This window comes from Cupressus sempervirens, chromosome 11 (assembly GCF_028749045.1).
Source record: "Cupressus sempervirens isolate cs-2001-9-10 chromosome 11, ASM2874904v1, whole genome shotgun sequence".
Classification (NCBI taxonomy): domain Eukaryota; kingdom Viridiplantae; phylum Streptophyta; class Pinopsida; order Cupressales; family Cupressaceae; genus Cupressus; species Cupressus sempervirens.
Genome location: NC_143128.1, coordinates 437,605,378 through 437,749,556, shown reverse-complemented (window position 1 = coordinate 437,749,556; position 144,179 = coordinate 437,605,378). Strand labels below are relative to the sequence as shown.

The following is a 144,179-nucleotide window of genomic DNA, read 5'->3' as shown; positions in this document are numbered from 1 at the left end:
TAGTTTGTCGAGATTAAATGTAAGAATTCAAGGCACAAGAAGCTAGAATAACCAGAACATTTGTCCCTTTTAATGTAGCAAGTCAAAGCATCAAATCATAAATGATATGATGACCAAAATGTTTCTTGCATGAAAAACATGTCAGACACGTGGTAGATCCCTCTCGTGCTAAGTAATTAGTAGTGTTCTATCCAAAATGACCTGTCATTCATGACCTAAGATAGAGGTATGGTAAGCATGCTCGTAGTGACCTGTATGTTCACTTAAAAGGACAAGCATCATGATTTTATTGTAGTACACAAAATTCACTCCAACAAGCAAGGAGAAGAACCAACCTTATCAAAAGCATTCATATAAAGTGAGTTGAGGTATACAGGGCCATCCAACATGAGATAGAGGATCTTACAGTAGACACCCATTTCATATGTATCCTTTAGATCATTGGGACTAAACCAAAAAGCAACAAGCAAAGAAAAATCATACCCCCAATCCTTGCTGCTCTAGTCCAAAAGAGACATCATTGAGTTGCTCATGGGGGAATGACAAAGCAAAAAACCCACACACAAAGAAAAGCTCGACATTGCACAAATAGTTTGATCATTTTTAGTTCAAAGTTATATGAAGATTGATATCATATGATGAAATCTCTTCAAGAAAAGGACAACAATAGGTAGACATAGTTGTAAGACAACTAGTGACTGAATTCAAAGAGACTAGGCAACAATAGATAGACATAGCTAAGACAACTAGTGACTGACGCAAAAAGAATCTTCATGGAGAAGAATCTCAATAGTAAACTAAGCAACAATAGGAAGACACAGTTAGGACAACTAGTGACTAAAGCTTGAGGGATTCTTAATGAATCCTTTAGTGTTTCCCCTAGGACAAGGATGAACTCGATTCAAAGAAACTGCGCACAGAGTGTCAACTATAACTGAGAGCATTGCTGATTCATTTTGGTCTAAACAGTGTCTCATGTGGTCATTCGCTAAAGGGACAACATTAGTTGAGAAGATCATGACTATTTAGGAACTTTTAGAGTTTTGAAAATGTCTTTGGTTTTTTTCGAGAATATACAAATGTTTTTGAGATTTTTAAAGTTTTACAAATGTTTTTGGGATTTTTAAAGGACTAGCCTATGTACATGAAAGAACAACACACCAAAGCAAGGAAGGCATAGAATGCAAAGCACTAAAAGTAGAAAAGGTGATAAAGGAAATATTTTTGGTGCTACCAAGGCATCTAAGGCTAAACTTTTACCAGGGTAAACAATTTTTCAAGATTTTTTACAATTTTTAGAAATTTTTAGAGATTTTAGAATTTTTAGATTTTTTAGAGATTACTAACTCTCAAGAAAGATCACATTGGCTTTTCCACCAATATCTAGTAAGGAGTGTAACTAGATAAATGATTGTTGAAGCAGATGGAGGAGAAGTAAATGGGTTATCCTGGTAGTGCAATGAATGTTATCCTCAAGGAAAGTTTCCATAAGATTGTCCAAGCTAGGGAATAGGATATAACAATATAAGACCATAGTCTCATGGAAGGTAACAATGTATGATACTAACCTAATGTCAAGAGATGCGAGTAATCCAAGAGAATGGACATATCAAGAGTTTACTAAGAACTAAGTTCTCTTCTTTCATTGATCAAGACTATAGGGGTAAGTGAATGAGATAGCAAAGTTTTTATTATGGAGATTATGTGTGAAGTATGTAAGGGCTAAGAAAGATCATGATTGAATGTCATCGATGGAAGAATTACGCATGATGCTTGTTTACCAAGTTTTCATCATGGTACTTATCCAAGGTGCCACAAGAAGTGGTTTTCACCAAAGCACTTTTCCATTTTTTTATTTTTTTTTGAATTTTTAGAAAGAACTCAAGCTTTTTCAAGTTAGACAATGCTCTTATAAGAAAGATAAGTCATGATAAGTCAATGATATAGCAAGGCATGCTCAAATATGTTGATAAGGTAATGGAAGTGAGATGTTAGGAAATTGAGAGGTAGATGGAGGATAAGGTTGTTGGTTTTGGATAGATAGAAGGAGAATAGATAAAAGGGAAGTGTAGGCTACAAAAGATTGTAGAAGGGTAGGTGCAAAAGTGGAAAAGATCAACAAAGGCACACACTATAAAGGGTAGTGGAAGGATACAGATGAGATAGCTTAAGGTTTAGATATACGAGGTAGCAGAGCTATTTTGGAGGAAGGTGGATTGGAAGGCTTTGAAACCTTTTTAGGATGATGTTTGGAAGAAGATGGAGTGGAAGCCTTTAGAAGCTTGAATGTCAACTTTGATTTTTTTTCAATATTCAAGCCATTTAAAAGAGACTTGGGAATCCATATAGCTTTTGATTTTTTATTAGATGTTTCAGAACACATTTCTTTAATAACAGATTTAGGAACTCATACTTTCTTCAGTTGAGTTCTTTGAATAGTGAACCTTTGTGGTCTCTTTTGCATATTTTCCTTCTTAACATTGACATGTCAATTAGAGGAGACATAGTGAACCTTTGAAGATGGATTCAAGAACTTGTGTTTGAGTTGATCATCCAAATTGCTTCCAAAAGACTTGGGACTTGTGGATGAATAAGGTTATGACTAGTTTAGATGGAAATTTGAATGCAAAGAGTTCAAGGATTTGTATCTTTGTTGATCTTTAGGTAGAGTAGGAGGAATATGTAACGAGCTATGAGTGGAAGTAGGAGATAGAGGAACATAAGGTCCCAATATGGAAGGAAGACTTGAAGTTTTTAGCTTAGAAGGATAAGGACCAAGGATAGATTTAGAGGATGTGAATGGATAGTGAAAATGGATATCAGCATCTTTAGAATGAGAAATGTGACCAATGCCAACAATAGAATCATAAGTAACTTTTATAGGTGTAACACTCTTGATAGGAGTACTTGAAGCTTGATCATAGTCTTGAAGTGAATGTAGCGAGGTGGAACATGTGAGTGAGTGAACACTTTCCTCTTCAAAAGGGATTTTAGATAGCATAGGAAAAGTATCCTTCTCTTGATCATTAATAATCTCCTTAGGGATGGTGTAAGAAAAATCTTGATCTTGCTAGTAGAGGTTCATGACATGGGAGATGGAGGATTAGGTGGCTCTTGAGATGGAGGCGTGGGATCTTGGAAGATTTGAAAGGGGATGAAGGACTCTCAGTCTTGATCAACACTTGTTTCTTCATCAGTTAGGTAGCCCTCTTGACATGAAACCACATCCAAGGATGAGGGAATATCCAAATCTGTATTCAAATCTATTTTAGGAATCTATATAATAGGCTCTTGAAGTTCAACAGAAAAATCACTTGTAGTGGACTTCATACGCACAGTAGTGCATGAAGACATGTGACCTGTGGAGGTAGTGAAAAGAGGTATAGCCCAGTCTTCCTTAGCTTGAGTTTCTTTAAAGACAGTCCTTGAGAATACACATAGTCAATAGGAGGAATAGTGAGTTCTTTGTTGAATGGATATGTGTTGGAAAGTCTAGAATCTTTAGAGGGTAAAAATATGTTAGAAGAAGTGGAAGTCACATTTAAGTCATTATTAGACATGTTTTCATGATTCTGATCCTTCTTGAGAGTAGAATCTTTAGCAAATGAGAGCTTAGATTTTTGAATTATGTTGTTACCAAAGAGATCTTGGATCTTATTTCTCAGCTCTTTACAATGTGAATTGTTATGTAAGTTGTGTCTATGATAGGCATAATAGTTTCTCATAAAGGAAACCCCCACTAAAGTAGCTTTAGGTAAAGCAATGATTTTTTCTTCAAGGAGTTCTTCCAAGGTTAACTCGTAAGATTTTCCCAAAGGTGTGAAATCATGCTTTGGTTTAGGTTCCCAATGTCTTTCTTCAAAGATATTTCTATATTTCTTGGGTGTTTGTGTACTATTTTCCAAGGATTTGGTTTCAACATCATAAGAAGTTGATGGCTTGTTGTCATTAGAGGTATTGGAGCTACCTCACAAGGAGAATGTGCTCAATGATGTATCTTCTTCTTCTTTTAGTCTTTGAAGGTGAGCACCTATTGTTTCAATTTGTCTCTTCATATTTGCAATTAGAATTGCTTCCTCCTCACTAGAAATGTTAGATTGAGCATATTTGGTATAACACATCGTGGTGAGCTATGTTTCAAGTAGTGAAAACTAAGTTTCAAAAAGATAAGCTCCCACTGCAAATAGAGGAATGACGTAAGGTAACCAGCTAAAGACAAGATTGGTGTTGAATTGGGACAATGGAGCTTAGAATAGCTCATTATTTTTGACAAAACCTAATAGTTTCATGTGAGGAAATGACACAAAGGCTAGAAAATGTAGAAAGAAAAATGAGGAGACACCTCTAACAGACTAGTTGGACAGTGTGAAGGCAGAAGTTTATGCGAGGATTTAGGAAGATTCATAGGAGAAAGTGCAGAACAGGGCACAAGGATTCAAAATAGCTTTTTTCATGGTGTTTGCTAGTGCAAGGATTCTAGTAGAGCCATGTGAAGAAGTGCAGAGCTAACACAAGGGCAATTTTCTGACCAACAAGGTACTTTCTCACATGAAGATTCTCCCTAAACCATGTAAGGAAGTATTGAAAATGGCATGAGAAAGTATTGGAAAGGCATTTTCTTGTGCGAGATTTTGCAAAACAACAGACAAAATTTTGGCCAAATTGGCATATTTTGATTTCTTGGAGAGATTTCAATGATTTGGATAGTTTTTAACCAGATTTATGACAATGTTTGATAGTTTTCAACCAGATTCAAATGTTGTTTACAAATTTTTGAATAGCATGTAAGGTCATAAGCAAACAATTGATCTTCATACAAGGAATGCATAGAGTATTCAAAAACAATCCAACCAAGGACAAAGAAACTCAGAAGGATGAGGGGAGTCTTAACCTTTTAGTCTGAATGTTTTGGACAATTTTAAGACTTGATAATAAATACTCTCTATTCCTATAATCGAAAATGGCTTAGTGACCAAAACCCTTGCCCATGCTAAGTATCTCACAAAACTGACATGTTGGGGGATGAGTGAACCTCAAGTTCAAAGAAACCCCATTCGCATTTGCATAATTGTGGAGTACAAATGGTGAGTGTAATTTCTTCAGGCAATCTAGATAATCCACTTGGATCGATCCCTGCACAAGGATTATGATGCTTTCAGAGGTGAATTGGGTAGAAGCTATCTACAAAGTGTTTAATAGGCTTCCATTTACATTAATCCCGATTGGCTCTACAAATGAAGTTGAGGTCAGCAGCCCACACCAACATCTATATGCACACACACTTGACTAGCAAGACTAGGACTGGTGTTGCTCAGTGCAACATACAGAGTCTCTTCTTGATATGAGATATCAAAATGAAGAAGAGGAAATTAACATGGCTTTAGAGTCTTTCACTCAACAAAGCTTCTTTATTATAGTAAGGTGGAATCACTAGCAAAAGGTGTGTGCTCACTTAGGTCATTCCTAGAGGTTGGATCACTCCAACAGGCCCTCTAAAGGATGACTTAGACTAGAGGTTAGATTCAAGGGTCAAAGTTTCTAATTTTCCCAAAAAGGAAAAAGAGCATACTCCTCTACCTCGTCTCTTCACTCAAAGCAAATAGAACATGTTCATCACTGAGCTAGCTTATCAATCCCAGCTTGTTCGTTAAGACTTGTTTAGGAGAACCACTACCTTTCTTGCCTCCCTTGGGTACCAACTTTTAGAGGCTTCTAGGTTTTTGATTTACTCTTGGGCATCACTTCCAAGTAGTAAAGAGCATACTCCCCTATTCCCCTATCTTGCACCCTATGAAGTTCACAAGTGCTATTTAGACTATGTTTTGAAATCATTAAAAGATACAATGTTTGCTTGAATTTTCTTTAGCACATGTCCTACAATCAAACCATTGGCATTTTCTACATCAATGTCTTCATCAAGCATTTTACAATCAAAGTGTTAGAGTCATTGTTTGAAGTTCTTCATCAAAAAATCCTAAAAACCACTATTATGCTACATCATAAGTTAGGAATCATAAAATAAATGCTACAGAATAGAGATTAGATCATAAAAATCATGAAGTTCGAACAAGAAATGCACATTTTTAGAAAATTGGTGCTAGAACTCACACAATGATTATCTGTATCTCACATGAAGATTATCTTTGTGTTGTGTGAAGAAGTGTTATTCTTGCATGATCATACAAGATTTTAGATGAGAAAGTACAATGAAATGTGTGAGAAAGTGCATTAAGGGGTGTGAGAACCTTTTTCTTCATGCAGGTCACCCTATTTCTTCACGAGGATAAGGCAGTTTCTTCATGCGAGAAACTGATTCTGCACTTGAGAATCTGCTACTATGCATGACATCAATCTAGAAAAATATGAAAATTTCAATAAGAGATGCTAGAAAAATTGAATTTTTTGAGCCCCACAATGGGCACTAGAAATGTGGTTGTGAAATATGATCTCTTGGTCCACACACACTTTAATATGATCTTTGTTTGTGCACTATCACACCAAAGTGAACATGAGGTTGTTCATTAGACATGCATACACAAGGTGATCTATTGCCTTCTAACTAGATAGGACTACTTGATACTCTCAAACTTGAGAGCCCAATAACCACAAACCATGCTTAGAATGAAGGATTTGAGTGGACAATGAATTGCAATGCATTTACTCTAGATGAATATGCATGTTAACTCCAAGTGAAAATAAGCAATTAGGGGAGAATGTATGCAAGTATTCTAGAATTCAAAGCATGTAAATGCAAGCTAAGTATGAAATCTAAGGATGTTTCAACATCATTTCACTACTTCTTCCTCCTCTTTTCTTCTTCCCAAATGAGTCTTGTAATTATAGATTTTGGCAAGGCCCTGGGGTAGAGTTTGATCCAACCATGGTGAGGTTGGGGGTTGATTGTTTTATTCATGGTGGAGATCCCACTAGAAGAAATAATGCAAAGCGAGGATACCACTCAAAATGAACAATCTGAAATGCAAATCCCACCCAAAATTGTTTAAGAATATCCTTGGACCCCATAAAGAATAGAATATTCATTTATGGATAGGGGGTCCCTTATCAATATTAAATTGATTTTCAGAATAATGACTCATTACTACTTATTCTAAAATTAATATTCATGTGTCACAATTGAATGGTTTCAAATTGATTTGGCTTGTTTGATTTATTTGAACCTATTCCATTCCAAGATGTAATTTTGCATTTAAGGATGTGACCAATTTTGCATTATTACAGAAAGCATTCTTCCATTCATTACCTTCTCTAATCCTAATCTAATGATAGCCACTTTTTAAATCAATCTTGGTAAAATACTTTGCTCCACTCAAAAAATCCATTATGTCATCCATCCTCGGCATAAGAAACCTATATTTCACTATGATCTTGTTAATAGCTCTAGAATTAGTACACATTCCCCATTCTTCTTAGGTGCTAATACAATAGGTACAACACATGGACTCAAACTTTCTTTGATCAAACATTTCTCCAACAACTTATACACTTGTCTATTAAGTTCTTCATTCTCTATAGGTGTCAATCTATATGGTGCTTTGTTTGAAAAACTATCTCTAGGAATCAGATCTATACAATGACTTATACTTCTTACTAGTGGTAAACCATCAGGAATATCCTAATCAACAATCTCTTTATACTCATTCTGCAATTCTATAATTTCTTCTAGTACTTGGCTTCTACTAGCTTCTACTATCACTCGATCATCACCATTTTTTATTGTCACTCAGTCATTACTACCAAAACTCAATCCTCTAGGAAGTATAGCAATACAAATTTGGTTCCTTTTCATTTCTTTTTCAAATTTTTTTCCTTAACCATGCAAATTCTCACAATAGTACAATTAACCTCATCTGGACTTTCAATCAAAGGCAGCAATATTTGGTTCTTCCCATTCAACCAAAGAGTATATTGATTCAATCTTCTATCATGTATATCATATCTATCATATTGCCAAGGTTTACCCAACAAAACATGACAACAATCCATAGGCATAATGTCATACAAAACTTCATCAAAGTAATGTCCAATCTTGAACTTCACAATACATTGTTCACTCACCAATATCTTATACTCATCTTTGATCCATGCAACATGATAGGGTTTTGGATGTTTTAGCCTCTACAATTGTAACTTTTTAACCAACTTTTATAATTCCATATTTGTAGAACTTCCACTATCAATAATCACTTTGCAACATTTTCTAGCCATCTTACATCTAGTTTTGAAAAGACTTCTCCTTAGAAAAGGTTCTTCATCACTCCCCTTATTACATAAAGTTCTTCTCACCATTAGATTTTCACCAACCTTATGTCCACTTGGTGAACCCTCATCATCTCCTTGAGTCACAACATTTATGTTATCTTGTCCACTTTAAGAAGATCTACATTCAAAAGATCTATGTCCCTCTTTACCACTTCTAAAATGATTACCATGAAAACCACCTCTAGAATAAAAATTACCTCTTCCTTAGTAAGAACTAGTACCTCCTCTATAAGAGCTACCACCTTTCCACTCAATCTTGTCTTTGTCATTATTCTTCCATTCATATTTTCCTTCATCTTGCATGTAATTGTTAGATCTGCCACCTTCTCCATAAGATTTACCTCGACCTCTCTGGAAGCTACCACCTCTGCCTCTTTGTCTTTGTTCATGCTTCTTTGTCAAGATCTCCTCAACCTTCAAGGTATATTAGTATGCTTCCTCCACACTTTCCAATTTCATAAAACTTATTTCATCTTGAATTCTAGATCTCAAGACATTTATCTCTCTTGCAATTTTCTCAACATCGTCATCCACATGTCTAGATTGATGTCCAATCTATAGAATTCCTTAGTATACTCCTTCACACTCATGTATCTTTGTCTCAAATTTTTTACCTTTCTCAACAAGCTAACTTGGTAATTAGTAGGAAGTAATTTGTTCACCATCTTCTCCCAAGTTTTGATCTTTTCATTTCCTCTCCTTTTTCTATCAATTTGCAAATGCTCCCATCACAATGATGCATAACCTTTCAACCTTGTAACTATAATTTTCACCATCCTATTATCAGGGGTGTTCTCATCCTCAAATAAATTCTCCATTTTAGAGATCCAATCTAACACAGCATTGGTGTCCAATTTTCCATCATAAGGAAACACTTCTATAGCAGGTTTTGAATTTGCTCTAGACAATACTCTCAACAACCTTGCTTCATCTTGGTCTTCTTTAGGTTCTGGATTAGAGTTTGGTGTTATTGCTTCATCATCACTTACATTATCAAGATGTTCTCCTCTAATCTAGGATGTCTCCACAACATCTAATCTAGCTACAATTTGTGTCAATGTATGCAATATTGCATTATCAACATTTCCTATGCCATGAACCATCTTTATAAATTGGGTTCCTGCAAGATCATAGCCCTCTGCAAGTTATAGGTAAAATCCACAGATCTACTATCCCACAACCAAATTTTAATTAGGGTTCTACATGATCCAAGGTCTTGGTACAAATTTCCTCACACTTTGGCAATCTACTTACACACTCAGGAACAACTAAGCTCTAACACTACCTGATGTAGGAAGAAAGACATAACTAGGGCCAAATGCACACCCAACTATCCAAACCACCTGCAAGAGTTAACATAGTGGGAAAAAAATAGAAAGAAAAACAACCAAAAGAGGAAGGAGGGAAAACACTTATAGATTCATCAAATAATTCATATACATGCTCAACTGTAAGGCCTTCTAGGTTACGGCCATATAGCAATTCAATTACAATCCTTGATGATCCTACCTCGCATTCATGCTTCTTACTATTCTCTATTCTCCCCAAAACTTAATCCTAGACCTCCTTAAATACTTGTACAGCCACATGTTAGCCTATCAAAAAACTAAAACTTACATTAAATGCATGCACAACCATAAGTCATCTTATAATAGATATTAACTACCTATACCAAAATTAAATACATGAAAAGTTAGCCCAAACTGGAACCAGACACAACTACTTGGCAAACAAATACTTTGTGAAATATTGGCACTTGACATTCAAAGAATGCTTGGCAACCACATGAGCTTAGCAACCAAAAGATAACTTGGAAGAATGCTCGAAAATCACATGAGTTTGACAACCAAAAGATAACTCAGTAACCAAAGGTTCACTCAACAACCAAAGGATCACTTAGCAGCAACTAAGAACTTGACCTCAACTAAATGCTCAACATCCACCAAATGCTTGGCATCCACTAAATGCTCAACAACCATTGCAAGGTTGGCAATGCAAGACATTGCAACTTGAAAGAAAGGAGAAAAAAAAACATGTAGGATAGCAATACAACCTAGGATGCTCCCGTATTAGGGCCCTATTTTGATCATTATTTGAAAGGGCCTTAATGTCAACCACAAAAGGTCTCTCATATGTTGTTCTTTAATTTCATTAGAGGAGGAATCTATCTCTTTCTTACTTGGACATAAGGGTGACATTTGTTTCTTTTGTGGTGGCCCCTTCTCTATCCCCTTCCTCTTCATTCCTCTTGTTTGTAACTCCTTGTCACTCCCTCCATTCTTCTTGTTTTGACCTTCTTATTTTCTGGAACATTCAAGGATTTTTTCACATGATTTTTCATTAGTTCATATTTCAATGGAACTATTTTTTCCTTCAACTTAGCCATCTATTGGTTTATCCATGTGTGAGTGAATGGTGTTAAACATGAGTCATTATTGTGTCAAAACTTCATCTTTGTTTGATCAATCTGTAGTAGGAATTACATTCATTCTTTTCTTTCATGATCACCTTGGAAATAACATATGCATTTGCTTAAACCAACATATTCTAATATCTTAAATACAATAAATTGGAGGGTATATTAACTCAATTATATGAGTTACTTCTACAGTTGATCGCTACTTTCATTCATACTAATTGTCAACATACTCTATTGAAATTTTTGAGCTTATATTTGTTCTCTAATTATTTGTAGTCAAACAATGCTCTTTCCTAGATATGACTTGGGCTTGATCATGTAGGGGCAATCTATGTCTATGATGATATGCTATTGGCACCTTGTAAGCCTTTTTCCATTTTGCATAAATTCTAACCATGATTTTTCTATAGCTTTCTCATTTGAATGGAATAAATATTGGTATTGGTATTTTATTATGTAATAGCTAAGGCTTTAGCTCAACATGTTAATAAAGATCACTTAAAGGAGGGTCTCATCTATCCACCATTTCAAAATATTAGAAAAATATTAGCACACATAGCTGCATAATTTGTCACAATGTGCTATCATCTACAATTTATTTAAGAAAATAGGACTATATAGATAGATGCGTAACAGGAGAAAAATACATGTGTGAGCTTGGTCTCAAGTCTATAGTTTAATTTTTCCATATTATTCTATTGTAATATTCCCTACCTTCCCTTAGCTAGCTCATGAAGTTTTTCTCTAGTCAAAGAGAGGTATGATTGGATTTGTTTATTTGTAACATTTCTTTGGTTTTTTTTGTACATTCTTTATCTGGTTTCTCCTTTAAAAGTTTGTGTGCACGGGATCTTTAAAGAAAACACACTTCTCACAAGATTCTTACCCTCCAATTTATTGGATTTGAGATATTAAGATATTAGGAATTGTCATGATCACTTTGAAGATAACATCTGATCACCTTTGAATTTGTCATGTATTGCATCTATATTTGCTTTGTCATTGCTTATAAGAGTGTTTAAAGGTTGGGAACCACTTCAACATCCTTTGCATGGTTTGGAGGTAATGTCACTGTGGTAGAGGCTTTTACAAGGGAATGAGCCTTGTGATTATGGCATTTACACAGAAGCTAAACTTGCTTCTTCAACTCCTTTCACTCAACTCTTCATTGAAGTTATTCTTCCAATGGTGAGAATAGCTAATACAAATTCCTAGGAGCCAAGGGACACTAAACCTATGCTACATTTTTTGGATACATGAGAGAAGTTACTACTGGATTCAATACTTCATAACATTATGCATCATATAGTGATGCCCAAATTAACACCAACAATATATGCACGGTTACATCCTTGGCTTCCATTGCTAGCCCAACATATGGAGCCTTTATATTCAACTATTCATTATAAGTTTGGGAATGCACTTCATGCCCAGCATGCAAGTGGTGCATTTGCATATGCAATTTTATCACCTTGAAAAATTGTATTTGATCCTGCTTGCTGGGAACAATTGATTATTCATTTTATTGCATCTAATTTGATGATAGTTCTACAGGAATTTGTAATCAACCCAACTAATCAGCAACTAAACCAATTTAACTAGATTATGGCGTGTTTCTTTCTAAAACTATGTGCTAAAATATGTTTTTGTAAAATTTCTTGTGAACTCTGCCCATTTTTGTGGTCTCCATTATTTTTGTGCAGGATCTTGAGATAAGTCACTTAGTATGAGTTGAGTGAGCTTTATTGTTTTATTATTTGGATTCTAGAATATGTATGTAGTTGGATCAATTTTTTTGTTGTGCTAATATGTAATAAGAACCTTCAAAAATATCTCTATGTATATAAAAGGACTACAAGTTGTGTAATTTCTCATGTATTGCATCTGCATTTGCTTTTCCATTGCTTATAAGAGTGTTTCAAGGTTGGTAACCAGTTCAACATCCTTTGCATGGTTTAGAGGTAATGTCATTTGTGGAAGAGGCTTCTACAAGGGAATGAGCCTCGTGATTATGGAATTTATACACAGAATAAAAACTTGCTTATTAAACTCCTTACACTCAACTCTTCAATGAAGTTATTCTTCCAATAGTGAGAATAGTTGCTACAAATTCATGGGAGCCAAGGGACCTTGAACCTATGCTACATTTTCTAGAGACATGAGAGAAGTTACTATAGACTTTGGTACTTCTTACATTTTGGATCATATAGTGATGCCCAAATTAATAGTAGCAATAGATACTTGGGATCCTCACAGGGAGACTCCAATACATGGATGGTTAATCCTTGGCTTCCATTGTTAGGCCAGCATATAGAGCCTTTATATCCAACCATTCGTTATAAGTTGAATAATGCACTTCATGCCTCACATGAAAATGATACATCTACATATGCAATTTTATACCCTACAAAAACTTTATTTGATCCTGCTAGCTGGAACAGTTGATTGTTCATTTTACTATACCTAATATGATGACAATTCTATAAGAATTTTTAATCAACCCAACTAATCATAAACTAGACCAATATAATTGGGTTATGTCTTGTTTCTTTCTAAAAATATATTCTATGATATGCTTTTTATAAAATTTCTTGTGAACTCTACCCTTTTTTCCTAGTCTGCATTATTTTTGTGAAGGATCTTGAGCTAAGTCACTTAGCATGGGTTGAGTGAGTTTTGTTTTTTTATTATTTGGATTCTAGAATATGTATGCAATTGGATCATTTTTTTGTTGTGAGATAATATGTAATAAGAACCTTAAAAAATCTCTCTCTAAATATATAAAGAGATACAAGTTTAGAAGGAAATATAAAGACATACATATTTAGAAGGAAAAGAAAAGAATATTTGCATACGTACCTCTTCTCAACCTTGAAGAAAATCATAGAACAAGGGCACGTAGATCACAAGGGCATGACATAGCAATGAAATTGTAGAGCAAGGGCACAACATGGAAATGAAATTGTAGAGCAAGGGCATGGCAATGAAATGAAGAGATCACAAGGTAACAACAATGAAATGCATCAATCACAAGGGTACAACAATGTTCACAGCTCTCCACCCTCGTTCAAAGATCTCCACCTCTTTCGTGCACACCTTTCTACAATCAAAAAAAATGGGGAATGATTTATGTCGTGTTTTATTTTTTTTGTTTATTCTCATGAGGGTGTCACAATTACAACGCCAATGTCAATATTGTGAAGGCATCAGGGACAATTGCAAAAAAAGAAATATGAAAATCACCACAAATTACACTTTCATTGCAAATTACCATCATAATTTGACCCCAAATGTTGTAGTGTTCAGCCAAGATAGTACTTTATCCTCTTATAATGTTATTTAATGTCTTTGGTCTGCAAGGCCAGAGATTGAGACCAAGTTTCTTTTTATGCCAAGTACAAATGAAACATTCTTTAGTTGAAGTGTGATCCCTATTTTTAATTGCATTGAACATGATTCAATTCCTTTTACTAGATATGTAGAATTATCCTCAATAGTTGCTTCTTCATAGGATTATCCTTCAAAACTTTTGAATTTGTCTTTAAAACTTGTTATATGATGAGATGCTCTACTGTTTATTATCCATGTATTTTTGTTGGAGTTGAGTTCACTTGAGAGGGCTACATAAAATGCAAAATTTTCATCCTTTTCATCTTTGACTTCTGCTGGGGCTGCTTGAATTTTCTTCCATTCCATTGGTATTATCTTGAAGGGCTTGAATTTCTCCCTCTTGATTTGAATTGATTCCTCTTGAAATTAATCTTGACTCTTCTTGAGTACATTCATTTTTTAGTTGCTCAAACTTTCAAAGTTTGGGTCAAGAGCTTAGTCCATGAATAAAAGTTTTCCAAGATAAGGGTAATCCTTTTAGTGCTATGATACAAAATTCTTTGTCATCCACTTGATTTCTAATAGCCTTAAGTTGATCTTTTAGCTATGAGATTCTTAAAAAATAAGATGTAATAGACTCTCCATTGTTCATTTTGATGTATAGTAGTTGTTGCTTCAATGTCAACAATCTACTGGTATTACTAATTTCAAATGTATTCTTAATAGTGAAGAACATCTCATAAGTTGTTTTTAGGCTTGATATTGATGGGAGAATGTGATCTTTGACGGAATCTGTAATGATCTTCATAGCTTAATTAGTATGTTTTTTCTAGGTTGTTTTGTCTGAATCATTCTCGGGCATAGACTTATCTTCCTCTATGTATCCTTCTAATTCAATTTCTCGAAGAATTATCGTTACTTGTATTTTCCATGATGCAAAGTTGGAGGCCCCTCCAAGTCTTTCTTCTAATCTTACATGATTTACCATAGTTTTAGATTGAGGATAATTTACTATATTTAAATCTAAATGTAATTGACTATGATGCTCTATTAGTTAGGCTCTAATACCATGAAAGTGTAATTGAATCTCTGATAGAGAATAGTAGTATTTTATTCTCAATCACTAATAAGAGTAAAAACACAAATCTATGTCACCTTTTATAAAGGAGAAGAATTTTATCTAGTTTTTAATTTTTAAAGTCTATTTTTTAATTTTTTTAAAATGCTAAAAATATAGAGTTTTTTTCCCGTCAAACAAATATATGCAAATTTTCATATTTTCGTCTGATTTTTGAATATTTTAGAGTTGACATGTATACCTAGTGTGCCAAAAAAGAAAAATTGAAATTCGGCTAATATTTTTCAAGTTATAACTGGTCAAAGTCAAAGTTATCAGCAATTGACAATTTTTTTCTCTCGTCAAACTTTTCCTATCAAATCTAATATTTTTTAAAACAAATTACATATTCTTGAAGAAGACTCTCTCCTCTAGTGCAACATTAAAAATAATAATTTTTGGACATGATTTACTATTTTTTTCTTATTTTTGAATAGAGAACTTCCTGAATCTTAAAATACCCACTTGTAATATTTTTAAATTATAACATATTATCCATAATCAAAACAATAAAAAAATTATATGATCATAATCTTGGCTCCAAGACCTACAAAACTATATTTTTAGTTTTTAAAAAAACTTCAATTTAGTAGGTCAAATTGGCCTTCAAAGTGAGAAGTTTGCAGAAGTTCTTATTTTTTGCTTGTGTGGTTGCCACCTAGGATGCCACATAGCTAGTTTTGGCCAAAACACTTATGGCCGAAATCGTTCTGGCCAAACCAGTTTCAACCGAAACCCCTATCGGCTCAACTAACTGCTAGCAGTTAGTTTGACGGTTTTAGTATAAAATAACTTAATCTCAAACCATTTCATGTAACAAACAACATTTGTATTTTCTTTATTTTAATAAATATAGAAAATATAAGAAAATAGAAGAGCATTTTCGGAAGATGATGATTTTTGAAGTCATTTTCAGCAATTATTTCATAGAAATCCTTAGAATTGCAAAAGATCGAATATTTGTAAGGTGTTTTTTCCCGTCTACTTATTTTTTATTTTTATGTATTCTAAATTGAAGCATTAACTGGTATTTAGTATTCAAAATCTAAATTTATTTATTTTCTATAGATAAAAGTATTCAATGGGAAATAAAAGGAAAAGATCAAGGAAATATGATAGGAAAAGAGATAACAAAATGAAAGGTCATACTAAACGTAACCAAAACCAACCTACTGAAATTCCTAAACAAGATGAGATTCATGAAGAGAATGAAAGTAATGAAGAGGAAGAAATTGGTAGTTCTACTGATAGAAACAAATTAGAAGGGCGCATAAAAAATTTAATTGATTTGGATGAGGAACTACTTTTTAACCAAATTCCATCTAAAATTTTGATATATGATAACACTATTAGAAAGCATTGTCAGAAAATGTGGGATGAATATTTCAAAGATAAAAGTATGTTTGGATAGGCACAATTATTTGTCAAGTTATTTAGCAGAAAAGATATGAGACCTGTTTTAGAGTTGTTGGGTGTTGATAACAGGAAAAACCATGCACATAATATTAATAAAACAATAGTTGAAAATTTGCAAAATGCTTATAACAAAATTGACAACACAACTCGAGGAGGTTATTTGAGTAATGCACTCAGAGCATTGATGACTACTATATCTAGTAGAAAATTTACACATAGAAAATAGGTTCGTGCAATTTTTGATGTACTACATATATCCAGAAGAACTGTTCAGAGATACATCAAGAGGAGAAATATGCTAGATGATAACATTGAGAATAACTGGGTGAATATTTGTAGAGTTCCTCAAAAAGATAGAATTTTTGAAGATGTGAAAAGACAAGTTATTGAATTTTGGACCACACATTCTCGTGTTTCTTCCAACAGGCATGATACTATACAAATTAAAGATAAAGAGACAAGGGCCAAAATTGAACATCAAAAATATTTCATAGATATAACTCAAAGTGAATTATTTAAAACATTCAAGCAAGAAGTTTCAAATGTCAAAATATGTAAAAGAATGTTTGAGAGTTTGTGTCCTTCCTTTGTACACATAAATAAGATATGTGAAACGTCTTGTTGTCGAAATCATGTTGAATTTGGTCTACACTTACAATCATATAAAAAAATTATGGTAGTACTTGATCCTAATTTGGTCATCCCTAGCAGTACAACACAATTTGTGAAGTCCATATTATGTGATAAATTAGAAGATTTAGATGAGTTCAAAGTGCAATGCATAAAAAATCAATGTGAAGATTGTGGAGATTTATGCAAATTTTTTGAAGTGCAAATTGAGAATATTAATGAATCCACGCCAGTCTCATGGATGAGATATGAGTATGAAACATACCAAAATAAGATAGGAAATGAATCCAAAAAAGTTGTATTGAAGGAGAGTGAATTGTGTTATGATGAGTTTATGACCAAGTTTCATCTATTGATATATCCACATATCCAACATTGTCATGGTGCATGATGGAAAGCTAAATAGTTTCGAGATTCCAAAAATTGCTTTCCACCTGGTTGTATACTTTCAGTTGTAGATTTTTCTAAGAATTATACATTTGCACCTCAAACAGAGCTTCAAGGGCAATATTGTCATTTTGAACAAGTTGCAATATTTGTGCAAGTGACCTATAGACATGCACAATTCAAGGTGGATAAGATAGAAAGGTTGGATGAAAATGAATACAATATAATCAAAGAGGTTCACTTCTATATTATTGATGATAGAGTTCATGATAAAAGTTATGTGGCTCATTGTTTTGCAATGTTCTCTGAAGATCTCAGAAATCATGGAATAAATGTTTCAAAGCACTGGATTTGGTCTGATGGATGTGCAGGTTAGTATAGATGAACTTACACATTTATTTAACTTTATTTTAACTTATATTTATTTGTACACTTGTGCCTGTTTCGATTTGATACATGTACATATATAATTGTAGATACTTATCATGTTTCATGTTCATAGGACAATTCAAATCTACAAAAGCATTTAATTGGTTAGCAATGCAACATACTAGAACCAATGTTAGGTTTTTATGGAATTTCTTTGAAAGTGGACATGGAAAAGGGGAGCATGATGGAGTAGGCGCATGTATAAAGCGTGCACCTCGACAACATGAACTTGCAGGTAAATATATGCATGTTTAATGTGCATGTTTACTACTAGTAGCATATATACTTTTAAATTTTATATATATGAATATTGTATGTGCGTACAAGGAATAGGATAGAGAGTGCAAATCAAATTGTTGAATGGTGCAAAGTTCATTTTGCTACTTGAGATACTAAATATGATAAGCGTTACTTTTGGGAAGTGAAAGGTGAGTTCTAAGTTATATTTATTTTTAAATGTATTTTTCAAATTGTTTAGTTTTATATTAGATATAAATATTTTGAAATATGACAATTAAATTTTTAATGTATTTGTAACAGATATAGATCGATCTAATCCTTACAATTGTCAAACGATCCTTGGTATTAGAAGTTTGCATCAAGTGATGACTACAGGAAACCATAAACCTCCAGTAATTAAAGTAAGAGAGAAAACATGTTTTTGTGATGACTGCATTAAGGACAATCCAGTGAGTGCATGTGAAAATATTGTGAATGGATATGTTTCACATTGGGATTTGAAAGAGATAGTTAGAAAGCCTCCTTTTGAAGATGCGGACATTGATAGTGACATTCATGATCCTGTATATTCAGTTGATTATGAGTGCATTTCTAATTTAGTTATAGTAAGTTTGTGTGTATATATTATAGTACATATATATAAATTAATATACATGCATATTCATTTTAAAATTAATTTATATTTATCTATATTGTTATATAAATGTAGGAGATATTTTTGCAGTTCAAGCCTTACCAAATAATGTGGAAAATGTGAACTATTATCTTTTAAGATGCACAAAAGAAAAACACAAGTTGCTAGAAGGAACTATAGATGCTGATGGACAATCATATCCAATTGGATCAGTTGTTATTGAAGGAACATATTATCAACAAACAAGGGTAACTGATAGTGGCATTGAATTTATTGAATACAAGCCTAGAGAAAAAGTTTTACATTACAGTAACCATGTTATAGCAACGAAGTTACAATTTGAAGCAATACAAAGAAGAGGACATCATGGAAATCAAAACTAGAAACTTTCTATTGAAGAACATGAAAAACTTCTAGAGATAATAAAAACTAGAGAGGATCCTAACAATACATTGTTTGTGGAGCTCTAGTTTACCTATGTACTTATTATGGAGCTTTAGTTCAGCTATGTCTATATAGCTAGATTATACTTTCACATTTAATATTGATAGAATATTTGTTTTATAAATTCGTATATATTGGATCATTTATCTTGGATATGTGAAATTAGACACATGTTTTGGATAAATTTATATACATTATTTATGTTTTCAAGATACATATGATTGTTAATAAATGTATTTATGTTATATTCTATGTTATACTCTTTATATGTTACATATGTACATGTATATGTTGCCCTTAGGACATGTCATTATTTAATATAGTTAATTATACTTAGATTAAGGCATTAAAAATAATAACATATACATATTTACATAAATATTGAAAACATATGTCTGTATATTTAACACATGAACATAGTTACATACATCTATGGAATAAAATATACATAAATTTATTGAATTTATATTATATATATATATATATATATATTTGAATAGCACATATACACATGAATAACACATGTACATAAACATAAAACATTAAGACATTAAAAGATCAATTTAACATGTGTACATACATAAGACATTAAGTTCTAATACTCTTGAGTTATATTCTTAAATACATGCATTAAATTTATTGATTAAATATTGAAAACATGTGTATACATTCAACATGAACATAATATGTACATCTATACATGTAAAATAACACATCTATGAAATAATGTATACATACATGGGTAAAATGTATTCAAAATGCCATATAAAATGTCTCCAAAATACAATATCAAATATCTCTAAAATACCACATGCATGCATCAAATGTATCTGAAATAACATGTACATCCATAAAAAAGTATCTAAAATAAGACATGTATCTGAAATAACATACATATATCCATATAAAAGTATCTATAAAATAACACATGTATCTAAGATATAACGTACATCTCTGGATATAAAAGTATCTGAAATGACATGTACATGTATATATATAAAATATCCTAGCAACATCAATGAAATAGACATGTATGTGTAAACTAACATCAATCACATCCCCCTCCTGATCCTTGACCCCAAAAGGCTCTATGACCTGGATCTATGCCCTGCATGTCAAATGAAAGAAATATATAATAAAAAATACATACATACATACATACATATATATATATATATATATATATATATATATATATCATATATATCATATATAATAAAATATATAATAAAAAATGCATAACTTACTTGTGACTCATGTCATGGAGGATCTGTCAGGGTTTGAAGATCTCCAAAAGGCAACAGACTATCACTAAGACCCTATAGAACACACATGTACATGTACACACAAGTTAAATTGAATCACTCAAGAATATGTATGTGTAAATTTTATAGTAAAAAATAAATATATACATATATAAATTTACAATATTTATCATAGCATAATGTAATGCTCTGCCAATCTGACTGATATCTGAGTCATGTAGTGATAGAGTGATCTCTGAATCACAGAATCTAGGTGCTCTAAGGCTAGGTTGTGCAGGAGCAGGAGTAGGAGTAGGAACATGAGCAAGAGCAGGAGCAGGTGCTACAGGATCCCAAGTAGGTGTGGGGACTATTGTGGGGATAGGATCTGTATGGCCCTCTGTAAATGCAGGTGTTGTAGAATGTGCAAGGATATCCTCTTGTCCCTGTGAGGGTTGTGGTCCTACTGTGCATGACAAAATATGGCTGATGTGTCCATCAATGTCATGAAGAGGAATCCTTGTGACCGTCGACAATGCCTAATATGCTCCAAGAAGATCAGATACTAAATAAGATGACATACAATGCAATGCATCCATATCTGATATGGTTGAAACCTCTAGTGGTGATGGTAGATCTGCCATCTCATATAGATCATCAGCTCTTGTGCTAGAGGATGCACCTATCAAAATAGGACCATGAGATCGTAACATGTATCTACCACATCTATCTAAAGATATCTCTTGTAACTATGTGATAGCTATGGAAATGCTAGAATATATCTGAGTCCTAATTGTATCATTAGGATTACTCAAACTCGCAACAATTATTTGTGGACCTCTTGGCATGACCAAAAGGTTTGGACCCACCATTGCCCATTTATTAACAGGCGCAAGGGTGTCTGCAAGTCTAAATCTCTCTGACAGTCAGCCTCTGCCCTATCTAACATGACCTATAAAATCTGTATAGTCAACATCCTAATGTAAATGAAATTCTGCAAACAATTGTTTGTAGAAATAAAGGGGAAACTCATCCTTTTGTGGCCACCTGTGATGCACAGCTAACCATCGAGGATACATAAATGGAGTGACAAGCATATCTATACACTTTGTCATAAATAACCTCTAACCCTAGGCCTATTTGTATAATAGGGAAACATGGTCTTCACCATAGTGGTGGAGGCCTAACTATCAATCTATGAATACTTCACAATGCTAGTGACACTGTGAGAAAGGGAAGAGTAAAATGTCTCAATACTAATATCATCAAATGGGTTGTACCTAGATATCATGTTGATCATTTGGCACAACTCATCTCTAATAGAAACAACCTTCTCCCTATTAGGGAGATTGGTAGAAGCTAACAATATAGAATCAAGATACTCGAGAGTACGAGATAATCCAGCAAGAGTATCTATAAATAAGTGATGTCTCTCCTTAGTAGATGATGTCTGTCTACATGCTGTGCCCGACTCAGCACTAGGACCCCCTCCATGAACACTAGCCTCCCCTGAGGACATGGGTGCTCCACCAATACTGGATGCCATAATGATATATATGCAAAGATCTAGATATCTATAAAGCAGAGTTAAGATATACATACATAAGTATAAATAAAATTGAAAGTTAAATTTAATTTAAAACATGTATGTAGATAAATATGTACAAAGTTAAATGTAATTAAAAATATGGACATGTTATTTAGAACATCTAGCTCATGTATGTGAATAAAAAATATTCATGTATGTTATTTAGTACATCTAGGTTTACTATGTTAATGTTTTCTAAAATGTAACTATTGGTGTAAATACGTACTTTACTATTACACTTACTTAAGTTTATGTAGGTTAATGCATTATTTTATTATTTTGCATTATTTTATTATTTTTTATTTGTGAGACACTTAGGAGTTTGCACACCTTTTGAGTTGTCATGTAGACAACACAGGAGTATGCAACTCTATTTAAGCACATGATGTCTACAACACTGTTTTGTGTGTCACACCCTTGTAGGCTTATCCTCTCATCACCACACTTACTTTTGTGCTTAATGGAGGATAACCCATATCTGGTGGACATGTGCCTGGTTATATGACACATCATGATGCTAACTTCTATGCATTCTAGAAGTTCTCCTGAGGCCTTTATATTCAGGCACTCCTAGTGTACTCTAATGAACAAGTTATTGAATACATCATTATTCTGATCATACTCTCTCTCTCTTTGGTCTACTGTGTGCTTGTGTTTGAGTTCTTAGTTCTTGGGTGAATTTTGCCCTTAGGAAAATTCTTACATGGTATCAGAGCAACTTGGAGATTTTCTCATCACAAGCCGTTCGAGACCTCTCGCTTGCTTCATCACCTCAACCCGAATCCGAAGTGCTACTGAAATTGGGGTGTCCAGTGTCAGATCTAACCTTGCCATTGCGTCAAGAATGTTGAACCAGTGAAAATTGACTATAAGCACACCTAACTTGGCTCAAAGTCGACTGTGAGGCAAAAAAATTGCAAATCGGAACCCGAAGGCCTCGATTTGCAGTATGGGTATGATCTCTTGCAGATCTCATTGATTATTTTCGGATCTATAATTTTAATTTTCTCTGTATTTAATTTTCATCAAATATTTCACAGAATTTTTTTGCCCTTTGAGCACACGACAGAGAAATTTTTTTTAACAGACCCAGGCTGTCAACCCCCGAATCTGTCATTTGGAGGAATTTATTTAATCGCAGGTTATATTTAATTCAGTTCGGCCCTACTTTTTTCTGACTGTACCATCTAAATCGAGCAGCCATTAATCGACGAAAATGACCTACCAGCAAACACACAAATTTCGGCAAGCAAGCTCGAAACCCAACGGCTCACATTGACTACGATCCCGGTGGCCGTTTATTTTCATCTCTACGGGGACTATCTTTTAAACAGTTTGCAGACTCGCTGCCCCACGAATGTGGGATCTTTCCACACGAAAATTGGTGACAATATTCCCTCTCCGGTAGCACAGAGTAATCCGACAATGGAAAGCATTTAGCGATTAAAGTAGCTCAATGATAGCAAGCATTTCCCACCTTTTTGTGACACGTGGCATTAAAAAGCTGCCCATGCAGATGCCCAACCTGTAGCGCGTCCTCCAATCAAGCTCTACCACATGTTCACCACTGACACGCAAACAAGACTGCCAACTCAGCTACCCTATCAACACCTAGAATTTCCACATGCAACATGGAATTCAAATTCATTTATCACATCAGCGGTACGACAGTGACACATCAGCATAGTCCATACAGTACAAACACATACAGTCATCCTACCACGTCAGCCCATGCGCTAATTTGTTTGCTAATGTCATCTTTTGCCTAGGTTAAATTTGACTATCGTTTGACCGTCATTCCTAGGCATTTTACTACTGCGTCGATGGCTATTTGACCGTCAAATTTAGACTCATAGTTTCTCTTCTAGACCCTTCTTCAAATTTCTTTTCAGTTTGGCAGCCTGACTTTGCGAGCCCATAACTTGGACATCCGAACTTTGATTCAAGTGCAATTTTTTTTGAAATCAGGTAAAATTTCTTGAATTTTTTAGTGGTGGTGTTGTTTTCTGGTTTTGGTGCATAGATTTTGTAAAAATTGCATTTTTTGGTGACTGTACCTGCATAATCTTTCCTTTTGCAACTTCAAAAGCTTCGTACAGGCACATCTGGTCACTTTTTCAGGTTTCATTTTTTTTGAAAGTGTGTATTTTTTCATCTACTTTCTAGATCTAAAGTCATATTCTAGGGTTGTGTGGACAAATTTCTCACTTTCAGAATTAGGCCTTCTTCGGCATTGTAAAGCTTTGGTTCTTTTTCAGAATTGTTGTAAAACTAAGCTACAGTGCTTAAGTGACAGATTTCAGCCTCATAAGGCAGTTGTAAAAGCAAAATTAGAAAGTTCACTTTTTTCATTTTGACAAGTGGCCCATTGTAAACACACTACTTATAAAGTGCCAACAGCATCTCTTTTGGGGGGGTCTTTTAATTGAGTAAAAAGGGGGGGTGTGTACTATTTTTTTGTGTCTCTCTTGTGCTCTTTTCATTTCTGCATAATGGGTTTTAAATGTCCTCCTCTAACTTCACGCAACTATTCTACATGGAAAGATATTGCATGGAGTAGATTAATGAAAAAAGGACATAGTCTTTATGTAGATGGTACAATTACCAAACCTACTGATGCTAAAGAACTCATTGAATGGAAAAGAAAAGACCAACAAGCTTTAGGTGTTATCAGGAGTTGTGTACATGGAAATCTTCTCTTTCAGATTAAAAATTGTTCAGAATCTAAGGAAGCTTGGGATAAAGTTGAATAGTTGTATGGTCAAGTGGATGAAGAAAAGGGATTTCAGATTGAGGCTGATCTACTTCTCTTGGATCCTAAGAAGTATGACACAATTCAAGATTACATCATCAAAGTCAATGAGTATAGGGCACTTCTAAAAGATTGTGGAAATCCCATGAAGGATGACAGGTTGATTCATCACATCCTGAAGAAGCTACCTTCTGAGTACGCCAACTTTGTTTCAAGTTTCAATACTCACAGGTTAACCATGGGATTTGCTTACCAGAAGCCTTCCTTTGATGGATTTGCAAACATGTTGATTGTTGAACAATCTCACTTGGTGGATTTTGGCCTTCTCAAGTCATCTAAGACCATAGCCTTAGTGGCTAGTGATGATCACAAATCTAGTCAAGGGGGAAAAGCAACAACAACAACAAGCAGTGGAAGCAGAAAACACAATCTGAGACACAACATGACTCCTCTCAACAAGGCGGTTCTTCTTCAAACAAGAAGGGAAGTAATGAAAAGAAGGAAAAACATTTTTGTGCATACTGCAAAAAGCCAAATCATGATGAGCATCATTTCAAAACAAAAAGAATCGATGAGTTAGAAAATCTACTCAAGAAGAACAAGATTCAAGTGCCAGGTACTTCCAAGGATTCTACTCCAACCTCTTTGAAGGGTAAAGGTCAAGCACTTATGGAAAACACAAATTCTTCTTCGGAATGGATACTTGACTCAGGTGCCTCTTACCATATGGGTTCTTCAAAGCAAGATTTTTCTTCATTGAAGTAGTCAAAAGTACCACACATCTTCGTGGGAGATGATACTAAGATGGAAGTTGAAGGAAAAGGACATGTTGAAATGGAAGATGCAAAATTCAAAGATGTTCTCTATGTTCCAAATCTAAGCTCCAATCTCCTATTAGTTTACCAAATCACTCACCTTGGAGATGGTCATAAGGTTGAGTTCCTTCTCAATTCAGTAATGGTGCGCAGTCTCAAAGATGATTCATTGGTAGCAGTTGGGAAAGTCAATAATGACAAGAGGCTTTATTCCTTCTCTCACTTTGTGCCTAAGAGTCCTTCCCAAGCCTTGTTAACTCACTCTACTTCAAACAACTTATGGCATGAGCGGTTTGGTCACCTTGACTTCCACTCTCTTCAGCAACTTTGCTCAAAACACATGGTCAAAGGTCTACCCAACATCAACTTTTCTAAGGGAGAGTTTTCATCTTGTTTAGTGGATATGAATCTCAAGGAGAAGTATGATAAAAGCAAGTCTTCTCGAGCTCCAGTTGTTCTTCAGCTAGTTCACATGGTATTAGTAGGACCCTTTGCGGTGACTTTAGTCAGCCAAGGCCACTACATACTCATATTTGTTGATGACTTTTTGAGATTCACTTGGGTCTTCTTCCTTCATCATAAGAATGAAGTGGTTCAAAAGCTTCAAGACTTTAAGACTCATGTTGAACACAAGTCAAGGAAAGCCATCAAAGTATTAAGGGTGGACAATGAGAATAGATATGTTGACAGAAGACTTAAGAACTTTTGCAGAACTGAGGGGATTGATCTTCAGAACTCACCAGCATTTAGTCCACACAAGACAGATGTTGCAACTATGAGGATTAGAACTCTCAAGACCATGGCAAGTTGCATGATAAACGCCAAGTCTCTTGATCCTACACTTGAAGTTGAAGCCATTAGCAGTGCTACTCATATACTTAACAGGTCTCCTCATCCAACCTTAGATGGAAAGACTCCTTTTGAGGCATGGTGCAGCAGAAAACTAGTTGTGAGTCACCTTAGAGTCTTCAGTTGTCCAGCATGGGAAAACCTATCTTCCAAAAGTTGCAAGGCACCGACACCTAGACCTTGTACCTTTATCGGTTATAAAGACAATGTGAAGCCTTACAGACTTATGGATCCAGAGACACATGAGATTTTTGTGGAGAAGGATGTTCACTTTGAGGAAAGTTCTCCCATCTTGTCCTCTACTCCTCTCTGCACTTCATACATAGTGGAAACTGATAGTGACACCAGTGATAGTGCTTCAACAGGTTCAGACACATGGGGTTCTATCGACAGTTACAGTGAGAAGTCACATCAGTCTAGTCCACGTGCTTACATTGCCACAGTGAAAGGTCCAACATAGCATGGTACATCTCGTCTTCTAGCTCCAGCTTCACTTGACTTGGGAGATAGACTTGAGGACTTACATCTTTTCATTGATGGTGATTCTTCTACAATTGTTGTGAGGGCTCACTCTAACCCTCATGTCCATTCTCTACATGATCAATCTGAACAGGTTGGCGTGATTGTGGATCCTTATGAATAGCAATTAGTGGAGGTCTCTTTGTTAGTGGAGGAGATAGATGGTTTGGTGGAACAGGTTCAACAGACATCCTTGATTGATCTGCATTCATTCTTTTCAGCACAGTTGGAAGGGGTGCACTTCAACATCAGTACAGGGATACTTGAGCAGGTTTCAGGGCCAGCACACATCTTCAGGATTATACCTTTGCCTTTGTTTCTTCCTAAGGGGAGGAACATCTTTCTCCATTCATGGACCAGCTTCTTCATTGGAGCAGCTTTCACTTGCTAGTGTTCTTCTTTTGGAGGGGGGATCCTATTCTGTCTCTCTTCCTTCTCTCATTCTCTTATGTATATACTGGATGTATGTCATAATGGGGGGGGTCTTGATTACTCCGTCCATCGATGCATCCTTACTTATCTCTCTTTTTGGGGGAGGGTTTTTTCCATGAGGTTTTCTCTCTTTCCCCACTTTATGGGAGATTGCATTTTCATTATGTACATGGGTACCTAACATGGCCTAGTAGCCAGGACCCATTCTGCATCTTCATCCTAGTTTGTAAGCTTAAGGGCATTCCCCTAAGTTTCACTTAAGGGGGTGTGTTGGTGTAAATACGTACTTTACTATTTACACTTACTTAAGTTTACTTAGGTTAATGCATTATTTTATTATTTTGCATTATTTTATTATTTTTTATTTGTGAGACACTTAGGAGTTTGTACACCTTTTGAGTTGTCATGTAGACAACACAAGAGTATGCAACTCTATTTAAGCACATGGTGTCTACAACACTGTTTTGCGTGCCACACCCTTGTAGGCTTATCCTTTCATCACCGCACTTACTTCTGTGCTTAATGGAGGATAACCCATATCTGGTGGACATGTGCTTGATTGTATGACACATCATGATGCTAACTTCTATGCATTCTAGAAGCTCTCCTGAGGCCTTTATATTCAGGGACTCCTAGTGTACTCTAATGAACAAGTTATTGAATACATCGTTATTCTTATCATACTCTCTCTCTCTCTCTCTTTGGTCTACTATGTGCTTGTGTTTGAGTTCTTAGTTATTGGGTGAATTTTGCCCTTAGGCAGATTCTTACAGTAACTAATAGGTTTGTAAAATGTAATGTTATTTAAAAGACATGTATTGGTTTACTATGTTAATATTTTGTAAAATGTAACTAATAGATTTGTTGAACTAATGTTTACTATGTTAATGTTTTGTAAAATGAAACCAATAGGTTTGCTATTAATCTGTACTATGTTAATATTTTCTAAAATGTAACTAATAGGTTTGTTGAACATTAATGTTTTGTAAAATGTAACTAGTTTTATTATCAACTACTAAACTCTATGCTAATGTTTTATAAAATGTTTACTATGTTAATGTTTTGTAAAACGTAACTAATGTTTTATTATCAACTACTAAAAAAAATATTTAAAATATACTTAATTTAATTAATAAAACATTTAAAAACAATCCATTTAATTAATATTATCATCTAATAACTAAAAAATATTAAAAATAAAAAAATAAAAAATTCACCTACCTGTTACGGCCAAAACACTCTGACTGCCTTGGTGACTGCTACAATGAAATCAACAGTGAAAATGACTGCCCAGGAGAGTTTTGGGGTATTTATAAAATCAGGTAAGTTCCGGCCGGAACCCTTTTGGCCAGAACTATTTCGGCCGAAACGCTGACTACCATGTTGGCGCGAAAAATTGCCACGTATGTCCGGTCGAAACTGTTTCGGCTGGAACTGTTTCGATCGAAACTGTTCCGGCTAGAACCCTTGCGGATATCACAAAGGGTGACATAGGTTTGTGCTTCCACCCATAATTCAAATCTGATATTTATGTATATATAATACAATTCTAATCTAGCAAACTGAATATATATATATATATATATATATATATATAGATTCACTACCTTCCAAAATGTATTAAGAATACATATAGATATCACTGCCAAATTATTAAGTACATATCACTGGTAATGAAAGGAATATTACCATTTTTATTGATCTCCTTCCTCAAATGGCGATCTTGTATTACTATGAAAATATGTTCATGTCCTTGTATGGACATGACTCTACGTGGCCAATGCTTATGTAGGGTTATGTCCCTACATGGACCATGATACATAGTCAACTCTTTAACACATATGTCATCAGTTCAAATAATGTATTTCAAGCTTGATAGGTATGGGAGGAATTCAATAGACTTTAAGGATTGTTATGTGTGTGTGTGTGTGCACACACATACATACATATGTGTGTGTGTGTATACATATATACATATACATATATAGATAGATAGATAGATAGATAGATTTCTGAGATATAAAAATATGATTATGAATAATATCATAAATGCATGAGCGATTATATATATATATATATATATATATATATATATATATATATATATATATATATATATATATATATATATATATATATATATATATATATATATATATATATTATTTATTTATTTATTTATTTATTTATTTATATGGGAGAAAATCACAAAATCGTATTTTAAACATAATGTATACGTTACTTCTACCGAAGCTACACTTTAACAAAAATAACTTCCAAAACAAGATTACAATGAATATTCACAATTAAAAAAAGGACATGGGTGTGCATCAAATGAAATCACACGACGCTCTCAAATGTCTGTCGTGTCACCAACGAAGTTGCCAAAAAATAGTTGGGTGGATATTTTACAACTGATAGTTCTATGAAAATCTAATGACAAAATAGGATGACCAGCCACAATGTATGAGACAAAGTATCTCCTACCTTAAAGGGAAGGCTCCTCCTTCTCACTGTTCCCTTGATCAACTCAAGGTAAGAAAGAAGTTGAGAGATTCGTAAGAGGTGTTACCAATATTCTTTCCTCTTAACTTTTAGGAAAAAATCCACTTACCCATAGAGTGAATAATGGGCAAGATTAAATCTCTAAACTACTATTCTATCTAATAGCTAGAAATGGTGATACCAATAAACCAACACCAACTCAAAGGTTGATTGAAAATGTATCAATTTGGCACTAAGTCATATTTCTGTAATTTAAAAAGAAAAACCTCTACCATTAGGGTTCAAAGACTTCTTAAAGTAAGGAAATTATAACTATTTTTTGTGAATTTAAGATGGTGATACAAGCTACAGTCAAACCTTCTAATCTATCTATCACCATAATCGATGTTAGTCAAAGCTTCGGCTCCGATTACTTCTTAACTCACTATGCTATATTATTGAGTACACAATAATAACATGAATCAAAGACAATAGGTACAAATTACAATAAAATTAATTAATTTGTTTTATCACAATTGCTTCTAGTCAAAGTTTCAAATCCAATTGCTTCTTTTAGTCACTTTTCTCCAAAATTCGTACTACACAATCAAAGTTATGCTTGCACAATTTTGGCAGATCTTTCTTGCATACAACAAAAGATTATTTTTACAATGAGAGGGCACTCCTTTATATAGGCAAAAAAGTTGAGAAAAAAGTGGAGGAAAATGTGAGAGCAACTCAACCACCTTTGACCTTTTCTAACTAAAAGAGAGAAATTATTGGATTACATGTCATAAGAACATGTAAATCGAATTACATGTAATTACACAATTTCATGAAATGCATCTTCTCCAACTACAAACATGACGTCGGGGATTTAAGCTCTAGTTTGGACAGGTACCAGGAGACTGAAGGTAATAATGAAAAAGGGAAAGAGGAAGCCAATAGTGAAGGTAATTCTAAACAGAGTAAATCTGTTAACGAGGGTAACCAGGCTATATCTAGTGGGGGTGATAAAGAGGAAGATAACACTGTTGGGAATCCTGTTGAGAAGAGTAAGGATGACCATACGGCTAAGACTGCTTCTCCTGTCAAGGGGATAGAGGAAGAAAAAAGGAAGGACTCTGCTCACATAGAGGACTCTATCGGGGTTCGAAAGGAGGATCAAATGGAAATGGAGGAAAACAATGACAATGTCTGTTCCCCCCCACACGGGACTGCTAAAGATGATAGCGACTCAATGCAGAGGGATACCATGCTCACCTTCCTGCATTCTGCAAAAGATAAAGCTGACACCATGCTCAAAGTAGATTCCTGGATCTACAATGAAATGATGGGTTTGAAGAAAAAGGTGGAAATTCTCCAACATAACTAGGATATTATCAATGTCAAACTTAGACAACTGGAAGGGCAGATGGGAGACATCCCTAATAAACTTAACAACTATGAGCAGAACCTTAGAATGCTAATCAAGGAGAGTGGGACTAAGATGGAACAGGTCACCTCAAGTATATGTGCGGCCATTGCAAGCCAAGGCAAAAGGGCTAATGAAGATATCACTTCGGCTGAGGGTCCGAGCAAAAGAACAAGACAGAGCTCAAGGAAGAGTGCAATGAAAGTTGTTGCTGCTTCGGCTGCTAACACCATTCAAGAGACTGTAGGAATTGGTAAGGAAGCTGCTAAAATGATCTTGGAGCTGCAATAGTGGCTCTGGGTCGGGTTCCTTGGTTTAGTTTTTGTCTGGTCTAGTTGCTAGTTGGGGTCTCTGGTCTTGGTTTTTGGTTTTTTTCGTTTTGACTGTTTGTGGTTCCAGGTCCCTGTAAAACTTGGGTTAGTTTTTTCTTTGACTTTTCTAGTGGTTTCAGGTCCCTGTAAAATTTGATTTTGATACTGTTCTACAGTTTCTTGCAGGTTTTACCTGGTTGGGCTATAATGCTTTATCTTTCTGCTTTTTGTTAAAGGGTTTCGGGGTCCCTTCAAAACCTGTTTTTACCGTAATCTAAAACTACAAACATGAAAAACACTTGAAAAAAATGTTGAGGTTGTTGATTCCGAATGAATCAATCATGTAGATTGTTGGCAAAGGCCTTGTACTTGATGATGCAATCCTGGATGATCACAGGATCAAGAGTTCTTGCATTTTGTATGACTGCATTCACCTTGATAACCATGGTGTTGCACCTTTTGATAGCCCTTGACTCTCTTTGATGAATTGGTCGTTGTCATTTAAAAATTTAATGTGATCATGCTTTTTCTTGTTCGATTTGTCATGAATTCTCCTTTATACATCAACACATTCTGGAGTCTCTGACACTTTGAAAACCTTATCAATGGTGTCCAGATGTAAACTCAGAATAATATTCCATCAGCACCTATAACTCTCTTTTATCCCTTTTTGAAGCAAAGTGCTTAATGCATTCCCACACGAACTCAAGTTCTCGGACAGTCAATGAGAAAATGGAGACCAAATGAATTACTATTTCCTGAGGATCAAAGCATATCTTCTTAATAGGATGTCTATGTTCTTAAAAGAAGTTCTATAATATCTTGAAGAGTGTGTCACAATATGAAGATGAAAGTGTCTTTCAATGGGATTGGATCCATAAAAAAAAATGGGATTTGAGTTTCAATGACAAATCCATGAGGGATGAGTTTTTGAAGTATGGATTAAACACTTATAGACAATTATATGTAAAGTGATTTACATGTAATCATGACTTGATGAAATTGTGTAAGTAGGTTCAAAGGATGAGATTACATGTAAATGGGTTTGGAAAATGGATTTATATGTAAATGCATATGAAGGATGAAATTATATGTAATTGAGGATGGAGAACGAGATTATGTGTAATTGCTCTCAATATGTAATTGCATATGAAGGAAATTGATACAATATGCTTTGACATGAATTGGTAAAATGGTGTGATGCACTTGCATATAAAGTTGGAAAATGGAATGGTGAAGAATGATTGTGGATTCTTGGGAAAGAACCTTAAGCCTTTCGAAAAACAAAACAACAACAAACAAAAAACAAAAATCAAGCACAAAACAAAAGCATACATTTGTTTTTTTATTCAAACATGACAAATACCAAGTTACTTTCCTATGCAAATTCAAAATTGGAATTTGGGGAAATTTCAACAACTTGAAAATGAAGGTTTTTATCTTATTTAAAGAGGATTTGCAAAATATATGGCATATATTTGGACAAATGTGCAAGGATGAACCAAAATATGCATGGAAGCAACAAAGAATGGAAAACTTCAACTTACTTGTTGATCAATGAGCCAAATATCAAAGATTAATAGATTTGAAGAATGTTTCTCCTCCAAATTTGAATCTTCAACCAACTATATTGACTTTCTCAACACTTGCAAGTGATGGATATTGATGAACATTGAATGGACGTTTTGGCATGGATATGCCAAAAACGTGGTCTCTTTCCTCCAATACACAAGTCATTTTTGCTAAAAATCATCTAGGGAGACATTTTTGACCAAAAACGTGATCTCAAAATGCAAGAACATGAAACATTTTTGTTCTTGGAATGCAAAAACATGATCATAAATAGCAATGATATGGATTAAATCCCCTAAACAATCCCTTCTTGAGAAAAAACGTGATCTATAAACTCCAAATTTGGATATTCTTTTGCTAAAATGTGGCCTCAAAACACCATGAAATACAACGATTTTTGCATGAGATTCAACGTTTAGGGTATGAGAATACATGGGAATGCAAAAACGCCTCTTATTGCATAGATTCCATGCCATGAAATGAGTAAATCTAGAGATTTCTTGGAAAAACATGTTCATGGAGGGCAAAAGCATGGACAGTTTTGCTCTTGGAAGTAAAAATTTGGTCTCAAGATGCAAATGCATGTATTGAGAGTCCAAACACATTCTCTAGGAGAGTTTACATGTTTCAAAATGCATATATGTTGGTCTTTTATGCAAAACACACTCTTGGAGTTCCTTCGCATACTTTAAAAAACATGTAAGAGGCAAAATGCACTCTCCAAGCCTCATTACATATTTTAAGCAAAATGCAAAATGCACTCTTGGAGTGTCTTTACATGTTTTAAAATTTGTCAAAATGATGTAAGTAGTGCAAAAACTCTCTCTCCAAGGCTCTTTGCATATTTAAAACTTGCATGTAAATGCTAATCCCTCATAAAAGCACTCCTAGGAAGGCATTACATATTTTTAAAATATGCAATATGCAACATATTTTTGACAATTTTGACTTTGAAGAGCCAAAATGTGAACTCAAAATGCTATTACATGTAAAGTGGATTATATGTAAAAGAGATTTTTTATGCAAAATGGCCTCTGGGAAGTCCATTACATGCATTTTTAGTGCAAACACACTCTTGGAGGTCTATTACATATTTACATGTAAATGGGTTGAAAGTTGTCTTTACATAACTTAAATGATCAATTAAGCACATGCTTAATTGAGTTTTTGAGGATATATCACTTAATTGGGTCAAAATAACATTTACATTAAATAGTTTAATTAGTATGTGCAAATATCATTCAGAAGTAATATTAATTAGATGTTTTAAATTAAAATATAAAGTAATTCAAAAATTAAATCAAACTATATAGTCAATAAAGTCACTTAAGTGATAAATTTAAGTAATAAAGTAACTTAAAAATATAACATAAAGTCAATTTATGTTATATTTTTCAAAAAAGTGAATGTCAACATTAAAATATAATATGATATTTTAAAAGATACAATTGCATCTTCAGGTAACACTTTTTGGGCACCTAAATTGTCATATCTCTTGACTACCAAACCTGATTAAGCTCTAAGACATACTGAATCAAAGGAAAAACCGAAAGCAAGAGTTTGAGCAAAATTAAAAAACTGAAAGCAAACAAACACACATTCAAAAACATAAAAAAAGACATTGAAGGCTTAAAAAATAAAGCATAGGCTTAACAAACAAAAAAATTAAAAAAGACTTGACCAAAGCCTTCAGTTAAAAAATCATTATATAAATTGGGGTTGATTGGTTGATCAATGTCAGCTAATTAAATTATTAATCAACTTAGAGAAAAGCAAAACTAAGCTGAAAAAATTTCATACTGTTACCTACATTTTGTGGTGACAAAATGCAAGAGAACAAAATTTTATGTTCAAAACAAATATTTGCACGAAGGCATACACAAAATGGTTACCCCATGCAACTGCATTGGGTGACAGTTCATTAATCGTTGAAATGTGTTTCATGTTTTCTTTGCCAAATAAATTTATAATGGAAAATCCAAGATCAAAGTCTGAAATGAATAGCAGGTGTTCTTACCAGAAAGTAATAAGATCATAATGGATTGCTCGAAGGCAATTGCTAATCACTGATGAGTTGATATGGGGGCATTTGTTATGTGATCACTCAGCTGGCTATCTCTATAATCTGTTACAGATCATTATCTATCTGTAAGGGTCATCTCTTCACTTACCAATCCAATGTATTCAAATACTCTAATGGTTTATCTAGTCGGTGAGTGGTTGCAACGTACAACAGGTTGGATTTGGATGACTGTACAGTAGGGGCAGACCTATACATGTTCTCTCCATTGTTTCCTTTATCTACTTGCTCAGTGCTAATCTCCTCTAGTTGAATGTCACACACCATTTTTCAGGAAGCAGGTTATTGTCCTGCCTATTTTTCCTGTCTCACTTCCAGAAAAGCTCAAAAGTATCATAGTAAACACTTCCAATGAATTTCCTTTATAGTAGTCACCATCTAGGGTGCTGCTATGAAATGTGCTGACTGTTAAAAATACAAGTCCAGGAGTGCCTTCCAGTTTACTCTATCCAGAATGTACATGGACACCAACTATCTATTGGTTCAGTGTTGCATTAAAATAATTCATGCTCTGTTTTCTAACAACTAATCCATTTTACAACTCAGAATGATAAAATGTTTTCAGCATAATTAAAATTGCAATTGATGCACAGAATCACGACACCAAGCAGAGGCCACTTGCTCATTTGGTATTGAACTGATTTTTTAGTGCAAAGTTTGATACTAAGAGGACAATTGATCTGATTGATATTACGCTAAATTAGATTGCATTTAAGGAAAAAACGAAATGCTAGAAGATTCAGTATAAATTCATTTTGGATGTCTCCTGGGATAGAAATAAGGTGAACCTACACAGTGTAGTAGCTGTGATGAATAAGATGGATCGTTTAAATAGAATGCATTCCGAAATTAGTGGTTTTAATAAAAATTAGTTGCAATTTTTTAATTTTTTTTTTTTGATGAAAGTGGTAACATGTACCACAAATTTTATTAATATATATAAAACGGTGATTTTTTTTTTCTAATCCTGGTTCAAAGAGCACCTGTAGGAAAGAACCAGGTAAAGAAAACCTCGGTCTTGCTCATACAAACCTAAAAAATTAAGTCTCCAATAGTTACAAAATGAGGAGACAACCAAGATTACATTGTCAATATTAACCACTGACCACAGGAATATAATGAATACAAAAAACAAACCCCAAAAGATCATCCAACATTAACCCCTATACATAGTATTACTAGAAATTTGACTAGGATTGCCATAATCAAGATCTTCCATAATGGGATAAATTGTCACTCTGATGTAACAAAGGCAAAGGAAAAATAAATTTAAATTATCAGAATGTGGAATTGACAGCATGTACCATCCATTCCTTCAGAACACAGGTAGGAATGCCTCTGGTAAAAACATCTTACTATCAGTTATGCCATATCTACCAATAAGCTTGTCATCTCATGAAGCCATTATTCTGTAAATATTGGTTTAAATCATTTAAATATTTATTTAACACATTTCTCTTCAAAATTCTAAGCTTACATTGCCAAGTCTTTCACTACTGAATAAACCAAGCCCGGCACTTACCGGATAACAGTCACGTTTTATGCCTTCAACAGAACCAACGGTGTCTATACAAATAATAGGTCTGCTATCCAACTAGCTTTGTAAAGTCACAAATACAAATTTATTTGGCTTCAGGCCAGGAAACTTCTGTGCAAGAAACATGTACAGAAAGATTTTGTTATATTGAATAATGAAACATTACCCGAAAGTCACATAATTCACTGCAGACGGAATGAAACTGAGGATTCTGCAGATAAAATAATGTATTAAACTTGTTCCAAATCCATATGCTGCTAAATATTAACCGAACCTCATCCAACAAACTGACGTTGAAGAAGTTGATCTTTCATTAGCAAATAAAGATTGCTACAAATGCTGCTCAAACTCAAAGCCATGCAAGGTTCTCTCAAAATTGATTTTTAAGAGAATTATCATTCAATTGACTTTTGTTTCTACTAAATATGCGTCCAATATTGGGAATGAGATGTTTCTTTTTTTTCTGAGAAACATAGGCATCAACAGATTGCGCACCCTGTAATTGTCCAGGAGAAGGAATCTTTATATTCAGCACCTCAGCAAGTGATTCCGGGTGAATCGATTTATTTTGAATGAGTGCCCTGGAAGTATCACTGTTTCCAGTGTTTGTTAACTCTTGTACAGTTTCAAATTTTACAGATCTCTTCCGTTGTTCACGCTCTCTCCATCTCCTTAGCTCCCCTTCAACTGCTCTCTTTGCTGCTTCAGCCGTCTCTGCCTTTTGCAATGCTTGTGCTTCTGCTGACTTCAGCTCTTCAATTTCTCGATTTGCCATTAGCAATTTCTTCAACATTTCCTCTTCACTTGCTTTTACCGCATCAACTTGAGCCATAGCTGCACCCACCTTCATATCTGCAAGTTCACCTGCTTCTTCAACCCTCCTATTTAAGGAATCATGCTCATCTTGTGAAATTGTGATCCCAGCACCAGAATCTGAAGTAGAAGCTCGTGCAGCATTTGTTTTCTCAGAGAGAACTTTTATCCTCTCAATTGCTACTGTCTCTGCTGCTTTAGCTACCTCAGCCTCCTTTAAAGCATCTTGCAATTTACTCTCAATGGCTGCAACGCTTGCCTTTGCTTCATCAGATTCATACTTTGCCTTCTGAGCTTCTTCTCTCATTGCTTCAGCCTCTTTCTTAGCTTCTTCAGCTTCAGAGGCCAACTGTTGTAGAGCCAGTGAAAGACCTGATGTAGCACCTTTTGCCTTTGCTTCTGCTGCTGCTGCAGCAGCTACTCGTGATCTGCTTTTATGAAGTTCAGCATTCAAGGATGCTGCTGTGGCTTCTGCTTCTGACTCTCTCTTAGTTAATTCAGCGAGTTCCTTCCTCACCTGTTCCAATTCTTCTCTTACACAATTCAATGAAGATTTCAAAGAAAGACTCTCTTCTCTAGCTTTCGTTAGATTCTCTTTTGCTTCCTCAAGCTCCACAACCATAGATTCTATTGAAGAATTTGCATTGAAAGCAGTTTGTTTTGTTTTTCGAATCTCTGATTCTACCACACTCAGATTTGTATTGGCATCAAGACAAGCTCTAACAACCTTGGACTGAGACTCTTTTGCTAAATTTAGCTCCTCCTGCAAATTTTCCACTTCACCAGCTGTTTTGGCCAACTGTGCCTCTTCATGTTTTGAAGCATCAAGTTCCTCCTTCAAGACACCCATATTATTGTTTATTTGATCTGCACCCTGTGCAGAATTAACTGTATCAACTTCTTTTTCTTTTAGAATAGCAACTTTTTCCTTGTCTGCTTCTATTGAAGCTAGTTTAACAAGAACAAGCGATTCATTAGCTTTGGCAATTTCCATTGAAATCTCCTTTGCTCTATTATCACTCATTTTTTTTGCAAGAGTTGCATCTTCTGCCTGTTTGATTGCTGATAATTTGGTTTCCAAGGAAGTTGCATGCTGTTGTTTGATTTTTCGAAGCTCCTGCTTGGCAGCTTCCAACTCAGCTGCCGTATAACTATGGTGCTCTCTTGCAGAATCAAACTCTGTCTGCCAAACAGTAATGCCACACTCTTGACTTTTCATGCTTGTAGGAACCAGCTCTTCAGCACGGAGTCTGGCTATTTCAGAGGCCTCATTAGCCTTTACCTTCAATTCCTTTGTATTATCTAGCTGGTGAGTTAAACTTTCCACCACTCTCTTGGCCTTTTCAAGCTCAACAAGTGCCTGAACCCTTGTGCCCTCCGCAATTATGAGCTGGTCCTTTGATTTTGCAAGTTCCTTTTGAACAAGATGCAGTTCTGTCTCCTTTGATATCCGCCTCTATAAGCAACGAGAAGAGCATCAAAATATAGAACACGACCCAACAAAAAGCAGATCATTTGACTAATGTAAGAAACATAACCAAAACAAACAGGTAACTGTAAAAGAGTGAAACAGCTTCAAATAACCTGTCCAACTGGAAGCTTAATCTTATTTGCATATATTTGTCCTCCAAGAACTCTCTCTCCAAACAAGCTAACTGCTTGCTTGACTGACTCAAATGGTGCTGTCGTGTCAATTTCTGCCCTTTGAAACACTGGAGGAGGTGCACTGCTTGCCATTTTTCCTCGAGTTTCTAGCCCTGTCCAAAGCATAGGTTCATTATACGAATACATAGATAAAGTACATAATACAAACACACTATTAAATCTTCTGTAAAAAATGTCCACTAATTACTTTATGCATTCTTCCATGCTTTTGAATGGTGATTTAGCTCTATAGAAAATTAGAATAACTACTTTTTACTATTTATAATATGTACCGCCAATCGTATAGGAGTATGAATACCTGTTTGGTCAAAAAATAAAAATCCACTAACAAACCACAGTCCTTGTTGACGCTCCAATGCAAATGAAGTTCCACAAATGTTTCTCAATAATAGATATTATATAATTGTCAATCAATATTATGCAAACAATGTTCAGTTTAATGTTTACAGAAAATAGAGGAAAAACAAGTACAAAAAGCTCATGAAATTCAAGGGAACTAGACTTCAACATCCAAACTCAAAAATAATCTCAAAATTATTTAAAATTTTGCCTTTCCCAAGAAAACTTTCCAGTAGAGTTGGAATAGCTGAATACTACTGGCGATTCGGTCCACTCTGAGGAAAATGACTAAGCAGGACTAACTATTGAGATAATGGGTGTTGCACACATTGCATAATATTGTTATTTTATTATTTTATTTTATATTATGTAATGTTGTACCTAGATGGACGTGCAACATGTAAAGATTCACATGGAATATTCTTAATAAGTTGTATTGTAACATTGTGAAAATATTTCATGTAATTATTTAATATTGGGGAAAAGAATTAAATGCCCAATATTAAATGTGGGGTCAGTGGGTTAGGTAGCACATGGTTTTAGCACATGGTTTATGTTATACCACTTAGTGATTTTGTGGGACTTGCTACTATATAAGCAACCACAAGAGTAGTTGTTGTAGAGAGAGTGACAAGGAGAAGACAAAAGGCAAGAGTCAAGCGAGACAAGGCTTGACAGGTTAGCCAAGGGAGCATTTGTGAAGGTTGAAAGCATGGCATGGGATGTGTGGATTCATGCTTGTTCACATAGTTTGCTCGGTTGTGGCTATGGCCATGAAGGCTTCCATGGTTGTATGGCAATGGTATTTTTTGTTGAATATTACATAGTGATGGATGCTTTTGGAGGCTCGGTTTTTCCCTCAATGAGGGTTTCCCAAGGTATATCTTGTGTCACAATTTTGTGGGTATGTTTTCTATTCTCTTGCATGTGGATTTTAATTCCGTGTTTATTTCAGATTTATTATGGGTTATGTGGAAACGGTTATATTCTTTGTTGCCAAGTTTCCTTACAAGTGGTATCAGAGCTATGGTTTTATTAATGTAACCCTAGATTGAATCCATGGGAATGCATGAGAGGATAAAAGAAAAGGGCAAGATATATGAATGATTTATTGCAGATCTGAGGACTTTGGATTTGCTGTTATGATGGGATGTTAAAAGATTTGGGCATGTGAAATTGTTGGACAAAAAGATTTTTCGGATGTTTCATTTAAATGAGGGTTTTGGGGGGTAGCTTGCAAAAATGACCTCCTGGGTAAAAATAGACCTCACCATTGGATCCGGGTCGACATTTCCATAAAATTTGATATATAATATGCCCTAGTTTGGCCATGTTCAGAGGAAATGAAAGAGTTTTTTTGTTTCAGCCCATGATGGCCATCAAATTTAATCCCGTCGGAATTTTCGTCACTGAAAAAAAATAAAAAATGAAAAATCGTACTGAAAATGGTAAAAAGACAGTTTTAGTAAAACGGCCATAACTTTCTCTCAGAATATCGGATTTCAGAGTTCTTACAGGCGTTGGAAAGCTAATTCAAAGCGCTACAAGATGGTATAGGTTTGGTTCTATGATTTTAAAATTTTGTCAGGTTTTAAGAGCCCTAAAGACAAATGTTCTTTATTTTGAGCACGGATTGGGGCATAACTTGGGCATACGGAGTCGGATTTTGGACTTCGAGTAGTCAACAGAAAGCTCTTGGAGAGCTCTACACATTGGTTTAGATTTCGTGCAGGTTTGGCATGATTTATTTGTTGATATATTGATCTGAACAGTTTATAGGTATATTTTGACTATGGTAACATTGTGAGTTTATGGCATTGGAGATTTAAGCTTTGATGTCATTGTATACTCAAGTTTGGTCTCATGATGATATGGTTATCAGTGTTTGGTTTGCATATGCATGATGACTTGTTGGGTCTACAAGTTGTGCAGTGTTGTAAGCGGTCTATACTTACAGGTTGCATTTATAGCTTGGTTATGAGTTGTCCTTGCCCATTGATCTTTCATTATTGATGCATATTCAGATTGGTGGCTTGGATTTGGGTTGTCTATGCCCTAAGTCACATGATTTACTATTTTCTTCATGTAGAAGGGATGAGATGTTGTTACCAGAGACAGTCATGGTGGAGGTTTGTGGTTGACTATTTTATGCTCACAGGTTGGACATATTGAGAGCCAGATGCTCGGTTCATGGATGTGATCATGGTGCCATGGATTTTGGCATGACATGATTGGTTATACAGGTACATCCTTGATGTTCATTAGCTTGGATTTTCTGATTTGGTTATGGTGGTATATCTTCTTGGTTGAGGATCATGGTTATTTGGTTTCTTTTGAGGAGCTCATGATGTGTACTTTGAGTTCTTTGATAGTTTGATGCCTTGGTTGATTCTCATGGTTAGAGGATGGGTTTTCATCATGATGTCATGGATAGCTTGGATACACAGTTTAGTGGGAGCTTGTGACAGTGATGGGGTGACAGTGCAGGATTAGTTCCTGGTTTGATTTGGATCTTCATATAGGAGATGGATTTTATGATGCCATAGGTGACTTGGTACCACAGTTGAGTGGGAGTTGTTGGCATTGATATATTTATTGAGTATTTGCAGATGTTGGAGGTTTGTCTTAAATCCTGTTGCTGCAGAAGCGTCTTTGACATTTGCATGGTGCACTTGTTATCTTCATGGTGTTTGAAGATGGTTAGATCTTGAGGACTCATGGAGTTCTTGGTTATCTTCATGGTATGTGGAGATAGTTCTTCCTAGTATGTGGAGATGGTTTTTTTCATGGTGTATGGAGATGGTTGCATCTTGAGGACTCACAGGGTTCTTGGCAAAGGTGTGGTTTATATTTTTATTTGGCATGTTATCCTTGGTATGAGGATGGTTTCATTATTATGTCATGGTATACTCTTGATACGCGTTTAGAGTTGTGACATGTTATGGTGTGTTCATATGGAGCATGTTATCTCTTTAGTTGAGATGGTAAGATCATGTTGTCATGTTTATGTTCCTGAGGCCATGGTTGGAACTTTGACATTGATCTTGGTTTAGTTTCTTGGTATTGAGTACACTGATCATAAGCTGGATACTTCATGATATTGCTATATTGCATTTGGAGTTGGCATGGATTGATTGGTTACAGGTGCTCATGGATACTTAGAGACAGTGGTGACGCTGATTTCTCTTGGATTAGAGAAGTATTTGTTGGGACGGTTGATGGTTTCAGCAGGAAGTCCGAGGGGCAGTCACCTGATATGGACTTGAGAGGAGATTGTTCTTAGATGAGTCTTGGTTGGAGACTTGGGTATCTTGATGAGCATTCTCATTCCCCACTCTTGGTCTACTCGGCGGTTTGCTACTTGAGAGGTATAGCCCATTGTTTTTCTCAAGTGCATTATATTTATGCTCGTCTTTCATGGATATGGATCTTGAGCTATGGTACATGAGTTAGTTCTGGAGGGTTCATTTGAGAGATGGTTATCTCCATGTGCATATGTTGTTATGCTGGTTGAGTTTGGGAGATGGTTTTATATTGGGCATTTTCTTTGGATTAGGAATGGTTATTCCTTGGTTTAGGAATGGTTTTATTAAGTTTGATCTTCTTGTGAGAGGCTTACATCCATGATTAGTTATATGGTATGGTTTGGGTGTTGTCGAGGCTTCTTGTTGGGGTTTTATGGAGGAGATCATACTTGCACAGTTTACATCTAGAGGTGTGTGTAGAAGGACATGATACAGGTTATGATTTGCATGGTTTCTCGGGTCTTGGTTATCTTCCTGGATGTTCAGTTTTGCTTACATTGGATTTGAGATTGGTTGGAGATTGTGATCACTGGTTTGTGCTCATGCATGTCATGTGAGAGATGACGTGGTTATTTCTTTATCTCTTTCCTTTGTTGGTTGTGGAGAATTTGGGAGAGCATTGGAGACTTGTTATGAGATTTTTTTCTTGCAGGATATTGGTTTATGTATTGTGGATGTCCTTGATACTACATGGATTCACTTCTTTGAGATGTTGTGAGTGGATTGGTTATAGATTTGACATTATCTTTTGCAGTGGGAGCTTCTTGGTATATATGTGGCAGGTATTGCTCTTGAGGCTTGTGATTGCAGGTTATAGATTGGATATGTCGGTGATATAAGATTCACTTGTTATACCTTTGAGGTATGGATAGTTGGATGGGTTTGGCACTTTGCTGTGGGTGTTATTTCAGCTATGGATATTTTGACAACTACGGATACATGTGATTACCTTTGGATCAGGTTATTTGTGCTTGGATTTTTTAGTTGGTACAGGATTTTATGATCTTCTAATGCGATAGGTTGGGTGGCTTTCTCTTTGGATGGCTTCTATGTATGTCCAGTGGTAGTGGCATAATAGGAGGTGAGATCATTCATGTTCGAGATGCTGGATACTTTGATTTTGTTGCGGGTACCAGGATGGAGCACTTGGTGTATTTTTTGATCCATGAAGGTGGATGTGCTAGGAGGGATTGTTCCCTTGTTCATTTATGTGGCTACGGATTGACCATATGCAATGTATACAACAAGTGGGAGATTGTTGAGATAATGGGTGTTGCACACATTGCATAATATTGTTATTTTATTATTTTATTTTATATTATGTAATGTTGTACCTAGATGGACGTGCAACATGTAAAGATTCCCATGAAATATTCTTGATGAGTTGTATTGTAACATTGTGAAAATATTTCATGTAATTATTTAATATTGGGGAAAAGAATTAAATGTCCAATATTAAATGTGGGGTCAGTGGGTTAGGTAGCACATGGTTTATGTTATACCACTTAGTGGTTTTGTGGGACTTGCTACCATATAAGCAGCCACAAGGGTAGTTGTTGTAGAGAGAGTGACAAGGAGAAGACAAAAGGCAAGAGTCAAGCGGGACAAGGCTTAACAGGTTAGCCAAGGGAGCATTTGTGAAGGTTGAAAGCATGGCATGGGATGTGTGGATTCATGCTTGTTCACATAGTTTGCTCGGTTGTGGCTATGGCCATAAAGGCTTCCATGGTTGTATGGCAATGGTATTTTTTGCTGAATAATACATAGTGATGGATGCTTTTGGAGGCTGGGTTTTTCCCTCAATGAGGGTTTCCCAGGGTATATCTTGTGTCACAATTTTGTGGGTATGTTTTCTATTCTCTTGCATGTGGATTTTAATTCTGTGTTTATTTCAGATTTATTATGGGTTATGTGGAAACGGTTATATTCTTTGTTGCCAAGTTTCCTTACACTAACAATGAGAAAAATTTATAAATTTGCGGCAATCAATTGAAATCAACTTATTTCATCCATTCTCAGTTTTGTGTATGTGCACAGGTGTGCTCTGGTTTTTATGTTTCTTGGCCAATCAGTGACAATCTCATCTTCTCCCACACCTAGTTAAGTTGCTTATACAGTGTTAGTGTATTGGCCTTCTTTAAGGCCATTGGATTGGCTACGATAGAAAGCATTGACATATGTAAAATTCTGAAGTAAAGCAATACAACAGAAGGACTCGGCTCAAAGTTGTTTGGCTGATATCTAATTCAGCCTTAGACTCACTCAAACTCAGTTAAGATACAGCAAATTGAATTTTTTTTTTTTAAAATGAAACAAAGACTTTTGAAGAATTTAAAGATTTTGTTTCCTCCATCTGCACTCATTTACAATTTTTGCCTGAAAGTGAGTAATCTGTTATTGTATGATTTGTTTTCTTTGCTGAACTTTGCAAAGCTACAATTGAAACCAAGTCTATTATATTTACTCACAGGATAAATTGATGAAGAGTAGATGTAGTCCCACTCTGTAAATACAAACAAACCAAATAAGGCAACAAAAACCAAACTAAATATCAAAACAAAGTAGGAAACATTGCAGTGAAATACCAAAGACAAGACATGTGAAATATAGCCATGTTTGGCATTTTGACAGTCATATTTGGCAAGTCTTCATGGGAAGGAAATCCTTTCAAGTTTTGGATATTGTCAGCATATAATGGCTATTGTTATGTTTGAAAACATTGGTGATTCAGAGATGTATTAATCGTCCATATTAAGTTGGTTGCCACTCTCGGGTAGTTATGTGTCGGTTGACAATTGTGTTACTTTTGGCAACCATCAGGTCCTTTAATAAGTTGTGTATCATCGAGAAAAGTAGTATGGGAAAGTTGGATGAATTGTAATCCTAGGCTGACCATCTCTAGCCTTTTTCTCTGCAATAAATTCATGAGCAAATAAAGATATATTTTACTCCTATATTTCGTACGCATTTCCATCTTTATTATTGTTTCATGTATGTAACTTATTAGATATAGCAGTAGACAGTGGGAAGAAGGAAAAGCATTTTCATTTTTTTTTTTAAATTCCTACAGTCAATATCAAAAGACCAAGTATGGGTCACTGTGGCTTGCCTAGGGTTGCTTGCCTTGAGATTCACTGGTTTGGAAAAGTTAGAAAGAACTATATGTATTACATATACATGTGTATACATATATGATTATACGTAATGCATACATATAAGCAAGTGCTATAAATATGATAAACATATATGCATATATACATATAGATATTTTAGGTATATAGATATCACATATTAATTCCAGTTGAGGTGAATGGAGCATTAGGATGGAAAGTACAGAAGCAAATCCTAAATTGTTAGCAAAAGTGGAAGAGACATTGCACAGGAAGAGACAGTGCACGCAATATTTCAGGATATGTTACAGTTGTCTTCCCTTTTCAAGGGTAGGTGCCCCAATTGAACCCCAATATTTTTATCTAAAGGAATGTGTGTGTGTGTGTATTCCATCACTTATCTCCTAAGATGCATCTCCACTAACAGAGACATCTCAGGAAGCTTTCCAATGCACAGAGTTCTTGTGGCTGCCATATCCAAAGTCTCTCAAACAAAAATTGATGTCGTCAGCTAGAAAATTTAGAGAATGCATTTAAAAGCATAAAAGGAAATAAAATAAGCATACATAATGTTCCAAGCTGATATTTTGAATAAAATCCATGAAAAGTTGTCGTGATTGGGTCAACTGTGATAATGGAGTTTTTGAGAGTGATGCAAATAGTTTTTTTTTTTTTTTCAATATATATATATATATATATAGTGATACAAATAGTTATGACCAATTTTCTATCATTGTGATGATTTAAAGAGAAATTTCCTTTACTATTTACTGTTTTTGTATGACTGATTTGATATTCTTGTTTTCAAATTTCATGTCATGATGTTTTTTGGAAAGTATGTAATATCCCCAAATAGGTATAATAGAAAAATATTATATTTCCAAAACTAGGGGACAGAAAATTCTGAAACTTCATTTGTATATTAAAATTTCTAAAAGAAACTCAGGAATATGATCAAATTACTTATCTTATTTTCTGTTAAAAAATAAAACTTCTAAGTAGTACTAAACTTGGGGAAAATACAGAAAAATCCTTTTAGTTCTGCCCATAATTTTCAGAAATGCACTAGAATGATTTCTGTTTATTTTTTCTGAGATAAAGATGAAATAAACATGCAGATTTAAATACTGAATGATGAAAGGTAATCCCCTTACTAACATAAATACACCCAACAGAATAACGAAATAAACAATAAATTACAAGAATTGAACAATTGCAAACAAGAACACTTGCTTTCTATTATCTCCAACGAAATGACATTCCAATATTTAGAAATGTAACATGTTTCAGCCGCATGGGCAGTTTCATTACAAAAATCTGCAAGCCAAAGTCACCACCATCAGAACTATCCTAGATAATCATATTGACATTCTTATATAGGGAATTTTAACCGCCCTAGAAGGTTCTGGAAATTCGAACCCCCAATTTTGAGGCCAACCATTCTTAAACTACTTTTCTTTACATGGAATATGCCATGAATATGCCCCAAATGGTTTTCAGAATTCAATAAGTGTTTGAAGGAATTTTATTTTCACTCAAGGTAGTGCAACTTCCAGAGGCCATAATTTTTGACCCATTGATCTAATTGTCTATTATAACCACTTTTTGAAAGCCTCTCAAAGTGCTCTACAACGTTTACTTTGCGAAGCGTCAATCAAATAAGGTTTGATCTTTTCGTAGCCTGTGAAGCCTTCAAAGCTTAAGTTCAAAGTTTTTGTACCCATTGCCAAAACCAAAAAATTTCAATATCTTCAAAACCAGCCTTGATCTTGCAATGAAGCTTTATTAGCAGACTTATATAACCAAAGTGAACCACTAGGGAAGAAATTAGAGCATTCGGTGCTCCCATGAACAACTTACTAAAAATAGTAAATTTTCTCTACATAAAGATAGCCATTATTGAAAAACTAGACAATATTTTTGGGTGACACAAGATTTCCCTTACACCCTAGATGCTCCTACATCATACAATTGGGGTATTTTGAGAAGTGACCTTGTCCAATCTCAGGTACTTTGAGGAAAACCAAGACAATTAACCTCCTTTAACAACCATGATAAATCCTCAATAGGCCTTCCTTTTTGTTTGACCAAAAACTCTTCATATGTCATATTTCTTGTGCTTCCACCAACATAGTTATCCAAGATATCTTCTGTATGCTTTTTCAAGATTTTGCATGGTCCAAATTTGTTCGTTTACAACTTATTGTATGTCCCTACTAGAAATCTCTCCTTTCTAAAAGGAACCATGACTTCATCTCCAATTTGAAACTCCTTATGCCTCCTTTTCTCATTTTCCTTAGCCTTATACTGTGGATTCATTTTATTAATATGCTTCCTCACCTCATGTAAATTCTTTAGGTATTCTGCAAAGTCTTCAACTTCAGCACTACTTGTCTCTCCTTCGTCCAACTTCCTTAATTTTGAAGTATTTTAGGGAACACTTCCATGTACTATTTAGAATGGTGATTTACTACTATTATTGATAGAATTATTGTATGCAAATTTTCCCTATGCTAAAATTAAATCTCATTCCTTCGGTTTATCTGTCTATTAGTTTATGGGTGATGTGCTGAGATGAACTTCAAATCTCTTTAACTTTTTTCATAATGTCCTCCAAAAGTATCCAACAAGCTTAGCGTCTTAGTTTGAAACTCTTCTCTTTAGTAAACCATGTAGTCTCACTACTCTAAAATTTAACTCTACCACATAAACATCAGTAGTCATCTTGCAAGGACTGAAATGTGTCATCTTTGAAAACCTGTCTACCACCACAAAAATGGAATTGTGCCCTATTTGAGTCCTTGGAAAACCAAGAACAAAGTCCATACTAATATCCTCCCATGACTTCTCTGGTACAAGTAATGGCTGATATAACCTTGTATTTTCCTAGCCTCCTTTCACCATTTGACATATTCTGCAACTTTGTTCAAACTTCTTAACATCTTGCAGCTATGGCCAATGATAACTCTCACTAACTAAAGCAATGGTGTTATCTTGTTGCAACTATGGCCAATAATAATGCTCACTAACCAAAGCAATGGTGTTATGCTTCTCTTTGATTAAATTCTCCCTCATGGAACTCCCTGGAATGCATAATTGAGTGCCTTTGAATAAGAAACCATCCTGGATTAAAGTCCAACCATCTTATCCTGTCTGCAGCTACAAGTTTTGTACACTTGCTCTCTAAGTCTTGCCAAAATTAGGATCCTCAGAGTATAAATTGTTTATCTCTTGGAATCCAACAACTTTAATTTGCATTTTTGTCAACAATTTTTGTGTCCTCTTGAGGGCATCCACAACCTTATTAGACATTTAACTCTTGTGCTTCAAAACAAAAGCGTAACTCTACAAAAACTTGACCTATTTTAAATGCCTCTGATTTAACTTTCCTTGACTGTTGAATACAGTAAATCTTGATAATTAGTAAATAAAATAAACTCTTGAGGCAAAAGATAATGTCTTCACTTCTTCAATGACTAAACTATAACATAAAATTCCTAATCATAAATAGATTTTTTTTGGCATTATTCAACTTCTCACTCAAATGAGCAATGGATTTACCTTCCTAACTCAAAACAACTCCAATTGCATTACCGCTAGCATCATAGTCTACTTGAAACACCTTATTAAAATCTAGAAGTGCCAAAACAGGCTACTCTGTAACTTTTCATTTCAATAATTCAAAACTATTTGTTTCCCATGTTGTCCCCTTAAACTCTTTCCCATCCCCTCTCATTTTTGTAGTCAAGGGTCCATAGACACTACTGCATTTTTGATAAATTTCCTGTGAAAATTAGCCAAAACTTAAAAAGATCTTACCTCAGTAGCACTCCTTTGAGAAGATCATACAAGGATAGCCTTCACTTTCTCTGAATCCATTTTAAGACCATCTACTTAGACAACGAATCCCAAGTACACTAGCTCCTTCACAGAACTACACTTTTTTAGATTAAACAAAAAACTTTTTCTCTCAACTTGTCAAAGACCCTATGAATATGCATCATGTTCTCTGACAATGTATTACTGAAGATAAAATGTCATCCAAGTAAACAATAACAAAAACACTCTAAAACGCTTTCAGCACCTCGTTCTTGAGTCTCATGGATGTGCTTGGTACATGGGTTAGCCTAAAGGCCATGAGTAACCACTCATACAAGCCCTCCTTTTTCTTTAAGGTTGTCTTTCATTCATCTCCTCTAATCTGCATTTGGTGATATTCACTTTTCGAATCAATCTTTGTGAAGTACACCACTCCACTCAAACAATCCATAATTTCATCCATCCTAGGCAAGGGAAATCTCTACTAGATAGTAAACTTGTTGATAGCTCGAGAATCTAGGCACATCCTCCATTCACCATTTTTCTTTAGTGCTATTACTACTGATACAACAAATGGACTCAAAGTTTCTCAAATCAACCCTTTCTGTAACAACTCTTGCACTTGTTTGTTTAAATCCTCACTCTCTACCAAGGTCATTCTAAGAGTTGCCTTATTTGGATGATTGGTTTCTGGAAACAAGTTCATTTGATGACTAATCTTTCTCACTCGTGGCAATCCATCAGGTATATTATCAAATACAATATCTTGAAACTTATCCACAACATATAATCTTCCATAGGTGCATCTTCTACTTCCTCTTTATCAATTTCTGGAATTAAAGAAAAACGCATATGCCCATGCCTCATGCCTTCTAGACACTTCCTTCCATCAACTAAACATATTCTTGTATTACTACATACCTTTTCTTTTGTTTCCTTCAATGGCTTCATCTTGTGTCAAACTCCATACTCTGTCAAAGAAAAGGTATTTGCATAGCCAGACATTTCTCATTAATCAAAGTTTTGTGATCCTTTGCAACCAAGCACTTTAGCAAGGATTCAGGTGCTTCTTTCTCTCTAACTACAATTTATTAACCATTTCCTCTAAAACAAGGTCGATAGTACCACCACCAACAATGATAATATTGCATACCTTACCATTACACTAGCATCCTGTATGAAAAAGTTTCTCCCTTTCTTAGATTCCTTCTTATCATTTAGTAAGGCTCTTCTGGTAACAAGAACCTCTCCTCTTTTAGCATCTTTAGAATGTGAAGATTCAACATCATCATCTATACATGAAACTCACACATTTCCTTTTGATCTTTTTTTTTCCTCCCTTGATGTTAGGGACACTTATAAGCCTGATGCCCTTCTCCACAATGGAAACACATCCCACAAACACCTCCTCTTCTTGGACCTTTCCTTCTTGCTCTTCCACTTTTATTTTGATCACAAGGAATTATAGAAGTTATTTGACTTCTCATTCTGATTCCTACTAAAGCCAACATTCTTCTTCTAGTCTTCATTTCAACCTCCATAAGACCGCCCCATAATTTCTACCATGACCTCTTCCTATTTGTATGGTCTCAAACTTCTTGTTCGCATTTTCTTCTACCTTCAAAGAAAATTGATAGGCATATCCAATGGTAGTCATTCTAACCATCATCAACTCTTCTTGACTACTTGGTTGCAACCCACTTATGTAATGGGAAACCTTCTCCTTGTTGGCATCAAAATGACCTATTTTGATAAGAACTCAATAGAATTTTTCTGTGTATTCCTAGACAAATTTTCCCACTTGCTTCAACCTTGGCATTTTATTTAGAAAATCAAGCTTGTAGTCAAAATGAATGAATTGTCTCTTTATTTTTTTCACCATCTAATCTCTTTTTTTATCTTCTCCTTCCCTCTTCTATTTCTTTCTAACTTAACCTCTTTCCACCAAATTGTAGCATGACCTTTCGCCTTGGCCTTTGCAAATTTAATCCCCTCAAGATCTTCTACTTATTCATACTCAAAATACTCTTCCATATCATTGATCCAATCAATCAGTTATTCTAGATTCAATTTCTAGAAAATGTGCAAACTTCAATTTTAGGTCGCTTTTCAATTATGAAAATAACCTTCAAAACCTATCTTCCTCAGGGTCTCTAGCTTATTTTGGTTCCTCTTCTTCAATTTGTCCTTCTACAAATTCATCCTCACTTTCATCTCTTGCCTCAATATCGATTCCTCTATATAGCTTCTCTTGCAATGCTTGTTTTTGTCTTTGGAGGGAATTGAAACCCTCTTTTGTCACACCCACAAATCTTCCACTGCAGTTCCTTCATGGAGGTATTTTTTACACTTATCTCTCAAACCTACAACCATAGTCTTGGTGCAAATTGTCTTACGTTTGGCAATTTGTCTACACACTTAGGAACTTCATCTTTGATACCACTTGATGAAGGGTAATCCCCTTATTAAGATAAACACACACAACATAATAGAGAAATAAACAACAAATTGTAAGAACAAATAGACTTGCTTTTTATAATCTCCAATGAAATGGCATTACAATATTCAGAATTGTAACATGCTATAGCTACGTGAGCATTCTCATTACAAAAATTTACAAGTCAGAGCCACCATATGCACCTTCAAAACTGTCCTAAATAACCCTATTGGCATTCTTATATAGGGAATTTTAACTGCCCTAAAAGGTTCTAAAAATATTAATTCCCAATTTTGAGGCTGACCATCCTAAAATTATTTTTCTTTATATTGGAATATTCCCCAAACAGTTTTCAGAACTCAATGAATGTTTGAATTTTATTTTTTTAACTTTTGACCAGTTGACCCGATTGACTATTTTAAACACTTTTTCAGAAACCTCTCAAACTTATTTTACAAAGCATTAGTCAAGCAAGGTTTGGTCCCCTTTCCAAAGCCTCTAAAGCCTTCAAAACTGAGTTCAAAATCTTTATACCCATACCAAAATAAAAAAAATTCAATATCTTCAAAACCAGTCTTGATTTTGCAATAAACTTTAATGGCAAACTTATATAACCAAAGTGAACCTTTGGGGAATAAATTAGAAACATTTGGTACTCAAGTGAACGACTTACTAAAAATAGTAAATTTTCCAGAAATAGTAACTCTGCACAATGATAGCACTTATTGAAAAAATAGACAATATTTTTGGAAGATGCAAGATTGCCCTTACATCAGAAAAAAGTTGCCCTTACATCAGAAAAATACCTCAGATTTTTTCAAACCCTGTCTTCTATCAAACATGGCATTAAACTCCCAAGGAAAACATTGCTAGGTCTGATTTATTTGTTTTTTTTGTTGCCATCCTCAAGAATGACCAAAAATATGAAGATGCTCTGTTGTATTTAATTCAAGTTTATACCTTCAACTCTGACTTTCACCATTAAATCAGCCTTCAAAACAGTGCTTAATTGACTTAACACTGAACTTTATGCTTTAGCAATATTCTAAAAAAAATTTAAATTTCCCAATCAAAATAACTTTATTTTAGAATTGCAGATGTACCTTTATTTCAGAATCAAACCCTTAAGCCCTGCAATCTTTTCTCTAATGGAGACTTCAGAAATTTTTTCCAACCATTGTTGATCTATTAAAGGTTTCCATCCTCAACTTCACATAAATCATCCCACAAATTCATCACATCAAAGCAATAAAAGCATACTTACTACATGCCAGCAAGCCGCCTCTTTATAAAGAATTCCAACCTCTACCTAGAAGATTAGGACACATTTTATTTTTGTAAGGCCTTGTTAAATATTTGTCACAAGTAGAGAAAGTTACTTAATTAAATGATTATTTTATTATTTTCACTATATTTTTAAATTATATTTATCAATCAAAGTTATCCCTTTCGAAATAATATCAATATATGGACAACTTAATTAAGTAGTTTAATTAAGTCATTTTATAATTATTTAGGGGCATTGTAGCCAATATACATATACATATGCTGATATATGTAGACATATACTTCTATTTACATAAGTTTGGTTATGCATTTCTCAACATTGTGGGTAATTTATTAATAATATCTCTATTACATTTTCTAAGTGGAGTGATTTATTCTTGCAAAGTAGTTTGGCACATCTCTCTCCAAATGAAATTGATAGTTTCAAACCAAATTGTATGCCATATGGGTTGTTGCAAATTTCCCTAACCATTTAAGAATCTACTAGAAGAGGAAGAGGGAGGGGCAAGAAAAATGAAGTTGAAATCGTCTTGAATCCAATTAAAAAACCCTCTAGATCTTTAATACTTCTAAAAGATATGGTTAAAAAATTTCTCTTCCCATACAACGTAAAAAAGATCTCTAGCAGGTGTTGCTAGACCTCACAGGTACATGATAAACTCACCAAATCTTGCACAAGCTTGCTTAGCTGAGGTGTAGGGACTTAAGTTGAGTCCTAGCAAGTCTGATCAAACTTTATCATCAAACTCACAAAATTCATCAAATCCTAATTAGTGGATACCATCAGCTACAAGAAAGTGAAAGTCGTGTAAAGAAAAAGAATAAATAGGGCATTTACAACACATTAAAAAGGCAATTAATATCATTTGCAAGCACAAGCAAGGAAAAAAAACCCATTGAGAAATAAACAAGAAACATTGATTAAACAGAGCTTGAGTTAGTTTGTAGCACCCATTGTTGAAAAAACTGAACTTGGTGATAAATTAACTGACCCAAAATTTTCAGTCATTATGGACTCGGCAGTAGTGGTGTATTTTCTGAAAATTTTAAAACACAAGTTGAAAAACAAAATGTTTAAAAGCATGCTTGCAACTATATATAGAGATCATCTTATTGATTGGGTTCAATACACATCATAGAACATAAAAAGTGAGTCAAATACATATCAGCTTCACATAATCTACCTTTTGATGCCCTTTACATTTTACTATTAAGAAAACTAAAAACTAACCAGAACCGTGGCAAAATGTAAAAATGAGATTAAGCAAAAACCTAACAGCCTAATAGTAAATAAATTATAAACTGTTAATAAAAACCAACAATACACTTGTTACTAAAAAACAGTCCTAAGTTGTTGCATAGCAAGTTTCTTGTTGCGCATAACAATCCTTAATTGTTATATATCAATTATTCATTGCTACACAAATCAATTACAATCATGGCTGATGTTCTTGGTATATAGAAGAAATTCTTAAGGATTTCAATACTGGTGGTTTCTGATTGAAGCTGTAACTTTCAAAGCATCCTTGTTTAAGAGTTGATGATCAGAGTGCTATTATTATTTTTATTTTTTATTTTGTTTGTGGCGGGGGGGTTCAAAAAATGGAATGGACCCCCAATCTAGCATATAAAAAAAGAAGAACTATATTTGAATTAAAAAGCCAAAAAATCTGAAAATACTTAAGAAATATAATAGGAAAAAAAACTAGCAGGTTACCATCACCAAATTCTGCATTTTATCACCTGCAAACTCTAGCACAACACAAAGCTCAAGAAATACACACAAAATAAGCAGAATATGACGTTTTTAGAGGAGACTCAGCCAAGCTTTTCTCCAAACATTATGAGTATTTGACAAGTAGTTGACAAGCAATTGGCAAGTAAACAACATGTTTTCTGAATAATTTGGCAGCAAGCTTTTCTCCAAATATTACTCATGAATTTTGAAACTATGCTAGTAGGCCATGGTACATCTAGAAAAGCCAATTCTGCATTTTAAGCAGCCCACTACCCATTTCATCAAATTTCAAGAGGTATTTTGTATCTTCTGCTTCTTTTCTTTTATCATTTGGTATGTTTTCTTCATTGGTGATTTTCTTCTATTTTAAATTCAGGAAACAAAAAAAAGAGGGAAAATGAAGGAAACTTGTCCTCTTCATTTTCCCTATTTTTTATTCCATAATAAGTTATTTTTTAGTTTTTCCTCTTCCTCTTTTATCTACAACCCCTGAATGTTCTGATTTTTAATCTTTTCTATCTACCAACACTAAATTTATTTATTTTTCCTGCCTACTTGCAATTGACAAATTGTGAAAATGTTAATGCCAATGATAAAGGACCCAAGTTGGAAACATGCTACCCCAAGGATTAAGAAACAGGAGTTGGTATGCAATTATAATAAATTGAAAATTAGCGAGGAAGGTATTCATCATCCTTAATTTCACCTCACAGAATGCCAAAACCAAAATAAATCTTGGTTTATGCAAGTACTTGTTGATGTTGTACAACTCAAAGGGAGTCCAGTGATGGAATATAAATGACAAAAGAAAAAGAAAATGAAGATATGGAAGCTATAGACCAAAGTCAAGGGGGACCACTCCAATTGCTTCAAATTCAACCCTAGTGGTACTGTTGGGCCTAAAGTTCATATATTTAGACTAGATTTCAATGAAGTATCACACATTTATCTAAATTCTCAACCATCATTTTGGAATATAGATAGGCATTGAGTATAGGTTTTATTGTTTAATAGTATTTCATGCAGCTAGGAGATTAGTTCTATTTTTTGTTTTAAAATATTTCTTTGATTTATTTAATTCTTAAATATTAAAAATTAAGATATTTTCAAATTTAGATTCTAAATTTTAATTTGTTTTTCTCTATCTCTCCTTAGTAATGAAAGATAATAAATACTATTATTTTTCTAGAGAAAGATTCAAAGCCCCCAATGATGAGGAGATCAAAAGCCCAAATCGAGAGAAAATGGCAAAAGTTAAGGCTGCTATTGATGAGAAGCATTAGATGTGATGGAAGAAGCCTTGGACCATCATGTTTGATAGTTGAAACAACAAAATAAATAGGCCATTGTTGAATTTCCTTGTTTCTTCTTGAAATAGAACACTCTTCCTAAAATCTATTAATGCTTCAAGAAAGTGAAAAAAATGATATTTACCTTAATCATTTTTTGAGGAAATTGTGGCTGAGGAAACTATTGTGAAAGTTGTTACAAACATGCAGCAAATTATGTTGTTGAAGATAAATTTCTCATAAAAAAGAGTCCATCTATTTTTGGACATGTTATTCCATTTAATGCCTTGACCTTATTGGAGGATATTGGCAAACTCATGAATAATAGAAATTATTAAGCATGGTAAAAATAATATTTGCAATATACAAGCATTCTCACATCTTCAGTCTAATGAGAAAATACACAATTAAGGAGTTGGCCTATTCTAGTATAACCTACTTAGCAACAAACTTTATTTCATTGAAATTTTTGCTTTAGTAAAAGGCCTTTCTAAAGCACGATTATTAGTACAGAATAGTTTCAATCTTCATATGCTAGAAGCATTGTTGGAGTAGATATAGTCAAGTAAATTTTCAATGAGTAGAGTTTCTAGCTTCCAAAAATGATACTATTTATGTAAGCTCTTATGTATTTTCTCTTTTGCTCATTTTATTAGTTTATCGTTTATTATACTTTTATGTCTTCATAACTTATTCCTCTTCTTTAGTCCACTATCGAAGTAATTATTATTTAGCAATTCATAGAAGCTTAGTCGTCCTCCTTTATGCAAAAGGGAAGAAGCCTAAAATAGGTTACATTCGAGGGCATGGAGCCATCTATGATGGGGTTGAGGAGAAATATTGTCCTTTATTGGAAATCATTTATTGGTGATGGCACCATCAACATCACAAGCCATTTTTGTAACCTTTTTTTTTTAACCTAGCGTTTCAATTACATTCATTTGAAGGTTGATAAGAAGGTTTTGAGTGGATTGTACATTGTCATGGAGTAAATGGAAGTAGATTCGTAAACTAGAGCAAGGACTATCTTGGATACTAAAATCTTCAAACTTGCACAAGAGGTGCACAAGAGGACCTCTTTGTGTAATATATATGTAAGGATACTTGAATGACATTAAAGCAAGTTGAAGCTAAGAAATAGTTTATTAAAGTTATATTTAAAATTAAAACTTCTAGTTTTTTTACATCAATATTGCAAAATGAGATTGAATTCATTTTCATTTTGTTTTCCCATGTCAAATGCATAGTGGGAGAAGTTTGATGCTAAGGTGCTAAATATTTAAGAGGATCTCCATTTTTTTTTTTAACAAACCATGGGGAACTTCAAGATGTAAGCACAATTGAAGCATGTTTGAGCACGTATACTCCAAGAAATTGTAATATTCCAGTAGGATATTATCTCCAAATTTTCTCAAAATAATTTTCAGAAAAAATAAATAGATAAATGGTGCAAAGTAAACCAGCAATATAACTAGTAAACTCTAATTAAAATGCCTCAGAATATGTTATTGCATTATACATCAGCAATTCAATAACCATATATCAAGTCCATTTTAAATACAGAGAATACAGCCAAATTGGAAATCAACATAAAATGCACCTATAATCCCAAGTGTGAATTCTAATATGCATTCACCACAAAGATGAATCGGGGTTGTGTCCAATCCCAAGAAGAGCTAGAAGGTTTCTGTCCTCAGGATCCTCAACAAGAGAAAACTAGCAGCTTCCCAAGGTTCTCCAAAGAGAAACCAAAAAATAAGTCTCAAATCCCCACTTGCTAAAAAGAATGGGACACCCTCCTTTAATGCTCAAACAATGACTCTTCGGCTGCCTCCTATCTTTTTGTATTATTCTCCCTTTTGTCACTTTGGCCGACTTTATTATATTAAACTGACCCCTTTTTAATAAATATATTATGTTCTCATAAGTCAATTTAATATTACATTAAGTTGACCTTAATTTCCTAATGTCCCAAAAAGGGGACATTACACTCCTCCCTCCTCAAGATTGCTTGATTGCTTGCCCTCAAGTAATCGTGAGTCCATAAATCAATACCAAGATCCCATATCCAATAGCTGACATCTCGATGGATCGCATTGGTAACTCTTAAGTCAAGACCTGCCATGTTGTGGTTCCAAAAATGAGGATGCAACCCCATCTATCACTATGATCCTTGGATCCCATGTCAATATTTGAATCTCTAATGTAGGTTGCGCAACTCTAATCATAAATCTCCAATTGTGTAGCATCACAGCATAATCCACAAAATGTGAAGCACACATCATGTTAACACCTATATCCCAAACCAGCCTGTCAACTCGATCTTGGGAGTGGATATAGATGTCTATCAACCTGTCATCATCCTGAATCAACCAATTGAGCAAACAGATCATCCCATCAAAACCAAAAATATCTCCAATGTGTAGGAAATCCAACTCATAAGACCCCCACATGCTGCTGTTATAATATGCATTAGGAATAGAAATGGTACCCCTGTTGTTATTTTGCCTTTGTATTAGAAGGAAAATCATCTCATGACGTATGTGCCTCAAGAGGAGATCAATCTGCAACTCGTTACCTTCCAAAAGTTGAACCAAATTTGGAAGTATAACAACAAACCAAGCAGAGCAGCCGCTAATAACTATAGCATGGATGAAGGGAAAATCACCAACCAAAATATTAACAACTCCCATATCAGCCCGACTCGGTATCAAAACTTTGGTTGCACTATAGAAGCCTTCAGTATGCATTGAAGACGACTCCATTTCAAGTTTACCACAAGTATCATAAACAAATCAGCATCTCGATTAATGAAATGATCATCATCACACATGGTTTTCAAAGTAAACTTACTTGGTTCATCTTCTACCTCATGATAAGGTGAGATCATATAATTGTTGTTGTGAAAATCAATACTCATTTGTTGGTCCTTGAAGCTTTCTTCATCATAATGAACCTCATCTAGATATGGTGAAGTGGGGAAACCAAGTTTATCTTCATTCTCACCATTGGTATTGATCCCTTCTACAATGTGTAAGATATCCTTGGTTCTATGATCATGCCTATCATCTATGCAAGTGACTCTTATAGAATTCTGATTTTGAACCGGTGTAATGAGTATTGTGCCATACTTAGTTGGAGATGTAACTCATCTATGCCCCTCTCTTTATCTTCAACATGTTTGATAGCCATATCTCAATCTTTAAGCAACTTTAACTAATCTGATTTCATTCTTTAATTGCCCTCTTGAGAGTGTGAAGACTTGCACTATTGGTTCCCTTCATTATTCCTTTCTCCCTTTCAATACTTTTAACTTCCCACATGATCTCGTCAATTTTTTTATGGGTGTTATCAAAATGCACTAAGGCTACAATAATTGTATCATTTGATACTTTCAGCTTATACTCCAAATTATATGCTCCAAAATCATCAACCTGAAATAAAATTTCTGATTGTTCTTTCAAATCAACCCCTATAGCAACATCATCCTGTTTTAGATTTTGAATTGTAGATCCATTTTCAACTACACCATTTTCAGAATTTCCCTCTATCTTCATTTGTATTACCTCATCAACTATTAAACCATTGTTTTTAAATAGTCCATCCTCATGGAGGGTAAATTTTCATTTTTAGACATATCATGTAGATGGAGATTCTCACGAAAATGCTTGTCAATATCCACTTCCAATTCACCAAATAAGATGCTAGAACAATCCTTAACATCATCCATAGTGTGAACCCTCTCATGGTCCTCATGATGTTGAAGCTGGACTAACGAATCCTCAACTTCCTCAATGCTGATCTGCACTTCATGAGCTTCCTCTTCCTTCTTGTTTTCCTAACAAGTGTGATCAAGTGACAAAATATGCTTGCAAGTGAAACAAATCTTCTCCTTCCTCATTTTGTTCTTGCTCATTTTTTGAGATTCTACAACTTGTAATTCCCTTGCCCTTAATTTTTCTTTAGCCCGTCGTAGTTTATACTCCTTAATTTTTTACTCACATTGTTTGAGCACCTTGTTGACCAACTTATAAGCATCTTTTGAAGCATTTTGTTCTCTGTTTGAAATTTGCTAACAACATTTGTAGAAGTGGCTGGAAATGAGCATCACTCTCATTAATTGTCATAACCATAATAGTTTTCATTGCTGTAAAAATATCTGCAGGGTGCCCTTTCACAGTTGTGCCCAAGAAATGGTGAAACATGGTATGAATTAAATCATACAATCTCATGTCAAGCATAAGATTACATAATTTGATTTCTGCAAATGACTTGAGGATCATAGCTCTTCTAAGGAATTGATGGGTACTACTATCACCAAGAGGTTGGAAACCATCAACTTAAATTGAACTACCTCCTTCATGATGACTTCTTCATAGGAATCTTGTGGTGCCAAAATCCTTATGACCTCCATCAAACAAGAAGTAACTAGAAGTCCACCTCTCCCCTTGAATGCTTCAACCACTTGTGATGACTCAATTGTGTCACTATAGGGACAAAAGCAATCTGCACTAAATGAGGAGGTGATTTCTCCACTAAGGTCAAACATCCTTCCAATCTGATCAAGATGTTGAGAGTTTTTTCACTTGTTTGCAATTCCAAGCCCAAAATGCTCCCCATTTCATAAAGTAATCTGGCCAATTTGTCACTTGATGCCATTTTAAATCTGCTACCTTAGACAAGAGGTCCCCCTGTTTTATTGCATTAATCTACTTTTCACCAAAGCGATGCACCGAAGATTATTCCCCACTGAATTATTTTAACCTTGTTTTAAATGATTTCACTGTTATAATTTTCTGACTTTAAAATGACAACTGAAGTGGTTGTTATCTGAAGAATGAAGAGAGAGTTTCATTTTTTTCCCTTTCTGCTTCCAACATTCAAAGTTCGGGCACTATGTCAAACTGTTTATATGCCACTGTAATGAAATGACTTCTGTTTGCAAGATCATTATGTTTCAAATTCACCAGGATAGCTGGAAAAGACTGGCTCGATGCTTGTTTCCCCAAACACATCAAAATCAAATTTACAGCTTGCTCATGTAATTTACAGTATGAAAAAATTCAGCTCAACCCACAAATTCGATTTCAGTAAATATTGAAGACTTGTAACTCCCAATACTCACCGTTTTGCACAGAATAGAAATTCTGGAATTCATTAATATGGTTGTAGCTAAGAATGTAGCTTGTCTCTATGTGTAATTATTGATCTAGAGAATTACCGACTTTTTACAATGCGCTTAATCTTGAAGTCGCAACTAGCTGTGAAATCACTACAATTTTCAATGTGCTTTGGTAACCCCCTATTTGCATAATAATTTGCCTTTGTGTTTTGTATGTACACCTTGTCTCCACAATGCCCCAATTTGGCTAGTGTATCTCCTGTAGTAAATATGAAATCCTTGCTTGTTTATCTTGTGTTCACTTGGCTTCTACACTCCTGTAATGATCCACCCTGTTTGAGGGTTTGCTGGTAATTATCTCTAGTAATGTGCCAATAGTTTGTTGCCCAAAGAGTTTTGGAACTGTTGTACTACAAGAAATTGGCTCACTAAGCTTGTATGCAATGTGAGGTAACCCTATTGAGAGTGTTGCTCCACAGTTGTCTGGTGGGTCACGTACTCCCTTAGAGAGGTCCTTGGCAAATAAGTCACGTTTAGATGCTAATAGTCTCTGCTCAATCAGATCTCAGTTTCTTTGATGATTTCGTCCTTACAGCCCTCAGAATAGATAGTATCCAAAACCTTATACAAGATACAACACAACTCTGTTCTTCTTTATTGATTATCACTCACCTATCGTTTACACAATGTCAAGTTACCTCCTATCAAAGCTAGCTACTTTGTTTTTAAACACCGTCTGCCCTGAGCATATAATTCCAAGCTGAAAATAGAGGTTGTCTAACACGACTTGAGTTTGCAAAAAATTTCCCCAAGCTTCGGTTACATACCATCCCCAGGCCCCATGTAGGATACCAAAAATTTGGAAATGGTAATAATTCGTTTTAGTCATAATGAGTGTTTGACACTATCATTCGTTATAGTCATAATGAGTTGTCGAAACTATCATTTTTTATGGTTGAAATGATTTGTCAACACTAACTTCCTAAAGAGTCAATGTTCCTTAATAGTTAGAAAAAAATTTCTAACTACCATTATCTATGTGCTCCGACGCAAATTTGTCAGTACAATTATGAAGAAATAGGCTTCATTCCTCTAACAATGGTTGTCTCCTATTGCATTTCTACAAATAAATCCCATCTATCTCTATTATGCTGAACCATAATATATCCATTTTTGGCAATGTTGTCCTCCATTTTGTCAACACAAAATGTAGGTAACAATACAAAACTTTTTCAACTTAGTTTCATTTTTCTCTGAGTTGATTCATTATTTAATTGGATAACACTGATCAATTATAGACCCTAATTGATATAATGATTCCTCTTACTGAAGGCTTTCATCAAGTATTTTTAGTTTTTTTGTTTGTTGAGCCTGTGCTTGATTTTTTAAGCCTTCAAAGTCCTTTTTCTCATTTTTGAGTGTGTTTGTTAGCTTTTGGTCTTTTGGTTTTGCTCAAATCATTGCTTTCGGTTTTCCCTTTCATTCGATCTATCTTAGGACTTAATCAAAATTAGCAATCAAAAGATATGATTACTTTAGTGCCCAATGAGTGAACTCTCTAGGTGCAACTGCACGATTTAAAATATCATGTTATATTTTAAAGTTGACATTCAATTTTTGAAAATTTTTACATAAATCCTTTTATGTTAAGTTTTTAAGTTAATCACTTAAGTGATTATAGTGCACTTTATGTCATATTTTTAAGTGAGTTGCTTTTTAATTTTTCGCTTAAGTGACTATATTAAATATATAGTTTGATTTAATTTTTTAGTTTTAATTAAAAACATCTTAGTAAATATTACTTTTTGAATGATATTTGCACATTATATATTAACTCTATAGTGTAAATACTATATATTAACTAATATTTCTTAAAAAATTAAATAAACATGTGCTTATTTAATCACTTAAGTTGTGCATTACATGTCCTTCAAACCCATTTGCATATAAATATGCAAATGCTCCTAGAGAATGACTTTTTGAACTAAAAGCATGTAAATGTCTTTAACTTAAAATATGCAATCACCCTCCTAGAGTGAGCAATACATATTTGAGTTTTTAAAATGTGCAATGACCCTCCTAGAGTGAGTTTTGCTTGTTTTTAAAATATGCAATGAGGCTTGGAGAATGAGTTTTGCCTTAAAACATGTTATTTTAAATGTGCAATCACCCTCCTAGAGTGTGTTTTGCACCTTGGGAGCAAAAAAACATATTTTTAAAACATGTCATTGCACTTCTAGAGTGTTTTTTGCATGAGTAATGCATATTCATGTTTTTAAAATATGTAATGGCACTTGGAGAATGCATTTTTGCCTTGAAACATGATTTTAAAATATGCAATGGCTCTTCTAGAGTGTGTTTTGCATGAAAAGATCAACTACAAACATTTTAAAACATGTAATCCCTCTTGGAGAATGCATTTGCATATGTTTCATGCATTTGCAAATGGTAAACCCGAAACTGAAGATTCAAGGGCAAAAAACTTGATGTTTTCTTCCTACAAGAACACATTTTTCATCTAAAATGCCCAGAATTGTCTATGATATGGCTTAAAATTGCCAAGAAGAGGGCCATTTTTGCATCTCTTGGCATTATAATGCCCTACGCATTGAATCTCATCCAAAAAATGGTTCATTTCATGGCATTTTGGAGCAACGTTTTACTGAAAAACGCCCAGATTTGGGGCATTTTTGGTCATGTTTTTGCTCAAAGAGGAATCGTTTTGGCATTTCAATCCAATCCATGCCATTTCTATTGTTTAACACATTTTTTCTTTGAGATGTCAAAAATGCTTCATTTCATGCCCTCTATGAATCACGTTTTTTCAAAAACGCTAAGAATTTGAGAGTTATAAATCATGTTTTTGACCAAAGATGGATTGTTTTGGGGTTTGAAGCCATATGTATGCCATCTATGAACATGTTTTTGCATTCCCATAGAAAAAAAGACTTGTTTCATAGCAGAAAGAGACCACATTTTTGCAAAAAATGTCTCAGCACTTGGTTTTTTGCAAAAACGTGGCATGCACAATTGATCTTTGTCCACATTTTTGGCATGCTCATGTCAAATTCAACCATTGAAAGCTCATTAATCATTCATCACTTGCAAGATTGAAGAAGTTGATATTATTGTTTGATTATCCGGATCTGGAGGAGAATTGGTCTTCAAAATCTACAAAACTTGCTATTTTGGCTCTTTGATCTCCAAGTGGACATTTTCAATCTTGCTTACTAATTAATGTTTATGTTGCTATTTTGATGCATATTTTAGCTTGATGTTGCACACTTGTTCATATATATGCCATCAAAAGTGCATTTTGCCTTTATATATGATGAAAACTCTCATTTTCATACTTTTGGATTTTCCCCAAACTCCAAATTCGAATTTGGACATGAAAACAACTTGCTTGTTGACATGTTTGAGTCTAAAACCAAAGGTACGTGTTTCTTTTGTGTTTGTTTTCATTGTTTTTTTGCTTGCTTTCTCGTTTTTTTTCATTTGGAAGACATTGCAAGTTCTTTCCCAAGAACTTAAGAGTTTTTCCCTCCATTCCATATCTGCCATTACATGCTAAGGCACATTGCATCCATTCCTATAATATGCAATTACACTCCAATGGAAATTACATGTAATTCCACCTTCCATGTCATAGCACATTGCATCTCATTCTCCACATGCGATAACATGTAATCTCACCCTCCATCCACATTTACATGCAATCTCATCCTCCGTTCCCATTTACACACATTTCCATCTTCTAAACCTAAATGCATGTTCATTTTACATGTAATTCACTTTATGTATAATGACATCTAGAGAACCCATTTTTTACTAAAGGTCACACTTTTAAAGTCAAAAGTTATCATTTGCACACATTCCCATGCGCCTAGCCTTCATTCCTCAAGGCATCTTTATAAGAATTCATCCTTTTCCTATACACATTTACATGCCATCCATTTTACTAAGTCCCATTTTAGCCCTCTACATGTACTTTCCATATCACATCCAATTCATTGCATATGTCCTATGAGTATCTAATCAATACTTTGAATATACGGTTCCTTAGAGATCCAATTTGCCAATATTCTCATGGAGTTAGAATCCATATCTTCCAGAGATGGATTCAATCCTATTGAAACTTTCATGTTGCAGCAAGTCAAGATATGCCAGAATTTCTATAAAGAATGAAGACATCATGTAAAGAAGACGTTCTTTAAGAAGAAATTATTCATGTGGTCTCCACTTTCCCAAGGCGGCTTTGGAACTTGAGTTCATGTGAGAATGCGCCAAGCACTTTGCTTCAAAAAAAAGAGTTAAAGGTGCTGATAGAAAGTTGTTTCGAGTTTACATTCAGATGCCATCGAGAAGGTTTTCAAAGTGTTAGAGACTCCAAAATGTGCCAATCTACAAAGGAGAATTCATAACAACTCGAACGAGAAAAAGCTTGGTCACATCAAGTTTTCAAATGACAATGGACAGTCCATCAAAGAGAGTTTGAGGCTATCAAAAGATGCAACACCATGGTTATCAAGGTGAATGTAGCGGCACAAAATACAAGAACTCCCGATCCTGTGATCATCCCGGATTGCATCGCCAAGTACAAGGCCCTGCAAAACAATCCCTAGGATTGTTTCAATTCTCTTTTGTCTTTCTTCTTCTTCTTCTTTCATGTTTGTAATTGAAGAGGATGTATTACATGAAAATGTCTAATTACATGTAATATGATTTACATGTCCTTATGATGTGTCATCCAATAATTTCTCTTGTTATATGACTGGGTCAAAGTTGGTTGAGTTGCTCTCATTTTTTCCTCATTTTTCTCAACTCCTTTGCCTATATAAAGGAGTGCCCCCTCATTATAAAAATCATTTTATTTTGTATGCAAGAGAGTTCTGGAGAAATTTTGCAAGCATAACTTTGATTGTGTAGTACCATTTTGAAAGAAAAGTGAATAAAAAGAAACAATTGAAGCTGAACTTTGATTGAGTGCAAGTGTTACTTGTGCAAGTTGGAAGCTTTGACTATGATTTGCATTTGTTATTTGTGATTCATATGTTTTTGCATTCTTGATACTTGAGTATAAAGAGTTAGGAAGCAATCAGAGCCGAAGCTTTGATTGGGAGCGGTTGTGGAGATATATAGACTAGGAGCTTTGACTGTAGCTTGTATCTCTTTCTTAATTCACAAAATAGTTAGAATTCTTTACTTCTAGAAGTCTTTGTGCCCCAATAGTAAAAGCTATTCTTATAGCGTAAATTAAAACCAGACTTAAAGTCAAACTAGTACACTTTCAACTAACCTTTGAATTAGTGTTGTTTTATCAGTATCGCCATTTACAACTTTAGATAGAAGTGTAGTTAGAGGTTTTCATCTTGCCCATTACTCGCTCCACGGGTAAGTGGATTATTTTCTGAAAGTTAAGAGGAAAGAATATTGATAATACCCTTTCAAAATCTCTCAACTTCTTGCTTACCTTGAGTTGATCCAAGGAACAGTGAGAAGGGAGAGCCTTCCCTTTAAAATAGGAGAGACACTATCTCACAGCTATGGTTGGTCTACCTATTTTGTGACTCAATTTTACCCAAACTATCGGTTGCAAAATATCCACCCAACAGGCAACTATACACTTCGGTAGATACTCACATGACTTCCTTTGAAGGGCACGCAAGAAATAAGAAACATCTGTTTTTATTAAGAGACAACAATTATTAGACTTCCCCTAAAGAGCTTTATCGGCTTCCCTGGTCCATTGCCACACTACAAGAATTCATGAATTTGTTCATAGCATAAGCATTATTCTATATAGCCAATTCAATATTTTATCGCAAACTATATACTTCCCAAAGTATAGCTCAGGAAATATATTTAATTTCAACTATACACTCTTAATAGTCATCCACAAATATTCTTCCCCATTCTATTTTATCGATGTTTCAAATTTGTGGAAGCTATGATATAAACAAAATAAGTTCAATTCTTTGGCTCAACTATAGTCTGTAAAAATATTTTCCCTAGAAGCAACTTAAACATCACAACAAATAATTAGAAGAGGGGCGGCCCTGATAAAATATTTTATGCCCATATATTAGTTCCATGCAATCACCGAAGAATGTGATAACATCAAGGAGCAATTAATTATGGCTCTCTTCAATCACACCTATCGCATATGCCTAGTGGAGGTATAGAACCAATTCCAACAATTTCTCAAATCAATCCTCCCATGTTTTCCATTATTGCATTCATATTCCTAATGCCTCTATCTTCTTCCAGAAATTAACAAATACCAAAATATTTCTCAAAACTAAATTCAATGAATTTGCATTTGCAAATTGACCTTCTAAGAAAAATGTCGAAAATGTCCCAATATACAAAGTTTCCAATTTATTCTAAAGCCAAACTTTACCGAAAAACATTGCTTCAAGAAAATCATTAGTATTTCATTCACATATTTACCTTCTGAACCATAGAAAGCATTTGTTCCTTGTCATATATTATCTCGCTGAATATATCAAATAAAAACAATTTGTTTTCAAGTATATCTTTGGGCCCGCTTGACTATAATATCAAGTGGGAAGAATATGTTTTAAGGATGGATAAAAAAAAAGTTAATCTGGAACTCTTGTCTTTAAAAAAAAGTTCTCTTATTCTCTACCACCAAAACATTAATCAGAAGTAGATGATTTCCTTCAACCTCGGCTCCAAATATTCTGATTTAACTTCTCTAAATATTCTTTTGGCATGAACTCCATAGAATGGCAAGATCGCTTCTCTGATACCACTGCAATATCCCAGTAGGATATTACCTCCAACTTTTCTCAAAATAATTTTCAAACAATAAACAAATAAATGATGCAATGAACTAACAATATCACCAGTAAATTCTCATTAAAATGCCTCATAATATGTTATTGCATATACATCAGCAATACAATAACTAGACATCAAGTCCAAACTTAGATACAAAAAATACAGTCACATAGGAAATAAACATAAAATGCACCTGCAATCCCAAGTGTGAATTCTGATATGAATCTACCACAAAGATGAATTAGGGCTACATCCAATCCACCCAAGAAGAGCCCGAAGGTTTCCATCCTCAGGATCCTCAACAAGAGAAAGCTAGTAGCTTCCCAAAGTTCTCCAAAGAGAAACCAAAAAATAAGTCTCAAATCCTTGCTTGCTGAAAAGAATAGGACACCCTCCTTCAATGCTCAAACAATGACTCTTCGGCTGCCTTCTATCTTTTCATCTTATTCCCCCTTTTATCACTTTGGCCCACTTTATAATATTAAATTGACCCCTTTTTAATAATCTATATTATGTTCTCATAACTCAATTTAGTATTACATGAAGATGACCTTAATTTCCAAATATCCCAAAAAGGGGTCATTATAGAAATGCAATAAATTGATAATGCAAAGGTTAAATGATTTTGTCTATGTTAGCTAAAACCTTCACCACTATCATTAGAAAATCTCAAGCATAACTTTATCCCCCATCAATTTAAAGGAGTTTCATCCACAATCAAATTGGATCATTAAGGCTAAGGAGCACACTTTACTAAGGATGACCTTGCATGGGTTGAATATGTTGATCAAATCTGATATACTAGTTGTGTTCAGGAAGTAAGCTTGAGAAAATTCTTTGCATGTTAAAGTTTTGGACATACATAGATATGATGTTTGAATCAACATCAAGGACCTATCCAAAATGTGAGTGGAAAACCCAACCTAGAGCTACATACACTAGATCAAGTGATACAAAATCTCTTGACCATAATTGTACTTCTGTTTTCTCTTTTAAGTGTCATAAATATCATAATCCGTGAGCCTTGTTATCTTATAATATTTGAAAACATCTATATATTTAAATTTTTGCTTTTTAAGTTCAAATTTGTTAAATGATATTTTCTTTAGTCCAAATCTGTTTTTGTACCCATTTGATCAGCGTATAGTTGTGTATGTGATCAAAGTAGTTTCTAATTGATTGGTTTATTAGTCTTTGAAGTTGAATTAATAAAGAGTACATGGTAAAAGCATTCAATTTTTAGAAATTGACTAAGTCTGAATGTTGAGTCCAAATCCTAGTAAAAATTAGCCAAAAGAATCTAGGCAAAGTCCATGTCTTGTAGAAATGATTTGTAATAACCATCTTAACCAATTTTTTATAGCCCAGCCTTGGTGCATTGTTATGAAGGCTCTAGTTTTGCAAATTATTTGACAATGTTGTCATCTAACTCCAACATACTTATCCCAGCAACAGTTATTAATAGAGAGTGATATGGATCTCCAAAGATCTTCCAAACTCTATTCCAAAGAGTTCATGAGGAGTCAATATGTAAGATAGAACAAGTTGTCAAATGGTGTCAAAATCAACACTGCTAGCAATCAATCTTAAGATATGGTCATGGTTGTTTCCCCAAGCTATCTTAAAATAAGGTATTTTTGCTTCAAGTATAAGACCATAGAGATGAAACCACTTAAGTTGTGTTAGAATGTCGGCCTGCTAAGAATTATAGTTCCCTTTGTTCAAGGTGATTATAGAAGGTTGGATTGAAAAGCCCACAACTTTACAATGATAGACTCCTCTAATATATGTTAGAGATCAAAAGATGTGAAATCAAAACACTCAATATAAAAAATTGTCTCATAGTTTGTGAAGTATCCGATGTACATGTCAAAATGGAAAACTGAATTCAAGCTGGAATATGAAGAACTTTAGACAAAATCAAGGATATTCATATATACAACAATAGCAAATTAAGTGGAACCAGCTTTTAATGGTGAGCTCAATCATGAAGTCTATTTGGCATTAGGATTCACCATATAAAAGCTCTTGACCCAAGTCTCAAACAAAGGGAAGGGCACTATAGATTTCAATGATCAACCCCAAGGGGCGCCAATATCACATGCATCTAATCAAGCCTCCCACATAAGAGAGAAGCAATAGCAATGCTACGAAGCTCGCACAAGAGAGAAGCAATAGCAATGCTACAAAGCTATGTAACTCATTAGAAGCGGAAAAAAAATATGGTAAAATATACAATAAGAAATCCTTCTTATAAAGACAAGGATGAAACACTAGGACATGTTAAGATTGTGAAAACTAAAAAATTCTTAATCTTAATTAATAAGTATGCCCTGAAGGTGTCATGCACTTGTACTACATAAGTCAAGGTGCAGTTTTGCCTGGGTGTATGCGTAGACATGCCTTGAGTATGTACTCAGGAATTGGGGTGTGCCCAAGTATATACCCGAGCATACCCAGGGCCAAAAAGTAACATAAAAGTACGTTTTGTGACTTGTTTTGCATCCAAAAAGCCCTAAAATGCCCCTTAAAAGCGTCATTTTACCCAATAGAAAGACCTTTTTTCTCTCTTCACTCTCTATTTTCTCATTTTTGCTCTTATAATAAAATTCTTGTTGTAAACAATTGTTACTTCTATTATATCACTGTGTGTTTCCTACGTGCGAACTACTTTATGTTACATGTTTATTGCAAACTGAAACATATGGCATAAGAACATCATTTGGATTACCACTTTTAGACCAAACATTACATACTCTAGAGTCTATTCACATGTGATTCTGCGATCTGTAACATCTGAAAGTTTATATTGTTTGGATTGTCAATTTTGTGGGGCAATCCTTGTAACAGATAAAGTATATGTTTATGGGAATTAAAATTAGTTCAAGCTATTACACAATATAGGAGAAAGTATGCAGACTTGATTCTCCTCTTCATCAAGAAAGGAAGCACTAAAACTAGTGAAAATAAACTTATAATTGTCACTTTGTGCTTTCCAGCAACCACTAGAGGATAACACAGGGAATTTGCCTTCTTCAAGTATCTGGGTTATGATTGATGCATATTTATATGGTTTTTAATATCCTAGAAGATTGTCTACCATTTATATCCATTCAACATATCATTGATTTGGTTTGAGGTTCTTTAGTCTGTAAGTTTCATGCATACAATTGCTGCCCCTCAAACCCAGTAGGCCTTAACTCCCAAACCCTCAGCAGTTGGTGAAATCTCTTTTTAAATAAGAAATCTGATACAATGAGGGGGTGTAAGAGTGGGGACCATAATAAAGAACTTAGACAACTAAAATTATCACTATTAAAGCCAATATATAAAGATAAATATTAAATGTTTAGCTATCAATTGTCTAGTGCCATTTAATATTATTTTATTATCAATACCATTTTGTCATTTAGGATTGATCAATAATAAAGTATTATACTATCAAATGTAATTAGTTTTACAGCTATGTATATTTCTTCAATATATATACACACATGCATAGCCAAACCATACACAAGGGCTTAGAAATTGATTGAACCCACAAACTCAGTTCTTGTATCCATACACATGTCCATACATGCACCAACAACATATGTCTTAGTTCTATAACATGAGATGCTAAAAGTAAATGGCCTAAATAAGCTCAAGATTGTAAATATGATGGGGTCAAATATAAAATTAGTCAAGTAATTTGCCATGTTCACACCAACAATTTTCCCCTTCTATGTTTCAACACAAAGGAGTAAACATTGCATGAACTGTATCAATTTCACATTTCTTCGATTCAAGTTTTCAACTTCTCTTGACTGTTTCAATATTATAAGGCCTAATGTTCTATATAAAACATAATATTTTGACAAGTAGAATCTCAATTTTTTTAAAGTTTTATGGCATTGAATTTCCAATCATTGATTATCTCGTTCTTGTATAACTCAACTTCTTGCTAAAATAGGCTAATGTTCTACCTTCTCTACTTCATACTACTATTCCAATCACACTTGCATCACAATCAACTTAAAATGTGTTAGCCCCTATTTTGAACTAGCCCAAATTTGAACTTTTATATTCAACCTATCTTTTCCCAAAATATGTTGAGATTGGAGTTTTGTCAACCTCAAATATTTCTATTTCTCTAAGATTCTCTCATTGCCACATTTTGTTTATCTCAACAATATTTCATGGATAGGTCATTAATGATGCAAAACATTGATATCTCATATTTTTAAGCTCTTGGGACGATCACAAAAGAAGAAATCAAATGAATGATTTCATTAAGCATGTGTCAAGGATACTTGTGCATTGGAAAGGTTCTATGGTAATAAGCGACCGTTGGTATTGAAGCTTTGAAAAATGGATATTGAGCATGGAATATTATAGTACATTTGTGAAGTGAATTCTTATTGATCTCTTGAAGTTATAATGCCAATAAAAGACATGGAGATTTATTAAATCATTTAATTATTTTTTTATAAGTTGTACATAATGTCAAAACTACCAGCATGTTCATTGGAAATGAAGAAAAGTCGGCAAGCTATCGGTGAACTTCCTCCTCAGTTCTCAAATATCAAGTAATGAGATAACTTAGTGCATATGGCTAGGTTTCTGATAAAAGTTGTGATGAAGATCATAAAGGAATGTCAAACTATTTCAAAATCTATGCACTCACAAACTCAGATTAAGGATCGCCAACTACATCAACTTCACTGAGAAAAGTATTGGAAAATCATCCACAAGCTAGCTAATGGCTATGCAAAGTTAGTCATTTTAATATAGTTTTGAAAGCAATCTAAATGCCCAAATAAGGCTTGGAATTTCGCAAAGTTTTTCTATATGGTTCAAATTGTCGAAAGGAGGAATACCATGTCAAGCTTTATACCGTCGTCGTCATTTTGAACCAAAATCATAAGTTTGCAAGAATTTCAATTCTGAGATGGTGAAGGCAAATCAAGAAATCATCTTGTAGCTACATTTTATAAAAGCTTTGATCACCAAGTCAGCTAGTGAGATGTATGCTATTGGTCCTTTTGCATTAACTAGCAACTTTATTAAATATAGAAGCTCTCCAAGAGACCCAATAAATAATAATAATAATAAAACAAGGCTCAGCAAAAGCAAGTTGCCGGAAACTTTTCAAAATTTCATAAATCTTCGTAATGAAGTGTTGGGCATGTATTTATGGTAACTACCCAAAAAGATGATAGAAATAAAGAAGATATCGTAGTTATTATAACTACCATGATTGCAAACTGTAATCAATAGGATCAAAATCGATTGGACAAGATTTGCCACTTCCAGGTTTGTGCCGCAAAAGAAAAAGGATCCTTGAAACAGTTTATCTAGATCCATCAAAGCACATTATAGATGCTCTTGTCTTGTCAAATTGCCTACAAATTTGAAAACATATTCATGACATTTTGAATCATCAAATTAAATATCGCTACTTTCGAAAGTAATGAAGGTTGCTAAAACCCAATATAAAGTATGTGATTATTTTATAACCAAGATGGTGAAGGCAAATCAAGCAATCATCTTGTTGCTACATTTTATTGACACTTTGATCACCAAGTCAGATAGTGAAATGTATGCTATTGGTCTTTTTGCATTAACTAGCAACTTCATTAAATATAGAAGCTCTCCAAGAGACCCAATAAATAATAATAATGATAAAACAAGGCTCGGCAAAAGCAAGTTACCGGGAACTTTTCAAAGTTTCATAAATCTTTGTAATGAAGTGTTGGGCATGTAGTTATGGTAACTACCCAAAAAGATTATGGAAATAAAGAAGATATCGTAGTTATTATAACTACCATGATTGCAAACTGTAATCGGTAGGATCAAAATCAATTGGACAAGATTTGCCACTTCCAAGTTTGTGCTGCAAAAGAAAAAGGATCCTTGAAACAATTTCTCTAGATCCATCAAAGCACATTATAGATGTTCTTGTCTTGTCAAATTGCCTACAAATGTGAAAACATATTCATGACATTTGAATCATCAGATTAAATATCGCTACTTTCAAAAGTAACGAAGGTTGCTAAAACCCAATATAAAGCATGTGATTATTTTATAAAGAAGCAGGTTCTATTGGAGTGCCATGATTACAGGCCTTGGTTCTTGGCTGCGAGCTTTAAGGAAAGAGCACCGTATGAGATTGAGCTATCAAAATATTATTTCATTAAGTCTGTGGAGTATAGATTTACAGGGAACAAAAAATCCACTCGGCTGATGTAAGGACAACGACAATTGCTCTCTTCTTATGTCATGTATGGAAGCACATACAAAGCACTTCAAGTTATTTGGGGGTTCTATAAAGAAATTTCAGATGCAACAGCCAGATATAAAGTCAAATTCTTTGTCGAATATATTCATTATCCATCTAAGATGGTGGTTTTTGAATAGGGTACATTTATCCAATGAGTCATAATCTAAAAGCTCTAGTGACAGGCATGCATGCAAAATGTAGAATAAATTTGACAAAAGTACCTAAATGGTTTCATAGAATGCCTCAAAGATAATGTCATCTCAATGGAAAGAGTGAAATGATTGTGAGAATCATAGTTAGAAAATTTGTTAATGATGATTAAGGGACTTCAAAGAAAATGAAATTTGTAGAGATATGATCGCCATCCTTCATGCTCAGTGAAGATAATGAGGTCTCAAAGTTGTTTAGAGGCCTGATAAATGAATATGAAAAATGCATTTAGATTAATTGTCCAGCTTCTTGATAATGTCAATGAATACCAAACAAAGGTGGTGACATGTTCAAAGAAGGTGTCATCATGACTAGCTTTCAAAAAATTTGAAAGTTTCTCTTTTAAAACTAATAAGAGTGCTGATAAAAATGAAAGGAGAAGTTTACACATTGGATAACATGGTTGGGATAACCATTCTCATTCACACTCATCTAAGCATCAAAGAATTACATTGCTCATAAGCTGGATGAACCATACAAGATATGTCACCTCACAGATGAAATGATAAAAAGGTTACTATTCACATGAAATAAACTTCAATAAAATCTCTAAGCAAAGATTCTATTGTGAAGTATATGCAAGTCGCCGCCTCTTGCAAGCATTCTCCATGCCTGCGCAAATGGAGGATTCAACAAATTAAAGATGTAAGTATTTTTTTGTCAGATATAAAAATATGAAATCCTCTAGCTTATGTGCATGCAAACTCAAAGCCATGAACAATGCAGCTTGATCAGTCAATAGAATGCCTCAAGGAGACTCGTCTCAAGGACCGAATTGAAATTATTGCGAGTTATGCAATGATTAAACAGATATGAACAAATGGTGAATGCCATGAAGCCAATGAATTGAGAAGTTCAATTAAAACTTGTCTAATCTTCCCTTGCAGTGTTGTCATGCAATTTTATTGAATGATTCAAAGAGATACAATTTTATGCAATAAAATGAATGATGTATGCATAATGGATTCCACAAGGCAGATCTCGAGGTCCTCGAGTCAATAATGCATTCTTAGATATGAATATGAAAGGTTTGGAAACAGAGACAAAGCATTTTCATGCTGGCTTTAACATCTGAATAGATGAAAATTGTAGAAAATCTATACCAATAAGGTAATCAATTTGACAAAGCATGGCTAGGAGATGTTGTCCCTTCAAATGCATTTATTGAAAATTGCTTTTGCCAGTTATCCATGTGAATGTGAAATGTGCATGAATAAGTTTGGCCAAATAAGGGTGATACACAATAAAGAAGCTTGAGGAAATTCCATATGCAATGAAGAGCCAAAGATTTAAAAAAAAAAACCAATTGATGAGGATGCACACAAAAATAAGGTTGTGACAAACTACCAACATAGATAGGATTGCTTTTAATCTAATGGCGTAACTTGCTACAAGAGGGAAGATGGGCCATTAAATTCTTCTCTTGATTGCAAACATAGGAGATGCACCTTGCAGACAAGTAAAAAAGAACATGTGTTTAGTTTTATCATACAATTTATTTCACTCATGAAGTTTTATTGGAAGTTTTACCACATCATAAATGGTTTCTTTTAATCCTTGTAGATCTGTGGTGGAAGATTATTGTGCCACAACGCCTAATATTCAAAAGCTTGCCATGTGAATTTTATCACAAACTTGTAGTGCTTCTGGCTACAAGAGAAACTTGAGTAATTTTTAGAAGATACGCACAAAGAAATATAATAGGTTGACTCAAAAGCACTTGAATGACTTGGTTTATGTGAAGACTTTCTCCTGCACAAGAAGAAGGTGAAAGGGAAAGCTTCATATGAAGAACTTGACTTGGATGACATTGATCCATATTCAACAGATTGGATTGCTCCTCTGAATGGTGAGGATGCAGATGTAGATGTGAGTGATCCTTTATTGACAAATGAGCAACTAGCTAAGTTTGAGATGGAGGCAAATGGCTAGGATGTGGATGTAGTGCATGTGAGGAGGATCAAGAGCTTGGTCATCCATCAAAGGCTTTTGTTGAGCCTGAGGCACCTATTCAAGCACCCGTTGAGGATGTTGTTAGAGCAACTACTTCAGCACCACCCACCCAATAGTAGCGATCTCCTTTAAGCTTTACTTGTAGACGCAATTTATGATTGTTACTTTAATTTTCATTGTACTGAAACATGAACTTAATATGTAATTCAGAAGTTGTAGTTTCATGGAGTTTGACTTTTATATGTATTGAACTTATTTATATTCAGATGTTGTACTTGTTTTTTAGTATATGATTCTATCACTATGTTAATCTACTATGTTTTAGTTTCTATAAATTACTATTTAACTCAAAACTTTGATTAATATATGGTGGATATCTCAAATCATTATATGTTCTAAAACTTTGATATGTATGTATGTGTTTTTAAGAATATTTTAAGAAATTGTATATTTTCAAATGTTCAATAAAAGTGCTTATTTATTGCTGAATTTTTTGCCAATTCTGATATCTTCAAAAAAATTGCGTCAATCGAGATATTTCAGAAACTGAATTTTTAAGCTATGTTTCATCTTATGTTGTATTGCTTCTACAATGTTATCAATATTGTTTTGTAAACTTGTAAGGAAAAAAAATTGTAAACTTAGTATCATGTTTTAAGTTAACTTCTCTTAAGTTCTCTAGTGAGGCATTACACATTAGATCTATTTGCTTAGGGAATGAGGCTAAGTACAGTCCCCTATTGAAGATCAATTATCAATGTTCTCACCATTTTCTTCATAGGCCTACACATGTAGCTTCCTACAACCTTTAATTGGTATTCCAATTTTTCCTAGATTTTGAGGCCAATGAATAGGTGTTAAGTGGGCTCTACAAAGATGTGTACGCATTCAAAGTAGCTTCTATTTCTTGAGATTATTGTGTATTCAAGCTTTATTTTAAAGGACACATGAAATGAGTTTTTAATCCTTTAAAATATTTGATTTTCTTGGGTAATTCAATTTATTGAGTCTTTGTGGAGTTTTGTCGTGTCTAGGCACCAAGTCAAAAATTAGCTTGCCAAATCCAAGCCAAGTTTGAGTCTTGTAACACTACTTAAAACTATCTGATGCGGACAAACACAATAAAAACCATTAATCCATGGTTAGATAACCAATATTACGAAAACATAATAAATATACATGTACACTAACTACATTAGTCAACCCAAACAACATAATCAAGTTATCAACCGCTCATACATGCCTTCATGTCTTAGATATAATCTTCTATTCAACTCCACTAATTTTGATCTATTGATAACCACTTTTCAAATCAATCTTGGTAAAATACTTTGTTTCACTCAAATAATCCATTATGTCATCTATCCTTAGCAATAAGAATCTATACTTAATAGTGATCTTTATTGCATTTGAGTTCATACACATTCTTCATTCACCAGATCTTGAGCTCTTTTACCATAAGAACCACACATGGGATTAAATTCTCCCTGATCAAACCTTTAAAAAAATGTTCCACCTATTTGTATAGCTTTTCATTTTCTACTACTGTCATTCTATGGGCAGTCTTAATTGGTAATTTTCTCCTAGAATTAAATCCACGTGGTGCCTAATACTCGTTGCCATAGCAATTCATCTAGCACATAATTTGAAATGATGTCCTTGTACTCTATTAGTAATTCTATAATTTCCTTCTACATTGCTTCCTCCCCATCTATATTGCTTCAAACTATAGGGAGCAAAGAAAAACACTATTTCATATCTTAGACCATCTAAAAATAATTTACATCCACTAAACAATATAAGTACTATTTCTCCCATCATGTATAGCCCTTGAGTCATATTTACATAATCTACCCAACAAAAAATACCATGCAATTGATCAAGAAATGTATGTCTTGAATGTCACCAAACGTTGCCCACTTACCAATCCTTGTGTTCTTTCTACAGCCAAGCAAATCTTATATGAACTAGGATATTATGACCTCTTCAAATTTAACCTGTTAAACATTCTTTCTGAAACTGAATTATTTGTACCAGCACAAGTATCAATGATGAATTTACAACATTTACTTGTAGTGTTCTATATCATTCTATATAACTTTTTTCTTGCACTGATTCTTCTACATTCATAGCATTTGTTCTCAAGAAAAAACTCCTCATGACCAATGAATCAACCTTTTCAAGTTATTCAAATGGGCTTTGTGTTCATCTAGATTTTTCATCTAATATGCAGTTCTTGCATTACTTTTAGGTTCTTATTTGCATTTCCTTGACATTGTTAGCATTCAAATGTTCTTTGACCTTCAGCTCCACATTGAATAAAGTTCCATAAAATGATCTTTCCTTAATTCTACCTTATCTTCCTCTACCTCCTTCGTATTCATTTGTTCCATCATTGCGATATAAAATTCTACTTTCTTTGTCGGGACAATAAGAATTACTGCTTCCTCCTTCATTTTATTATGTATTGCTACTTCTTACTTCCACATCTTTAATGTAATGTCTTCTATTGTTGTGGCATTAGCTATTTCTCTAGAATCTTCACCTCCTTCATCTATGTCAGTTTTGCTTGCTCTTAAATCCCTTGTTCAATTCTCTTCTACCTTTAGTGCAATTTGATATTCTACTCTACTATCTTAGGAAGTAAGTTCTTCCCAAATACTCACTCTCAATCCTTTGATGTATCTTACAACTACTCTTTTTTACTCACTTTACTATTCATAGTCCTACTGATCATCTTGTAACATTCAATATGTTCCTTCATATTCTTCTCCTTCAACCATGGGTTTTGTAGCCTCTTCAATAATTCTAACTCACAGTCAAAAAGTCTTCAACTTTACCACCATCCTATCCCATTTTGTTATCTTTTCTTTCTCCCTTCTATTTCTTTCTGATTGTACTTCTTTAGTGAACCTAATCTTTTCATGATCTACAAAATTCTCATATTTAAATTAGATTATCATCCAATCAATCAACTCCTTAAAATTCAAATCAAACAATTACAGACACACCCTACAATATAGAGTTGAAAAGGTGAAATAAGAAATTATTAGTTTTCATGGAGTATATTTATATAGCTTTTTCACGCAAATGTAATGCCAGGGTACTGTTCCAACTTCCAACATTGTCATGGCTGTACCAATCCATGTTGTGGCTATACCAACCAAACACCATATGTACATCAGTCAGTATAGAGCTAACTTAATCTGATCAGAAATACAAGTCTGACAATCATTATTGCATAGATCTGCAAGCTGCACAGCTGACTGAGCTATTGAGTGAAAATAATTCATTGCAAATCTGATTTTTTGATTTCAGCGAATTATATAAATCAATATAATTGTTCCATCTGCTGCAAAATCAAACAGAATGAGCTTTCAAAGGGGTTCAGAGTTAATTTTGATGTGCAATGTTCCTGTCCCGATTGTTCCAACTCATATCTGGATATATTGTACACTCTAAGCTTTCATAATTGTTGTTCATTTACACTTAAGAGTTCATACATTATTTCCAGTCATTTATAGTTGTGATCAGCATTATATTTGAGTTCAAATTATTCTTTCAATAGTCAATTTTTTTCTAATTGTAAAAATAAAAACAAAAATCAGAAATTCCAGAAAAATCCCAAATGGGGGCATAACATAGACAAATCTAGTAGTTCCAGCAATGAGAAGTTCTCATTGCTGGAACTGCTGATATACTTCTCACTGGGGCATGGCAAAGACAATATTTTGAGTCACTGTTACATTGTATTTTGATCTTGATGAATAATATAAATATTATACCACAAACACTTAATTACTGTCATATTTTCGAAGTTTGTCTATATTTTAGCTTCTTAGACTTTTAAAAACTCATTGTTTTCATAAATGACAATTGCAAGTTCTTTAACTATTTGTGTAATTGATTATTAAAGTACTCATTTTTATATAGTGTTCTAATGGCCATAAATTGGCATCCACAAAATGCAGGGATAAATTACCATAGCCAAAACTCGTTTCCCAATCCCCCAAACATAAAGAAACACTATAATTTTCTAAATACAATTGCTGATTGACCAGTAATAGCTCCTTTAGTTATTGCAGTAATAATTCATTTGATTCCATATTTGATATCTATCAATTTTAGCAGCAAGGACTTCAGAAAATAGTCCTGCTATCAAAGTAGAGCATTATTTTTTATGGTTGTGTAATTTTATTGAACACATATTTCACTAGATTTCAGTTTCATAATAAAAGAAATCAGCTGATATCTATCAGACTGCAACATGTAAAATTTCAATTCCTCTCCCTTGGTGAAAAAGGGAATTTTGTAAAAAAAATTACCATTGGAGTCCTTTCTTAGTCTTTCTAATTCAGTACAAAAAGTACCTTGTAGAGATAAATGATAAAATTTATCAGAAATGTTACTTTTGTTAAAGTCATTTTTGCTGCTGGGTAAACCATCCCTATTCCATTAGATTTTTTTTTTTTTTTTTAATTCTTTCCAGTATTTTTCTCAGTACAATAACTATCTCATAGACAAAAACGATAAAATTACCATTAGAGCCATTTTTTATTCTTTCAAGTAAGTACAAAAACCATCTTTAGACAAAAATGATTTGTCGGAAATGTTACTTTTGTTAAAGTCATTTCTATTGCTGGGTATACCCTGCCTATTCCTAGCACAAGTTCGTTTTGTAAAACAAACTATATGATAATATGTTTTAACATTTTTCTCAGGTTCTTAATTTATTTTCATTCATGTCTAGAATATAATAACTGATTTACTTTTAAATTCTTCCCCTTCACTTTTCAGAAGAAAGTTTAATTTCATCCTTTAGTCTGGTTATTTCTTCACAATTGCGGTCAATATCATAATACATAGCATCTTGTAAGATTAGAGTCTTTTAAGAAGATACAGCCTGAAACTGTTCTTACCTCAAAAACTAAAAAGTTAGGGGCAGGCTTGAATTCACCATATATCTTGTTGAGCCACAAGTTTGATCTGGTGTTCATGATGTTGATTCTATTTTATCAAATATCCAACACTGTGCTCAGATATTTTCAACCATGAGAGAAAAATTGCTCAGACTCCGAATCTCAGCTTTAGCATGTCATGTGACGTGTATTGAATAATAAAAAATCTCAGTAAAGAAACCCTTTGTGACAAGGAAAATGAGGGAAGTGAGTGAGACTGAAAGTGTCCTAATAATCTCTATAGTGACACATGACTGCAAGATAATGATCTTTCAAACCCCTTCGTTACATACTAAGAACTAAAAAGAAATGTGTATGAAAAATAATAAATGCGTAGCAGACCACTACTATTTATAGCTTGAGTAGGCATTGTTTGTATCGAACAGATTGGTGCCTTATCTTGTAACCAGGGTTATCTATATAAGGAATGCTTATCTATAATCATGTCATTCAATTTTTTTGTTTCTTTAAACATTATCAATTGATAAAGCTTGAAGTCTTTAGTATACAACTTCTCCAGTCATTTTTGGTGCTAATTTGAAACATTTAAATTGGTTAATCGAAAGTAATCATCTGCATCCCATTTGTAATAGCAAATAGAATGTGGATGTACTTCTATATTTAAAAGAAGGTTACCTTGTCCATATACACCTCAACTCACACCCCTAGACTTCTCATGCAAGTATGGTCTCTTGTATTATTACAACTAACATCTTATTATCTGTTCACCAAATAGCAAGCACACTTGAAGACAGAACCAGATATAAAGTCTGGATAGGCATTGCAATTCTTCTGGGACTACCATACCACAATGGCAGTCATTTTTCACTCTATCTGGGTTGATCGATTTATTCAAGGATTAAGACAATGGAAACCAGGAAATCCAACAGTACATTGAAAACGGGCAATTGAGGCGAAAAGTATAAACAACACTAAAGCCCACCTAGGTCCAAACATTTAGATGCTAAAATAATCCAATTATATGATTGGTCCATATGTATATCTTTGGAGGCCAACTGCATGTCATGGACATCCAAAGTGTTTCAGCTTTCAGGGATGAATGACTGAGTCATAATAAGAACTGTTGGTGCATGAATCACATTGATGAATTAAAATTAATTAACAATTCTAAATGTTTGGTATCTTTTTTAAAAATCCATATCTTTGCCATCCCCAAAACTGGGAAAACATTTGTTGTCCTCAAAACTATCCCTGCATTTGTCTGTTAGAATTTCAATTACTAATTTTAATTGTTTTATTATTTTATATATTGTTAAAAATTACCATAGTTCTGCCATCACCAAATAAGGAAAACTTCTGCTGTCCTCTGTGTCCCCCCATCTTCAAAACTCAGAGAATACTGCAATTATAAGTAACTGATACAAAGCTTTTCGAGGGAGACCAGCACATAATGCTGTCAAGATGTCCACCTTTTCTTAGTTATATTTCTCTTAATAGAGGTAGAACTTTCGAAGTTGCCAATATCAAGTGTGAGATGACCCTAGCTATAAAGGTCACTAAATCCCAATATTGTACTGTGGCAATTCGTCAAATAATTTGCAAGTACTGAAATAACCCCGACCAAAACACTAAACTTCATGGGTTTGACATTTCGTCAAACAATTAGCAATCAAGCTCTTACTATTAAAGTGACTAAGAACCAATGCTAAACTGAGACAATTTGTAAAAACACCTGTCTCATACTATGAAGACAACTAGTAAAGATTAAGAGTGTAATGTCTCAAATAATTCACCAAGTGAGCTGACTGCAATGTGACAATTGTAGTGCCAACAGTATTCAAGAGAATCTATTTCAAGAACGGATCTATTACAAATTTGAATATAAATTGAAATGAATAACATCAAGAACCTGGTATTGCTGCTGCCATGAGACTCCCGTAATGGTGATTTGGATTTTTTGTTCCTTGATCTGCCCACCACACTCTGATGCCGCATATATTATTGAGTTTGCCCACCTACCATTACTTGCTAGACTGGTGTGGTTTGTAATATAATTGTCCCCTTTTCAAATAACGTCCAACCCGGATATAATGTCAACTGGGATAATTTTTGAAGCTACTGAGGTTTCCCTATGAATCCTCAGAGCCACAAGAGCACTCCTTCAAATATGACTGCAACCCGCAGATGAAATCATTGACGGATTTAGATCCATTCCCGACAGAAATCGTGCAGTCTCAAATCCAGATATAGGGGCGAACTGGTCGGTTGAGTCGCAATGGTATCTAAGGATTGTTTCCCACTATCCGTGAATCACCCAAAGTCTGATTTGGATGTAAGACAACTGTATTCACGGCAGCTCGACTTTCATATTCTCTCTGGCAACCTGGAGCTCTCTGATCCCAAATCTTCACAGTACCATCTTCTGAACCCGAATACATCCATTTCCCATCACATTGGAATCCCACAGCTGTAACGCTGTTTGTGTGGGAATCATAACTAATCACAGGTTGAGGATTATTTGAATTAACTTCGAACAAGCGAATGTTTGGATTTCCAGCTGCAGCCAAGAATTGTTTGTCAGGTGTTATCTCAAGACGATTAACTTGCTGAGATTGCCGGCTCCATCAATGATTATGAAGGGCTATTAATATCGAATTTGCCTGATCCCAAACTGATGCCGCTAACGAACTACCAAGCCTTGCACTCAATTCTCAATGTCGCATTCAGCCTTGCGTAGCAAACCCTCCACTCAAGCTGGGAAAATGATCTTCGATAATCTTCAAAACTCTTCTTACAAATTTAAATTGATATCAGTCTCTAGAAGCATTAAATCTGAACCACAGAAATTGGCCTTAAGCCACAGATAATTGCCCTGATGAAATGACTGAATGTCACCTCCAATCTGCAATAATTCGGATGATATTTCACACCCTCAAAATTGCGTACCGATTGAGAGTTATCGTTCTCAATGGCCAACTGTGACAATTGTAGAAACCCTAGGTTCCACAATGCACTTGTGATTAAATCACAATCTGAAAATCAAAGAGAGATAATCAACTGCCTGATTCGAATGGAGCCCTGGGGTGCCTATTTATTCTTTTCTCTCCACCTTCTCCAGAGACTTCTAGAACATTTTTGATCTTATCTCATAAGTGACTTTATTAAATATTTTCCAAGTCACTTTATTAAATACAAGGTTATCTTTTAATATTTATTTATTTAATTCAAATAATTAATTAGTTGTCCTTGGACAACCAGATTAATTAAATTAATTAAATCGAACTGTCACCAGAAAATTGGGGACATGACAGTCCGCCCTTCCTGAAATTGCTTGTCCCCAAGCAATGGCTGAACCATGAACCAATCAGTATGCCTGGGTCCCAAATGTAAATTTGTGTATCATCCCAATCCTCATCATACTCCCGTGGAGAAATCATCAATACCAGTATCTGAGAAACTGTACTCAACATCCAAACAACTGACAACTCTGATGAAATCGTCTGAAAACCAACTGTAGATGTCAGTAGAAGAACCCATTCTGCGGAACTCAAGCCAACTGAAACATCAACTCTATCAAAACTCAAGCCCCTGTCAAAAAGACACCTGCACCCAACTGCATTGTAGATATGACAATAGCCATAGGTACCTGAATTACTGCCATCAAATCCAATTTCTGAAAAACTGCTCCGAGTGTGTCGATGCTGCAGGCTGAATAACTTACTACTACCACTTCTTTTTTCGAAAGAAGGTGCCAATCTATCCCCTAATGGATGGTAAGAAACTGGAGCCAATCTACATCTGCGTGAAATAAAATCTTCTATCTCTGTGTCAAAAGAGAAATGATGAGCGTACCCTACCGTATAATGCCAGTAAGAACCTCCAAATTCTGCTGCTAGCTCATCATCACTGAACTGGTAATCAACATATGGCTCCAATCTCTGACTCCGGGTGACTGTAGGCTGGATAGGATCCCGTGCATTCTGCTCAACAAACCCTTCCTCGAGATCCTTGTGAGGTAGCATAGTAGCAAGGACCCCTATAATCTTCTCAACCAATCTGCAAATAACACTAGTATCATGGATGAGAACACCTTCTGTCACTTCATGCGAGTCCAAATGAACACATGCACTATCCATCAAATACACCATGAACGGTTCAGTGCAGTAAAAATTATATGAGGAAACATTAACATACTCTCCTTTACACCATAACTGGTCCTCCTGAAAGGGTGGCATACTTAGCTGTACCACACTATCAACTATCTGAGAAGAATCAATCTGGAAACTGGACTCTACCGGTATCCCAAACTCATTAAAACCAACTTCTTCCAAACCCTGAACATGTGTGTCAGTCTCAACAATAAGCTCCTCAAAAGCAACTGTAGGAGTGTACTTACCGTCATCTACCTCAGTAGTCAAATGAATTGGGTCTGGGGCTGGTTTTGACCGCAAATGCTCCAACTCCACGGTCACCTCCTTCAACTGAAACTGCGACTTCTGTAGATCTCGCTGTGTGTCCTCTAATGCCTCAGTAGTCGCTATGAGCTCTTGGGAAAGCTCACTCACCTCCTCTTCACGATCCAAGAGTGCCTCATAGGCTGTACTTCCCCACTCAACCAAGTGATCATGGTCGGCTACCAATCGTAAATAATCCTGCTTTAAAATCCGAACAGCTTCACGCAAGGCATGAATCTCTGCCAAAGAAAAGTAACCACCGCAGAACTCATCTGTCATAGAAGTACCCCAACCAGTAATGGCCAACAACTGACGAGCAGTATCAAAATGCTCACAAGCGATAGCAATGTCTCGCTCACTAACTTTCAACTGGCTAGTCACACGATGGCTCTGGCTGAACTGTCTCCAACAAGCTTCTTCTGGAGCTCTTAAAGGAGTATCCTCAATATTAACATCCATATCTCGCGAATCATCTGCACCTAAAGAATCTGTCAAGGAAGTTGAATCTTCAAAACTGTTTACTTCATTCTCCCGGATGTCATCAAGGTCAAAACGATCCTGGGACTCATCTGTACATGCTTCCAAATATGAAAAACCTTCAACACTTTCCAGCAAGAAGGGTCGTCTACATATATGAACCAAGCCCAATACCGGTGTATAAAAACTAATACCAACATCGGATGTTCTGCTGGCACAAGGAAAGACAACACCGTATACTTTGCTAATCAAATCCATGATAGCACTCAGACAATCATTGCTACAATTAAGTGTTAAAGATCTCCAGTTAACTGAATCCCAAATGCTGCTGAAACCTTCTCGAGTCCATATCCGTAAACAAGAAACAGCTGGTAACTCAAGCAAACTCCTTACCTGAGTAATGTGACCAATACCAACTAACTTCACATACCTGTCTGCCATTGTCCTTGTATCCTGGATGTGAATGCAAGATGAACTTGTAACATTATCAGCTACCATATATGATCCGTCAAATGTAGAAAGCTGAGTGTTAGACGTACCAGATGAAATTAAACTTAGCTCCATGCCATGCTCATTCTCATGTCTCTCCCAGTCCTGTAATGCCAAAGTTGCTCGAGTGTCCTCAAGCTCGCAAGAAAGCTTGACAACTTCCTCCTCCTTCCTCCTCAAGGCATCTGAATAATCTTTGGTAAGGCTTAGAAGATGATCACGGTCTGATAGAAGATGCAAATAGCTCAACTTCGTCGTTCCCATTCCTTCACCAATTGCATGTAAGTCACAGCAAGAAGAATTCGCCTGAACTCCCTTATGTCTTCCTTGTAACTGAATCATCTGGATGTGCTCTTCTAACATCTCCCGCATCCTGTCATGATGAGATAAAGAAGCCACAATACTATCTTTGCTTACCTTCAGCTGGCTGGACAAATCATGTGAAGTACTGCCATTCTCATCCTCATGTGACGAAGCATCTAACTGAGCCTGGTACTCTCTGTCAGCAAAATCATAAATGCTCGATGTCTGCTCATTTTCACCAGGTATCTCATCACCATGCACAATGACATCTTCATCATCATCTGAACTCACTTCACTGTAATCATTGCTTGTCGGAACCAAACTACCCTGAGTACATGAGACATCACCCTTGGGAAACCTGTATTCAACTATCTCAACTTGAGTGTCAAGTTGACAGTTACTATCCATCAGCGTAATATCCTTCACCACTTCTTCCTGTGACCGAACTGAAGCCTCTGACTGGTTGCACACTTGTTTCTCGAACTCCCCATTAAGGTTCCTAGTAGCATCTCTCATTGTATCAGTCAACGCTTTGTGAGAAGATTTGTCAAAACGAAATCCAGTTGATTTATTCACCTTAGCTGGGACGGACAGCCTGTCAAGCATACGGTGGTGTTTAACCAACAGTTCAGACATGTTATGTTTGATTTTTCTGAGCTCATCCTGAATGTTTGAATAGTCCTCCTTTCCACAATTCTGACTCTGAATACTGCGTCTATTACTTGTCCGAGATTGTGTCCTTGGAGACTTTGTGCTGTACCTGTCCATCTTGGTTGAAGTAGAGTGCTGATCACTCATGTAATTTGGTTCTCACCCCACAGGATGGCAAGAAAACCGCTCTGATACCACTGAGATGACCCTAGCTATAAAGGTCACTAAATCCCAATATTGTACTGTGGCAATTCGTCAAATAATTTGCAAGTACTGAAATAACCCCGACCAAAATACTAAACTTCATGGGTTTGACATTTCGTCAAACAATTAGCAATCAAGCTCTTACTATTAAAGTGACTAAGAACCAATGCTAAACTGAGACAATTTGTAAAAACACCTGTCTCATACTATGAAGACAACTAGTAAAGATTAAGAGTGTAATGTCTCAAATAATTCACCAAGTGAGCTGACTGCAATGTGACAATTGTAGTGCCAACAGTATTCAAGAGAATCTATTTCAAGAACGGATCTATTACAAATTTGAATATAAATTGAAATGAATAACATCAAGAACCTGGTATTGCTGCTGCCATGAGACTCCCGTAATGGTGATTTGGATTTTTTGTTCCTTGATCTGCCCACCACACTCTGATGCCGCATATATTATTGAGTTTGCCCACCTACCATTACTTGCTAGACTGGTGTGGTTTTAATATAATTGTCCCCTTTTCAAATAACGTCCAACCCGGATATAATGTCAACTGGGATAATTTTTGAAGCTACTGAGGTTTCCCTATGAATCCTCAGAGCCACGAGAGCACTCCTTCAAATATGACTGCAACCCGCTGATGAAATCATTGACGGATTTAGATCCATTCCCGACAGAAATCGTGCAGTCTCAAATCCAGATATAGGGGCGAACTGGTTGGCTGAGTCGCAATGGTATCTAAGGATTGTTTCCCACTATCCGTGAATCACCCAAAGTCTGATTTGGATGTAAGACAACTGTATTCACGGCAGCTCGACTTTCATATTCTCTCTGGCAACCTGGAGCTCTCTGATCCCAAATCTTCACAGTACCATCTTCTGAACCCGAATACATCCATTTCCCATCACATTGGAATCCCACAGCTGTAACGCTGTTTGTGTGGGAATCATAACTAATCACAGGTTGAGGATTATTTGAATTAACTTCGAACAAGCGAATGTTTGGATTTCCAGCTGCAGCCAAGAATTGTTTGTTAGGTGTTATCTCAAGACGATTAACTTGCTGAGATTGCCGGCTCCATCAATGATTATGAAGGGCTATTAATATCGAATTTGCCTGATCCCAAACTGATGCCGCTAACGAACTACCAAGCCTTGCACTCAATTCTCAATGTCGCATTCAGCCTTGCGTAGCAAACCCTCCACTCAGGCTGGGAAAATGATCTTCGATAATCTTCAAAACTCTTCTTACAAATTTAAATTGATATCAGTCTCTAGAAGCATTAAATCTGAACCACAGAAATTGGCCTTAAGCCACAGATAATTGCCCTGATGAAATGACTGAATGTCACCTCCAATCTGCAATAATTCGGATGATATTTTACACCCTCAAAATTGCGTACCGATTGAGAGTTATCGTTCTCAATGGCCAACTGTGACAATTGTAGAAACCCTAGGTTCCACAATGCACTTGTGATTAAATCACAATCTGAAAATCAAAGAGAGATAATCAACTGCCTGATTCGAATGGAGCCCCGGGGTGCCTATTTATTCTTTTCTCTCCACCTTCTCCAGAGACTTCTAGAACATTTTTGATCTTATCTCATAAGTGACTTTATTAAATATTTTCCAAGTCACTTTATTAAATACAAGGTTATCTTTTAATATTTATTTATTTAATTAAAATAATTAATTAATCGTCCTTGGACAACCAGATTAATTAAATTAATTAAATCGAACTGTCACCAGAAAATTGGGGACATGACAAAGTGTGCTACAAGTTTGTTTACCAAAATTGATAGAGATCAATTTGTAACTTAAAAAAGATCCATGTCCACATTTTCCTATGTTTTTTTCCTAAGTAATTAGTTATTAATCATTTGGAGCCTTCTAAAAGTGTATCAAAAACAACATTCCATGGGGACACATCATTAAAGGTTTAGGTGATATACTCAATGTTTCAAGAACTTGAGAACTTGGAGAGGATATCCTCTTTTTCAGCACAGACAGCCTGCTCCATTTGGTGCATAAAATTATGACATAATTTCAAGGACACATCCCCACGTCCTTTCCAGGCATCTCCATCCCAGTCATGTTTTGGGTGTTGCAAGGGCATCTTGGAACATCCCAAGAGTCATCTCCAACCCCCACAAAGGATTGGGAATAGCTTAGAAACAGCCAAGAGGCAATGTCAGCCATCCCCAAACAGCCTGTAGCTGTTAAACCAAAAAGAGTAATAAATAAAATGAGTGGGGAGCCTACAATGGCTACACTTTTTAAAGCTATAAACCTAAAACAAACCAACCTACAATTATATTAATTTATATACATTAAACCCAGTCATTTTGCCAATTTGTGTGAAGAGAAAGAAGAGAGAGAAGAGAAAAGAAAAGAAGAGCAATGAGAAGAAATGAAGATAACATCAACACTTCATCACACGGGGTAAGTTTAACATCAATTCTTCATGTTTTCAAATATAATTTTATATTTTTCCTTTGAGGTTCAAAAACCTTACAATTTTTTTTCAGTTTTCTTTCAAAACAATATATATATGAGGAGCTGTATGTGTGATATAGTGAACAGGCTAAGACTGACAAAACAAGCAAGAGAGGTGTTGGAGGTCAGTCAAGGTTTGGGAGTATTGTAGGTGAAGTGGAAGATAACCTTGTTGAATGTCTTTATGCTCTCTTAAAAAATCATGCCCAGAGCCCATTCAATGCCACTGAAACCCTTTTGCAATTAGTGACAGTTTTAAACGAAACCCAAAAGAATATCAAGGGGAGGAAGCTTAGAGGCATTGGTCGTGTCATGTATGCAAGAGTGATTTCAAAGAGAGCTACACTAAGGTTTCTAATAACCATTGTGCATACCAATATGTGTTAGAATTACAAAACGAAAACTAGTTGAGAAGGCCAAGGTTTCTATTTTGTATATAGAGGGTGAGACAAAAACTAAGGGACTGCCAATAGAATATATACAGGCAGGCACAGTTGTAAGGATGTTGAATTTGCAACCATAAGAAAAGATGGATGAAATAGTTCTCAAACTTTTTTATGCTCATGTCATCCATTTCAAGTGGCACGTTCTCCCTATATTAAAAATAAAATAAAGATAAAACAGAATTGGTTCAACATATGCCACTTGAAGAACATAGATTGCACACCTTTCTCCTTGATAGATAGTATTCAAAGGTGAGTTGTTCATGGAAATGAGGAAAACCTAGATAAGGATGAGATGCCATATTGTCAAGGATGGATGGAGAATTTTTTTTAAACATTAGCCACTTATCAATTTACAGAAAAAATTTAAGGCCTCAAATATTCTGGAGGTTGTGACCAATTCAGCACATCTATGAGTTAATTGGCATGATATTGGAGGGTTGTACAAGTAAATTTTTTTGACCTTATGTTGTGTTCATGTGTTGAACAATGCATTGAAAGACATTAGAAAGGCTGTAACGTTCCTTCCTTACTCAGTTCAATCTTCTGCAGAGGTTGGCCTGCAACCAGGGCTTTCTGTAGGTCAGTAGAGTGGTTAGGGGTTTCAATCCGGGCTTGCAGAGGTTAGCAAGGAGTTCTATGAGCCATTTCAAACAAATTTGAGGCAATCTCCTATTTTTTAGGAGGATCCCTAGGAGCTGGTCTGGGAGGCATTTTGAGTCATTCCGAATGGTTTGAGACAGTTACCTAAATTTTAGGCAGGGGTTGTATTTTCTAAGAGGGGACTAGCAGTGGTCCTACTATATTTAGACATCACCCTTGGTCTGGTGGCAACACTTAGTTTTCAGTTTGGATTTCAGTTTGAAGTTTGGGTGATGATTTCAAGAATAAATGAAATACTGAAGTTATGACTTTAATGTTCTAAATAAATTAATAAAATAAGCATCTAATAAAGTTACTTTATATTATTTTAATAAAGTAACCAATAAATGGACTACCATGGAGCATGATGCCAGGGAAAGCTTCAATTAAGTTGTTTTAAAAACAACTTATATTTATTAACAAGGGAGACATAAAGGGTTTGAACTTGATGAGGAGAAATAAAGTTTGTAAAATAAACTTAATTAAATAAAGTGGATACCCTAAAAAGGCCAATTATGGTTTGGAATCAATAAAGTAACATGAGGAGGCATCATGTCATCATTCAGGCATTCATTTTCACAGAACCAATTTGGAATTGGGCTTTGAGAAAGAGTTTCAACAGAAACTCCAACTTCTGAGAATGCAAACTCCTTGAGAATGGAAGGTTGGATGAAAACACAACTTTTCTTGAAGGGTAAATTCATCCAAGATTCATCATCGAGTAGATTGATAAAGGAATCAGTGTTTCAGTTTTATTGCAGAGAAAATTCAAGGGAGTAGGTTGCAGATCTGGATCATTTTGGGCTTTTTTATTCATCACCATCAGCTCACCCATCCTGTCGTACATCTTGTTGTTTGTTTGCAGCAATTAGTTAGCTGGGCATAGGGGTTGGGAAGCTATTCCAGGCAATTTTTTGGAGTTTCAGACCCTCTGTTACAAATCAGACTTAATGAACTGGAATTGTGCATGAAATCAAGACTATTTTGTGTGCCATAGAACATCTCAAGAAATGTCAGACCTATAGCAGACCTGTAGGGTATGTTTCTTGGAATTTTGGAGTCAATAAAAATTCATTAAATTGATGCTTTATTGTACCTTTCATCTGTGCTTATATTTCCAATTTCTATGGTTTTTTTTTTTTTGTTACTTCATTTCATATTGCAAATATCAAGAAAAACACCAAAAAAACCAGAAACCCCAAAAATACAAATAAAATCAGAATATTGCAAAACCTTAAAATAACAGAAAATTCAAAGAAACACACAAAAAAAATCAGAACTTGCAATCATCAGATCAGAGGGATTTTTCAGTAGATTGGGTGAAGGCAATGATGGCAAAAGCTAGGCATAGAGATGTCCACTTGCGACCGCCACACCTTTATTTCTGTCTTCAAGACTTTTTCAAAAATTCTTCAAACCTATGGAGCCTAGATACATCACTTACTTCATCTTGCTAGAGAGGATGTTTGGGTGCAGAACCCTCAACAATCAAAGATGGTGAATACTAACTGGCATAGCCCATGGGATAGAGCTCATTACAATTGAAAGGATTAAGTGTGAAGTTGAAGATCCTTGATGATGACTAGTGGTGCAATATGAGGTAAGAGTTGATAATTTTTTCACTTAAAAATTATTTAAAATTTTCATAAATTTTATCAAATCATTATTTGTCATTTGAGTCATTCTTTTTTGAAAATTCTGTTTGCAGATACATTTCTTCTTTCATCTTGCCTATTGCATGGATGGTTAGATTGTCATTCCCAACTCTCCTAGTTTTGGAGAAATTTAAGAGACATCTCAGTTCTCACAACATAATTAGCTAAGTGTGAATGATTCATACAAGGACCCTGATATAGGATTGTATAGAAAACATATGGTGGAATAATATTAGAACCCCATTTCATATGGCAGCTTAGGTTCTAACTAATGAATGCTGTGGATTAAGGTCTAGGAGAGTGCTCCTCCTTAAGATGAAAAAGTATAAGAAGGGCTTATAAAGGCCTTTCACAAGATTTACAACATTAATCACCCAAACTTCAACAACAATGGATCACTTTTGTCTATCTTCTAGCTCTAATATTCAACAAACAAGAGGCCAAGATAGATAAACTATATTAGCTCAGACCAACCTAATTGGTTAGTGGGCATGGCAGAGCAAGAATATAAATGGCATTGGCAATGCTCGACTCTCCCCTCCTTGCATAAGTTGTCAATTGCTGTGAAGTAGTGAAGATTTAATCCATGTGTCCTTTCATTAAATATATCATGAGGAATAGGCTTACCTCTCAACAAGTGGAAATGTGGGTGGTCATACATAGAAGCATGTGACTTCAGATCCAACAGGCTCCTAAGTATTGTCAAATTCAATTCGGATGTTGGAAAGTTGATCTTGAAGATGCATAAGGATGCACATAAGGGATAGATTGGAGAACCACTGGCTTATTTTGTCCCTCGTATTGGATGTGACTCAATTGGTCTCCAATTTTGTTGAATACAAAGATTAGATGCAGAAGCAGTAGATCTAGTTTTTATGTTGTTTGTCTACATTTTTTATATTTTGTAGTTGTACTTTATGGGCCTTTTGGTGTACTTGTTATATTTGCACATTGATAACAAAACTATTAAATTTTATTAATTTTGCATGCCCGCCCTCACATGTATTCCCAATTCAGCTCAAATTTTATGTTATATGGTTATATGACAAATTAAATGAATATCATATAAAATGGATAATTTAAATTTTCTATTTTTATATAAAATCTCTCTTTTTTCAATTGTCATTCCCCAGAAAGGGTCTCCATCCCCTGCCATCCGAGAAATCCCCATGCCAAAATGGAAAACAGTGTGGAAAAATGATGATAATGATAATACTCTGGATTTAAATTTGTGTGAATTTTGTAAAAATGACAAAATTAAATCCAGAAATATGCTATTATTTCTAATATGGACTGTGAAAACTGCTTCATGTTAATAGAAAAAGAATTTTAAAATTACCTCAATGTTAACAAGAGGAGGATTGTCATTGCAAATTCAGCACATTGTATGTACTTCTAAAATATTCGGCTGTATTGAATTTGTTTAAGTTATTTTCATGGCCCTTACCCAAATTCAGGTATACATCTGTCATCCTTGAAATTGCATTCCCCACATCCTAGGAACTCTGAGAAACATTGATTATATGAAAAAGCAAGTACTTAAAATCAAGGTCAAGTGTTCTAATGGCAGCCAGCCTGACAGGAATTATTGCAATCACACAACATAGTTTATAAATGTCTCTTGCAGCTTTCAGCTAGCTAATATACAGCTTGCTATTTAATATTGAATCTCCCAATTTTCCCCTTGATGAAGGAATGAAATTCTGTGAAACATCAAAAAACACAAGTAGAGTGCACCCTTTCCTTTTACAAGATACCAGTCAAATTTAAACTGGTGAGTCTCAGGGCTGCGCCAACCCCCACTAACTAAAAGACCTAACTTTAGCCATGATTATAGAGAAATTCATTTGCACGGGGTACAACCTAAGCTAGATGCTTACACCCAATCATACGAAGAATCAGCCCAGCCTTGGGAGAATAAAAGCCCAACAGTTTCACTTCTGAATAAAGGGCAAAAGGAAATACATAATTCAACTACATAATTGATTTGACTACATAATTGATTTGACTGAGTCAGAGATTCATAACTAGGTATCTTGAATCGGCTTTGCTATCAATTTTAAGTTTTTGAAGTTGCTAGTTTCATAATTAGATATCCTGTTATAAATTTTGATCATTGAACTTTAACGAGATTCAAAATCAAAGATCAAGGCTACCCTCTAACTTTTATCATAGAATACAAGAGTCGTTCCCAGTGCATGGCAGTATAAACTCACACTCGGTTCTTAACATTTGAAATTCTGACGTATAGTATACAGTTAGATCTTTACGAGGAACCTTCATTAAGATGATCGAAATATTATATTTAATTTCATGGAAATAAGGTCCCCTGAAGTTGAGGTCGTATAGGCTAAGATCTCAAACACCAAGACTAGCTTCCAATGATTCGAAATCATATGTAGAGGAATGCTGACCAGGAATTTGAATGTTGTTTTATTTTCAAAACAAGGTTGCCATCACTTTCAAAAACCGTCAAAGCAACTTACAGCATAATTCATCCCTTAGTAGACTGTAAACTACGCACAGCATCTTCACAAATAAAAATTACAAAATTTCGTGATTACGTTCAAAAGGATGCACATACCTGGAATTCGGTAATTCCTCCTAGCAAAAACTCGCTCTTTAAATCATCAAACGACCAAACTCGTCACAATCGAAACCCATCATTTCCTGCAAAACTAACCCAAATGCAGAAAGCATGAAGAACAGATAATGAGTACACCCATCAGTTTAATCTTTTGCACTGGAAGATCAGATGGGTGGCTCCGAAGCAGATGAATTTTGTGATGAGCACTTTCAAACTGCAGGAATCATACGCTGGATACCTCCAAATTGAACAAATCCTGCGTTGGGTACCTCGCAAATTATAGCAACAGCTACAACTGCTGCCAATTTCAGTGACAGAATTGATAAATTGACTCTCAATTGGACGAATTATCTGGAAAACTATATAATGAATGTTGCATAGGTTTCTGACAAGGATGAACAGCCTGTTTTCAATCCTATTGTGGGGAACTTCCTGAATTATCTCCTACTTCAAAGGCATTTCTCTCCTTCTATATGGTATGTTGTGAATTTACTTTTACATAAAACATTAAAAAATTCTGTAATCATCCAGATTGTTAATACGACATTTTAAATGTTCGGGTGGGCAGTATTTACCTATTAAACAAAATCCTGCACCAGCTCAGCTTAAATGATAAGGAAATGCTAAAATTTGTAGAAAATAAAATGCTTAGAAATCGAAAGTGAGGTGTTTGGTATGAAGAGAGGCAGATCCTGGGTAATACATTATTTTAGACTCCATCTTTTATCATCATTCGGATTTGTTTCTTGGCTTTCACTTTACTAAGACTAACAAGAAGTTTGGAAGGGCCATTTGGGTATTTTGGGGGCCAAGAAAGAAGATGAGTAAGGAGTTAGATACAAGTGGACCTCACCATCCACCATGGATTGGAGAGGCTTCTGCTTGGCAACATGGAATAACATTTATTTTTATACTGAAAGTGAACTCTCTACGAAAAGTTTTGCTTTTAATGTATTGTTGTTTACTAATATCCAAAAATGGAAGATTAGAAATGCAACAAAGTCTCATAAAACAGAATAAAATGATTTTTCCCAAATAAACATTAGCCGTCGAAAATAACTAAAACACTAAAATGAATGGTTGACAAATGATTGTGTTCATTGTCTATTGAAAGCAAGCGTGCTGAAGAGGATTATTAGTTCTCTCTTTCACTGTCTCTCGTTTTCCTCAAATTCTCCGTGGGGCTGGGAAAGAAGAAGAATGACCTCCTAATCAGCCGTTTACATTGGAGGAATCTGTCCGACCCCCTTGCTTTAGAAGTAAAACGATATCAACTCAATCGTGGAATAGAAATTTTGGGGTAAAGTACACCTACAATAAATGTGTGAATGAATTATTAATTATTATTAATATTATTCTTTGAATGTTCGATAAATGTGGAAAAGTTTATTGAAAAGCTTTTATTACAATATAATTATTTTCAATTTGATAATTATTCAAGAAAATAAGAATTCCTTCAAAAAAATCTTCCATATCTTATATATATATATATATATAAAGAAACTAAAATCATGAGAGAGAAAAGTCAATATAACAATATGAAATAATAAGTTTGTCTTCTTATACTTCTTTTATTTGTCATAGATTCCATAATAGTAGTTACAACTGAAATTTCTCGTAAGAGTTTTTTTTTTAAAATTTATTAAGACAAAAGAATCGTTTACCTCACATAATCAGCAAGAGGAAAACCACGTTGCTTCACAATTAGTGTATCCCTTTCCTCAACATTAAAAACCTAACCTAATAGAACCAGATAACCATCAAAACTTTTCAACTATCACTAAGCAAAACATTCATTAAAGCAAAAAGTAATAGCTTTATACCTTTCTACTATTACCTTAGCTAATATAAAAAGCAAAAATAATGAGATAAGTTATCATATCTACCTTCCTACTATTACCTTAACTATTACTAAAACCAAAAAGTAACGATACATCATAGCATTTTGTTTTAGATTAAGGTAAAAACAAGTTTTGAAGGGAACAGAAACCCTTTGCAATAAACTAGAGATAAACATTAGGCACCACCAGGTTTTACAAGGACCTGAAATCTAAAGAAAAGGCAAAACCAACACACACAAAAAAAAAAAAAAAAAATTGCAGGGACCTGAAACCACAAGTTTAAACCAAATAAAAGCGACCAGGTTTTACAAGAACCTAGAACCTAGAATTTTAAACAAGTTGGACAACAAAAAGCAAAACCAGTAAAACCACACGAACTAGTAACCAACTACCACGACAGGCACCTATAGTAGCTCTTTGACGATATTTGCCACCTCTTTACCTGCTTCTACAGTACTTTGGATAATTTCAACCGAAGTTAAAGTAGAAAATCATAGCATTTTGTTGCTTTTACCTTAATCACAAAATTAGAAAGGTAATAGGTAAGTCTCAAATTTGACATATTCAATATAAGGTTCCATAATATCCCAAAAAGTTCTCAAAGAATAAATAATGTATGCACCCTAATATGAGCCTTTTATTTGTGGACTCTATGATACATTGTTTTTAGAAAACTCCTAGGATACATTGTTTCTTAATGGGGCATTGAGGTTGATCCTGAGAAAATGAGATCCTGAAGCGTGAACTAAAGATGATGATAGTAAAGTTGAGTTAGATTTGAAAGCTGAAAATGATGATCTAAGATCCAACCTTACCAAAGTAACATCTGAGCTTGTTTCTAAAAAATTGGAGTATGCAAAACTTGAGAAGTATAATACTATTATGAAAGGAGAGTTAACTCAATATAAGAAACATCTTGAGAAATTGTACTCTAGTAGAGAAAAGCTTGATGAGAAGATCTTTATACACAGACTCTCTTATAATAAGAAAAGTCTTGGATACCTTGGAGAAAAGTCAACTAAGAAGTTTGAAGTTAGAAAAGAACCAGAACTTGTGATCCATCAGCTTGAGTAGAAGGAAGATAATCAAAACAAGATTAATTCAGGTCAATCTAAAGAAGTACCTAAGAAAGTTGATGCACCTAAGAAACCTTAGCAAGTTAAATCATCTAAAGAAGTAATGAATGAATTCAAAGGTAGATGTTATGCATGCAATGAATTTGGTCATATGAAAAAGGATTGTATAGGTAAGTCATTTAAACCTATCTCTGGGTATTGTTATAATTATCATGGTTTTGGTCATAGAATAGTAAATTATAAAAAGCCTAAATTTGATAATAGCAATAATAATAGTAGAATGTTTAGAGGTACTAACCCTACAACAAACATACCTATTGGAGGAACCAATGTTATAAGAAATGGTATTATGTGTTATGAGTGCAACAACTTCAAACATATTGCCAAAGATTGCAAAGCACAAATTGGTCACTTAGGACCTATTTATGGAAACAATCTTATACTTTATCAGATTTGTAATAACATGGGACATAGAGAAAGGATTTTTGTAGCATGAACATGAAGAACAACATGAGAAACCCTAACCCTAGAAGGAATATGAACAAGAACAAAAGAAATGAGAATAACAAAAAAATTCAAAGAGAAAATGTGAAAAATCTTGTAGGTAACCTTGATGAAACATTTCTTAAAGCTAAGGAACCATCAAGTCCATATGTTGTGTTGGAAGGTCAGTTAAGTGAAGCACTTGATAATAGATTAAAATCAGTGATAGTTGATAACCAATCATTATCTGATTGAGCAACTTATTTTACAAGCAAAACATTAGGAATTTAGGATCTAAAACTTAGTTAGAAACTTTAAGAGAAGAATTGAGACTTTGGTAGTTGATATGAGGTAGAATGTGATGAGAAGAAGCTATGGTTAAGTGTGCATAAGATTTGAAGTGACATGTGAGCGTGTGAAGCAAACAAAGTTCATTGATAGATAAAAACAACTTTTTGTTGATTGTGTAATTGCACAATTAGTGCAAAAGTGATGGATGTAATTTAAAGGTTGAAATCGAGTTGTTGAGTACAATTTTATCATGAAAGACTTAAAGAAGAGCTTTGGAGAGAATTTAAATGTGGAATTGCAGTTATTTAAGCAACAAACTCAACAAGCCCTAATTTCACAAAATTAAGGTATTTATCGCTTGCACAGTCGTAATTTGGAGTTTTTAATTTGAAAGAATGGAAACCCCAATAGTATGTGATGTTAGTGAGAACCCTAGGTATAAAATCAAGGAGCACCCCTATATTTCAATGGAAGATGACCCAGTAGGAGCATTGTCACAAGTTCCCCACAACATTTTACATGTAGAGGATGTTAGGGCATACATTCATTGCAAATTTGAAAGTATAGGTGATAATGATATTCACAATGACCAAGATTTAGTCTACAACAATGACCTATCACTCAAGCAAGGGATTGAGCACCTAAATGAAATAAACATCATTAGACACATATTCTACATGGAGTTTGACAACCACGAGTGAACAAGAATCATCCTAAGCCGAATTCACGAGGATATATTCTGGGTTGGAAACATATCGGTCATGATAGACAATGATATGATTCACAGGCTTACTAGACTAAGAAATGAAGGTAGCAACCCTATAAATGAAAAGAATGTTAAGAAATTAGTAGAAAATAATATAAAAACCAAGTCTGGTGGAAGAAATATGAGATTGGATATGATAAATTAAACTAATGTTAGATTTATAAGAAAGATAATTGGGTATAAGATGAACTACAGTTCAAGATTGACTTCAATGCTCGCTAGATTTATCAATGTAGCTTATCTTATGACACTCAAGAAGGAAAGGTTCAACATGTGTGAAATCTTGAAACACCAATTACTAGACAATATAAATAGAATTAAGAGGATCAAGAATGCAATATTTAAATTTGAGTTGTTGATCACACCTTTTCTTCCAAGTAATAAGGAGATTCCTTGGTATGCTAGATTATGAGTGGAATACTAACATATGCACAATAAATCTAATTACACTTTATTACAGAAAGCACTTAGAGGACATGATAATAGAGGATTTAACTAAGATGATTAAGAGTTTCCAAGTTGAAATGAAATAAAGATACAAAACCCCACCATCTGTGGTAGAGAAGTACAAAGATGACATCTGTTTCATGGTTGAAACTGATGTAACCTATATGGAAGCAGTTGAACCAAGGGTTAAATTCGTTGGCCCTATGGGATATGAGATGACTAAAGAATTAATAGAAGGATTTGTGAAGATAGTTCATGAATCAGAAAGAGACAAGAGTGTCCTAGATGGGGCACATATGAAGAAATGATCAGAGAAATAGACACTTTACTCCATAACAAGGAAATGAAGAAAATATTTGATAAGAAAATAAACTCTATTTTGAAGAAGTCTAGAATGAGAAAAGAGGAATTAAAAGAGGGCATGGGAGTAGTAGAATAAATGAACGCTAGTGGACAATCAAAGATATTGATTGCTAAGCCCTTAGCAGTTGAAAGTGCAACACAAGGAGTGACTAGTGTAGGTTCATCCATGTAGATACCTAGTGTGCCATATGCAACGGTATCATAGGTTAAACCTTAGGCTATTCCACCAATCTAGAAGATATAAGAGGAAGAAGTCAATATTACTAAGGTTCAGATAGCTACACCTCCTAGCACTAGAAGGTATGCAAGGTTAATTGAAGTAAAATAGGAGAAAATTGAACCTCCTAAGAAAAAGAGAGTCAAGCAGATGGCTACAGGTCCTGAAAAGAAGAGAAAGACACTTCTTACTTATAGAGGCACTTAGAGGAGGAATACACAGTTTATTGAATTAGAATTAGAAGATGAAGAAGTAGAGGTAAAGGTAGAAAAGTTAGAGCCAAAAGATCCTACTAGAAGGAGATCTTTGAAGCCCAAGATAGAGACAATAAATTATGCAATCATAAATTATGGAAGTTTTGTTCAATTGAAAAAATATTATCATTTGTATACAATTATTGATAGAATTCGGTTCAAATATGTAGTTGCTAGATATATGATTTTGTCTAATAAAAGATTTGAAGATATTTAAGGTCAAATGCCAAAAGATCTTTATGATAGAATAACACACATGAAGAAATAGGTAATAGAAGAGGATAAGAAGATAAGGGAAAACATGATAAAGAATTTGTGTGAAGTTAAAGATAATAAGCATCTTGCTAGAATCATGAAAAGCATTGAGCCATTGTTGAGAATAAGAAGATAGTGATATTAATAATGGGAGGAAAATATGAAGAAGTCAATAAGGAAATAAAAGAAGCTATTGAAAACTCTATGACTTTGTTAATTTATGGAGGTGTAAACTAGATACTGAGGCGGGGGGGAATCAGAATCTAGAACACTTTATATTTTTTACAGATTCAACCACATCTATCAATAACTTGTGCATGAAAAACTATAAATGTAAACTTTCTTGTAACATGTTAATCAGTTCAATCAAATGCATGAAAGTAATAAGGCTTACACAATATTTTTTATCCAGAAACCCTCCAAGATGAAGGTAAAAGTAGGGTGGGGATGACATGCACAAATCTTCACTACTATAGTAATAAAGTTAACTAGTTATGGTTATAATGTTTGACCATAAAATATGATCTACTCTGTGAGGAGTTTATCATGTTAAAGACTTAAGAAACTATTAGGTTTCACCTTGTTAAAGGATTTTACACTTACAACTAAGTAAGGACTGTGTTAGGAGATTTACAAAGATTTGTTAAAACCACTCTATTAAGAGATTTACCCTAATTCAAGTTTTTTGAAACTGACTTAGTACCTGACTCTCGGTTTGCTCTACAATCTGATTTTGAGTCTTCACCTTACTAACTGATCCTTTCCTCTGATCTGATAACTCTTGTCTTTCCCTTTCACATTCACTGCTTATGAATAGGTCACTTGCATTGTTAGATGATAATAGAACCCTTGAATGAATTATCTTCTTCTTTCATGCTTCTTCATGCATACTCTCATTTCTCTTCTTACCTCTTTGATCTAGGTTAAGATCATCGCTATTTAAAGATTTCCATAAAGAGTTTTCTAGATGGTTCTATGTCTTGCCTCTTCATCCTAATCATTGAACATACACATATGGATATGTGATCTGCATCATGTAAATGTTCTGTAGCAACCTCTTCAAGTATTAAATGTTCTGTAACAACCTATTCAAAAATTAAATAAACCTTCCAAGTCGGCTTGATAATCATTTTGCCAAAAACACTATTCCATTCCTAACTTTTATGTAAACTTTGCATTGCTCGACCTTTATTGTTTCTGATGCTTGTCATTATTGTTTCTCAAACTTTGTTAACCTTTTGATGCTTGGAATGTATTGTGCTCAACACATAGTATATTACTTAGTACTTACATACTTGGAATGTCACTCGGTTGTTGATAACGCGCTCATTCACTAATGAGCTTGGTACTTATAAAAAATTACTCTATGGCCATACACTTACTTAGCTTCTATAGAATTTCTCATTACATATTATCTTATGTATATGACTTAGCCTATGTAGAGTAGCTTGGTCACAGTGATGACCATCTGACTCTGCCTTGTAAATGACTAAGTGGTTGACACTAATAGACAACAACGGTTAGAGATACCAATAATCTCCCCCTTTGACATTAGTGGAAAAAACACTTTTTCATATCATTACAAACATGATAAAATGAGCTCTCCCCCTCAGTCTTATGACCTATGAATAATAGATTCATTACATCCTTTATACTATACATGTATACATTTCCTCTTTCCTTCTGCAATACACTTCCTCTTCCATATACATTTCTCCCTTGTATATATTTCCCCTTGTTTTTGAACACTTAATGTTACTATTGATGGGGTTGAAAGAGTTGAAGTAATCCATATGTTTTAATAAATTCCTTGTGTACTCCGGTAATCATGGCCAGTGCATGATTCCATGTGGTTCTTGCTATCTCCAAAATTTGATTCTGCAATTGCAGTTTTGTAGCTAAATCAATTAAACTCTCAATCACTGATAAGTTATGTTCTTTTGTGACAATATCCTAGGATATCTTCAATTCTCTTTGTATTACCTCCAAATAAGGTATCATCACTAACTAAATTGAGATCAATTTGGATCTAATGGTGATGTCAGTTGCCTGAAGCTCAACCAATGTGCTTTGAGCATTCAATAGAATATTGTAGTGATCAATGTTAGATCCTACTTACTCTAAGATAATATTATTGGATCTCTTCATCTCAACCTAAGTCTTATCTATGTGTGGTTGAATATTGTTTGTAAATATTGGCACATCTAACAAAATTGTGTTCACATGTTGTACCCTCTATATAAGATCCATCATTACCTATGCTTTCTCTTGTGATAACACTTTTGTCTTAGGTATGGTTATGAAAACTTTGTCCATAACCTTGTTCTCAATTCTTCTTGTTGACCAATCCATTAGCTTCTCATTGGATTCAAAATTTTCAACACTTACTTCATCAATTATATTTAAAAGTTAATCAATAATTGATGTCTCTTCATCTAAGTTTTGTATATCAAAAGCATCAACAAAAATATGTTTTACATCCTATAATTCTTTTGTTTCTTTTTCTCTCTCCTTAGCTCTTCTTGTCTCTTTTTCATTTTCAAAATTTCTTGTAGCAAAAAGTTTTTCTACAAGGTGAGATTTTCTAAATCAAATTGTGGCATCGCAATGTTTTCATCTAGACTAACTTCAATATTTGGTGAAATGTCTTTTATTTATTTTCTCTTCCTATTCAGTGAAGGGGTGTTACTGCTCGACATTCCCTTAGGAGTAGGTGAGGGGGTGTCACCACTCAGTCTTCTTATGCATCTATGCTTTTGATATTATCAATTGTACTTGGTTCAACCTCATTAAATTCTTTGTTTTCCTCAATATGAGGTGCTAAAACAATCTTTTTATTTTCATTAGTTTTTCCATCTTTTCCTTCATCTGTAAGCCTTGAATGCTTAGCTTGTAGAGTGTCAGGGGTGTCAGCATGTATAGGAGCAATTCTACCTTGAGGATTCAACACACTTGAGATTTCTCCACTATTGTGCTCATCATCAATGTTCATAGTCTCTACCTTCTTAGTAGTTAAACCTAAAAAATGTTCATCTATAACAACTTGCTTTGTTGTCATACAACTTCCTCCTTATTTACCAAAACAAAAAATATTCTAAATTTTGGGACAAATTTGTTCCTATACTTTTCTAGAAATGTATCCTTCTATTCTTGTGATAGATTAGGCATAACTCTAACTAGTCTATTAGTTCTTATCTAATTTTCTACTTTCTCTACCTACTTCCATCTTCTCCTTAATATTTCAAAACAATCTTAAGGTATCTATCTCTCCATTTCATTTGGAGCAATCTTGAAATTTTACATCATTTATATCATAGCTTCTTCAATTCTATTCTTATCATCATTATATTGTATGTCATATTTCACAAATTTAAAACTAGATAATCTTGGAGAACTTTTTATATATGAGCATACCTCATCAATAGTATTCTCTTTCCTCTGAGGTGGTCCTCTGACCAATCTCCTTCTTGTAGTTTGAGGTTCACTTGGTTCAATAGCCTCTTCTACTTTCTTCTCTGTAGACTTCTTGGCAATAGCAGCTATCCTAGTCCTTGGCTTATTTGGTGGTGGAAGTGTCACTGCCTTCTTCTTCCATGCTCTTGGAGCCTTCTTGCTCAGTGGCATGTAAACAACTAGGTATTCACCCTTGTTAGCTTCTTCTACTTCATCTTCCTCATCACCATTGTCTCATTCTTCGTCTTCACCAAGACCTTTTTTTATTTGCAATGGTTATTTTCCCTTGCCTAGGGTGCTTGGTTTAGCTTCTAGGTCTTCAATCATCTTCTTTCTTATCTTCTCCTTGGTATCTATCTTTATGTTCAATGTTATCCTTTTCTTTGCTTCTTCATATGTTCGAAATGGTTTAACCTCGACATCTATTTCTTCTTTTAATAGTGCATCAATGTTTGCACTTACATCATCACTATCATCTCATATTCAAAGCTTTGTAGCCATACCTTCCTTGGATTCATTGCTTGTACAAATGTATTATCCATATCAACAAGGAAACACATGTCATTGCAATATTTTGTGACCAATTCCTCTAGAATTCTCATTCTTCTTTTCATCTTTAGCTTGAACTCATCAAAATATGTATTCATTGAATTTTCAAAATTATCTTCTAATTCAATAATAAACTCATTGATTTTCATTGTCACTGGTTTATCTTGTTCCCATACAATGCTACCTATACCAAGAAATATAAAAGAATAGACAAACAATTAGGGAGTGAAACTTACACATTGAATTCTCTTCCTTTCTTATTAATGATAGATTTTCTATCAGTTGTAACATTTATAGCTCAACAAGATCATATTCATGATCTTTCATCACAATCTTCCACACTTGGTCTACAACCGTGCATGAAACACTATTCAATATTCTTGATTGATAGAATTTGTGAGCAATGATTCTCACTAAAAATTCTATAAGTGGATCATAAATGCTTATAATGGACATACCATGTCCATTCCACTCGGCTCTTGTATTCACCTCAATTTATCCTCGACTCAAGTATCACATGGTTTTCTTCTTATTTAGGGTTGAATAACTTCTAACCCTATTCATCATCTTCTTTGTGATCTCCACTAGTCCATTCTACAACCATTACTTCATATCATGAATAATGCTTAAAATAACTTTGATCCATTTGATTCTGAAATTTCTTAGGAATTCTAGGGCTCAAGTTAACCCTTTCCTCTCAACAATTTGAAACTCATCCTTCAAAATTCCTTCATTACATAGCTTCTCATAAGCTTTCTTGATCTCATAATCTTCCACTTCTCCAATTTTGCACATATAACAACTTCTAACATCATGAATCATATTGACTTTAGGTGGTATCGAGAATAATGCACCCATTGAGTTTCCTTTTACAATCTCTAGAATAACATGAAATTTAGGTGGAGGACAAGTGCCACTTCTTACCAATTGAACTTTACTAACCTTTTGACTCATTCCAGTGGTTGATGAAGCTACCATGATCGTAGCTAGGGTTTGATGTTCTTCCTTCTCTAGATACTCAGCACTCATTCATGTTCTCTACTCATTCAATCTTCTTGATCAAATTACTCCTTGAAATCTTTGTTGGTTGCTTAAATTCTCTTAATTTCTCTAAGCTCTTCAAAAATCTAGATGCAAGGTATGAACTTATGTATTCAAAAAAATTTATATACCTTAACTGTTGATTGATTAGGTTCACCATTAATATTACATACTTCATTGAGTGGAAGCCAGCTAGCACAATAACTCAATCTCTTCCGTAACCTTTGGTCTTTATTGGAGTTCTCAGTCTATGTTGCAATGCTCGGTCAACACAGACAATTTTACTAATACTTGACAACCTTTCACAAACTTTGTTCTCATGCATCTTATATATGCAGATATGAACTTTTGGCACACATTTATGTAAGGAAATGATGTATGATATATCATTTGGTATACAATTCCATACATACCTCTTTTTCTCAGTTAGAGATGATTTGATTGCCTTCTCCGTTGGATTGGGTGACCTCAGCTCCATTAGCTCCACTATTTTCATCTTTTTTTTTTTTTTTCCATTTCTAGTTCATTTCATTCCCCACTTGCTCAATGTTCACTTTGTCTTTTCCTTTGTCTTTTGTCTAATTTTTTGAATGTACTTGAGTCCTACAATTCTTTCTTTGATGTCCAAACTTGTGACACTTGGAACATGTATTGTGATATGCATAATTCTTCTTTCTCTAATTTGGCAAGTAGAGTTTTCATTCTAATATACATTCAAATTCTCTATGCCCATATTTTTGATAGTTGTAGCAGTATCCTTCAAATCTAGGTGTAGTAGGTGTATTCCTCAGTCTTGACTTACCCTCATGTATTTGATGTCCTTGTTTCTGGTAGTAAAGACTATAATCAATAAACTTAGGTTTAGAATTTTGCATACCATGTTTTCTTTGACAAATATTTGCAGTATGACCAATTTTTCCATAGTGATAGCATGTTAGTTTGTCTTTTGGCTTTGCATTTCTCATTTATTCATTCTTGGATGATTCTCCTTTCTTAGTGCATGAATGTTCGATACATTAGAACAACTTGATGACTTCATAAGTTCTTCAAAGTAATTCATTTCTTTCTTTGGTTTATTGAATTTCTCCATAGATTCCTTCTCATTCTTTAGTATCTCATTGTGCAATTTAGGTTTGCAATATCCACATCCTTGTGATTCAGTTCTTGATTTGTAGTTGTTAGTTGATTTATCATATCCATTTGTGTATTTTTGAGCTTCTAAACATTTGATATCCTTTCTTCAAGTCTTGTAGCCATTACACTTTCTTATTCTGTCATAGTCTTATCGTCTTCAACTTTCTTCTTTTGTTTAATCACTTCACATGGGCTCACTAATTATATTTCATGTTCTCTTTTTAGTGCCCTTATCTCTTCATTGAGAATTTTTTTCCTTTCAGGTAGTTTAGTATATACTTTTTCATTGGGATTGATTGGTTCAAATAGTCCTTTAGTTTCAACTTCTTCATAAGAGTATTTCGTTATTTGGATGGTGATTTCCTTTCTCCTTTTTAGGGAATCCCTCGAATCTTGTCTTTCCTTCTCAAGTTTCTATAGTGTGTGTTGGATGACAATCATGTGCTTCTCATTAGTCTTGTCTGGTTTAAAAACCTCCATCTTCCAAGATCTAATCTCCAAGCCTTTAAGCTTCTTTTAGAGAACTAGATCCTCTGATACCAATTGTTGATTTATGGAGGTGTAAACTAGATACTGGGGGTGAGGGGGTGAATGAGAATCTAGAACACTTTATATTTTTTCAAAGATTCAACCACATCTATCAATAACTTGTGCATGAAAAACTATAAATATAAACTTTCTTGTAACATGTTAATTAGTTCAATCACATGCATCAAACTAATAATGCATAAGACAATATTTGTTACCTAAAATCCCTCCAAGGTGAAGGTAAAAATGGGGTGGGGATGACACCCACAAATCTTCACTACTATAGTAATAAAATTAATTTTTGACCATAAAATATGATCTACTCTATGAGGAGTGTGTCCTATTAAAGACTTAAGAAACTATTAGGTTTCACCTTGTTAAAGTATTTGACACTTACAACTAAGTAAAGACTCTTTTAGGAGATTTACAAAGATGTGTTAATATATTTACCCTAATTCAAGTCTGTTAAAACTGACTCAGTACCTATCTCTTAGTTTTCTTTGCAAGACGATTTCAAGTCTCCTCCTTACTAACTGATCCTTTCCTCTGATCTGATAACTCTTGTCTTTCCCTTTCACATTCACTACTTATGAAAAGGTCACTTTCTATGTTAGATGATAATAAAATCCTTGAATGAATTCTAATCTTCTTTCATTCTCCTTCATGCATACTCTCATTCCTCTTCTTACCTCTTTGATCTAGGTTAAGATCATCATTATTTATAGATTTCCATAAAGAGTTTTCTAGATGGTTCTATGTTTTGCTTCTTCATCTTGATTGTTGAACATACATATAGGGATATGTGATCCACATCATGTAAATATTCTGTAACAACCTCTTCAAGAATTAAATATTTTGTAACAACCTCAAAACTTAACTAAATCTTCCAAATCGACTTGATAATCATTTTGCCAAAAAAATTGTTCCTTTCTTGACTTTTATGTAAACTCTTCATTGCTCAACCTTTAATTTCTGATGATTGGCATTATTGTTGCTCAAAATTTGTTAACCTTTTGATATTCAACATGGATTGTTCTTAGCACATACTATATCACTTGGTACTTACATACTTAGAATTTCACTCAGTCACTAATAACTCACTCGATCGCTAATGAGTTTGATATTTATAGAAAATTACTCTATGATCATACACTTACTTGAATTATGTAAAATTTCTTGGTACATACTATCTTATGTATATGAATCAACCTATGTAGAGTAGCTCGGTTACAATGATGACCATTTGACTCTACCTTGTAGATGACTAAGTGGTTGACACTAATAAACAACAATGGTCAGAGGTACCAACATACTTCTATGGAACCCAGTAAAGAAAAAGATAACAAGGAGATAGGGGGAGCAATTCCTACAATGCCTACACCTATAGAAACAATAGAGACCGCAAATGACCTTAAATGAAAGAGGCATCAGAATTAGCATATCAAATGTAATATGAGAAATGGAGATTTCCAATTTAAAGACCAACTTTTCTGATTGCATCTCATGGCTATCATGTTAGAATTTTTGAAGGTAATCAATACAATTTTTGACATTTATATAATCTTTGACACCTATGTCATTGATGTCAAAGGGGGAGAGATTTAAGAAGGAGAATTGTATGTATATATGTAAGAGGGAGATATAATGTAATTATGAGATATAAGGAAAGATGGTATAAATCATGATGGGGGAGTTATAATGTAATTAGGAGATATAAGGAAAGTTGGTATAAATTACGATGATCCACAATTTTAAATTTTTTTGTAATGGGCATGTAACTAATGTTACAATTTTTAAAGATTTCTTTTTTGAGACTTAGCCAATTTTTCCATATGTTTCCATCAATGCCAAAGAGGGAGATTGTTGGCAATTTGGCTAGGTTAGATGGATATGATTTTTTCATTTGTGGAAACATATAGCTTAGATCAAGTTAGCAAATCTTGGAGATAATGTATTGGGATGTAAACTTAGAAAATTGTCTAAGTGTCACAGAGTATATCTATCGGCACATGAACCTTTTTGGTCAGCATAGTTCACAAAAGCAATATTGGCATATGCACAATTATGTACATCTAGAAGAGACTATGATGATGACATATGAAAGTGCACAAGACAATGCTATTGGTGTAAATAATTATTCACTATTTACACTTACTTAAGTTTACTTAGGTTAATGCATTATTTTATTTTGTGAGACACTTAGGAGTTTGTGCACTCTTATGAGTTATCATGTTTACAACATAGGAGTTCACACCTCTTTTATGCACATGGTGTCTACAACACAAGAGTTAGTACACTAATTAAGCACATGGTGTCTACAACCTTGTCATTCTTATCGACTCATCTAGAATGATGGATAAGGCATGTGCTTAGTTGTCATGATGCTTATCTTATCTTCTAGTTCTTTCTAGAGACATTCTAGGTGCTTCCTAAGAGGCCTTTATATATAGGAACTCCTGGTGTGTTTTTACATCATATACTAAATAGAGCAATGTATTAGGACATACTCTGATTAATTGATCATATCCATTTTTGGTCTACAATTGTGCTTGTGTTTGAGTTCTTAGTTCCTAGGTGAATTTTTCCCTAAGGAAATTTCTTACAACTACAAACTATACACATTGAGATAATTTGGTTTTATAGTAACAATGTTGAGTAGACATAACATAATAAAGATAAAGAGTTAAATATTTTGGGTCAAGGAATTCTTTTTTTACCAAAATAGTTACTTAACTAATCAGGGATGATATCCTAGATGTTAATCATAAGTTAGCATGATTCAATTTTGTAACTTGCCAAGCATGTGAAGAAATGAAGGCCGATAGTTAAAGAAACAATGTATAAAGGAAACTTGTGAATGCAAAGTTTAGAGTGTGCCTTTTATGACATGATTATATATGTTATATGATGCAAATTCTAATTGAAGATTAGAGTAGTGCAAAGGTCAAGTTTTGTGAAATGTAACAAAGGAAAATATCAAATATTGAAGATATTAGTAGAGGTTTTTGTATATATCTTTTGTATATTGAATACTCATTGTATATTGCATGTTTTTGTAGTGGGCTCATCTTGCATACATTTGTAAATTTTATTAATAAATCCTAATAGGTTTGAGGCTTCTAAAAAGGCCTAAGTCCTCTAATAAGGACCAAGACACTATATAGATGTAACCGACTCCTAATAGGTTCAATAGCTTTAACTAGATACTTTTGATTAGCAGGTCATTTTGTGGGTGCCATCCCCATCGGGGTTTTCTTTTGGCTAGGGTTTCCCTAGTTAAAAACATGTAGTGTTATTAATATTAATATTATTTACTTTACTTTATGGTTGTGTTTACTATTCCACATAGTTAGTTTACTTTCATATGCAAGTTATAAAGTTAGTAAAGATATCCAATTTTAGGAAAAAGTTTATGAAATACTAATTCATCCCCCCTCTTAGTATTTCCTATTTCTAATAAACTCGACATCAAGTATGTGTACAAGAAAGTAGTCAAAGGAAAAGTGATAGTTGATTAGTTAATATAAGCCTTAGTGCCAGATGATCATCCCATATTAACAAATTTTTTGGATGAATCCATATTTAACATGGAAATAGCTAATGAGTGGAAAATATACATTGATGGTTTACATACAAGAAATGATTTAGGAGTTAGTATCATGTTCATCACACCTAAATGGGATGTTATACCTAAGTTATACCAGATAGTGTTTGATTGTACAAAAAATATAGCAGAGTAAGAGGCCCTTATAACAAGATTGAAGTTAGTTATCCAATGGAATAAACATCTTGTTAGAATGTAAAGTCCATCAATATAACTAAGAGGGGGAGGGGAAAATTAGTTATCCTATTATTCTAATAATTATCAAGATTATTAATGCTTAACCATATGAGAAATATAATCAACAACCATAACAAGATACTCATACACAATAACACCATATATGTTAACTAGGGAAACCCTTGATCAAAGAGAAAACTCGGGTGGGGATGGCACCCACAAGATGATGAACTAATATAAATATTCCTTGTTAGAGGATGGACCCTATTAGAAGTAAATAAAAAAATTCAGTACATATCAGTCCCTTTTAGGAGACTTTGAATCCCTCTTAGGAGATTCCAACCCTGTTAGGAGTTGTAGAAGGTAGATGGACCCACTGTCCAAATAGCTTCAAGGGAAAGACCAATGAACCAACTACCCAAATGCTCTCTGTATTATTCCTTTCAAAATAATAGAAATAAGTTTTACTTTTACTTCCTATTCCTCTGCCCTATCAATTAGACTACTCTTCTTCTTTTGATCTTGATACTAGATCACCAACTTTGTATCCAATAATCCCTTGGACCGCTTACTCACATTTACCAAATACTCTTCTCTTGTTCGCACTTCTCCAATTGCAATTCACATCCATAGTCATCTCAAACAAGGAATACATCTTTCCTTTATACCATGACCTCAAAATAATTCCTTGAGTCAGGCTTGAGGCTTCCCTAATTAATTATAATAGGACCGCATTAAGATAATTAGTTATTTCGTAACTACACAATAATTCCATCTCAAAATCTTTATGACATCTCACATGTATGACTCTAGGATTTGCACTCACTGACATCATCATAAAGCTATCCTCTATCAGTTTATAACTTTGCATATCCTAATTCTATCTTAGTTAGGATATACAATCCAATAATCAAAATTTGCTTCTTAGGTACTTTGTCTCTGTACCACTCTCTATAAATCAAACATATGTTTTGTGTATCTTTGACTTACTTGATGCACTCTTAACCTTGTCATTAGGACATAGTGTAGAACATGTTAGAGTAAATAATTAATTAATTATTAATTAACTATTTTATTAATTAAGTTTACTTAGATAAATGCATGTAGTTAATAGTTGTAGAGATAAGTTGTTGACAACACAGGAGTTTGTTCCCTTCTTACATGTTCCACCTTTTTGTGGAAAGTGCACTTTGTTTTCAACCTTATCTTCTACCACCTTCCAAGATTTTTCTACAAGCTTCCTTGAGGCCTTTATAAGTTGTCTCTCTCTCATTATAAATTTAATCCATTCACACAACAATTCTAATTTTCTATTGTGAAATATTTTCTTGTGCTGTTCTTGCTTCAAGCTCTTGCTCCTTAGGTTTCTCTTTAGCAAGTTATTTGCATTTTAGGTAATCTTGGCACATTTACAGAGTTGAATTCTCAACTCCTACATGGTATCAGAGCCTCCCTATTGCTTCTTGGTTGACGGATTTTTGAAGCCGTAATTTGGAGTCACAAACCCTAGTTTGTTTGTGCATTTTTCTTCAAATCGGGGGTAGAGCAATTTTTTAGAGCACTTTGGGGTTAAATGGACATTGCTATTAGATCTAGAAGGTCGTTTACAGTGAAGATTCATATAAAAAAAATATTTTTGGAGTCAAAGCATTTTGGAAATTTTTTTGGCCTCCCTGGTTGTAGTCGTACAGACTGTACGGATGTGGGACAAAAAATAAAATTAAAATTAAAATCGATGAGCGCTGCTACCGCAGTGCCTAGGTGCCACCTGCTAGCCACCTACCATTAGCTCAGTAGGCAACACCGCTAGCGGCAGTTCCCCGACACCACTACCACAACAGCTTAATGACCCTATCGCCTCCGCTTAGCTCCAGACAGTGGCGCCACTGGGTTTTCCTCTCGGGTGCCATCACTGCTGGCAATTTTTGCTTCTCCACCTCTCTGTGGCCACTTTGACTGCCTACATCATCTTACAGATAGTTGACATCATTTTTCATCCATCATATAGGAGCTTATGTTAGCAATCTGATGCTTACATCATCTTTTTGATGAGTGATGTCATCACTACCGAACCCTATGTTGATGTCATTTCTAGCTAGGTGACATCATTAATTCAACAATTGATGTTAGAAATCTGGCCACTAGATTTCTTTTTCGGTGAAAACTCGGTGACGGCCATACGGGCATCAAATTTAACACACTATCTGTAATTTTCTAGCAAGGTACTTTTTTGGAGTAGTAGTTAGTGTTTTGGCCATAACTTGAGCATACAGAGGTCTTTTTCTGATCCAAAAGAAGCATTGGAAAGATAACTTAGAGATAGAGACAATGGTGTAGGTTTAATCTAAACTCAAGTTCATTTGAGCTCCCATTTTTTATGTCAAAGTAGATGCTTGTGTTTCCTCCTTCTTTGCATCAACAAATCCAGGTTCTTTTCTAGTTTTTTGCTTTTCATAGTTGTTTTTTTGTGGTATTTGAGGAATATACTTGTATGTTTGTGTGGAGGGGGTGGTAATTTTCTTTTCTATAATTTGTTTCAGATAAGACCCTTCTACTTTCATCTTTTTCTTTCTCTCAATGGCGGATCCATCTGTGACCCATCTCACACCACACAACTAGCACACTTGGAAGGCACAAATGACTAGGCTTCTCATGTCAAGAGGTCTATGGTCTTGTTTGGATGAGAATTATCCTATTCTTACATGACCTTTTGAGGTTCTACAGTATAGGAACAAAATGGATGAAGCCATGGGATTGATTGCACTCAACATTTCAGATAGTCTGCTATTTCTCTTGGATGGTTTGACTACTCCATGGGCTTATTGGTAGAAATTTTAGACTTTATTTGGTCAGGTGAATGAGTTTTGGGAACTTTAGTTGGATGCAAATTTGACTTCTTTGTCAACAAGAAATTTCCCACCATTGAGGACTTTCTAATGAAGTTCAAATCCCTACATGCAGTTTTACAAGGATGTGAGAAGAACAAAACTGATGATGAGGGCATATTTTTGATACTCTCAAAGCTGAAGGGGCAGTATCAGATTTTTTCTCCTACTTTATACTCCACCATGGATGCCCTTGGAGACAGATATAGGATGCCTATATTCGAGACATTTTGTGATAGGTTGACTAGGGAATAGGCAAAGATCCAATAGGTGGATGCCTCTGGCTCTTCCAGCCAAGCATTGGTTGCTCAATATTCTAAGGGGAAATCAAAAATAAAGGAAAATCAAAGAAAGACACATTAAAATTTGATCCTAAGCCTCTAGCTAATCCTCTAGCAAACCCTCCCAAGGGTAAAGATTCTTCGAAGTCAGGTGAGTCTACCTCCAAGACCAAGAAAAAATCTAGTGAGAACTACAATTTTTGTGGGAAAGATGGACATTCAGTTTCTAGGTGTTGGAAATGATTAGAGACTTTAGAGGAAGCCATGAAGGAGCATCATATTTGAGCTCCTTAGTCTTCATCTCCACCTGCAGGGAAAGGTCATTCTCTTTCTGCACGAGCTACAACTTTAGCACCTTCATGGATTCTTGATTATGGGGCTTCTCACCACATCACAAACACTCCTAAGTTTCTTACTTCACTTTCTCCTTGTGCCACCACATAGATTGCAGTTGGGAACTCTTCACAACTTTTAGTTTTGGGTTTTGGTACTATTACTTTGGTTGGGGGCTCTCTATAGGATGTACTTTGTGTTCTTGATATTTTGATGAGCCTTCTGTCTATCAAATTTGCCACTCTAGCTCTAGGAAGACAGTTGAGTTCTCACCACATGATGTGGTTATTTGGGACTTGTATGATCCAAAGATGATTGTGACCACTGGGAGTGTTGACTCTGCATCTTGCCTCTACAAATTTGATGGATTTGAGTTTTTTGATGACACAGGTTCATGCTTAGTTGCACATGCATATTCAACAAGCAAACTTTAACATGAAAATTTTAGGCATGTCAATTATAGATATCTTCAACAGATGAGCACACAAGCACTTGTTCTTGGGCTTCCCTAGATTTCCTGTCCAAATGGTGTTTGTCAGGGATGTGCACTTGGCAAGCAACATAGGGATTCTTTTCCACATGGATGAACCACTCATGCTTTAGCACCTTTGGAGTTGATTCATAGTGACCTCATGTCATTTCCTATTCCTTTTTTGGGTGTGCTAACTATGTGCTTACATTTATTGATAACTTCTCCAGACGCATGTGGGTGTAGTTTCTTAAGTACAAGTCTGATGTCTTTGACTCATTTGAATTTTTCAAGGCATTTGTAGAGAAGTAATCTAGGCTTTCTATTCAACGCATATGCATGGATAATGGGGGGGAGTATGTGAACCAGGCTTTTAGAGATTTCTATTTTGAGCATGGTCTTCAAAATCAACTTTCAGTGTCCTACACTCCTTAGTAGAATGGTGTGGCCAAGAGGAAGAACAAAACCCTTCGAGAGATGGCAAATTGCATGATTCAATCTAGGTCCATGGATTCATGTTTTTGGGCGGAGACAGTCAATTGTGCCAACTACATTCAAAATTAGATGCCCCATAAGCCACTTCAACATATGACTCTTGAGAAGGCTTGGTCCCATGTCAAGCCTAATGTATCGTCATTCAGAGTTTTTGGGAGTACAACATATGTTTTTGTACCTGATGCTCAGAGGAAAGTAATGGAATGAAAGAGCCAACCACTAATTTTTGATGGCTACTGTGAGGATGTAAAGGCTTACAGGTTATTTGATCCTAATTCCAGAGAGGTCCTATTTTGATGTGATGTCCAGTTTGATGAAAGCCCTCCTGCAGTTCATTCCTTACCTCTAGTGCCTCCTATAGCTCCCACTCCTCTCTCTTCATTTCAAGATTGTTCCACTGATGATGAGGATAATGATCATGGTGATCTCCATTTACCTCCACCACAGGATCCTCCCTAGATTCCTAAATGGGCTCGAGCTACAGTTGAGGTTGTAGGATCTCTAGCTAGTGACCCATCCACTTCCTGTCGCACCCGTTCTCACACTACGGGTTCCAATCTTCTTAGTCATGCTATTAGTGCTGATCCTTAGACATTTGAAAAAGTGACAAGACATTCTAAATGGGATAGTGCAATGGAGGAGTAATATTCTTCTTTGATGAAGAATCACACATGGGATCTTTGTCCTCTTCCTAAGGGGAGAAAGCTAGTGCGATGTAAGTGGATTTATCATACTAAGTGTGCTGCTAATGGTTCTATTGATAAGCATAAGGCTCATCTTGTTGTGAAGGGTTTTTCATAGGTTGAGGGTGTTGACTACTCCAAGACTTTTTCCCCTATCACCAAGATGAATTCTATCTACCTTGTCTTATTCCTCACAACTACACAGGGATGGCCAATTTATTAGATGGATGTGAAAAGTGCCTTCCTACATGGTGATATCACTGAGGCGATTTATATGGAGCAGCCTTCAAGTTTTGTACAAGATCCTACCTTGGTTTGCAAGCTTTGACATTCATTACATGGTCTCAAACATGCCCCTCGGGCTTGGTATGAGAAGATGGACTCCTTTTTGCTATCTACGGGCTTCACTTGCTACCATTCCAATCCCACAGTGTACACACAATGTCTTGGTGATGAGATTTTGATTCTTTTTTTGTATGTTGATGATCTTATCCTTACAAGTAGCTCATCATCCATGCTCCAAGATGTAAAGCATGCACTGATGGACCAGTTTGAGATGACTGATCTTGGTTTGTTGCACTACTTTCTTGGTCTTCAAATTGATTTTTCTTCTATTGGCATTTTTGTGTATCAGCAGAAGTATGCTCTTGACATGCTTCATCACTTTAACATGCTTGATTGTAAAGCTACTCCTACATCATTTTAGTCGGGTGTTACTTTGTCTACCTCTTGCTCCTCACGTTCAGTGGATGCTACTTTGTATTGATAATTGGTTGGTAACCTATTGTACCTAACACATACACACCCTGATCTTTCTTTTGTGGTTGGCCTAGTCTCTCAGTTTTCTCAAGAAACTCATGAGAGTCATTGGCAAGCTTCCAGGTGTATTCTGTGCTACATTTAGGGCACACTCATGTATGGCATTCACTACACTTCGGGGACTCCACACATTGTTGGCTACATTAACTCTGATTGGGCTGGTGATGTTGATGATCAGAAGTCTACTTCTGGCTTTGTTTTTTGCCTTAGCTCAAGTCCTATCACTTGGTTGTGCAAGAAGCATCATGTTTGAGCACTTTCATCTACAGAGGCTGAGTACAGGGCAATAGTTCTTGCTAGTCAGGATGCTTTATGACTTTGCCAGTTGATGACTAAGTTTAGATTTCCTCTTGATCGTCCCACTATTTTGTGGTGTGATAATTAGAGTGCCATCCACATTTCTCACAACTTGATGGAGCATCAACGTACCAAGCACATTGAGTTGCATATGAATTTGATCCGTCAGTTGATCCAGGATGGTATTATTGCATTGGAGTACATTCCTACCATCAGTTAGGTTGCAAACATCTTCACTAAACCTTTTGCATCACCCTACTATCTTCAGCTGCGATCCATGCTTGGGGTTACAAAAGTTGTCCTTGGGGAGACTAGTTGAGGCCTTCCTTCCTTCACTTCATGTTTTTTTGCAGCATGTTGCTTTTACCTCTTTTTCGAGGAGGTTTTTTCCCATGTGGTTTTCCCTCTTTCTCTATTTTTAGAGGTTGCATTTTCTTGCATTGCACATGGGTACCTAACATGGCCTTATTGCTGAGACCCATCCTGCATTTCATCTTAGTTTTTGTGAGCTTAAGGAATTCCCCTAAGTTTCACTTAAGGGAGGGTGTTAGAGTAAATAATTAATTATTTCTTCTATTACTTAAGTTTACTTAGGTAAATGCATGTAGTTAATAGTTGTAGAGATAAGTTGTTGACAACATGAGAGTTTGTTCCCTTCTTGCATGTTCCACCTTTTTGTGGAAAGTGTGCTTTGTTGTCAACCTTATCTTCTACTACCTTCCAAGCTTGTTCTACAAGCTTCTTCAAGGCCTTTATAAGTAGTCTCTCTCTCTCATTGTAAATTCAATCCATTCACATAGCAATTCTAATTTTCTATTGTGAAATATTTTCTTGTGTGGTTCTTGATTCAAGCTCTTGCTCCTTAGGTTTCTCTTTAGCAAGCTATTTGCATTATAGGTGATCTTGGTGCATTTCCAGAGTTGGATTCTCAAATCCTACATAACACATCCTTAATCACACATCACCTAAACATCAAAACTTTATCTATATGACCACGATCTTTGTCTTCTACTCTTCTATTCTTTACAAAAACCATACTATGTTGTCATCAATGTCAAACACAGTCATGAATGAAACATATCAATCATGCTACATGCTCTCCAATTCTTAGGATACTCCCCCAAAGGGATATCATCAACATTCATGCTGACACATCTAAAGGTACATGGTAATTCCCATCTTGTCATCTGACAAATTAATGACAATTATGAAACTAAAGATGAGAAATTGCTAACATATAAGCAAGAGGTAGATTTCCTTAAGTCTACATTTTTCATAGTCACTTTTTGTTAGCTTCCATGGATACATAATAAGAAAGATGATTCTATGTCCATAATTGCTTCAATGATAAACATGCAACACAATGCTGAATGTAGTTCTTAGTAGAGAAACTCTTTCTCCCTGCATTTGATCTCTCTCAATCAGAGTTCATGTGTGAATTTTCAGTCCTAATTCTCCTTGGTACCAAGATATTTATGACTACTTATATGTCCAAAGCATACCCCTTGACCTATCCAAAAATGAATATAGAGCCTTCATCAGACAAGTTGCTAGATATGTCATCATCAATGACACATTCTATAAGAGATCCTTTGACCAAACTCTCCTCAGATGCTTTGATTCACAAGAAGCTAACATTTCCTTATATGAGGTACACAAACCTACATGTGGAGGCCATTTCAATGGTTTGAGACTTTACAAGAAGTTGGTCAAAGATGAATATTATTGGCCTGTTGTGGAACAAGATACTCATAATTTTGCAAAGATGTGTCATAAGTGCCAGATACATAGTAATTTGATTCATGCACCAACTCAAGAGCTTCAACCAATGATTTATCCATGGCCCTTCTCTTAATGTTCATTTGATCTCATAGGGTTGATTACTCCTCCTTTATCTTATGTCCATAAGTATATTCTTTCTACAACTGAATATTTTGCCAAGTAGGTTGAGGCTGTCCCTATGACTTTGTTAGAATTCTTTAGAATAACTGAGAGGGGCGGGGGGGGTGGGGGGGTGAATCAGTTATCCAAGGTCCAAATGCCCTATTAATACCTTTTTACTACTTTTAATGAATCCATACACTTTTCATCCATCCAAACTTAAATCAATCATATAAGCAAGTTACAGTAAATCAACATGCAAAGATAAAACATGCAAGATCAACACATGACACAATGATTTACGTGGAAACCCAATTTGGGAAAAACCACTAGTAACATGCTACTTGATTCTCACTCTTTTGAAGTGATGCCTTGTTAAAGGCCTACCCTGGTAAAGGCTTACAACACACTGTTAAATGTGACCCTGTTAGAGGATTTCACCAAACTGTTAGGAATGGGCCTGGTTAAAGGTCTTTAGAACATTCACTTGGAATGTCACCCTATAAAAGGATTTATCTTATGGCTATTAAACCAACCTAAGTCCATAAGATTTAAACTTACTGTTACAATTGCTAGAAAGTAATGATAATGGTCTTTTGATCTGATATAACTTACAACATACTTTGCAGATTTCAGATCACACTTTCAGTTCAATACTTATGCTTGGCTTCAATCACTCTAGCTCAGACTGCTTGTCTTCCTCTCAAGCTTCATCTCCTTGAGTCTTCTTACTCATTCTACCAATGCAATCATCCTTGTGGTCGTCTATCCAAACAAAGTTCCTGTGCTTTCTTCTCCTTAGCACCTTCTTCAGTACTTCATGCTTTTATGCTTGACCACCTCTCTCTCTTTTTTTTTTTCATTAACTTATGTCTTCTTAAATAGAAATCTGATTTTCCTTTGCTGCTCAATTCTCCTTCTTAAATTTTAGGGTTTCAAAATGGATTAGGCAGGATACAATGTATCTACCCCATATCTTGTTCTCTTCTAGAAACTTTGCCAGTTGTATCCTTAAAAACATTCTACATGGCGTTCTGTGCCACCAGCTCATCATTCTTATCTTCCTTTTAATTCACAAATTTCTAGATAATAACCTTGTTAGCTTAGATCTGGCGAATCTTCAATTTCCAAAATAATGCAGCAACTTGGCATTATTGAGTTACTGGTGCTCGACACCTCTGTGTTACTCAACACCTATACCTGCTCAGCACTTGGTTCTGCTCGACACTTGATTCTTCTTGGCACTTGATAAACTCTGTATCACTCAACATCTGAACTTGCTCGGCATCTGAAGTTTACTCGGCATCTGAAGTTTACTCGGCATCTGAAGTGTACTCGGCATCTGAAGTTTACTCAGCATCTAAAGTTTACTCGGCATCTAAAGTTTACTTGACATTAACTAGGAATTTGCTTGGCTCTTACTAGCTTGCTCAACTCCTTCTCTCTAATGAACTTAGTTGAGCTTCACAAAAGACTTAGCTAAAACCTTAAATCTTTGATATGTTTCAGTGTGCCCATTCTTTGTATCTTATAGTATGTCATCAAATACACTTTTTCATCAATGGCTTAGCTGATCCTTGTACTTCATTACAACATCATAACTTCAACCTTTCTCTAGGTGTTCTAGTTACTTCTTATTGATTGCATCCTCCTTGTCAATCAACTAATTGATAGTATTTGGATCATTAAAGCAATTGTCATTCCTGCAAGTAGCAAGTTTGACATCAATGACAAAACAATGATTGAGGAGATTCTTTACCAGTTCCATATATTACTCCAACAACTTTACTTATGATCATTTCAATCATTTCCAACAGAATTATACTACTAGTAAGAAGATTTCCAAATTTAATCTTAATTATATCATATTCCACTATGGAGTCTCTCTAATCATTATAATTGATCATCATAGTTCATTCTAGAATAAGGAAGTTGATAAGCTTTCTGACAAGTACAAAATCTACTGTGGATTCTTTAGCATTTACCATATGCAAGGTAATGGCTAGGTCAAAGCATCTAATAAGACCATAGCCAAAATACTCAAAAAGACTATCAATGACTTTGGCAAGACTGTCACTTATAAATGAATCTAGCTCTTTAGACCTATAGAACAAGTATTTGTGCTCCCACTGGTGCAACACCATACTCTCTAGTATATGACACTAAGGTCATCCTTCCAATTAAAGTCAAAATCCCATCACTAAGAGTATCACTACAGGATATTATTGATGATGAAAACTATGGTGTCCAAACTACATGACCTTGAGATGCTACATGAGAAGAGAAGAGCCACCTTAGTTTATTTGTAAGATTACCAAAAGTGGCCCAAAAGAAGCTATAATAAGAATGTCAGAGGTTGTCATTTTGAGATTGGTGACTTGGTTTTGAAAATGAATTATTAAGCTCAGCAGCATAGAGAAAAACCAGGCAAGTTTGAACCTAATTGGGAGGACCCTACATTATTACTGCAACATCTGAGTCTGGAATCTATCAATTTTCAATACCAAAGGGTGAATTACTATCAGTCTCAATCAATAGCATGCACCACAAAAAGTATCACAAATGATTTTTTTTCAAAAAGTCTTGAAAAAAAAAGATCCTAAAAAAATATCAAAATAATTGAAAAAAGTCCTAAAAAAGTCAAAAAAATTGAAAAATGTCCTAAAAAAAGAAAAAAAAGTCATTAAAAAATGAGTGCCTTGATTAAAACTTGGTAAAGCAGTGTCTTGGCATGTAAAAATGAATAAAGAGAAAAGTTTTGTCCACAAGTGAAAACCTGGAAAACAAGCTCTTTGGACAAGTACTATGGTTAAAAAATGGAAAACAGGCACTACATGTAGCAAGGTGTCACTCCTCCATCTATTGGGATTCTATCTAGATTTACCCCATCATTCCCTGACCACATTCTTTATATTGTGAGATGTTCTTAGTCCTCGATCATGGCACATGAGTTGGTTGATATCTAATGTTATTTCTCGATGCATAATTGGTTGTTAAATACCTTGTATTTTGCCAGTGTATATAGTTTGTGTCTTATCTAGGGGCATTTACCTGCACATTCCATGACTTTGAATTTGAGTTGGAGGCAAATCTTTAAATATGGTTAATCCACTAGACTCGTCATTTTTATTGGATTGGAGACAACATCGTATACATACCTTAATAATCCTAAATAATTCCAAACATTTCAAATATGATCTTGAAAAAATAAAAAAACATCACTAATGATCTTGAAAAAATCCAAAAAATCCAAAAATGATCTTGAAAAAATCCAAAAAAAAAAATATGATCCTAAAAATTGAAAAAAAAAATGATATTGAAAAAATCCAATATGATCCTTAAAAAAATCCAAAAAATCAAATGTGATCCTGAAAATATCTGCCCCCCGCCCCCCCCACCAAAAAAAAAAATATGTTCCTTAAAAAAAACATAAACACTCAAAGATGATCTTGGAAAAACACCTAAAATCTTAAGTAAGAAACTGAAAAAACCCTTAAAAAAACATTAAATGTCATGAAAAAAATAGTAAAAACATCAAATGTCATGAGAAAATCAATAAAAAACATAGAAAGTCCTTGAAAAATCCTAAAAATCAAAGATGAACTTGACAAAAAGCTTTAAAATCAAATATGAACTTGAAAAAACTTTAAAATTGTAAAAGCTTTAAAATAAAAAATGAACCTAAAAAAAGCTTTAAAATTGTAAAATATGAACCTGAAAAAAAACTTAAAACTGTAAAGTCTTGAAAAACTAAAACACAAAAAAATCAAATATATTTGAACCCACCACACCCCCCCCCCCCCCCCCCCCTCCCCCACTCCCCCTCAAAACATATTTATTTATTTATGTGAAAAACTATCATAAACTTGTAATAAACCTTTGTACATAATCACTATAAATAATCACTCCTTTTGCTAAAAACTAGCCCATGTAGGCACAAACTTAAACCTTTTGCTTCAATGAAATCATGGTTTGATAAAGTCCACACTAAATCACTTGAAGCAACGATCAATGTGATTTTACACTTCGATCACAACACCTTCAACAATCACCTTGTGAAGACATTAATCAGACACAAGTGTCAATACCAACAACACTCAATAAAGCAAGTAATAATGGATTAGAATGGTTGTTGATCCACACTATTTAGTGAGTGTTTTATTTTTGGTTTGTTATCTTTTGATCATGTTCCTATGATACTTGATGATATAAAGTAATTTGTGAGATTGGTTGGGATGATTCATGATCATTTTTGTCTATTCTTTGAATGTCATTTTGGTAGTTTGGGGCATGACTCTATGTCTTAGGGTGGATAAGGTCATTCTCTATGTGCATCATGTTTGTTTACACAAAAAAGACTTGCATTTTTTGCTCTAGCTCTCTATGCCACGGTGTCTTGCATTACATTCACCTTTTCAAAATAAAGCTCTTATGACATAAAGTGTACCTTATAAAATAAAACTCCTCACCTAGTACTAACTCATCCTTGTCCCATTTCTTCTATCCACTAACATTTTTGATGTCCGCTATTACCATTGTCATGCACTCTGGTATGCCAAAAATGTTTACATCTTGCATCCTTGCGTGTATAAAAGGCAAAAAAGCACCAAAAGCAAATTGCATTCCTTTTTTTTTCCATTTATTTGTCTTAATAGTTTTCAAAAAAACAAAAAGAGTCCTTATCTTAAGAGCATTGCAAATAAAGGCATAACATCAACATGTATATAGAAATAGTATGTCCATATAAAAGGTAATTTGCATCCATATAAGCTTGTACATAAATCCATCTCATACATTCAACATAACACAATTACATATCATATATGTACATATATCTCAAAAAAAAGTATCAAAGTTTATGATCATGGTTTACATCAATACTAACTGCCCATGGGTGTGAACCATATCGTATCATATCAAAATCCAAAATGCCCCTCTATGATGCAAGAGCATCATAGGTGTAAGAGAAATCTTGCATCACCCAAAAAAAATCCTTTTTGTTTCTTGAATAAGGGTTGTCTTTGTGCATAATTGTTGTCTGTGAAGGCTTTCTACTTAGTAAGTTAGTCATATGAGCTTGGAATGTCCTAATTTTAGAGGTGGATGTTCGTCTTGGACATATTAGACTACCAGTTGAGGATCAATGACATATCATGAGTAATCATGGATTTATTGAAAAGTTTTGGTGTGTAATTTTGGTATAAAAAATTTAGGCCCATCATTGAAGACCTCAAGGCCCTAGATGGCTCCAAAATGGGGTCAACTAGAGCTTGTGCAAGTTGGGCCTTATAGATTAGAAGCTAAGGATTTTGAAAAGTGGTTATAATAGCCAATCAAAGAAAAAATTTGAAAGTTATGGCCTTCTAAAGTTAGGCTGACCAAAATTTCCAAAATAAGTGTCAAAGGTGTATTGGACCGTCTCTATATGTAATTTTAGAGTTAATTGGTCTCAAGGGTTAGGGTTTGATGTCTAGAAACTTTCTGGGCAGGGTAAAAATGCCTATTTAAGAAATGTCTATACATTGTCCAGAAAAACTCTTGGTGATAGTTCATAGCTTCGTGTTGCAAATTATTGTAAGGAAGGTGCCCATGTGGGTTTTCATATTGTATTTCAGAATTGTGTAGTTATGCATTTGTGGTGATAATAGAAAGCCCATATTTTGTTCTTGCAAATTGCTAGTATTTCTTTATTTTTGCTTTGTGTTTTTGGTATTAAAGGGATCACCCTTCATCAAGTGGTATCAAAGTAGGAGTTCTTGAGTGTGTAAATAAATCATCAACTATGAGGTAGTTACACTAGGACCATGGTTTGGGTTGAGTGTGTAGACAAATCATTGATTGTAAGGTAGTTTGCACTAGAGTTTCAATGAAAGTGCAAAAAATGTCTCCACAAAGAGAGTGTGGTGGAAGAGCTATAGTTGTTACTGTTAAGTTTTAGAATTTGCACCCTTTACTGAACTAAAAATGTTCAGTAACCCTTACTTAACATGGGAATCATTTCACTATGTGAGACTAGATAATGAAATGAAACCTCCAAATTCTAGGCCGGCTCCTATTTGATCCTTCAGTGATAATCTCTAAAACTTAATGAAAACTTGAGGGAAAAGGCAAGAAATTACTTAAAACAAACCTAAAACCTAAAGTTTAAACTAAAGAAGTGATACACTAGAAGTTATTATGAGGACATAACACACATGTAATAGAGAGGATTATATAGCTCTATGAAATACACATAAAGCACAACTTCCTGTAAATGCTTGCACAAATGATTTATAATAAGGTTTTAGCACTAAAACTACAAAAAAGAGGATAAAATAATACCTCACTTTGATTAATTTCACCTAAAACACATATCATAACTTGCAAGCAAACTTACTTTTCTACAAAAAGGTGCTGGAATGAGACAGAAAGACAAGGAATAATGAAACATTCACAAGTTAACCCATCAAATCATTCAAAGATGCACACAGAATTTGTAGAAAGGAAAAGGCTTAACCATTAACTCCGCAAAGCATGATTACACTATTGTCACTAGTATTATATCTCCAAAATGTTGAATTATAGACCTTGTAATAAAGTTTAGGACCTAGAAAGAGGTCTCAAAAACTCTATCATAAAATTAGAACTCCTCTCAAAATGAGTTGTAAAACTCATTAAGTAACTAAAAAAAAACCCTTGGGTCGAATGCAGAATAAAAGCCTCAAAGTCAGGGCTTAGAAACTTCCAAAAATCAAGTCTCATAACTCCTAAGACTTTACTAACCTATAATGAGGCCTATGACGCATCAGAAATTACCCCCAAACACTCCAATTGATCACAAATATCTACAAACTGACCTAACAAAGTCAAATTTGACCCCCTATTTTCTCTCCACATGTTTCCAAAATATCTTGCCCAAAAGATCATGACATAGAAAACAATGACTTATTTTTTTTGCATTTAAAATAGGAAAAAAATATTTAAATGATTTATAAAGATTATCATTAAAATATTTCTCCTTTACAATATTAGAACTAATGCAAAAAGAAAACAAATATTCCCCTCATTTGCATTTAAATGAATACAAATATTAAAATTATTAATCATTTTAATATTTTATCTTAAATAAAACCAAATGCATATAGAACAAACCCTTATATATAAAGGACCTTAAAATGCAAATACCCACTCCATATTCATTACAAACAAATGAAGAAAATGATTAAAACCCCATAATATAACCCACGAACTCCAAAGGAAATTAAAAAGAATTTGGGGCAGGATATTTTGAATACCCTAAAGGTTTTCATTTCCCACATTTGCATTTGAATATAGGAATCTGGAAGGTCGAATAGAAAAAATGAAGGTTTGCAGAGATTTCATGGCCTCCATTATTGAGCTCGCTGTCTCTTGAAGGGTTTTACTGATTTTTTGCCATAATTGTGAAGGAAATTTGTTGGTATGCTTTGCTTGAAGCCGTCATGCAAAAAAAGAAAAGTTATTGTTGAGATAGAGCTCAAATTTTTTTGTCTTCTCCAATATAAGCCATGGGTATTTGTTGGCTGCCATTGATGAACTTGCTAAAGAACTTCAAAGGGCTTGTTGTTTTAAGTTTCTATGTTTTGCTCAATGTTGTTGGAATCTTCTTCACATTTCCATGTATTTGATAGCAGCAATCTAGAGTTTGAAAGCCACCATGGAAGATTTGTTGTTGTTCTCTGAAGAATATATTTACAATATTCATGACTTTCTGCTATTCGGGTTTTAAAATGGGATTTGACTGATTTTCATTTCATTTCTATTTGCTGATTGCTGAAGTCTTTCATTTGCATAATTTGTGCAAAGCTGCTCAAAACTATTCCTTTTAAAAGATCGAAAGCTATAAGTATCCAGAATACTGATGAATCTTCTTGTATAGCGTTTGCCTACTTCTAGTAAATTGTTGATATTTTCTACTAGCCAGTCGAACAAATTTGCATAGCTTGCCCTTGCCAATGCATCTCAAGTATCTACTGCCTAAGACAAAGTTAGTTGTTGCTCAATATTCTCATTTCCAGCATGAATCTTGTGAGTAGATAATGCTTTCATGAGTTCTAAAACATTAAAACCTAGCAATGTTGCAACATTTGTAACTCCTTCACAATTCCCAACTTCAATATGATTTTCATTATCAACAAACAGAAAGTTTAACATTTCCAAGCCATAATACTACTGCAAGTATTGCAAACGTACCTCTTTGATCCTCCAATTCTACCAAATGCATACTTCCAGCTGTCATTTCATTGTGAAAAGGCTTTTCCAAATAAACTGATTCATGCATGAAATTTTGGCCTCCATCATGTAAAGAATATCATATACTTGGTTTACAGAATGTACAGAATTAGTCCATGTATTTGTGTTGATAGTAATTGCCTTCAAATCGAACTCTGACCAGCTCTCATCTTGATTCTCTTTTTGTCCTTTCCAAGATAATGTATAAATCTGACTCCTAGTCATTGAACTAAAAATTTTCAATGGCAGCTAACTCATACATAAGGTCTGATTTATGATTGAACATGTCTTCTGATTATATAATCTAGATATTGCATTGCTCTATTCTCACTAATTTCTTGAAGTCTTTACTTCAAAACCAAAAAAGGGTAAGTCACAACAGTTGCTTTAAGTTTTGCACTGGCTCCAAGAATAGGTACCTCCAATGTAGTTACATTTTTCTTTAAATACTTCCTTGTTTGATGCTCTCTTGGCTTCTTACATGAACCTCTCTTTTCTAATAAATTATGTCAAGTGCCTCTAGCTTGCTATTTAAAGCTACTGTAATTTTTCTTTTATTGTCATGAGCAACTAATGAAGTCTCAGTTGTCCCATTCTGTGCTATTTGAAAAAATACTTTATGTGGTTTGAGCACGGGTTCATGACTCTCATAAATTACCCTTCTATGCTTTGCATTTAATATGCTTGTCTTTGATGATAATGCAAGGTTTCATATCAAAAATAATATGTCCCTTTAACATTATATTTTCTAATTTTTTGTCATTTGAGCACTTTGAATACATTTTGCTATTTTCCATATGTATTTAGAATAGGGAAAATATCACGTGTGGGTACATAGTTGCAGATAATCAATCATTGCTTAGATCTTAAAAGATCTAACCCCACTTTTTCCTACACAGGAGAACAAAGACTTGGAGCTATCAGATCAAGCGTTGAACTAGGAGTGGCAACAAAGATCACATAACCAGTCAAAGGCTGAAAGGCAATGACTAGTTACCTCTAACTCTATCTTCCTGTGTTGTATTTTTCTTGTTCTCAATATGTATGAAAGACAATAGTTAGACTCACGACTTGTGTGAGATATTTTGTTTCCAACATTCTTCCATTCATTTCATACTTTGTAAAAATGAAAATTGTACATATCAGTGATGATTTACACAATGAACATTATATCTCCTTTTGCTCATTATTTTATATATGATTGCAAAATGATGAAATATGAATTGAAAATGAATTTTTTTCTTCTGCAGTTCTTTTTGTGATGTTACTTGAAGTAAAATTTTCAGCATGTATAAAATTTTAGTAATAGTTACACTTGAGGGTTTTTGAGCCCTTCAGAGATAGATAAAAGAATTGGAAGAACAAATGTGCAAAGTAATAAATCTTGTTGTAAGAGATGAAATTGAGGATGAGGATAGAGAGGAAGAAAATGCTGAAGTAGAGGAAATTCTAAACCCATAGGAAGAGAGGATTTTTAAGGCCATCTCCAAGATTAGAAAAGACCTAAGTTTGAGGTTCCTACATCTTTAAGAAATATTAACCCCAAGGAGTTGATCAATTTGATCAATGAATTGGACGACAGGGTCAAGTTTGCAGAGGAAAAACTGAAGGGACATGTGAAGATCTGGTGGCGAGAGATTCAATTGAAGTGAAATAGAAGAGGAAAGGACAAAATCACCATATGGGACTAGATGATAGCTAAATTGAAGCCACATTTTATTCTCATGGATTATGAGATTGATCTACTAAAGAAAATGCAAGGTTTGAAGCAAGCAAGAACATTTTTTCATGAGTGTACTAAAGAGTTCTATCGAGTTCTCATTAGAACCTGCAATGTGAAAGATGATAAGGAGAAAGTTTTCTATTATCTTAATGGGTCGAGTCCAAGAATTTAAGAGGATCTAAGTATATTTTGAATGACCAATATTGATGAGGCATATCGATTTTCCATAAGAGTTGACAAGAAGCTAAGAAAAAAGTTTAATAACAAAAATAGTGGTAGAGGTCACGGTGGAAGATCTGGTGGGCGATCTTATGGAGGCTGAAGTGATGATCAAAAGAAAAAGGATGAGGATAGTAGTAGTAGTCAGAACTAGAGAGAAAAATTTCAATCATTTCATCATCAAAACAATAGAGATTAGAGAGGAAGAGGCATAGGGCAAGGATCTAGAAGAGGAGGTTTTTGTGGAAAACACTTTCACTATGGAGAAGAAGGGTATAGAGAATTGAATGTTCCCAACACCAAGGAAGGTTAGATCAAAGAACAAAAGGCCAAGCCAAAGTTGTGCATATTGATGAAGATGCCAAATTATCCCATTCTAAAGATGCTGAAAGACAAGAAGTCCTAGTTAATAGGAAAGTCTTATTTAGTGGAGGGAATGAACGTGATCAAATGAGAAGTTTATTTCGCACAAGGTGCAAATGTGAAGATAAGTGTTGTGATGTAATCATTGATGGTGGAAGTAGTGATAGTATGGTATCAGAAATGATGGTCACCAAGTTAAGTCTTAAGAGGTAGAAATAGCTATGTCCATACCATATTGCCTAGGTACATGATGACCACATGGTCAATGAGTAGTGTGTAGTGAATTTCAAGATTGGAAGCTACCAAGATGAGGTGCTTTTTGATATCATACCCATGGACATATGTCATATGCTTCTAAGTAGGTCATGGTAGTTTGATAGGTATGATGTACATGATGGGAAACCAAATACCTACACTTTGGTAAAAGATGGAGTGAAACATAAGTTGAAGTCATTGAAGGAGAAAGAATAAAAGATGTATAGTGCTACCAAAAAATGTTTTGTTGATGGAAAAGAGTTTCTTAAAAGTATGAAGTGTGAGCCTATTTGTTTTGTTGTAATACCAAAAGATAGTAAACAAGAAGTAGAGGAGGTACTTGTAGAAGTTGTAGATTTGTGGTGAGAGTTTCCTAATATTATGTCAGATTATGTACCTTATTGATTACCCCTAGTGAGGAAGATCTCTCACTTGATGGACTTGATCCCAAGAGCCAATTTTCCAAACAAGGCAACACATAAAATGATGCCAAAATCAATTGAGGAGTTGAATGAACAAGTGCATGATTTATTATAGAAGGGGTTGATTAAGGAGAACTTGAGTCCATCTATTGTACAAGAATTAATAGCACCAAAGAAGAATTGAGAATGGAGGATGTGCATAGATTTATGGGCTATCAACAAGATCAAAATCCCATTGCCAAGGATGGATGATATTATTGACGGTTTCAATGGAGGTGTGTATTTCACAAAGATAGATATGAAGAGTGGGTACCATTAGGTTCACATTAGAGAAGGAGATGAGTGGAAGACTATCTTTAAGACAAGGATAAGGATTGTACAAGTGGTTAGTTATGCCTTTTAAGGTAACCAATGCAATGAAAAATTTCATGAGGCTCACGAATGAGGTACTGAAGGAGTTTTTGGGTAAGTTTGTCATTGTTTACCTAGATGATATTTTGATATTCAATAAGAAATTGGAGGAGCATTTGATGCATATTTGTAAGGTGTTTGATAAGTTGAGGGAAGAAAAGTTGTAAGAAGTGTATTTTTTCAAAGAAGGAGTTGGTGTACTTGGGATTCATAGTATTAGGAAAAGGTCAAAAAATGGACCTTGAGAAAGTTAAGGCTATCCTTGAATGACCTATGCAAAGGGGTGTGACTGAGGTAAGATCTTTTCATGGACCAATTAGTTTTTATAGAAAGTTTATAAGAGGTTTTAGTAGTATTTGTTGACCTTTGACTAAAATAATGAGAGGAGATAGGAAATAATTTAAGTGGACTATAGGAGAAGACAATAGTTTTAATACATTGAAATAGAAAGTTATAGAGTAGCCTATTTTTACCACTTCTATATTTTAATAAGGTTTTTCAATTAGATTATAATACTAGTGGTATTGCAATAGGAGTTGTTTTGAGCTAAGAAGGTAGACCTGTTGCTTATTTCAGTGAGAAGTTGAATAATGCCAAAAGAAAATATTGTTTACAATTAGGAATTATATGCTATAGTTCAATTATTGAAGAAGTGGAGACATTATCTTCTTCCTAAGAAGTTTTTTTGTATGCTAGTCATCAAGCTTTGCAATATTTAAATAGTCAAGGAAAATTGAACCAAAGGCATTTGAAGTGGGTTTTTTTTTTGTAGGGTTATAAAAAAATTTGGAACATAGGAATGGGAATTCTAAAAAAGTTGTAGATGCTCTTAGTAGAAGGAAACTTTTATTGACAGAGATGCAGATTAAGGTGGTTGGGTTCAAGGAACTCAATAATTTGTATCTAGAGGATCTTAATTTTAGTGAAGCTTGGAAGGCTTGTAAAAAACTTGTTACACTTGACAAGATCAAGTGGTTGGATTTTATAATCCAAGATGGTATGTTGTTCAAAGGATGTCAATTGTGTATACCCATAAGTTCTATGAGAGAGAATCTCATCAAGGAGAAGCATAGTGGAGGGTTGGCTGGACACTTTGATGGAGATAAAACCATTACTTTGGTTGCTAAGAATTATTATTTTCCACGACTGTAGAAAGATGTAAAGAAGTTTGTGCAAAGTTGTAGAGTATGTTAGATCGAAAAAGGAGTGAAGTAGAATACTAGGATGTATTGGCTATTACCTATACCAAAGAAGCCATGGCAACATGTCAACATGGATTTCATTCTTGGTTTACCAAGGAAACAATAAGGGCATGATTCCATATTTTTTGTGGTTAACAAATTTTTAAAAATTAGAGAAGTGGTGAAACTGCATGGTCTACAAAGAACATAGTTTCTAATCAAGATACCAAGTTCTTTGGGTATTTATGGAATACATTTTGGGAGAAATTGAAGATAGATTTGAAGCTTAGTTCATTATATCATCCATATACTGATGGACAAACAAAAGTTGTCAATCGGAGTTTGGAAAATTTGTTGAGATGTTTAGTTGGAGATAAGCCAAAATGTTAGAATTTGATTTTACCACAACCATAATTTGCAAATAAAAATTTTGTCAATAAGAGTACAAGTAAATCACAATTGTAGATTGTCTATGGGAGAAATCCCAGAAATACTTTTTAATTGAGATAGTTGGATAAAGGAGAAATAACTAGTACTAAAGTAGAAGATTTTGCTAAACATTTGAAGAAAGTCCATGAGGAAGCGAGAAAGCACATTATTAAGATGAATACATATAAAAAGCTAAGGAAGATGTGAAAAGGAGGCATAAGGAATTTGAGATTGGAGATGAAGGCATGGTTTATTTGAGAAAGGAATATTTTCCATTGGGTACATATAATAAATTGAAAATGAAGAAGTTTGGACTATGCAAGACACTGAAAATGCATGATTTTGGAAATTCCTATGATGTAGAGTTGCTTGTTGAACTAAATATTTCACCAATATTTAACATTTTAGATCTAATAGAATATCATGAAGAAGGAAATGTTGAAGTAGAGGCGGTTCTAAACCCAGAGGAAGAGAGGCATTTTGAGCCCATATGCAAGATTGGAAAAATACCTAAGTTTGAGGTTCCCACATTTTTGGAAAATCTTAACCTAGAGGAGGTAATCAACTAGATTAATGAATTAGAGGAATACTTTGAGTATGAAGATATTGAGGATCCTGACAGGGCCAAGTTTGTAAAGGTGAAATTGAAAGGCAATGCGAAGATCTTCAATGTGTGTTGTAATGCTTCAATTTTACCAAAATACTAGTAGGCATAAATTGTCTAGCAATAGTTTTGTTATATAATTATAATAGTAACATGTCATATGCATGCTAATGTACTAAAGATGTTACAATGTAACACAATAAAACTTTAGATCATGATTTCTATGTGTGAAGCATGTCTACACAAGCATAATTGCAGTGACCTTGTCATGACATGAAGAAAATAAGGTAGAATTTCCCTATAGTATAGTCAATGACAGATTTGATTTTATCATGCACTCATGGGCCATTTTAGTGCTATTTTTTGCAAGTTTTAAGGTAGTTAAGGAATTTTTTCACTTATATATCATCTTAGAGGCCATTTCATGCAATGTACTCATTGATTCTTATTTTTCTACCTCCTATATTTTGAGTTTTAGTTCTACATATGAGTTAGGGTTTTACATACCTTTTAGAGTAGCTTTATGTAGTTTTGAGTGAGTTCACTACATGGGTACTTAATTGGTAACACCATCTATCACAAAAAAGTAAGAATATAAGAGACCATGATGGTAAGTGCACCAACACCAACACATTTGAGCTAGTTTTTTGACAAGCATTCATCATATTTTGACAGGAAAATGTCAAAATTCTAATGAACTTCTAAAAAGATTATCATCATTTATTTTTTGTCAGATGAATGAATAAATGTACATTGCAATTATAATGACACCTACATCAGAAATGAGCTATGTAAGGGGAATTTTATGTCATCAAAATTTTGATGGAATTTGTATGGTGTTTATTTGGAATCCACCCAACATAGGCACTAATGAGAGTATTAAACCTATGACAAGTTAAAATTTCATTAGTTCAACACTCTTGTTAGTGCTATGAAGGGGTTCATCAAAATTTTGATGAACAAATTCATCGAAAGTCTAACGAAGCCTATTTTTTCTTTTAAAAAATTATATGAAAATTGGATTAGCATCTCCAAAATGTTTTTTTCTATGTTCATCGACATAAGTTAGGTCAATAACTTCATCAAGTGTTTATATAGCTTCCAAATTCTTATTCCACTTATGCAACCTTCTTTTGATCCTCCTATATTGGTATAACTTACCTTGGTTCTTGATTTGTCATATCAACATATGTTCATGTGATATCTTGTTTCCATAGGTTATCTCGATAATATTATTGTGTGTCAAAGTAGTATTTATATTATTTGGTCATTTTTATTAACTACTCTAATGACCATTATTAGGGAGATCTCTTCCAATAATCTTACTTTTATATTTAGAATATCCATCAGTGTAGGCTATTTTTATTGATCCATTAGGGGTTGGTATGATTTCACATTTCTTTCTCTAATAGTGCCATGCTACTCTAATATATCCATTATTGAGAGATATTTTGATATAGTTTCATCATTCATATGCCATTTTTTTATTATAGGCTATCTTGATAAGCTAATCCATTGTCAAAATAGCATTTATATTATTTGGTTGACTTCATTAACTACTTTGATGACCATTATTAGGGAGACCTCCTTCAATAATCTTACTTTTACATTTAGGATATCCATTAATATAGGATATTTTGATTGATCCTTTAGGGGTTGGTATGACTCCACATTTCTTTTTGATGAAGGTTGCTCCTCTTAATACCTTAAACACATAGAATAAACAAATAAATAACAACAATTTGTGAGAACAAAATATGGGCTTCTTATTATTGCCGTAAATGCAGAATTACAAAATTTAGAATTACAATATGCTAACCCACACAGGTGCCTTCATTATAGTAATCTATAAGAAAAAGCTGTGAGCTATCACCTAGAGTTATCCTAGACAATCTATAGACATTTCTTAAATAAACAATTTTATTCCACCTAAGAAGGCTCTAGACACTCAAAATTTATACCTAGGGCTACTAGACCCTAACAATACCTATGGAGATGACCAAATACACCTTTTGACATATATTTTGGAAGTTTTGGTTGACAAAACTTTGGAAGGACATAAGTTTTAAACCATTTATCTAATTTTCTATTATAACCCCTTTTCAAAATCCTCAACCTCTGATCTACAGGCTTAGATACATGCAAGAACCTATTTGTCGAGTTTTTAGGCCTCATCTGGGCACATTTAGGCCTTCAAAACTAAGCATAAAGTTTTTGTACCAAAAATTTATACAAAAATCTATAATAACTTCACCAATACTCATGATATGGTATTGAGCCTCAACTAGCAGGCTGATATGACTAAGATGAACCTCCACCTCTAAAATTATGACATTCTAAGCTTGTATGAATGACTTATTAAGTAGAAAAACTCCATAAAAAATAACTCTCACTACTACATTTAACCCCATTTTTCGACCAAAATTTTTGACCATTAACTAAATAAGTTTAGGTTGGTCGGAATGTTAAGGAAAAAAAATTCTTTTTTTAACATGTAGGGCCCATGTTGTTCAAAATTTCAACCAACAGGGGCTTATACATCAAAACAAAAGAAGAAACATTTCAATGTCACTTTCTCTTTTGCGTGTGTGGGTTTTCTGTGTTACAACAGATCATGTCAGGAGATAGAAAGCAAGCCCATCGAGACAGGCTAGCCTCAGCTTTGGGAGAAATTTGGATTGCCTCTTGTTCATTTGACTGAGCTTAGATAGCCAAGATTGTTAAAGAAATAGGATATTGATCCTGATTCAGAGACCTTGGACATATTGGAGAAGTAGAAAATGGCTGAGCTGCCAGCTCCTCTAGAGTATCTAGAAAGTAGGATAGATATGGAAAAATATGCAATTAAGGTACATGCTTTTGTGAGAGTTTTTTCTTCATTTATCAATTAAATAAATTGGCAAGTTCTGATTACCATTTCACATGACATGGTGGAGGTGGAACTTTAATGCCTGTGCCAATATAAGAAAATGGACGACTTCTCTTTTTGAGTCTTTCAAAGAATCTTATTTTGAGGGGATATTTTTTTTTCATTGAGCTGTTTATTTTTTACCTTATGATACAAGTTTAAATCTATTGCCTTTATTTTCCAATACCTACATGATAGCCATTCCATCTGATGATAGAATTTGAAATGTTATTTTATAGGCATAAAATATAAAATTGAACACTGTGAAAGTTATTTTTGCTTTTTCTTTTTTAACAAGCTGGATTGCTACTAGAATTGTTTACAACCTATTTAAAATTTCATAGTTCTGCTCTCCTACTTTCAACTATAAAAACTGCATCAGTAACCATCAGACTAATTTGAAATGTAATGCCTTAATGTATTGGCAAATAAGTATTTCCTTTTCCAGAAATATTGCAATAGAGTGTGACCAGCTTTTTATAGGATTCTTCCACTGAACTCTTAAGACTGTTTCTTGTTTTGAAATTCTATTCTTTGCTTTACATCATCAATGATAAACATTGGAATCTTTCAGTTCACTATTACAGATCTGACTTATCAGTCACAGATCTGCCCAATAATTAATTATCATGACTTCTATCAGCCAGGGAAATAATATCAAATTGTTGTTCATAATCTAGCTGACCTCCTTGTTGCTATCTGGAATTGTATCTGGATGTGCCACCTTACCCTGATTTTGTCATATCATCATTTCTACCCAAGAAGAAAACTTAGTTTGAAATTTAACACTTTCCATATTATGATATTATTGGTGTATGTGATAATATCTGGTTTTAGTTTCAAGTCATTCTCCTCTTAAATTTATTGCAAAAGATAATTAGTTTCCTAAGAGTTCCATTAGCTCCTTTTCTTTATTGTCTACTTGGTTCTAGCAATTATTGGTTGTGCTACCTTAACCTGATATTGTCTATTATTATCTCTATCTGAGGAAGATGACTTAATTGGAAAATTAATGCACTCCCTATTATTATTGCATTTGAGTTCAAGTCATTCTCCCATTGTTAATTTGAAAGGCTTTCCAAAGAAGACATTTGGAAATCCAATGCACTCCCTATTATTATTGCATGTAGCATTTGATTTTGAGTTCAATGCATTCTCCCATTTTTTATTCTGAAAGGCTTCTCAGGTTTCTATGGAGTATCCACTTTTATTTATGCTTTATTCCATTTCATCAATAATTACATGTGCTATTGGAACCTAATTTTTTCATATCATCAGCTCCAATTTAGGAAGAAGATAGTTTGAAACTAATTTTTTTCTCCTATCAGTAAGTTTGTGAAAAGATCTAGTTTCAGTTTCAGTTTGTTTCATTTTGAAAGGGTTTTTAGATTCCTACAGAGTTCCAATACCTCCTTTTCTTTGTGTTCTACTCCATTGCAACAAGGATTATTTATTTTTAGCCAATAGGCTAGCCACTATATATTGTGGCATTACCTATTGGAGGTCAGTATTCTCACATTGGGAAAATACATTCCTACAATGGAAAGTTTAATCAAATGGTTTTTGAATGTGGAAATCGCTTCACATCTCTAATAGATTTTGAATCCTATTTGCTATTTTTTTTCTTTTAGATCTTCAAATCTAATCAAATGATAGTTGTGCATGAAATCTTGCATCAATCTTAAGAATCTAAAAACCCATAAGCACTGATATTTTCATATCCCCACTTTTTGTTTATTGTGAATAGATTGGAGCAGTTATAGAGAGATTGGTTTGGTTCACAGAATCTGATGCGGGCTTCCTGGCTACAGAAGCAGAAACAAAAATAGATGGAAGTGGATTCTGGAGTAGATGTGGATAGAAGCTAGCTGGAAGCCACTCCCAGCCAACTGGAGGTGGGTGGTTCTAGCCAACTTCTCCCTGCATCCGCTTGGCTCCAACAACACATAGTAATCTCCAACATAGCACCCACAATAATCTACATCAATCTTATTCCATATGTCAACATCCTAGCTTCCTAGTAGTTGAGCATCCTAACTTCGCATTTCTCAACATTCTTTTTATTGAAACACTCAGAACGACTTTCAAAAATATAGAATGATAGTTGTGCACTGAGTCATGTTTTATTGGTGCACTGATGTGTCATCATGTGATACATTTCTTTTTAGATCTAAAGAGTACATTTCATTCTATTATCACTACATGATCAATAATAACAACTTGAAAGTTACAAATGGTATTGCTATAAGATACAAATATTGAGTATTAAATCAACAAATGCTATAACTATTAGAATATGTTCAATTGCCAGACCCTCTCCCCTAAATCTATTGTATTTATGCATTGTTTGGAGGTAGTATTAGTGGTTATCGATTGTGATGAAATGTGGCACTAGCCTTCAGTTTGAGTTGCAAATGTGTTTAATTACTCTGTGTAACCTTGACAATGCTTAGTGGCAATGGGCATCATGTGCAATATTTCTCATATTATATTGTACTTGTCTTTTGAAGGAACTGTTAATCCTCCTTAAGGATAGTTGCTTCTTTAATTTCTACTTAAGGTTCTTTGTGTAACTTCTAAATATGCAAATGGCTTCTTTGAATTGTGTCTAAACTAGCTACAAAATGTTTTTTACTCCATGCTTGGATCACTAGCTCTTTGTTGGATGGCTACCATTTTATATTTATCATATCTCAATCATTACAATTGTGATTTTTATAGTAGCGTAATCTTGTATTAATAAGAGTGATGCAATTAAATATGTGTTTAGAATGATTTTTGATGGTTTTTGATCTAGGCACATTATTGGTGATTGGAATATGGTCCATTATATCTACTTAAAATACATAGTTTATGTATGTCGCCAAAAGTGAAACTTATTTCTTAGTCGGCTTAATCATAACTAGATCTATGGATATGCTCAAGAATGAGGCAAATAGGTCCTATGTAAGGTCTTAAATATAGTTGTTGGTTCATCCAGTGGGATTAATCAAAAGTGAACTAGTACATAGATGTGTTGATCGCGCCAACTAATATGGCATTATTTGAATTTAAGCTCCAAAAAGAGAAAAAGACATGCTCTTTCCAGACGATTATGAAATTTATCTCAGGAATCTACATCAAGAATTTGTTGACATTAAGATTGAATCAATAGTTATTGTGAAACATAACATGGTTTTGTTGAATTAGTTTGGAATCTATATCAACTTCTTATTTTAGAATGAATTTGTAGAAGGTTTTTGAAAAATTCTTGCTAAATCTAGATCCTTTTGAATTTGAGTTCTCCTGTTATCAAGGCAATGACTAACTTTATTTTCAATTTTTTTTAACAGGTACATTTGGCATTATTTGAAGAAGAAAGAATAAAATTTTGCAATACAATCAAAAGATTTCTTTTAAAGAAAGTAGTATCATTTCTCAAAATCCTTGATTTCCATAAAACATAGTCATATATGTTCTCCTTAATCAACAAGACAAACTTAGAAGCTTGTTTGATAGCCACTACACCAAAGGTTAATTCTCCTCTTATTTCACTAATGAAGAGATGATGTATATTTCCCAGGAATAGTTGTCAATGGCAGTTTATTGTATTAAGTTTCATTTATGGTTTCAAATTAGATATCTATTGACACACCCCTTGCACCATCTATGCACATGTGATGATTAACTTATGGATAGATGACGAACATCAAAAGCTTTGAAGAACTTGGGTGAGGGACCTCTTTATTAACAAGCCTTGGTTCTGCAAACACAAGAATTAAAAATAAAGTTTTATAAACCTTAGATTGTACGAAAAACCTTAGATTTGGGTTTAAATAGATCATTGAAGGAATTTCTGCTCATGTTCTCTTGTAGGGTTGGTTTTGTATGCATATAGCTTTCCTTCACATATAAGGACTGTTTCTACTATTTTGTTGTCTATAAAAGTTATACCATAGTCTAGATGATCTCATATATGGCTAGGTTTCCACCATTGACAACATATACACTTAATTTTAATCATCTTTGGTAGGAGAATAAGCTTCATAATAGCAATGCCATTATTAAGTCACCATATATTTGGATCCTTATGGGGTTGCAGAGCATTGTATTCCCTCTTTGTGGTTATATAATTGCCCATTTCTTTTTCAAGGGCACATATATGAAGGAAAACAATACGATGCTTTTACACTATATTGAAAGGATATTAGATCTAAAAATAAATAAAACTCTGTTACAATCAATCTAAAATTATGAAATAAAGGACTTCAACTTAAAATAGCTATAACTATACATACAACAAAGATGGGAAGCAAAAGACTATTTGTATTATTCATCCTGTTCAACACTGCTAAAAATGGTGCAAAAATAAGAAATTAATATTGGATCCCCTCCATAATTATCTCTTTCCATACACGAGAAAAGATCAAGTAAACAATAGAATTGACACACACAATGGGAGTTGCTATGAAATTTATTAGCTTTATAGAAAATAATGCACAAGTTAGAAAGGGAAAATAAAAAGATGGAATGGTAACAAAAGTAATGGAGGATGCCATAGGCATTGGCTTGGAGGGAGATGAAGAGGAAAACACTAAAAAAATTGTCAATCAAGTGCTAGATGAGAGTGGGACATATATTGATTCTCAGGTAGCTGATTTATTTGACATTCATAATGCTACACCTTTTGGGTTTATCATGCAACTGATTTGTAATTGAAATTCAACATAATGCAGATTTTGAATGTTCTAGCATCATGAGTCTTAGCATGTGTACCTACAGGTTTCCCAACAGACTGTAGTTGGTAGTGATGATACTGCGATTGACAGAAATCTACAAGCTAGGCTTGATAATCTGAGGAAAATGTAACTAAGTATGCTGCAACTTGGATGAAGCCAACTATTGGCATGCTTTTGACATTGCTTAAATTAGATCAAAGGTATCATAAAGTAAGACTACATTTAGATATGACCAAATAATATAGAGCTTATTCAATATCAAATGTTTATGAAACATTTTAATAAGACATGAATAAGTCAGATGCAATAATGAAAATGAAAAATGGAATGATTGAACATGCTACATAATGATAAGAGCATAGACAAAGCATGCTACCAATAGTTTCTCCAAAAATCACATATTTAATAATCAGCTTCATTCAGCGAAAAAACATAATAGATGCCCACAACATTATACAGAACAGATACAATAGAAGTATGGTAAACAAAGACATTCATAATTGACATTGGGGATATGGAAATATGCACAAATCAGTTAACTACATCAAAAAATTTGTATATGTAGCAATGATTAAGTCACCATTGTATTAAAAAATACTGAATATACATTGAATACAAAATTTTGGTGTAAATGTTTGTAACATAGTTCCAAGTTGTCTAGAAAGTAAGCCTTATTTCAGCGTGATTTGTTAACCAGAAGTATGCGTAGGTGGCCAATTCTTATAAATTTGTAAATTTATGTTTTATGGATTAATACATAGGTTTTATAGAAATAACTAGGATAAATTCATATGAATTTTGTAAAATCTTCATTTTTATCAATCAATAAATGAGTTTTATACAAATTTAAGGGCAAATTCATATGAATTTGACCTGTGAGTCATAGTAAAAGAGGGCATTTTGTTTCTACCAATAGGATTGTGTTCTTTTCTGATTTCTTTGTCCATTTTGTGAATGATTTGATTGCCAAACATACTAGACATTTGCTTCCTGGTCTCAATTTTACTTTGCTTCCATTGCCAATTGGTACATTGCCTTCAACTGTGAGCTCAACTTGCTCTATTTACCAGGAGGAGGTGGGCTGAAGAAAAATGCAAATGGACCAACCCTATGACCAATTTGGCAGTTTTTTCTTTGGTATGTTCAGAAGCAGGCATATGGAATAGAGATATTTCACAGTTGCTGAATGCTTTGGAGGAATTTCCAACTTCTTCCCCTAAACCTCTTGACTGATTTGCCATTGCAATTTCATCTGAAGTCATTGCTAAACCAAAGATCTTTACTGGAAGTGTCAATAGAGTTAAAAATAGAAATTCAAAGATAATTTCTTTATTGATCCTAATTTTTTTTTCTCTTCTCATTTAAGAAGCTTTAAGTTATACCTTTCTCATCTTATTGGTATTCATATGTTCATTATTCTTTGGATTCTTTTTGTAGGATTTTTTTTGTTTCCCTTCTTTTTTAAGTTTACACAATCAAAAATTTGGGTATTTATTCCTTTTTCTTTTTCTTCCTTTGTGACATCAGAAATTGATGGAGGGCTAATGAAACTTTGAATATGGAAAATACTATTAAGATCAGACAAAATAGTGCAAATAAGAATACTAGGAAAGCATGTGTCTGTTATGCTCAGCTAAGAAGAGTTGTTTGGTCCCAATTCATTATTTAT

General features: G+C 34.4%; 2 protein-coding genes across 2 annotated transcripts; both read right to left on the bottom strand.

Moving 5' to 3' along the window:
• Nucleotides 1–36,804: 36,804 nt before the first annotated feature.
• LOC149530300 (WEB family protein At5g55860-like) lies at nucleotides 36,805–97,679 on the bottom strand. Its single transcript, XM_089809410.1, has 3 exons — nucleotides 96,403–97,679; nucleotides 39,321–39,493; nucleotides 36,805–39,192 (listed from the first exon to the last, which is right to left on the bottom strand). The coding sequence occupies exons 2-3, from the start codon at nucleotides 39,471–39,473 to the stop codon at nucleotides 37,294–37,296; spliced, it is 2,052 nt and encodes a 683-aa protein (XP_089665536.1). The 5' UTR covers nucleotides 39,474–39,493; nucleotides 96,403–97,679; the 3' UTR covers nucleotides 36,805–37,293.
• Nucleotides 84,281–106,022, bottom strand: LOC149530299 (uncharacterized). The gene is made up of 4 exons (XM_089808183.1): nucleotides 105,813–106,022; nucleotides 89,354–89,645; nucleotides 86,816–86,940; nucleotides 84,281–84,604 (listed from the first exon to the last, which is right to left on the bottom strand). Exons 1-4 carry the CDS (start codon nucleotides 106,020–106,022, stop codon nucleotides 84,281–84,283), a joined length of 951 nt encoding a protein of 316 aa, XP_089664309.1.
• Between the last annotated feature and the right edge of the window lie 38,157 nt (nucleotides 106,023–144,179).

Coding starts and splice junctions, on each gene's coding strand:
- LOC149530300 (XM_089809410.1), bottom strand. CDS start 39,473: ATGGCAAGCAGTGCACCTCCTCCAGTGTTTCAAAGGGCAGAAATTGAC. Junction 39,193..39,320: donor TTAAGCTTCCAGTTGGACAG/GTTATTTGAAGC, acceptor CGTTGCTTATAG/AGGCGGATATCAAAGGAGAC.
- LOC149530299 (XM_089808183.1), bottom strand. CDS start 106,022: ATGCCACTGAGCAAGAAGGCTCCAAGAGCATGGAAGAAGAAGGCAGTG. Junction 86,941..89,353: donor ACATCCAAATCAGACTTTGG/GTGATTCACGGA, acceptor CTTCCTTGACAG/ATTCTTTAGGTGCAGATGAT. Junction 84,605..86,815: donor GTGTGACTAGCCAGTTGAAA/GTTAGTGAGCGA, acceptor CGGCAATCTCAG/CAAGTTAATCGTCTTGAGAT.